General features: G+C 62.5%; 2 protein-coding genes across 24 annotated transcripts; one reads left to right on the forward strand and one right to left on the reverse strand.

Annotated features, from left to right (window-relative positions):
- The first annotated feature begins 1203 nt into the window (after nt 1–1203).
- BRSK2 (BR serine/threonine kinase 2) lies at nt 1204–67362 on the forward strand. Of its 19 annotated transcripts, none has more exons than XR_009009326.1 (23): nt 1205–1414; nt 42495–42589; nt 44219–44304; nt 46817–46957; nt 47459–47575; nt 48307–48340; nt 48556–48624; nt 48749–48895; nt 49800–49831; nt 50346–50510; nt 50629–50726; nt 50802–50952; nt 52813–52878; nt 54026–54049; nt 54849–54909; nt 55638–55845; nt 56563–56611; nt 59964–60087; nt 61475–61655; nt 61750–61839; nt 62009–62103; nt 64126–64173; nt 65869–67362. XR_009009326.1 is itself a non-coding variant. In XM_057553652.1 (22 exons), exons 1-22 carry the CDS (start codon nt 1321–1323, stop codon nt 65602–65604), a joined length of 2304 nt encoding a protein of 767 aa, XP_057409635.1. In that variant the 5' UTR covers nt 1204–1320; the 3' UTR covers nt 65605–67362. The 19 variants fall into 19 exon arrangements, 14 of the variants coding, with proteins under 14 accessions (XP_057409635.1, XP_057409637.1, XP_057409636.1 ...); XR_009009327.1 differs by lacking the exon at nt 65869–67362 and adding an exon at nt 65429–65505; XR_009009328.1 differs by lacking the exon at nt 65869–67362 and adding an exon at nt 65381–65416.
- Nucleotides 67363–72754: 5392 nt separating this feature from the next.
- Nucleotides 72755–126095, reverse strand: MOB2 (MOB kinase activator 2). Of its 5 annotated transcripts, none has more exons than XM_057553394.1 (6): nt 91944–92002; nt 88425–88554; nt 82304–82464; nt 81462–81555; nt 74080–74204; nt 72755–73600 (listed from the first exon to the last, which is right to left on the reverse strand). In XM_057553394.1, exons 2-6 carry the CDS (start codon nt 88457–88459, stop codon nt 73296–73298), a joined length of 720 nt encoding a protein of 239 aa, XP_057409377.1. In that variant the 5' UTR covers nt 88460–88554; nt 91944–92002; the 3' UTR covers nt 72755–73295. The 5 variants fall into 5 exon arrangements, with proteins under 5 accessions (XP_057409377.1, XP_057409376.1, XP_057409378.1 ...); XM_057553393.1 differs by lacking the exon at nt 91944–92002 and adding an exon at nt 89129–89205; XM_057553395.1 differs by lacking the exons at nt 88425–88554; nt 91944–92002 and adding an exon at nt 125972–126095.
- Between the last annotated feature and the right edge of the window lie 10972 nt (nt 126096–137067).

Raw genomic sequence — 137067 nt, forward strand, 5'->3', positions numbered from 1 at the left:
TTGGCGGCAGATCCGAGCCACGGCAGGGCACCCAGCGGCTCAAAGGGTGTGGGACCCTCACGTGCAGGGTTCGGGGCTCCCTGCTCCCGGCCGTCACCTCTCTTCTCCCACCACCTCTGCGGCACTGGCTTAGGCAGCACGTGTTTTCCGCAAGGAACAGGGGCCCTCCAGGTCTGGCTCCACTGCAGACGCCTCTCCCGAGCCCTCGAGCCGTCGGTGCCGTTGCACCCTCGGCCCAACCGAGGAAGAAGGTGGGCCGGCACAAAGGCCTGCTGTGTAGCCTGGGTTGAGTTCCTGACCCGCCTGTGCTGGTCACAGTTGTGTACCCGGGAAAACGGAGCGGAGGAGGGCAGCGACCCGGGCACGGCCTTGGGACGCACAAGGTCACGGCTGGGCCAAGAGCCACGCAGCGCCGCCGCCCCCGTGATGGGGGTGGGGAGGGGCTAGTAACTCCTTTCCACCCCGGTGGTCGCGGCCAAGAGGGAAGGCGCCGGGAGCCGGGGCAGCTGACTGCCCACCCCCACGGCCCGCCGCCTACACCGTCCCGGGAGGCGCTTTAAGGGAGGGCCGCCCGGCTTCCGCAGCTTGGCATCCGGGCGGGGTCGGGGGACTAGGGGCGGTCGGGGGCAGGCGAGGGGCTCGAGATGCCCAGGCCCCGCCCCCGCCCCGGCCTCGCCCGGACCCCGCCCGGACCCCGCCCCGGCCTCGCCTCCCGGAGACCAGCTCCCAGGAGCGCTCTCCGCGGCGGGGCGGAGCGAGGCGGGGGGGCGGGGCCGGCAGAAGGCGCTGCTGATTGGCCGGTGCAGCTGATTGGCTGGCGCGAGAGCCACTCGCTGCCGCCGCTGCATCCGGCTGCGCTCGTACGGGTTCGGCTCGGCAGCTCGGCTGGGCTCGGCGGCTCAGCTCGGCTCGGCTCGGCTCGGCTCGGCTCGGCAGCTCGGCTCGGCGGCTCGGCTCACCTCGGCTGCGCGACCGCGGACGGACTGACGGGCGTGCGCGGGGGGCGCGGGGCGCGGGGCGCGGGGCGCGGGCCTCGGCGGCGGCGGCGGCGGCGGCGGCGGCAGCGGCGGCGGCGGAAGCCTTGTGTCCCCGCCCGCCCGGTCGTCTCGGAGAGGCGGAGGCAGCGCGGGCCGGCCGCAGCAGAGCGGGCGCAGGCGCGGGGGGCGGCGGCGCGGGGGAGGCGCGGGGGGCGCTGAGCGAGCGCGGCCCGCCGGGCGCCGCCGACCCGGCCCAGCGGACTGACGGACGCGCACGGACGCGGCCCCTCCCTGCCGCCGCCCGCCCGGGGCGCCCACCTCGCCGGCGCCGGGCCCGGGAGCGATGACATCGACGGGGAAGGACGGCGGCGGGGCGCAGCACGCGCAGTATGTGGGGCCCTACCGGCTGGAGAAGACGCTGGGCAAGGGGCAGACAGGTGCGTGCGGGCCGGCGGGGGCTGGGGCTGGGGAGACCGTGCACACGGAGGGCCCAGAGGGCCGGGGACACCGATGGGGGCCGGGGGCGCCGGGGAACCGGGAGGGCCGGGGGCGCACAGGCCCGCCGCCGGGAAGGCCGTCGCCGGCGCGCCGAGCGGGGGCCCGGTAGGGAGGCCGCCCGGAACGGGGTGCTGCAGGCCCGGCCCACGTCTCCGGCCCGCGGCCGCGAACAATGGGAGGCCGGGCGCCCGGTCCCGCCGCGGAGCCCCGCAGGCCGCGCGGCTGCGGTCGGCCGGGCGCGGCCCAAGGACACTCGGCGCGGACGGCGGCGCACTGGCCTGGCCAGCGCCCCTCGGCCCGGCTGCAGGCTGCAGGCTGCAGGTGCGCGGCCCCCGCCGCATTGTGCGCCCGAGCGACCGGGCCCATTGTGCCGCGGGAGGAGGGGGCCGAGCAGGCGCCCATCTGCCGTCTGCCGCGGCCGCGCTAATAGGCGTGCTGCCCGAGCAGCTGCGCCCCGGGCCGCGCGACCCCGGCCGCGACCCCCAACTCCGGCGAGCAGCGAGGCCGCCATGCGCGTCCTGCAGGGACCGGGCCACTTTGGCCAGGCCGGGACCTCCCTCCACGGTGGGAGTGGGAGAGTGCCCGGGCCACTCAGAGGGCTGGACAGCGCCTCTCTTCTCCCAACCTGTCAGGATGTCTGCGACACTGCACTCCTCCAGGGGCGGGAGAGGGAGACCGGTACTGGGCCCGACCGCGGATCCTGGGCCACGGATCCCACACCGGCGGTGGAACAGATCCCAGCCTATGGGAGGAGGGGGCTTCCCGGCTGCTCCTGGGCAGCCGTCTTCTGGCCATCGGGTTAGATCGCAGCCCCAAGGCCAGTGCCCTCATCTGGCTGACCGGGCGTTCACAGAGTCGCTTTGTGGGATACTGGGCTCAGCCATTTTCTTTCTTCTCCTTGGATGGGCCTCTCTTGGCGGCCCAGAGGTCCGATTGGCACTGTCTCCTTCTCCCTGTCTCTCTGGGAAGTTCCTTAGACCTAGGGCAGGCAGGCAAGCGGAGCAAGGGAGGAGGAGGGTGCGGTAGGGCTGGGCCCACCAGCCCACCCCACTGGTGCAGGGTTGGGGCCCAGGAGGGAGCGCTCTAGCCAGGGATGCTGCAGGCCCTCCCCGAGCCCCCCAGGGTGGCCCAGAGGCAGAGCCTGGAGGTGGAAGGAAAGTGGGCCAAGCCCCAGGCTGGGGTGGGGGGCAGGGGCTGTGATGTAAGTAAGGCAGAGCGTGTGAAGGCGTCTGGGCTAGAGGCAGTGCGAGCCCCCCGCCCCCTCCTGGGTGGGCAGCCCTCGCACCGTGGGTCCCGGGGCAGTAGTGCAGTGCTGTTGGAAGTCGGGGTGGCGGGCCGGGTTTGAAGAGGAGGTGGCAGACAGCCTGTGATCAGCTGAGTTCAAAATGTGCATGTTTCCTGGGAGGAACAACTGTAGTTGGTGAAATCCTCAGTGGGGGAGGGGCTTGCGGCAGCAGAATGCAGGAGGCAGTGAAATAATCTAATTATCTTACCAATAAAATGTTATTATAAGAAAACATCGGCATGCAAGCGATGACAGCCGTGAATTATACGTAGGTCTCCAAGGGTAGGGGCTGGTCTCCATACTCTTCTTTGAGTTATTCTGTCGTACAGTTAATTACAGGACAGTTCCACTGTAATTAACAGTAACGAACACAAAAGGATGTACAGTGTGTGAACAACAGGCCGTGTGATGTTTAGAAGCAGCTCTGAGTGGCCCCTGCATCCAGCAGCCTCTCTCCTCAGGCCCTTCTCTTGTGAGTGGGATCAGGTCTCTAGCTGAGGCCCCCTCTCTGGGGGTCTGTCCGTCCTCTGTTCCCTCTGGCCTCCCTGAGTGCTTGGAGCTGCCACCTGAGGTCCTGACGGTTGGAGCACCTGCTTCCCAGGAAGGCTGGGGAGGAGGCTTGTCCTGTTGGCGCCCGTCTCTCCGTCCTTTCGTGGCAGGGTCATCTGGAGTGTGGTGGATGTAGGGGCCTCATGGTGTGTGTGTGTGCCGGGCTTGGCTGCTTGGCTTGCTGGCTGCTCTTGGCACCAAATGCCAAGAAAGCTGGTGATTTCCCAGGCCTGTCCTTTCGCTCCCGAGATAAACACCTGACCTTCTCTGAGGGCCAGGCTTCTTGCCAGGACACCTCGGTGGAAGTGTGCCACCTCCCTCGCCAGCCGTCGGTGCTGCTGGGAGCTGTTCCCCCGGAGCCGTGCAGCCCCCAGGCCCAGGGTGCGGTGGGGCCCGTGGTTTGTCCCTTGACTCCAGCCCAGCCCTCCTCGTCTTGCGGACACCTCCGTTCTCCGTGCTCTTTGCCCGCTCTCTGCCCAAGTCCTGTAAAAGGAGAGCTGAGGAGAGTAGACGTCGGCGGCTGTGGGCCGCGTGGGGCAGCTGGGCCTCTCAACCCAGCTGATCCGGGCACTCTGGCCGCGTGTCCCGAGTGGGGGCCTGTTGGGAGGCGGGCCCGCTGCTCTCCCCCAGAACGCCGCCTTTGGGGAGTCAGATGCGGGGTGGGGGACGCCACCAGGTGCAGAGTGCAGGTGTGGGCAGAGCCGCCTCTTCCGCCCGGCTGGGGCTGGCAGGGTCCAGCTCACGCTTCTGTTGCATCTTTTTCGCCCCTGGTGGTTCCGTTTTGCTTGTTTGGCATTGGGCTCAGGGAGCGGGTCCGTCACTCCTGCTGGAGTTGGGCCTCCCCGTCAGGGCTGGCGAGGCCGTGGTTGAAAAGTCATCTCCTCTGCCCAGCTGTCCTTGGCGGCCTGGCGTCACCTCTGCAAGCAGCCCGGGGAGGGGGCCTCCGCCTCGGCCGCGACGTGGTTTCTGGTCGAGGGACGGGGCCTTCCGGGCCTGCGGGGGCCGGTGTCGCTGTGCCGTGTGGTGTTCACTGCCGAGGCTCCGCCCGGCCCCTCCCTCATCCAGGAGAGGCTTCTTCAGCTGGGGGGTGGGGAGGACACCCCCAGAGGGTCCAGCGGGGACCGAGTAGGCCCAGGAGGTGAGTGGTGTGGGCTGTGCCGTTTTCACTCCTCCAACCCCATCAGGAAACGGAGCAGTGCCCGGCCCTGCCCAAGCCAGGGCGCAGCAAGTCCAAGTGGGGCTCGGCGCCCATAGGCCGCGAGGACCCTGGGGCTCGATGGGGAGGACGGTGGGCTCTGGGAGCCTTTCCTGGAGCCAAGGTCCACGGTAAGATGTGGAGCCCGCCTTTGGAAACCCTCCTTCAGTGGGCAGGAGGTGGGGGCGGGGGGCGGCACTGAGACAGGGCTTTCAGGCAAGGGATCGGTCCAGCTAAAGAGAAAAGGGGGCAGTGAGGGCCCTCCCTGCTGCTCATCTGGCTGGGCTCGCAGGTTGGTGGGTGGGCGGGGGGAGAAGCCCTCCAGGCTCTCAGGGGACCCTCAGGAGAATTAACGTGGGTGCTGGTGGCACGCAGGCTGGAGAGGACTCCTTGGGTGGGATGGAGCAGGTGAGCGAGGGAGACAGGTGAGCTGGGAGGAGAGACAGGTGATCTGGAGGGAGACAGGTGAGCTGGGAGGAGAGACAGGTGTGAGAGGGAGACAGGTGAGCTGGGAGGAGAGACAGGTGACCTGGAGGGAGACAGGTGAGCTGGGAGGAGAGACAGGTGTGAGAGGGAGACAGGTGAGCTGGCGGGAGAGTCTGGCAGACCCTGGGGTGACTCATGGCCCGGAGCTGGAGGGAACCCAGCTCAGAGCAGGACGGGGCGGCAGAGCCGGAGGCTGAGGTGGGCGGGGAGGCACCTGGGGCGTGGGGGACCACGTCAGTTTTAGAAGGTTGAGCAGAAGGAGGCAGCTTTTTTTTTTTAATTTTTAAAAATATTTATTTATTTTTGGCCGCATTGGGTCCTCGTTGCTGCGCGCGGGCTTTCTCTAGTTGTGGCGAGCGGGGGCTACTCTTTGTTGCGGTGTGTGGGCTTCTTATTGTGGCGGCTTCTCTTGTTGTGGAGCGTGGGTTCTAGGTACGTGGGTTTCAGTAGTTGTGGTGCGCAGGTTCAGTAGTTGTGGCTCGCGGGCTCTAGAGCGCAGGCTCAGTAGTTGTGGCGTGCGGGCTTAGTTGCTCCGCGGCATGTGGGATCTTCCCGGACCAGGGCTCGAACCCGTGTCCCCTGCACTGGCAGGTGGATTCTTAACCACTGCGCCACCAGGGAAGTCTGGAGGCAGCTTTGAGCCAACGAGAGGCCACAGTGCGTCGGCTCTGGGGATGGGGCGGTCAGGGGCTGGCCCAGGAACCGGCCTGGGGTGCCATGGAGGGCTGAGGCCCGGAGAAGGAGTGGGCCTCCCCATGAGGGTGGAGGCGCTGGACTTGGGGTGCACAGTGAAGGTGGACAGAGCAGGGTGAGTGAGGTGGGCCTCCACTGGTCGCGTGCGGACCGCCTGTCGTGCCTGATGGTCAGAACGGTCGCAGTCCACTTTGCCCTTTGCTGAGTCCAGAGCCTCCCCCCCCGCCCCCCCGTGCCTCAGGCTGACCTCAGTCCATCTAACCTGTTTTATAAGTGAGGGAACGGGCTCAGAACCTGAACTTGGTCCAGGGCAGTGGCTCCCGGGGACGGCAGGAAAGCCCACAGATACTCACTGCACGAGCCTGGTTAAAGGTTAGGACTATATTCTCGAATAGTTGTGGGCAGACCTTGGGGGGCAGTGGGGATCCCCCACCTGTCTCCCTGCCCCACTGGAGTGGTTAGAAAGGCTCAGCAAGCCATCAGTGACTTTGGGTGGGACAGAGGCTGCTCAGCCATCCTCCCGAGGCACAGACCCTCCCCCAGGAAAGCCCCCTTCCCCGAGCTGAGAGCTGGCCCTGGGTAGGCTGCCCTTGTTAATGGAGGGCAGCTCTGCAGGGGGTTTCCTGGGGTGATGGGGGTCTCGCCTCGAAGGATGGGCATTTTCCTGAAGGTAGGGATGGGAGGGTTCTGGGATGGACAGAGCCCTAGGACCCTGGTCCCAGAGTGTCCCCTACCCACCGTGGTCCCCTGTGGCTCTGAGCACCTCTGAGTTTTCACGTGTCCTGCCTGCCTCACCACTGGCTGTGGCTCTGCAGGGATGGGGGCAGGGGTGTTTGTACCAGGAAGGGCAGGTGGGGCAGAGGGCACGGCCTGGGCGAGGGGACAGAGGTGAGAGAGGCTCTTTGCAGAGCTGGGTGCTGCCCAGTGCAGCTCTGGCCGTGGGTTCCTCTGCACTGGGGGTTTTCCGCAGGGGGCATCAAGGCCTGCAGTCCCCCACCCGCAGGGCCCCCAGCACGATGCGGAAAGAGTACGTCACCTGTGGCCAACCTCTGCCCACCACGTGCTAGCCGTTGTCCCCAGAGCCGTCTGTCCGGAGTGGGTTTTGGGGGCAAGGCCAGGCCTGGCTCCTTCTGGAAGAAGCCAGGCCACAGCTGGCCACGGCCCCGAGGTCCAAGCAGAACCTGTCTCCAGCAGATGCTCATGCGGGACTCACGGGGGGACCCTGCTGGATATACAGCCGTCTGCGCTGTGCTCAGGGCAGAGGAGCAGAGGGGTCTCAGACTCCGGGGGCTCCAGGTTCCCCCAACCCTGGTTTGCTGGAGGGTGGTCAGGGGTCCCCGAGCCTCGCTGGTGACAGGCAGGCTTGGCCGTACGTGCTGGGGGCGCGTGTGGACGGGGGCCTCCGGGGCTTGCTTCCTGTGCTCCCCCTGCCTCCTGGCCCGTCCCAGCCAACCTCGAGGGCTGTGTGGGGCCGCCGAGGGCTCTGCCGCAGGACGCAGGGTCCCCTGCTGCCCGCAGCAGCGGCTGACTGGCACTGCCCTGGGCCTGCGCCTGGATGGGGGCCCGAGCGAGCGTGCGCTTCCCCTGCCCACACGCACCTTTCTCTGGCTACTTCTTCCCCTGGTGTTCATTGCTGGGGCTTATCTGTGGGGCAACCACTGGGCCTGAAAACGTCAGGGGAGGGAGAGGAGGCCGGCACCTGGGAGGCAGGTGGGCTGGGCAGCAGCACTGACTGCATCCTCTCTGCCTGCGCGTGAGCCCTGCTCGGTGCCTGGCACCTTCCGTGTGCCCGGAGCGGACAGGTCCTGCCAGGTCAGAGGCCTGCGCTGAGGATAGCTCATGTCGGCCGTGCTCCCGAGTCAGCGGTGCCGTGGGAGGGTCCGTGGCTGGTGTTCACGAGGAGCGTTAGGGCGACTTCCTGGTCACCTAGTGCTCTGGTTTGGAGAGCACCCATGCCTTTGAGGCCAGTGGACACAGAACCGGTGTCTGTGGGGGCCTGGCCGGGTGGCGGTGCCCACAGAGGAGGCTGTGTCCTCCGTCTGCCCGCGCCCATGGGCTATGCCTGGAGCTCTCCGGGCCCGGGGCCCTTCCTGCCTGTGTCCACCCGCGCAGTCTGGGCTCCTTGGAGTGGGGCACGCTGGCGCTCCCCAGGGCCTGCTGCCACGCAGAGAGGGAGCGCGGTGGCGGCCGCACACGTGGCAGGGCGTTTGAGGTGGGTGAGAGGCCTCGCCACCTGCCTGTGGCCCTGTGTGCTGCCCACGTGGCCTGGCTTCCCCAGCTGTACAGCCAGGGCCCCCAGGCCCCCGTGGCCACCTTGGACCCTAATGGGGTGGTTCTGTGCCCCTGGTCCTGGAGGTACAGCCAGAGACAGCCCCCTAGGCTCTGGGGCTCGGTAGCTGAGGGGCTTTGAGCCTCAGGCCCCCCGACGGCAGGGGTGCTTCTGTGAGGCCCTGATGGACGGGAACAACGTCGGGGGCACGTCTGCTGTGCTCGGTATCCAGCAGGAAGCCGGGAGGCCAGCATCTGTCAGGGCCCATCTAGGGTCTCGGGGGAGGGGAAGGACCTCCTTCCCTGTGGGTGGTACCTTGCGTTGCCCTGGATTCTGCAGCAAGTCCTCTCGGACGTGGGGCAAGCTGGTGCCTTCGGACAACTGCTCCAATGGAGCTCTCCTCGGTGCCAGGCCCGACCAGCCCCGCTGTCCCCTGTGGGCCGGCTGACGTGTCCAGGCCACACAGCACTGGGTGGTGGGCCCCGGGTGGGCCTCCACGAGCCTGCCCAGAGCCCTGGGTCCTGGCCAGGGATGGCCAAGCTGCCCGCCCGCCTGCCCGAGGTTTCACCCCAGACAGGGGTGCCGGCTGCCGAGCGGGGCTGCCCCGGGCTAGCTGCCTCAGACTCCGGACGGGATGGAGGTTGGGTTGGGGCAGAGGCCGCAGGGACAAAGCAGGGATTGTGCGGGCTGGGCCCTGAGAGGCGGCCCAGGCCTTGTTCTGCAGCCTCTGAGGGCCCAGTGTTCTGGAGCTGGGCAGCTGGAAGCCTCCCCCCCGCAACCCCAGGATGAGAAAACGGCCCTTCTCTTCTGGTGGTTTTCTTCCTGTTCGTTCTGCTTTCGTCCTTCAGGACCCAGGGAGGCTGCTGCTGGGCCTCGGTTTCTTCCCTGGGCCCTGGGGTGACAGCGCCTCCGGGTGGATTTCAGGGGTCACCGAGGTCGATGCCTGTTGAGTGCTGACATGGCATCCTGGGAACACACTCCCTGGCTGGGGGTGCTGACCTGTGAGGACAGAGGCGCTTCTCCAGGTGCTGTCACATTCTCGTCCACACAGGGCCCCAGAGCTGGCCGCCCCAACCTGGGCCTCCCGCAGACCGTGCCCGCAGGCCTGGCCGAGGGTGGATGGAAGATTCTGGGGCCTTGTGGTTCTGGCTCGGGGGGGGGGTGGGGGAGGACCGCACGGCACTTGCACCATTGCTGCCCACTCTGGGCTCAGCCTGGGTCCCAGGGCTGGCCTTCCTGGCCCCAGGGCGGAGGTGGGAGGGCAGCCTGAGCGGCCGCCTGCATGGCCTGAGTGACGTGGCTGGGGCTGGGGACGCGGCAGGCTGCTGCTCTGTCTCAGGGCCGTGGGTGGTTTTCGGGGGCGGCAGGAGGCTGCCCGGCCAGAAATGTGGCATCTGTGAGGGGCCTTGGCCGTGGTGCCCCGGGCGACTCTAGAGTTGCTGGCAGCCGCTGGCTTGGGTGGAGGAGCAGGATAAATAGGGGGCCTACGTGTTGGGGGGTGGCTGCCTGGGAACCTGACGGGTCCCTTCCCGTGGCCGACTTCGTCCTGGGTCACAGGCCACGAGGCCAGAGCAGCCCCAGGGAAGGGCAGGGCGGGGGCCCCGAGGCCGGGTGCTTCCTGCGCCTTGTTCTGAGTTGGGTCCAGCGACGTATCAGGCGCACGGGTCCAGCTTCCTCAGGCGTTGACGCTGGGCCCAAGCTGGAGTCCGGGGCACGGGCTGGCAGGGCGGTGGGGAGCCCGGGTCTGCAGAGGCTGGGAGGAGCCCCTGCCCGGGTCGGGAGCTGCAGCCTCTGCCGCCCCCACCCAGACTCCTGGCTCTGTCGTCTGGCAGGGGCCTGCAGTGGAGGCCAGGCAGCCTCGTGGGGCCAGTTTCTTCTCTGAAGGGTGAGGGGCTGGTGCTCGGCGGGCAGCTGCGGGGACGTGGGGGTCCCCAATGCCTGTGGAGAGGAGTGCGCCGGGAGCATGTGTGAGGACCTCAGAGTCCTCCGAGACCATTCAGAAAAAGTCCCTCGGCTGGCCCCGTGGAGCCAGGAGGGAGCTGGATGGGCCGCTCCGTCCCGGGCTCACTCTGGCCACCCCCAGGAGTCAGCCAGAAGGCACAGAGCATTTGGGGTCATCCAGGGTCTCTGGGGTCAGCCTGCGTGCAGAGCCCCCGGGGCAGGGCCCCCAGCCCAGACTGGGTGGGAAAGTCAGCGTCTGCAGGCCTCCGTGTCCCCGTTGTGGCTCAGGTGTGAGGGTGAGCGGCACCGCGAGGGAACGTATTTGCTTGGGGCCAGGCAGGGGGCTGGCAGCCTGTGTCACCCTTGGGCCGTGGGCCTGAAAGTGGGCTCAGCTTTCACGTCCGGCCCAGGCCCAGGGGGCCGAGGGGGAAACAGGATGAGAGTGGACAGATGGGCATCGTGTTTGCTTATCCCCGCGGATGTGGTATTTTCATGCACCGCTTGTTTATGGGGCAGCGAGTGGGGAGAGTGGATGCGGATTGTGGCAGAGCTGGGCCGCCAGCTGTGCGGGGCTGAGGGACCCGGGGGTAGGGGCACAGTCTGGGCTGGGGAGGGGCTTGCCTCGTTCCTTCCGTCTGCCACATGGCGCCCTGCGACGCGGCCTGCCCTGCCTGTGGCTCCGCCCTGCTGACCTCTTGCGCCCAACCTGCTGCAGTCTGGCCGGCAGATGCCTCTGTTCTGGGGGCCCGCCCGGCGTGGAGGCCCCGTGTTCCTGGGCCGCCGTGGGAACCGGCTTCTCGTTTCCCTCTGCAGACGGGCATTTCCAGATGCAGAGGTAGAGAAAAGAGCACCCTGGACCCCGCGAGCCCACCCCAGCCTCAGCGACACAGACACAGGGTTAGTTTGCTTCACCCCACCCCCAGACTTCCCTGAAATGTAAATATTTTCGGGCTGGGTCTAAAAGATAGAGACTCTTTAAGGAAGCACCATACCGTTAGTACCCTGAGAAGTTAACCCTGATTTCCCAAACTGGCAGAAATACAGTCAAATGCTGGATTTTTAGCGGGTAAGGGCTGCTTCCTGGAACCTGAGTCCCTGTGGGCCCCCGCGTGCGGCGTCTGGGGGCCGTGGGGCCTCGGCGCCGGGGCTGCTCCCAGGGGTCCTCAACCTCAGGGTCTGCGCGTTTCTGACTTCCCGGGGGTGCTGATGCTGGCGGGGCCCCACTTGGACAGGAAACCGTGTGTGGTTGTGGCCTGTCCCACCCTCACTCCTGCCTCGACCCTGACGTGATGGTCATTGGTGCCAGCGTGCGGTGCGCAGCGAAATACAGGCCTGGCCTTGCCTGGGAGCAGCGGCTCCACCCAGCCCCGAAGCTTCACTGCCTTCACGCACACAGGTGCAGGCCCAGTGGGGTCATTGCACGCGCGGAGCGCCCCCTTTGGGTTCTGTCCCGCGGGGGTGGACCTGAGGCAGGTGAGGACGGCTGGCCGGTCACTGTCTGGTCCCTCGGCCCCGAGCTGCTGCAGCCCTGGGCGGGGGTGTAGGTGAGGGAACAGGCTCGGTGGGGGCCTGAAGGAGGCCCTCCTGGGGAGCTTGCACCAGCTTCCACCGGGCGCCTGGTCTCCTTACGTCCCGCTGGGCCCGTCTCCGTGCTCGGCCTCGCCCTCTTGGCTGCAGGGGCCCTGTCACGGAGCGCCAGTTTGAGCACTCACTGCCAAGGGTGGACAGTCAGCCTGCCCACGCCCGGCCCACGCCTCCAGCTCTTCCTCCAGGCCCTCTGCCACCACGCCTGGCCGGTGGCTCCGACCCGTGACCTCACACGGGAGACGCTGGGCTCGACCCCCTGGTACGGTTTGGGGTTTCCCGCTTGGTGTCGGGGCTGCTCGAGGCGGGGGCACACGCTTCTCCTGCAGCAGGGCTCATGCTGGGGGCGCCGTGCTTTCTTTCCTCATACGCGCCTGCTTCTGTGCAAAGCCGTGGGCCCTGGTGACCTGGGAGAATTGCTCTTCAAGGCCCGCGTGTTCGTACACGGCGTGGGCTGCCAGGAGACCCTGCGTCCAGGGGCCAGCTCCCCGTGAGCAGCAGGCAGCCTAGGACCCCTGCACTGTGCAGGGGTGGCCCCTGCTCTCCCCCCCCTAAGTCTCCAAGGAGAGCAGCGGCAAGCCCTCAGGTGGTGCCCCATCTCTGCTGCGCTCCCCTAGGGCGGCTCGTGGGGAGGAGGCTGGGGCAGCTCGCTGGCCGCACCCTGTTCCTGAGGGGGCGCCGAGGGGCCTGAGTCGGCCCTGCAGCCTGGGGCCAGGCCCTCTCCCTGGGCCGCCTGTGGGAGCTGTCCAGCGCGGCAGTGCTGAAGTCTGCAGCTTCCGCGGCCCAGGAGGGAGGCTGCGGTTAGCAGTTTGTCCCTAGCCCTCCTCTGCAGCTGAGCAGACCTGTGGGAAGGTCTGTGGGTCTTTGGTGAGCTCCTGCACCTGTCTCCCCAGTGTGGGACTTCGGCTCTGGGCTGAGGAGGTCGGCAGGGGGAAGCCGCCTGGTGTGCTCCCAGGGGAGACCCCGGCCCCCACTCCCCTCCTCGGTCAGGAGGAGCTGGTGGCCAGTTCTCTTGGGGCTGCTGCTGACCTGCCGGGGCGGGGGCAGGGCCAGGGCCCCACAGAGCGTGAACATGAGTACTGCTCGCTCTCCAAGGCTGCCGGCACCTTCTCTGGCTCTGGGGTTGATTCAAGGTGACTCTCCAGGGCAGTCCCTGGTATCCCTGACGTTCGCTTGGTGTCTCCAAGGTGGCAGGAGCTGCCGCAGTGAACCCTCCCATCCAGAAGCTCTTGGAGACCCCCATCGCCCGGGTGTGGGTGCCGTTGGGGGCACAGAGCAGCCAGGGAGGCCCCGGCCACCTGGCCCCGTGCTCTGTAGGCTGTGGGTGCCCCGTGTCGCCTGGGCTCCCCAGGGAGGGGCAGGCACACCGCGAGAGGCTCCTCCGGTGCACACCAGCCAGTTGCATCCCCTGGCTCCCTCCTGGGTCCCCTTATTTCAAGGGTCTTGTGGCCCGAGGGTGGATGAAATGCAGGCGTTTCTGCAGCACGCTGGGACATCAGTGATGGCCTTGGGGCGGCTGAGAGGGGAGACCAGCTGGGGCCCGGGCTGTGCACCGACCCTCTGAGTCGGGTCTGCCCGCCTGAGCCCGTACCCAGGGGGACAGAGATGTGGTGGGTGTGAAGGCACGGGTGTTACCCTCCCGCTGGTTCTGCCTTGGGCTGATCTGTGGAGCTCCCCGTGCACACGAGGAGGGTCCTCTGACCTCAAAGTCCATGCGTGCAGCCCCCTCCCCAGGCCTGGGCACTGGGGGAAATTGAGCCTGGACTCAGGAAGGCAGACCCACAGCTCCAACCCCCACTAAACCCCCGCATCCAAACCAGCATCCTGGGCTAGCTCGGCGGGGAGACTGGAGACAGGAGACGTTTGGGAAGGACCGAGGCCTTGGAGGTGGAGGGACTGTTTCCTGTGTGTGAGGGGGTGGGGCTGGCCTGGGCAGATGGGAAGGGTTAGATGCTGGCTTAGCTCTAGGGGCAAGAGCTCATCTCTGATTGGAGGTTTGCTGACTCTAAACCCCAAATCCCAAGGGATTTATAACTAATCATAAAGTGGCACAGATAGGACACTCTCCAGCAGATGCCGCGGGGCGACTGAGGGCATCTGTGGGCGGTCGTGGGCTGCGTCGGCCTGGGCATCAGGGCAGCCGTGTCGGGGGCTTGGTGGGGGCTACAGGGGCACCTCTGTGTGATGCCCAGTGGCCCAGGGTCTCTGGGCCGGGTTCCCAGATTCACTTCCAGCTTTGCTGCCGGCCCTCGCAGGGCACACGGTGTCCTCGGCATCCTCAGAGAGCTGGCTGCTGCCCTCAGTGCCACCCACGTCCGTACCTCCCCCTCCTGGGTCCCTCTGCCTGAGGGGTGCTCAGACCCCTGTCCCACAGCCCGTCTTTGGAGTCAGCTGGCCGTAGGGCCTCTGACCTCGGGGCCCTGCTTCCCGCCACCCTGTGTGCAGTGCACACCGTTCTGTGGGCATCTGTGTGCTGCCCTGCTGTCTGCAGAAGGGGGTGTGGGGACTGGCTCTCTGTCGGGGTGATGCTGGTGATGCCCCCGTCGGGATCCAGGCTGGTGGGGCAGGAGAGTTGGCTCTGGGGGGACCAGCCTGGGCTGGTCAGTGCTGTGGGCCTCCAGAGGTGCTCAGGGCCTGGCAGGGGCTGGGGGGCCAGCCAGGGCCTCTGACCTCACAGGCTTAACTCTGCCCCTTCTGTCCAGGGGGCTGTGGCATCCCGAGTCACCCTGGGTGGGTGGCCTCTGGGTGCCAGTCCCACCGTGCCAGGTGGTGTGCACGGGGTCCTGTGCTGACCAAAGCCTGGTTGGCAGCCCTCTTGGTGCTGCTGGGGGAGGTGCTGGTCACTGGCCGGTGGACACCTGGGGGCACCTCTGGGAAGCTGGCCGGGCTCTGTGCTGGGGACAGTCCTGTCCTGGGCAGAGCGACCCACTGGGCAGCCAGGGTTCGGGGCAGGCTGGCTCCTGGGCCTGTTCATGCCAGTCCAGGCTGGGTCTGGGGCCCAGGCTGCCCCCCCACGCCTGCTGCAGCGGGCCTTGGGGAGGAGATATGGCCCCTGGGGAGCCTCTCTGGCCCTGCGCAGGACCTCGGGCGTGGTGGCCGTGGGCACGTGCCCCAGGCACCGTTTTGGGGGCTCTGCGGTCCCTCGCTGGGCCTCGGGAGCTCACCACTTAGGTGAGGCCTGCCGAGCCTGGGGGGCTGCAGGCCAGCACCCATCCCCATGGGGGTGCCTCTTTCCTTGGACACCCAAGTGGCCTGTATCCTGGGGGAGCAGCCCCCAGAAGCAGTGTGGGCGTGCAGGGGGCCGTCAGCTCCGGGCAGGCTCACAGGGGGTGTTGATGGAGTGGTTGGGGGGGGCGCCCGTGCTCCTCCTCTTCCCGTTGCTCGAGGGGCCAGGGCAGTTGGGGACAGGTCAGTCAGCGGGGTCAGCAGCGTGAGAGCCTGGGGACCCCGTGCTGGCAGGACCATGTGGGGTTCTCTGGTGTGTGCACCTCAGGACAGGCGGTCTCCTGGAGGTGTTGGGTCGGGGACTTCATGAACCAGGCCTGCGCTCCGTGGCCAGCGCCGAGGCCAACCTCAAGTTTGCAGGTGCAAAGATGTACACGTAATCGAGCGCCTTGCCTGCCCGTCCCTGGGGGGATGTGCTGGGGGGAGGCGCGTGGGACAGTCTGTGCTGCCTGGGTCGGGGGGTCAGGGCGGAGGCCCAGGGGACACTGAGCAGGGGCCCCGTGGATGGTGTATTAGGGCAGGGCGGCTCTGCATCCCCTCTGGGCTGGGCTCCTGTCCTGAGACCTCGTGCCCATTTGCGCCTTTGAGTGGCAGGTCCCACTGCCCGGCCCTTCCAGCTGCTCCACAAGTGCCAGCCCCCGGGGGGGAGGAGGTGGCAGAGGTGGACGTCCTGCCTGGGCTCTGTGACTGTGGACAGCTCCGGGCAGGCGGGCCTCCTGGAAACAGTCAGAGGCGCTCAGGGAGCGAGCTGATGTTTGGGAGGATGAGGTGGCAGCTGTGGGCGGGCGGGTCTCTGCCTCTCTCCTCTCTGTCCTTCGGAGAAGCTGCCCGCTGACCGCTAAGCAGCTTCTATTATTACCCCACGCTGGAGGTTACATCTGCCGGCGCCCTTCTGGGGATGGGCAGGCTCTCCTGGCACCTGATCCCCGCTGGGCAGGGGCGTAGCTCGGGCCACAGGCCTGTTTCCCACTTTCTAATGGTACCGCAGGCAGGGTGTGCATGTCTGTCCGTCCGTCTGTCTGAGGGACCTGGGCAGGGAACTTGTCTGGGTCAGGTGGGAGCAGCCTGCACACGGCCTGCTTGGCCTAGTGCCTCGGTGTCCGTCGCGTGCCCAGCACTGGCCGGGCCCCCTGGGCAGCCAGCAGCCGCCTCAGCCCCGGGCTCCCCCAGGTCAGGCCCCTGCCACGAGCGGTCTCGAAGCTCCATGGTCGGGGCCGGTGGCGCGGTGCTAGCACCTTCCCGTCCTGCCCGGGAGCCCTGACCCAGGGGCATCGGACGGCTGGCTCCTGAGACGAGTCTAGGGTGGGGCCTGCAGCTCCCTGACCCGCGAGCAGGGTGGGGACACAGGCTTCTTGGCCCGGGGGAGGGTGGGACACCAGACCTACCTCCTGGCTGGGGAAACCAATTTAGCAGATAGTTTTTAAAACGTGGATTGGGTTTTTTTTTTTAATGATAAATCCAGATTTGACACTGCAGAGTGGTCCTCTGGCCCCCATCCCCTCCCACGTGGGGACAAGGGATCTCAGCCACAGACCAGAGAGGGCTTGTCCGCCCCGCCGCCGGCCCCCCGCCCTGCCCTCCTGTTCCTTCTTCCCCTGCCCGCTGGACCGCGGGAGCCCATGTGGCTTCCGAGGCCAACCCTGGCAGCCCTCCCAGGTGTGCCGGGTGAGGGGGCTGCTGGGGGTGCCTGGTGGCCACAGGCGGGCGGGCTCTGCCTTCCTCCGCTTGATCACAGGCCGGCCCGCAGATGAGGGGCACCTTCCCTGCACAAGGCTTCGCTGTGTCCTGTGTCGGGGGCTGGAGGCGCGGCCAGGGGGCCGGTGGGAGCTGGGAAGCGGGCAGGGGCGGAGGGCGGCCAGCCTCTGTCGTCTGGTCACCTGCAGCTCCTGCCCCTCGGGGTGGGGGCTGAGGGGAGGCCCAGGGGCTTCTGGGAGATATTTCCACACCTGGCTTAGCTGTGAGCGGCTCTGGGCCTGGCTCCATCCCGGAGGGCCCCCCACGCCTGGCAGGTGTGAGTGGGGTTGTGTGGCGTTGCATCTGCTACCAGAGAGGCTGTTGGTGTGTGTGCCTGGGCCTCCCGGGGCAGGCATCCCGGCCTCGTCACCAAGGCAACCCCATCACCATCCCTGGGGCCTGGAGGGGGTGGAGCAGGAAGGAGGGAAGGCCTGGTGTGTGTGGGGGGGGGGTGGTCCGTGTCTGCTGCTGAAGCCCCGTGGGGCCTGGCCTGTAGGCAGCCTTCCTGTCCTGGCGATCCCTTCTCTTCCCCCCCCCAGGCACTGGGTCACTGACCTTGAAGCACTCCTGCCGGTCACCATGGCTCTGTCCCTCCACTGCCCCCACCCCCTGCTGCACACACACACGTCCCTGGAGAGCTGGACAGCTGCTGGTGGTGCATGCTCACGTCACAGCATGGCGTCCACGCTGCACGTGTGACCTTGGCCCCCTGGAGTCCAGCCTCCTCGTACAGCTGGCTCCTCGCGTGCGGGACCCGGCACCCTTGTCTTCACAGCAGCTGCGCCCCCTGCCACCTGCTCCCCACAAGCCTCCGACCCCTCCCCTTCCTGGGTCCCTTGGGCCAGTCACCCTCCTTCCTGCAGGCCCTTTGCAGGCGACCCCAGCATCAGCCCCCAGTTCTAAGGCTTCTGAAACTAGGGCGCCAGTTTAGAACAACAACAACAATTTACCAGATTGAATTACTGAATAGTTACTGAATTCAATCAAAATGTTTCATTGGGCTCATTTTACAGCGTTGAACTGATAAAGCAGTTAATAAAAAGCTCACGTGGTCACCTGCCACCATCGGAAGCGGAGACGCGGGGCCGCTCGCCGGCCTCTGGGAAGCCCTGCTCCTCCCAGAAGCTCTCAAGGAGAGAGCGGGCGGAAGTGCGGGCAGGCGGGGCAGGAAGGGGGCCCAGCCGGCTGTTTGCTGGCGCTTGCCCAGCGCACCCCAGAACTGATGGTTTCCCAGCACTCGTGCCCCCCAGACAAGGCCGCCGGGTCCCCCTGGACATCCCGCCCCGAGGCTGCAGCCAGAGGGCTGAGGGGCCCAGGTGCTGGCCTCTCACTGCACCTCTCCCCACAGAGGGCCCAGGGCGCACAGTCAGGCCTCCGAGCGTCTGGGGCTCTCAGGACGTGATGCTGAGCACACAGTAGGTGGACGCCCCTCGGGGACGCTGGCTGCGCGGGTCGGCTTTCCGTGGCGTGGCTGAGGGAGGTCCTGCTGCATCTGGGGGAGACCCGGCCTGGAGGTAGGGGCGATGATTTCCATGCTCGGGGTGTCGGCCAGGGGACCTCGACTGAGGGAGAAGCGTCCACCCTTGTGCCCCGGCTTCTGCGGGTGGGACTGGGGGGGGGGTCCTGGCGGGGGTGGGGAGTTGGCACTGGGGTGGGAGGAAGCAGAGGGGGAGGGGAGGGGAGCCCTGTTGTGGTCGCCATGGCAACCACCGGGCTGCTGAGGTTGGGGCAGTGACTCTGGGGAGAGGGTGCCCTGCTGGCTGGGCCCTCAGCCCAGGAAGGAAGCCATGGCCCCCCTGCCCTCTCCCACCAGCCCGGGGGTGTGGGGACCTGGGGTGGCCCTCAGCGCACGCCCAGGGCCTCCCCGGTTCTGTCCCTGCAGCCCTGTGTGCGGCCCACACTCCGCCCGCCTTGACCGCGATCCTTCCACAGCCCCGAGCGAGTCCCCGCTGTGGTGGGAAGGAGCCCCGTCCTGGACACACCACGGGGGGCGGGTGCCAGGGCAGCTGCCCTTGGAAGGAGCCGGGGTGTCCGTGGTGTCACGCGGCAGGGGGGCTTCACACTGCAGCCTCGGGCTGTCCCCGCCCCCGCCTCCCAGGCCCACGGGGGCCGCTGGGCAGAAAGAGCAGGACAGACTGGGGAGGGCCGGGCCCTCTTGCTCCTGTGGCCCCCATGACTCTGCCTCGAGCCCGGCCTGGCTCTCCCGTTGCCGGGGCCTGTGCCTGAGCCTGGGGGGCTGTGACTGCGCTGGGAGCGTCTCAGCCCGCCCCGGGCCTGCTCAAGGGTGCGTCCGGCTCAGGCCTGGCCAGCCTGGCTGAAGCCCCTGATTCGGCGTGTTGGGCGTTTGTGTTTCTCTTGGGAATCACCGGTCTCATCCTTGGCTCCTTTGAAGCAGCCGCGTTGGCGGGTTTCTAAAGGAGCTCGTCAGAGCTCTTCACGTCGAGGGCCGGGCTCAGTGGGCCTTTCCCTCTGTCTGGGGGTGGGATGCCCTGAGTCACTTCTGGCTGTGGTTCTACCAGTGGTTCCGTTGACACGAAATCCCAGGGACGGAGGGCTGTGGCCAGTGGCCAGGCTGCTGCGGAGGGCGGGGCGCCGGGACGCCCTTTCGCAGGACCCGGGGGGATCACTGCGGCCCTTTAAGTGTGCGCGTCGCTTACACCTCCACGGAGCTGCTGAGAAGGGGGGACTGCTGGGGAAGCAGGTTTTAGGGAGCAAACCAGGGCTCAACAAACACAAGGAAGAGGAAAGCCCTGAACTCCGCCTGGTCTCGGGCTGGGTGCTTCCGGGGAAGTCACTGAACCTCTCTGAGCCTGGGGCCCTTGTGAGGGGGGCAGTTATGGTGTCCGCCGGGCAGAGGTGTGGTGTGACACGGCTGCAGCCGTGTGCCTTCTTGTCACCGTGATGGCCGTGCTCCGGCTGCAGAGCGTGTGCGGTGCTTTCCTTCTCGGTGGTCTCCTTGGTCTACCTGGAGTTTATCCGGGCAACATGTGTAGGTGGGGCTACCTGCTGTATCTCCCCGGCCTGGTCATCTGCTGGGCACCGCCCGCTGGGCAGCCAGCACTCCCGGAGCCCGAGCCTGCCTCATGGTGGGGTTGGTGGGGCAGGGGGAAGGCTGGCCTCCGGGGATGCTCCTTGGGTCAGGCCTGCAGCAGGCCGGGGCCCCGCTGGTGGGGGTGCAGCATGGGAGACGGCTCAGGGACCGGACAGGGCACCAGCCATTCCCTAGTGCGAGGCAGGTCCTGCCCTGGGCAGGGCTGGCACCATGGCGGGGCAGGGGAGTGGGGGCCCTTCGCCTGGCCTTTTTGTGCAGGAGGCGGGTGTTAGCGCGGCGCCCGCTAGCTGGGGGCAGGGGTCTCTGAGGCCGCTGAGGGCTGCAGCCAGTGGCTTGCTCTGAGTCCAGGGCGCAGCTGAAGGGAGCAGGAAGGAAGGGGGTGGGGGAGAGCGCTCAGTGCCCCTGCCTGTCTGCTCCCGTTGTCATGGCAACAGATGGTGGTTTGGCAGGAGAGAGGAGGGGGAGGGCTTTGTGCGAGGAGGCTCAGGATTTGGAGACCAGCTGGGATCCTTCAGGGACAGGGCGGGGCTCTGGCGACGGGGCTGAGCAAGCTCCTCCCCTGGGCCCCCAGCGCAGCCCCCGTTCACAGGGCAGGTTTTAGACAGAAACCCAAGTCTGAGCTTCCTTTCTCTGGAGCGCCAGCCCCACCCTGGCTCACGGTGGCCGCCTGGCCCCCCTTGCTTGCCCCTCCCTCTCTCCCCTGGCTCCTGGACCAGGGCTGCATATCAGAGAGAGACCAGTGCCCCCACCTGGACGCCCCACGAGCCTGGGTCAGCGGGCAAAGTTGTTGGGGGGGGCGCTGCAGCTGGGCACTGGGCCCGGCTCTGCCCCCGGCCCTGGGGATGGGGAGAAGGCCCGGCTGGAGCACAGGGGCCTCAACCCTGTACTGCCACCGGCTGCAGGGGCGACCGCCGCGGGGCGCCATCCCAGGATGACCGAGTCCCAGCCAGCCCTGTGCTGCCACCCTCCACTTGGCCAGCCTCCCTGTGCATGTGGAGAGGGGGGAGGGAAGGGGCCCAGGCTTTCCAGGGTGATCACCTGAGCAGGCCCCTTACCGCCACCCCTGCACCCGCCTCCCTCCCTCCCGCTGCACCTGCCTGCTTCTCCCCAAGGCCAGGCGGCGCTTCCTGCAGACAGCCTCCCGACCTGCAGGCCCAGTCCGGACTCGGCCCTGGTTATTCCCCGGGAGTGTGAGCGTGGGGCCATGTGTGAGCATAAGGGGGGGTCCTTGCCTCACCACGGGGGAAGGGCCCTGTGCACGTCCATCAGGCCCAGCTGAGCCCCAGCTGTGGGTTCCCAGGGCAGAGTGCACACCTGACCTGAGTCTTTGGCCTGGTGCCGCCCACCCCGTGGGTGAGGAAGCTGCCGGTCACCTGCTGAGGTTTGGAGACCCCTGCCTGGGCCACTGCAGGGCGGGCTCCCCAACCCAGTCTGGCATCGGAGGCCCTGCATCGGCCCTGAGCCCCAACACAGCACAGCTCAGGTGCGATGGGGGGCGGGGACAGGGCCCCTCCTCCTACCCCGCCCACAGGGCTCCCGCTGCTTTTGCTGGCTTGTGGCCACGCCCAGGACGAGCTGCCCCACCCAGCCTCCTCGGGAGGATTGGCCGGAGGGCTCTGGGGCCCCTTTCTCTGAGGCCTCTCGTGGCTCCCAGGGCTCAGGCCTAGGCCAGGGTCTCCGCCGAGCAGGTCGGCACGCCAGGTGTGCCCCAGCGCCCTGCGAGCACCCCTGGGACCCCGACCCACCACCAGCATCTGGCCATGTCCCCCTGCAGTCTCAGTTCAGTGCCTCCGCGAAGCTTGCCCTGGCTCTCTGCCCTGACCCCACCACCCACTCTCAACAGTACGGGGGACCCCACCTCTGCAGCCCCAGGCCCCAGCGCTGATCCCCAGAGACCCTCCAGGGACCCTTTCTCAGGACTTGTCAAGGGCCTGGGTTGGCACTGGGGGGAGACTGACCACCCCCCCACCCCCGCCTTGGGAGGCCTGGGGCTCCTTCAGGGCCTGGACAGCAGGAGGCCTGGGGCCTGGGTCGAGGTCCCCTCACTGCAGAGGGTCCGGGGGGGCCCAGGCTGCAGGCTGGCTCCTGACCTTTCTGGGGGAATGAGGTGTGTGGTGATGGGTGGGATGTCAAAGCCATGCATGAGTGTGTGTGTGTGTGTGTGTGTGTCTTTCCGTGAAGGTGGGCTCTCGGGCAGCTCCTGACTCCTGCCTGGCACTAACCAGAAGGGGGAGGGGTGGAGGGTGGGTAGGGCAGGGGGGAGGGGCAGTGTAGCTCAGGCAGCTTCCAGGGCAGACACAGTGACCTGTCCCCAGGGTGGGGAGTGGCTCAGAGAGCTGGCTGGTGGGGACTCCTCTTCTCTCTGCCCTGTGCCCCCCGCCCCGGGGAGACTGTGCTGGAGTCCCAGGGCAGCGAGGCCTGGAATGAGGGTGGTTGTGCTGCCCCTCTGTGCGGGGTAAGCTTGGCCCCTGGCACTGCCTCCTGCAGGCCCCTGGCGGGGAGGAGGGGAAAGGACCCCTGGGTCAGCCCAGGCCCCGGTGTGGGCGCAGCTCACCAGCCCTTTCCTTGGGGCTGTTTCCAGACTCAGGGCAGCATCTGCAACGCCCCCGCCCTTGGGGAAGTGACTGGAGACCAAGGGCAGCTGCCTGCCAGCAGGGAAGCCAGAGAATTTTGTGGCTGGTTTGGTAAAATGCCTGCCTTTTCTGGGGGGACTTAACTGGACTGTTTGCAGTTTAAGAGAACTGTTCCTGGAAGGTGGGGGAGGGGCAGGCCAGAGCCAGCCCAAGTTTGGGGTGAGGCGGCTGAATAACGTGACGTGGGGCAGCCAGGCTGGGCGGGGTGCCCAGGCAAGCGTGGGTGCCAGGCAGACGCCAGGGGACTGCGGTGCAGCTGCAGGAGGCGTGAGACACGGGGCCCTGTGGCCGTCCTGCCCCGCCAGCTGCACCCTCAGCCCCGTCCCTCACCTCCAGGTGTGCTGATGTCTGCCCCCAGCCCAGTGTGCGGGTCCCAGCCCCCAGCTCCCCGACAGAGCCCCGCGTCAGGAAGGGAGTGGGCGCAGGGCGTCTGGGGCCTGCGGTGCGGAAGCTGAGGCCTGTATTGGGGGATCCCCACACTGTTCCCCTGCCCCCCACGAGTCCAGGTGGTGCCTTCCTGGGCGGAGCAGGTGGGAGCCAGGAGGAGGGGTCCTGACCTGAGCCCCGGGGTCAGCGGAACCTTGCCGTACCCCTCCCTCCACCTCACACTGTCTTTGGGGTGCTCGAGGGGCAGGGCAGCTGTGACTCCCGGGCAGGTGCCCTGGCCACTGGTCCCAGCCTTGGCTGCAGGCAGAGCGAAGGAGGTGACCACCTGGGGTGGGCTTAGGGACACCAAGGCCAAGGGCAGCCCTAGCCAGTGGCCAGCACTGCAGGGTGGAGGACTAGGGCCACCCTCGGGGACCAGAGCCTCATCTGCGGGGCCTGGGATGTGAGTGGGGCTGCCCGTGACCGTGGCACCTGGTGGCCTGTGGGGACACGTGGCAGCCTACCCCAGCCCTGCTGGACCCCCTTGGAGAATGGCCCCTCCCTGGAGGCTCAGTGCCCCCTCGCATCCTGACATCCAGAGCAGGCCGTAGCTGAACGGTTCTTACGACAAAAGTGTGTTTGGTAATAATCAGTGACAGTGATAACTTTTCTTGATTCGTTCTTTGGATTTAAAACTATTCTCATTAATTAATTAAATTCATTTAAAAAGAAGACTTTACTTTCAGACTCAAAGATACTAAAGTATTTCGTGTATGAACCAAGGTTTGCACTTTCCAAAGACATCACACCCCGAGGTTCACCCTGTGTCATTGCTTTGAGCCGTGAGCGCAGGGGAGGCTCTGGGGCGGGTGGGAGCCTTCGAGTGGCAGCCCGAACTTTCCTCCTGCAGGAGGTGGCGTGTGTCGGGACTTGAGGACTCGTCCTCCGTGTAGCTGCAGCATCTGTCACCGCCTCCACACACGGGACAGAGACCCACCTGTGAGCAGCAATTGTTTGGAACTGGGAGGATGACGGACTGCGTTTGGGGGAGGGGTGTTTATTTTATCGCTGACGTTTGGCATCGGTGCGTGGTGGCAAAAAGTAGGCCCGTTTCTTTTTTAAAAAGTTGAGATGAAATTCACGTAACATAAAGTGGACCATTTTAGAATGTACAGTTCTGCAGCGTTCAGCGTGTTCAGTGTCGTGCAGTCACCACCTCTGCTTCCAGGGCAATCTCATCCCGCAAAGGAACCCGGTGCCCGTAAGGAGTGACTCCTGACTGATATCCCTTCCCCAGCCCTGGCAACCACTAATCTGCTTTCTGTTTCTGTTGGTTTATGTATTATGGTAGGTATTTCATAGAAATGGAATCATGCACGTGTGGCCTCTTGTGTCTGCCTGCTTTCACGTAGCAGAAAATCCTCAAGGTTCATCCAGGTTGTAGCTGTGTCAACCTGTGTTCCTCTTTAAGGCTGAATAATATTCCTTTGTGTGGATGGACCACATTTTTTTTTTTTTTTTTTTGGCCACGCCTCGCAGCTTGCAGGATCTTAGTTCCCTCACCAGGGATTGAACTCAGGCCCCGGCAGTGGAAGCGCCGAGTCCTAACCACCGGACCACATTTTTTTATCCATTGATCTGTCGATGGGCACTTGGGTTGTTTCCACCTTTGGTTGCTGTGGGTGTGTTTGAGTCCCTGCTTTTGGTTTTTTCGGGGACACACCTAGGAATGGTAACCCTTATGTTTAATTTTTTGAAGAACGGCCAGACTGCTTTCTGATAGACCCAATTTTAGTCAGTTTATTTTTGCTGTTAATGTCTCCATAGACAGGGCCCCCCCATCGCCTCCCCCCACCCATTGGGTGGCCCCCACTGCCCACCCTACCACTGTCCTCTCTTCCTTTGCAGAATTTATTGGCTCAGAGGGAGGGTGTGACTCGCCTATGTCTGTGTGATGCTCACAGGTGGTCCTGGTCCTGGTGGGGGCTCCCTGGGCTGCTGCCTACCTGTTGTACTGGGCTCCCTGGTGGCCACGGCTCCCCTCGGCCACTGTCGCTTGGGAAGGCAGCTGTGGGAGCCCTGAGCGCCCAGCCTTGGGCTCTCAGTGGTTCTGTTCTGTGTCTCAGTTTTTACAGATTTGGACAAGTTGAGAGTTTGAAGTCCGTTGCCAGCTGGGACCCAGAACAACACAATGGACAGAGTTTACCACCGGTTCCCGTGGTAGCCCTGGGCTTCGTCCAGTGCATGGGGCACCTCCCAGTAGACAGGGCGGTGTGGCCTCCGAGGGGCTGGGGAGGGGGCGTGGCTGGGAAGCCAGGCTGCAGGGGAGGGAGAGAGGCCACACCGTCGAGGGTTGCGTTCTGGCTGGGGTGGGGCCCAGTGGTGCGTCGACGTGTCCGTGGGAGTGAAATGCAATAAAACAAAGTGAGGAAAACCCCCCAAACCTTGTGCAGCACAAGCCCGGTAATTTACCATTTACTAGATTCACCAGACGTAAGATTATTTGGTCCAGTTGCTGCAAAAGTGTCTGGATGTTGTGATGGGAACGAGACTGCACCCTGGTCCACTGGCTGCTCAGAGGGGCCCGGGCGCAGATGGCTTGCTGAGCGCTGCCCCCAAGGCCACCTCTGTGAACTGTTTCCAGTTGCACTGCTTTGGGGGTGAACTCACACCTCAGGGTCTTGATGGGTCAAGTTAGGCAATCCCCAGTGACCCCTACATCTCCCCCCAACCCCCCGAGGTGGATACCTGTGGCTCTTCCCAGGGCATCCTTGGGTTTCTCTGCACTTGCAAATACCGCAGTAAACGCCTATCTTGTCCATTAGCTGCAGCAGTATCTCTTCTCTTTTCTCTGCAAGATGAGCATACTGCTGTCCTCACCTCTCTTTCCCTCCCATCCTCCTTTCTAGCAGCTACTTTTACCTTTTTTTTTTTTTTTTAAGAACAGTATCTCTGTCCTTCAGCCCCACCCATGCCGTGGGATTGACTGTTGGTTGACTCTCAAAAGTGAAAAATCATAAAGAGGGTTTTCCTAGATGTCACTCGGGAGTTGTTGGTCAATGCTGGGCTAGGTAGTGTGCCGGGATCACCTGTCCTGGTCATGTGACCCGCTTGAAGGAAGCTGTGCCTGTGCACCAGCCTGGTCTTTAAGGAGTTGGGAAAATCAGGGGTTTGGAGTCCATCAGCGGAATCTCTTTTCTGAGACCCCATGAATGTTTATGTTCTTGACACATTCCATTTGCATCACCATGACTTTCTTGAAGAGTCCTTTGATTTTCCTGGAGTTCCCAGTTGCCTTTCTTTTTCATTGCACTATTATTATAAACTCATTACATGTATTAATGGGCAGGCCATCCGATCTGTCAAGTTCCCTTTTTCTCGTGGTAACCTCTTTCCTAGAGCCTTCTGTCCTGCTCTAGTCTGCCATGTTTCTCTAAGAGGCCTCCTTTGGGGGGTTCCCAGGACTCCTCTCTGGATGGGATCTTAGCTTCCTTCTGGCCTACCACCTCCTTTTGTCAGGTGACTTCCCAGGAAAAGTGACACGGGAGGCACCTTCTCTGCGGACTCATGCTCCTCCCATTAGCTCCCGACCTCAAGTGCTGATGGGAGATTACTTGCCTTTTTCTTTGCCCCCATTTACATCGGAGCTCCTCGAAAGTGCTATTCCTGTTGAACCCACATCGTTTCCCTCTACCTCTTGACCCGGCCACCCTGCTGCATGCATGACCCTTACGATGCCAGATCAGTGGTCACTTGGCAGTCCCTGCCCCGTCAACAGCATCAGACGCAGTTGGACATCCTCCTTCACTTAACTTATGAAACCCCATGTTTGCCCTTTTTTTCCCCCTCCTCCCCATTCCGCTTCTCTGGACCTTCCTCATCTTGCCAGCCTGAGAGTTGGGAGTGCCCCCGGTCAGCTTGGCCTTTCTCTGCTGATGGTCACCCCAGGTGACCTTGTCCATTCCTGCATGCTTAGGGTTTGCATGGCCCATTTTTATCATCCTCTTACTTTCAACCTGTGTGTGTCCTTACAGTTGAAGTGTCACTTGTAAACCACACGTACTTGGGTTTGGGTTTCCTTTTTCCCCTGTCTGAGTCTTTTAGTTGGAGTGTTTAGATCAATTACATTTTGTGTAATTACTGACATGCTTTGGTTTAAGTCTACTATCTTTCTATTTGTTTTCTATTTGTCCCATCTGTTCTTTATACATTTTCCTTCCTTTCCTGGCTTTTTTTGTGTCAACCAGGTATTTTTCTAGTCATTCCACTTTCTTTTCTCTTTTAGTGTTTTCGCTACACCTCTTTTATTATTTCTTTAGCGGTTACTCTAGAGTAGTTGTTCTCAAAGTCTTAGACCAGAGACCCCTTGGGGAGATCCTTGTGGGGGGTGGTCCATGAGGCCCAAACTGTTTTCATACATTATAGGATATCATTATACGATAGTATTTGCCTCAACACAGGGAAATTTCCAGAGGTTCCCCATATGTCTTCTTTGAAGGCAGATGTTAAAGAGATCTGCAAAGATGTAAAACAGTGCCATTCTTCTCGCTAGCTCTTTTTAGCTTTGAAAAAAATGGTTATTTTAAAAAAAATTATTTATATTTGTGTATACTGGATTTATTATATATACATTTTAAAAATATTTATTTATTTGTTTATTTATGTATTTGCACCGGGTCTTAGTTGCGACAGGTGGGCTCCTTAGTTGTGGCATGTGAACTCTCAGTTGCAGCATGCATGTGAGATCTAATTCCCTGAGCAGGGATCGAACCCAGGCCCCCTGCATTGGAAGCGTGGAGTCTTAACCACTGCGCCACCAGGGAAATCCTGGGTTTATTATATTTAACGAGTTAATAGATATTTGTAAAACTTGTCAGTTTTAATTTCTAATCCAATAAATATCAGTGGATATAACCACACACATGAAAGTTCTCTGGTGTCCCCAGTAACTTTTATGAGCATAAGGGGATCCTGAGGCCACAAAGACTGAGACTTCCTGACTTAGGGGTCGCAGCACGCCTGTCTGTCACGGTCCTCATGGAGTTGGCGCTGCCCCCCGTTGCAGAGGGGAGGGGCCTCCTGACGCAGCCCCTCATTCCTGGGCCCCTGTTGTGTCTGGCTTCTGCCTGGTGCTAACCCCACAGTACTTTGCTGCTGCATCTGCAGAGTCGATGCTTTAAAGAGATGCTCTTTCCAGGGAGGGTGTTCCCGTTTCCTCATGTGTCCCCTCCTTGGTGCACCCTTTCCTGCCTGTGGATTGGGGCTCCCTCAACCTGGAGAGTTTCCTTTAGTGCTTTTGTAGTGCTCGCAACACATCCTCTCAGCTTTTGCCTAACTACAAATGTCTTTATTTTGCCTTATTTTTGAAGGATATTTTTGCTGGTTATAGAACTTTAGGTTTTCTTTCAGCACCAAGGATGTGTTAAGCCACTGCCTCCTGGTCGCACTGGTTCTGGTGAGAAGTCAGGCACTACTGATGCCCCCCGTGATGTGATGTGCGTTTTTTGTCTGGCTGCTTTTAAGATTTTCTCTTCCTCTCAGTTTTATCAGTTTAGCAGTGATATGCCTTGGTGTGGTTTTCTGTGTTTCCATCATACTTTTGGTTCAGTGGGCCTCATGGACCTGTGGGCTGAAATATCTAATAATTTGGGGAAATGCGTGGCTGTTATCTCTTAAAATATGTCCTCCACCCTGTCCCCCGACCCCCCCTTCTCTTTTTCTGGGACTCCAGTTACAAGTATGTTGGACTGTTGGGTGCTGTCCCCCAGGTCTCTTGTGCTGTGTGGTTTGTCTTTTTGTTCTTTTGCTCCATACTTCAGCTTGGATGGTTTATATCGACCTGTCTTAGATTTCACTAGTCCTTTCTTCTGTTGTGTCCAGTCTGCTGTTAAGTCCATTCAATGAATTCTTTTTGTGCATCTTTTCGTCTAGTTAAAAAAAAAAAAAATATATATATATATATATATATTTAGATATATAAGTATTATTGTGAAATCCTTTTCAGAATATTCTACTGTTTGGGTCAGCTGCAGCCTGCTTCTGTTGGCTATTTTTTCTCTTGAGGGTAGGTCACTTTTCCTACTTCTTTGTGTATGTCATCATCTTTATTGTGTGCCAGGCATTATTTATTGAAAAGATCAGCGCAGTGGGTAAGGCTTCCCCAGAAAGGGCTTGCCATTCCCTCTGTCAGGCATGTAGGGTGGTAGGACTTTCTCTGGGTCAGGACTGAGTGGATACTTCAGCGAGTTTCTGTTCAGCTCTAGCCAAGTGTCTCAAGGGTGTAAGCTCCATGGTGTGGAACCTCTTTTTGTTGCTGTTGTTTTGAATGCCTGTCCCTGGAGAAGCCCAGTGAGTACTTGTCAAGTGAATGAGTGAAAGAATGAAGCAGGCTCCCGGGATCTCGCCTTCGAGAGGCCGTGCCTGGGTGTGGGTCAGCTTGCAGCCAGGGCATGGGCCGACCAAGGGCCTTTTGCTCTGGCATGTCCATCTGCTCCAGGGCATTATTTCTGTTCACTCTCAGCTACTCCCTTTGGACAAACATTGGGCATCCTGGATTGATCATCTCTTACTGTTTCACCTTTTCTTTTTGCTTTTTTGCTCCGCTTCATTGGGCATTTTCTCATGTTTTTAATCCTTATTTCAGCAGTTTCTTTCTCTAGCCGTTGCTATTATATCTTAGAGCTCTTTCTTGTTTTCTCATCCTTTCTGTAGATTTCTTGTTTTATAGGTGTAGCAACTGATTAAATCCTGGCAAGTCAATGCAATAAACAGTAAAATAATTTAAAAATGTCTGTTTCTACCAAGTCAGTGCTGTTTCTTTCTCAGACTTCCGCTAGTGATGTGGTTGGCTGTTTACCTTCTGTGTGAGAAGCAGGAATATTTTCTTGCCTGGGTCTCTCCTGGGGGGTCTCCTGCCTGGAGTTCAGAGTGTGGGGTGTCTGGTGGGGGCATGCTGATGGCAGGGGCTGAGCATTCAGCATGTCAGAACAAGGATGAGCAGGGCAGCCTCCTGGCCCCTGTGGTCCTGGACTTTGTCCCTGGTTGTGTCTCAGTCTTGGCCTGGAGGGAGGGGATGCGGACCCGGGCTGTCCCCACATCTGTGCCCTTGATACGTGCCCATCTGTTTTTGCAGCCCCATCCCAGGCCTGCCCTCTGCTCCTGGCTGATGCTGCCACCTGGAGTCTCTCTAGGGCACCCTGGAGGCCAGCAGGCCCGGCCCCTGCCCTGTCCCCCATCACCTGCCCGCTGTCTTCCTTCTTCAAGAGGTTTCTGAAATGTTTTGAGATCTCTCCTTTCCACCACCAGGCTCCCTCTTTTTTAACCCAGAGGGTGGGGTCAGTAGGAGGCAACTGCAAGGGACCTGGGTCTGTCTGGCCAGCAGGGCTCTGGCAGCCTCTCCAGGTACTGGCCCCCAGCCCAGACTCCTCCTAGGGTCTCCCGGCAAGCACCTGTCCCGGCCGCTCCTCCCCAGAACTCCACCCAGCTCTGCCGTCTCCTCCATCACCTGGGCCAGCAGAGTCCTCTGGGCTCAGCCCTCCTCCCTCCGGCTCCGTCTTCTGACTCCCCATCCGTCTCCAGTGGAGATACTTCGGAGCCACACCGCAGTGTGGCCTGCTTAGGAAGTGCCTCCGGGCACCTCCCGGCCACAGGGGGTGTTCCCGTTCCTAGCTGCTTCCGGAGCCGCCTTACTGAGCCTAGAGGCCTGGAAGTTTGGCATCCCCTTCACGTCCAACAGGTGCCCAGCATCTCGCCCCTTCTCAGCTTTGACCTTGGGAGCCTGGCCTCAGTGTCTCTTGGGGGAGGAGGGTCTGTGTCCCCAGGATCACTGCGGCACCCACCCCCAACCCTCCAACTGGGTCCTGGCAAATGAAGTTCTTCATCCCAGGGCTTCAATTGGTGGTTCCTATCAGCAGTTTCCCACTGGGCACAGAGCTGAGAGGGAGCTTGTTGTTGTTTTTTTTTTGCGGGGAGGGGGGTGTGGGCAGGCATGGATGATCATCTTTTTTCAGGGGTTCTGGGCCTGAAAGCATTCCAAGGCCCTGAGGGCTGCGTTGGGCTGTGGGGCGAGGGTGCCTGGCCCCACCCTGGAGACCCCCTGGCTGTGCTGAGGGTTAGAACCCTCAGCTGTACGTTTTCGTGGGTGCAATCCCAGATGCCTGTGGGGGGGGGAGGGAGGAAGTGTAGGCTGCTTAGGACTGAGATGTGTGTGTGTGTGAGAGTGTGAGAGAGGGATGGGGTGTTTTCTCATTTAATATTTACTGGCATCGGGAGAGGGTGTTAGTACACCCCTGTGGCTGGAGGGGCCACCCAAGTCCCCACCCCAGGCGGAGATGGGGAACCAGGCTTCAAAGCCTCGGCCCTGACCACAGCCATTGTGCCCACCGCTGGCCAAATATGGCTGGCTCAGCGGGGGAAGGGCCTTCAGGTACCAGAATAGCACCCCGAGCTTCCTCAGGGGCGCAGAATGGCCGTGGAGGTGGGAAGGGCTCTTGGGGATGGGTGGGGAGCGGCCCCCGTGTCCCTTTCCTCCCGTGGGTCAAGGGCTGCCCTGGGGCTTCCGGCCTGTCCCACGGAGGGGGCAGCAGTCCCCTTGTGTTTGGGTGCTGTGGGCGGGGCAGGCAGGGAGGCCAGCGGAGGCGGCTGAGTGGCTTCAGTGCGTGTGAAATATGTCAGGGCTTAATTAATTTAATTTGAGAGGTTCCTTTTCGGAGCGTGAACAGTTGTCTCCCAAGAGACGCCGCCACCGCCTCCCCCTCCCGCCTGCCTGGCGCTGGTGGGCGAAGGAAACAGCGGAATCTATTTTGAGAGTGCGCCCTCCCCGTCCCCCGGGGAGCGCGGTGAGGGGTGTCGGGGTGTCACCGGGAGCCCGGAAGCGTGGGCGCACCGGGGGCGGATGCAGCGCAGAGCTGGGGCGCGCGATCCGGGCATCCCCGCCAACCGGAAGGGGGGAGGAGAAGGGGGGAGGGAGGAGGAGATGGTTGGGGAGCTCCGACCCCAGGAGGAGAGGCCGAGAGAACCGGGGCGCCTTATCAGCCCACCGAGAGCTGGGGCTGAGTGCGCGCGTGCGCGGGCGGGCGGGGAAAGGAGGGAGGCGCGGGGAGAACCAGGCGGGACCACTAATGAGGGGAACGTGCGCGCTTTGATGTCGGGGCGGCAACTTCAAAGGGGCCGCCCCTTCCCGCGCGGGTCTGAGTCCGCGGAGGCCCGCGGCGCACAGGCGGCGGCGTGTTTGAAGTGGGCCCCCTGGGCATGGGCGCCCCCTGCGCGGGGACTCGGGGGGCCCGGGGCAGGTCGGGGAGCTCCCGGGTCCAGCGCTGGTCTCGCCCCGCGCTGCGCCTGGAGGAGCGCACTGTCAAGGCGGACGTGGGGGAGGAGGTCCTGGACCGGGAGCCGGGAAGAGGGGGCGGCTGCGGACAGCGCGCCCAGACGTCCTTCAAGGCCCGCTCTCCCGTCCAGTAGGAGGGATTACTGGGGCCGCCGCCGGGGACGCAGGTAGAGCCCCGCCGCGCTGCTGGCCTCAGGAGGACGGGAGTCGGTGGCCCTTCTCCGTTTATTCATCAGGCCCACTGAAGGCCGAGCCTGCAGTCCCCGAACTTCCCCAGCCCAACCATGGGGCTCCTGGTGGTCGGGTGGGAACAGAAGTCAGGCAGGATGGAGAGGGCGCTGGCAGCCGGGTGTCCGGGCCGCTGGGGGGGCGGGGAGGGCGCTGCAGGGGTGGTGGCTTGGCCTCAGCGCGATCCCCCCACCTCCCACCCCCGCCGGCCCAGAGCAATGTGAACCCGCTCCCAGCACGGTCTCCCCCTCGGGCCTTGGAGGTGGTGAAGTCAGTCCCCCCAGCCCCTGCTGTGGAGGGGCGCTTCGGACGTCCCTGAGCACCGGCTTCAGAGACTTGCAGGGGGCGAGGGTGCCTCCCCGGGTGGAGCCGCGTGGGCCCTGCCCCCCACTTTCCCAGGGCTCCACCTGGGCCCTGGGCCACCAAGCTCCATCCTCAGCCCGGCCCAACTCCGGGCCCTGCCTTGCTGCACTCCCTCCGAGGGGTGGAGCTCCTGTAGCACCTCCCCACCCCACGGTTGGAGGGGGGTATTCTCCTGGACTCCGAAGGCCCTTCTATGGGCCTGAGCCGTGGGAGACCCTGTGGGGGGCCTGGGTGGGGCTGCGTGTCCAGGCGCTGGAACCTGGGCGGGCGGGCGGCATCTCCTGAGGTTGGGGCTGATGCATAAGGGGCCATGCAGAAGGGTGTGTGTGCTCCTGGTGTCCTGAGCTTGCAGGCCACAGCAGTGCCACGTCCCCAGGGTGTGGTGCAGGCAGGCCTCCTGCTCGGCGCAGGAAGAGCCAGGGCTGTGGCCGGTGGAGGTGCCCCAGGATCGCCAACTGTCTTCCAAGGGCACTCTGGCTCTGGCGTCCACCAGCTCCAGTGTGGTCCGGAGTAAGCCGCCTGCTGTCCCCGGGCGGGGATGGGGCCGTCCCGCTGCTCAGCCGGCCTGGAGGGCAGCGCCGGCTCCTGTCCATGGTGCTGAAAGGGGCTTCACGTGCCACCGCTCGCCTCCTGCCCCTCCTGCAGCCCCGGGCAGCTGCAGGCATTCTTTCCAGCATCTGTTTTTCCCCCACCTCTTTGCCCAGCACACCTTCGACTCCCCAAGCCTGTAGTGAGGGGGTGATGGGGATGGAGCTTGTGTCTACACCAGCTGGGGAAGCCCCGCCTCCGGGGCTGGCCGTGGGGCAGTTTCACCCTGACTCCCTGGGCAGTGGCAGTGAATGGACCTTGGGGTCCTGCAGGCCTCACCCAGCCTTGTGTCCCCTTCGGAGGAAGGGAGGAGCCATTGCAAGGATCAGGGTTCACGTGGGACATAGTCGGGAGCCTTCGTCCTGACCCGACAGTGGTGTGGCTGGAGCAGGGCCCACATCCAGGCCTGAGCACTGCCCAGAGCGCCGCCCGAGGGTCTCAGCCATCGCGCCAGGCTGACCAGGTCCGCAGCCCCCAGGGCCCGTGCCCCAGATGTCGCCGGTGCAGGCAGGGCGAGGGGGCGTGCCGGCCAGGCTTGCCGTGAGAGCTGCTCAGCACTCAGAGGCAGCAGAACCCGACACCCCCCCCCCAGTCCTGTCCTTAACCTCTCCAGGGCCCCTGGGTGCTCGAGTACTGTTGGGGGGCCGCCCGTTGCGGCGGGCACAGAGGCCTTTGCCGCGTGTGGGGGGGCCTGGGGAGGGGCTCCCGTTACACTTAGTGACGTGAAGGTACGTGCTTACATAGAGGCCTCTGGAGTGAACGGAAACCCTTCTGAAATGTACCAGGAGGTTTGGGGTGAGAGGAGACTCAGGTAAATACCGTGTGAGCTGAAGGGACCCTGCACAGTTCCCTGGGGCCCCACACGACTGCCACAACCCTCGTCACTAGAACAACAGAATCTTATCCTCAACTCCAGGAGCCGGAAGTCTGCGGTGGTTCTCCTGAGGCTCTGAGGGAGGATGGTTCCAGGCCCCCCACCCCGGGCTTTCGGTGGTTTGCTGGCTCTTCTAGAAGCATCCCCGTGGCCTCTCCCTCCATCTTCACGTGGCCTCCTCCCTGCGCCTGTGTGTAATCTTCCTCTGTGTTTCTCTTATAAGAACTTTGATTTTGGATTTCGGGCACACCCACCCTCCATGCAGGGTGATCTCCTCTTGAGATCTATAACTTAAGTACCTCTGTAAAGGCCCTTCTCCCAAACATGTTCACACTCATGGGTTCTGGGCATTAGGATGTGGACACATCTTCTTGGGGCCACCATTCAACCCCTGCACACTGGGTTTGGGGCCCCGAGCGGATCCCAGTTTTGCACTGTCGCTCCCTGCCCGTGGGCTCAAGAGCTGCTCGGCTGCTGCCGGGAGCCCTTGGCCGTCGCCTGGCTGTCGCCTAGCCGTCCCTGGTCCTGCAGGATGAGGGAGGGGATGCCCTTCCTGGAAGCCTGGACCCGGGTACCACCAGGGCTCCTCCCCCACAGCTGGGTGCCCCGAGTGGGGGGGTGATGGGAGGAGAGCCAGGTGGGGTTAACCATCACCCTAGTGGGGTGGCCTCCTGCCCCCCCTCAGGATCCCCCACCCACACAGGCAGACAGCGGAGGGGGCTGTGCTGGGGAAGAGACAGGGTCAGTGTGGGAGACAGAGGACGGGCCGAGGAGTCCCCTTTTCTCAGCGGCCACCCGGTGGCGGGAGTTTCCCCAAGGTTTAGAAGACAAGGATACAGCCAGCCCCGCACCCCCCAGGAGTGGGGAGGGCCGTGCATCCTCCTCAACCCACCACCAGCATCCGTGCGACTCGCCGTCCCTCGGGCTCCCAACCCGGCCGGGCCTGGGAGGACTTCGTCCCGGGAGCCGGGCAGGCCCTTGCTCTCCCCCAGCGGTGGCGGGAGCCGGCCAGCTGGCTGGGGGTCGAGACAGACCAGGGTTGAGGCTCTGGCCCTGGGACTCCCTCTGGGTAGGCTGCCTAGGGGGAGAGGCTGCCCCTCTTCCGGTCCCAGGGTTTCACAGGCACCTCCTGCTGTCCGATGGGTCTGGGCTGGGCCGGCCGGGGGGCTGTTGAGGGATTATTTTTCCTGCTTCCTCAGGTGAGGAAACTCAGGCCTGGGGCGGTTCGGGTTCTTGTCTGAGAGCACTGGCCGGGACCACCAGGCTCGACTGCCGCTGAGGCCATGTGTCCTGTCTGTGAGGCTGTCCCCCACGTGTGTTCAGCTCACACTGGACACCGTCCTGGGCGTTCCTCTGAGGCCTGGCGGTTGTAGGGCTGAGTGTATTTTTTTGGTCTCTGTTGCTGTATAACAAGGTGCCCCCAAAACCTAGTGTCTTGAGACAGCAAACGTTCTCTCACCGCCCCTGAGGGGCAGGCGTCTAGGGCAACTGAGCTGGGTGCATGGGGCTCAGGGGTCTCACGAGGTTCCAGGTGTGGGCTGGACTGGAGGCTCCCCCCGCCCCTGCTGTCACCTGGAGGCCATGTGGCCGTCTCCGAGGGGCACTGCCTAGAGACAAGGCAGCCGTCTCCACCCGAGCAAGACCCCAGGGACCCCAAAGGAAGCTGTGCTCTTGTTAGCATCTGACCTTGGAGACAGGAAGCCATCCGTTCTGCCACGTTCCACTGGCCACACAGACCAGCCCTGGTGCAGCGTGGGGGTGACTACACCGCCCAGGGGCCGGTTTCCAGGAGGCACAAGTCACCGGGGGTCCTCGTGGGGCTGCAGTCCACTGAGGCGGGCGGAGCAGCCAGCGCCTAGGTGGCAGGAAGGACCTGCACCGGGAGGCCAGGCGCCACTGCACTGATGCCAGAAGACGCGTCCCCTCCCAGGCTGGGGACTCAGCCCCATTCCTGCTCTTGCCCCGTCTCAGTGAGGGCAGCCGAGCCCGTCTCACCCCGACCGCTCTCTAAGGCTCCCCTGGTGCCAGCCGCGGGGCAGCAGGGCGGGCAGCTGGGCCGGGCAGCAGGCCGGGCAGCAGGGTGGGCAGCTGGGCCGGGCAGCAGGGTGGGCAGCAGGGCCGTGCAGCAAGGCAGGCAGCAGGGCCGGGCAGCAGGGCGGGCAGCAGGGCCGGGCAGCAGGGCCGGGCAGCAGGGCGGGCAGCTGGGCCGGGCAGCAGGGCGGGCAGCAGGGCGGGCAGCAGGCCGGGCAGCAGGGTGGGCAGCTGGGCCGGGCAGCTGGGCCGGGCAGCAGGCCGGGCAGCAGGGCGGGCAGCAGGGCCGGGCAGCAGGGTGACCAGCTTTGACTTCCCAAGAGCCAGTGTGGAGCCGCCTCCCCCATCCTCGTCCAGCGAGAGCCTGGGCGGGAGGGGTCGCAGGGCTGCTCCCGTCTGTCCGCCCCAGGAAAACAGCACCCCCCGACGCCCCCGCAGTGGGCGGAAAGTGGGTCGCCGTTAGCTGAGCTTGTGGCCCTGGGGAGCTGGCCACGTGGTCCAGAGGCACAGTGGGGAGTGATGCGCGAGGAGGGCCGGTCGCCGCCCCGGGCGTTAGTGGTGCTCGGTGGTCCTGTGAGCGTTAGCGGCTGGATGCTGGTGTCCCCCGGGCGCTCAGAGGGGCTCTGGGGGGTCCAGGCAGGCTGCCCTGCCCTCCTCCGGGCTCAGCAGAAGCCTGACGGGGGTCTGGAGCTGCCAGGTGACCCGAGCTGGGCTCTGGCGCATTCTGCCCTCCACCCCGTCTGGTCACCCGTGCCCGCGTCCCCAGCGCGAGGAGGCCGGTGTGGGCACACGGACGGGGGCTTCGCAGGAGCGGGTGTGTCCCGTCCCTTCCCCTCAGGGTCTGTTTCCTGACCCCTGAAGGCCTGGGCTTGTCGGAGGTTGCGGCCCGGCTCTGTCAGCACCACGGACAGCAGCTGGCGCTGCACTGCGGCAGAGCGGGTTCTGGTTTCCAGGCCGCCTCCCGCTGGCTCACGCGGAGGTAACAGAGAAACGTGCTGATGCCGGGCTGGCGCCCCTCCCCCGCCGCCAGAGCCTCGGGGCCCGCGTCCGGGGAGACAGGCTGACCCCCACCCTTTATCTGAACCTTCGCCCTCTTCTGGGGGGCGCGAGGCAGAAGCCACAGGAGGGGGTCTCGGGGTTGGCCCCTGAGGCAGGGGACTCCCCCGTGGGGCGGGGTGGGCAGGAGGGACAGGGCAGGGTGCCAAGCAGGAGGGAGCCCTGAGCCCGTGAAGCTGTGGCTTGGTGCGTCTGGCAGTATGGAGACGGCGGGGCGGCGGGGAGAAGGGCCTTTTAGGCAAAAACTCCAGGGCCCTGGAGAGCTGACGCCACCGAGGGAGGGGCCCACGGCGTGTGGCTGGGGAGGGAGGGAGGAGGGGCTGGGGAGCCACAGAGGACCACGCAGGGGACAGCCCGGCCCCGGGGGTGGAGGGGCCTTCTCTCTTCCTTCAGCTGGCTCCACGCCCCAGGGATGGGTGCTCACGGTGGCAGCACGATCTGGATTTGGCGATTTAAACGAGAAATGGCAAAACCAGTCTTTCCCGTCTCTGCTTTCCCGTCTGCGTGGGAGCCACGTGCACCCTGTACGTGTCACTTCGCAGGACTCTGCCAGCAGGGCCCGGGGCAGACCCGGCCGCCGTGCAGAGCCCGTGGGATTTGTGTCACCGAGGTCACACGGCCAGTCGGCAGTGTGGAGGCGCGGGCGGGGGCAACCACACACGGGACCCACGTACGTGTGTGTGCGCTAGCGTGCACACACCCTTCTCGTGCCCTGGTTCCCGTGTGCAGAGGACTCCCAGGCCGGCACGTGGTGGATGTGCAGAGGACACGGCCGGCGAGCGCTGGCTGGCAGCGTGGAGCTCAAGCCAGGGGAGGCTCGAGGTCACACTCCTGTGTTGTCACGTGGTGGGTGGGACACAGGTCAGCCACGGGGGAGAAGGTCGCGAAGCTCTCCTGCCACAGGCACCGGCTGAGCGTGGCCCCCAGGCCCTGAGAATCTCCTTCCCGGCCTGTTAAAGAGGGTGCTGGGAAGGCCCTGGGTGACAGGAACCCACAGGCCATCTTCAGGGGCCGTAAGTGTAGGAAAGGCAGCCCAATCCTGGGAGGGAGGCTCCCGCCCATGAGACGCCGCCCCTCCGGAAGGGTGGTCACAGTGCCATATGGCGGGGGGCTGACAGGCTGAGCCACGGTGCCCCTATCGCCATCCGGGGGCTCAGATGAGGTGGACAGCGCGTGGGCTGGGTGGGTGGGGGGTTGGTAATCAGAGATGGAAACTGACAGAGGAATGTCACTGACAGGAGTGGGACCTCCCTCTGGTCCTGACCCCCCTGCAGCCGCCACTCGGGGGTGGCCAGGAAAGCCCTGGGTGCAGGACGCTCACTGGGCCCCCAAGGGGTGGGGTGGGGCCAGCTGGGGTCTCAGGACCTGACGGCCACAGGCAGAGGAGCGAGGGGCCCCGGTGGGGGGGGCAGGGCCCTCCGGGAGGTGCTCCAAGCATGCCCTGAGGGAGGCCGTGTAGTGGCCTGGCACCTGGAGAGAAGACGGACAGCCGAGGGCCTGGGGCAGCTCTGAGCTCAGGACGAAGGGCGGAGGGGCAGGCCCCTGGGAGCCACACTGTCTGCCCACAGGGACTGCAGGGCTAGGGCTGCAGGGCTGGGGCTGCAGGGCTGGGGCAGCAGGGCTGGGGGCTGCAGGGCTGGGGGCTGCAGGGCTGGGGCTGCGGGGCTGGGGCTGCAGGGCTGGGGGCTGCAGGGCTGGGGGCAGCAGGGCTGGGGCTGCAGGGCTGGGGCTGCAGGGATGGGGGGTGCAGGGCTGGGGCAGCAGGGGTGGGGGCTGCAGGGATGGGGCAGCAGGCCTTGGCCGGACCACCCTGAGAGGTCGAGAGGGGAGCCTGATGCCGCCCGCACCAGACCAGGGCCTCCCCCTCCCAGGTGGGCCTGGGGCACCCACAGAGGCTCATTACTTGGGGGTGGAAACAGTGCTGGAGGCTGGCATGCAGTTAGAGGGAGTGACCCCACTGTGTCTGTAGGGAGGGGAGTCCTCAGGCAGCCCCGCTGACACCCCCAGTGTTGACTGCCCTGCTGGGCTACAGGGCTGAGCCTGGGGTGCAGAGGGTCCCCTTCCCCGCCCCCCCCCCCCGATGCAGCACTGTCACCTGGCCCGGACCCCTGTCCAGCCCCAATGGCAGTCTCTGGACAGTGGAGTCTGGGCCCCCGTCTCGGGGCTCCCCACAGGGTGGTGGTCCCTCGTGCTCTGTTCACTCCTATGAGCTGGCAGCTCCCTGGGTGCAGGGCCCTCCAGCAGGGTTTTTCCCTGAAGGTACCTGACCAAGAAGAAAAGGGAGGCCAAGGATGCCCAGAGATCTGGAGGGTGAGGCAGCTGCTCAGGACCACCCCTGCCTGACCTCTGACCCCACAGGCCCATCCAGCCACCTCGCATGCTGGACCCCTGCAGGTCTGAGAGCCCCGAGGGCTGCACCTTCCCGCTCTCCACCGCTCCCAGGCCGCCCGGGGCCCTGGCCTCCTTCCTCCGACCAGACTGGTGCCCTGGGTTTGACGGCTAACCGGGGGCCAGCGGGGGCTGCAGAGGGCGCTGAGCCAGGCCTGGAGAGCTCCCTGCCCCCGGCACTGTGGCCGCCTCTTGGCCCTCGAGTCCCAGTAGATGAGTGGAGGGGCCGGGGTGCTCGAGAGGGCCGTCCTGCTGACCCGCGCCCTTGGCCCAGGTGCGGGGAGGTCCCGCACACTTGGGCGCCCTGGGGCGGGGTCTGCTCTCAGTTAGCGGTTCCTGGATCCCCTTGACTCTCCCAGCCGTGCTCAGGAGCCCCGGGAGGTGGGGGCCCATGTTCGTGCACACGCGTCCTCGTGCCTGAGCCTGGGGTGTGGTGGGGAGCTCGTGGGTGGGCCTGGGGTCCTCAGGACGCCCTTGAGGAGCCCCTTCCTGCAGCAGGGCCCAGGCGGCGCAGCACCCTCAAGCACTCGCCGGGCGGGATTGCCTCTGTTCCTCCCGCAATTATCTATGACGCTCTGTACTCTCCTTCTCTTGACGTGCGCCGTATTTGCTGCAAAGGCAATAATTAGAGGTGAAATCACAATTGGAAAATGAGCCTGAGCTGTTGGAGGGCAGGGTAATTAGGGCGGTCTTGGGCTTCCCTAGCAGGCCCTCCTGAGGGTGCACTCTGCTCCCTGCCTCCAGGGAAGTGGCAGGACTGCTTGCAACCCAAACCTCCCACCCCAGAGGACCCCAGGGCTGCAGGAGACCAGCACAGCCAGGGCGACCTGGACGCTTCACCCAGGAGGGGCACCTCCATGCAGGGCTTTGAGGGGTGTGTAGGAGTCTGTGGGCAGAGGACTTTCGGGGAAAGAGGCAGCAAGTGGAGGAAGGTGAAGGCAGGGAGATAGCCACCAGAGTTCTAGGACGCGGCCCAGGGCAGCCCCCTGCACCCCAGCCACGTGTCCTGGCCGGGGGCCCAGCCCGCAGGCCCGCTAGCAGCTCTGAGGGTGTGGCAGGCTCACGCCCTGATGGCATGGGGCTCATCCAGGGCACCTTGTCCACTGGGTCCTTTGTCCTCCTGGCCTTTCTGTGCACCAGCTGGTGATGGAGTTTGTCATCTGTGAAGTGAGGGTGGTAACGGTCCCCGATGTCACACGGCCCCAACGCTCTGTCAGCAGACTGGCTGCTGTGGTGGTCAGTGATGGGGGTGGTGGCAGTGGCCACTTGGTTTTCCACTTCCGGAGGGTCACCTGCGTCCCTGTCCAGCTCCCTTTTTGAGTTGAAGCTCACTTCCCTTTATTCCCACGTGCCCGTGACCCCTGCCTCCTGAGGACACGCGTGTAGGGGTGTGTGTGCACAGGTGTGAGGCTCATCTGTGGCGCGTTTCTGGGCCATCTGTCCTGGGCATTAGGGACTTGTGCCCCCGGGGGACGGCCAGGCCGCCGTCGCTGCGGCTCCTCGAGGCCTGTGGACCTTGTCTGGGGGACTCGCCGGGCAGAAGCCTGCTTCTCGCTCAGGCCTGCTCCTGCTGGGTTTCTGCGTCTGCGCCCAGACCTGCCTGGTGCTGGGGTGGAGGGCTCAGTGCCAGGCCCGGTTCCCGTGCTGGAGGCCGTCCTGGAGGCCCTGGGCCACGGCTCTGAGTTACAGATGCCGGCGACGCTCCTCCTGCTTCCCGGGGCCCGTTCTCTGTGCTCGGCTCCTGACCTGGAATCACAGGGCTCGGGCTCCGGATCAAAGGCAGCTGGTGAGAGCGCCCAGGAGCCCGCAGCCCTTCCCGGGTGGGAGCCGGGGCTCAGCGGGCCCCCCTGCGGGACCTCTGTCCTTCCCTGAGCCGAGGAGCTTCGGGCGCCCAGGCTCAGGGCTCAGGGGTTCCACCGGGCCCGGTCCCCCGGCCCTCGTCCAGCCCCGCCTGCCGCTGCTGCTGCGTCTGGGGGGCACAGGTCACCTCCCGGCCGCCGGCAAGCCCACTGCCCACGGGGAGCAGGAAGGAGGAGGACGCGACACTGCTGGGAAGGTGTGACTGCTCGTGACCCCGAAGGCCTGATGAAGAGAGGCGCCCTTCAGGGGAACGTGTTTTCCGTGCATATGGCGAAGAATTCATCTCCCGTAAAAAGCAAAGGGCTTTGCGAATTGGTAAGAGCCACCCCTCAGCAGCGTAAAAAGGGGCAAGTGCAAAGCCGAGTGGTCGGAACCGTGAGACTGTGTCAAGGTCGTAACTAAAGCAGCAGCAACAGAGTCGGCAAAGTGTGAATGAAACTGAGAGGCGTCCAGCGCTCCACATCCCTCAAAACCCAGCAGAGGTCGTGGGCAGGCTGCAGTGCCGTCCTGCGCTGCATCCAGGCGCCCGAATGCCGGAGGCCGCCCGGACCATGGTGGTCACCTCCGTGCCCATCGGGGAACACAGGCCACCGCGGGGAACGTCCAGGTCGGGCCCAGGCTTGGGAGGGGAGAGTGCAGGGCGTCTCGGTCTGAGGCCACAGAGGGTCCAGCGGAGGGCAGGAGGGCAGGAGGCCAGGGGGCAGTGACCAGGGCCGCGGCTCCCTGCAGCGTGGTGATGACAGCAGAGGTGAATCGGCGGAGTGTCCTGTCCCGCAGGAGATGCAGGGAGGCGGGCCGCGGGGCCGCAGCTGCCGGGGCAGGGGCCTTGGGCCTGTGCCGGTGTCCTGGGGAGAGCAGGGAGCTGGACACAGGTGTCGGGGGCACCTTGTCCAGGGGTCCGAAGGCCAAGAGGAGGGTGACGGGCGGGGGAGGGGCCTGTGGGACCTGAGGGCACCCTGGCTCCCCTGCCGAGGGGCCGAGCTCTGGCTGAGGTCTGGGGGAGGGACTCCAGGTGTCGCTGGCCGGGGAGTGAGGGCCCGAGGCCCAGGCTGGAGGGGCAGAGGGCCAGCATGTAGCGTGGGGCAGAGTGACCACACTGGGGACAGCCTCTGGCCAGCGACCAGGGAGCGTGGGAGGGCAAATGTTGGCCTGGGGTTGGCCCAAGACACGCTGGGGGGGCAGGGGCACAGGATCCCGGCGCTGAGTGAGGGGCCGGGGTTGGGTGCGGGAGGGGCCCTACTGGTCAGGCCTGGGCGGTGGCCGGACGGGGTCTGAGGGCTCCCCTTGCCCCCAGGCCTCGTGAAGCTGGGGATTCACTGTGTCACGTGCCAGAAGGTGGCTGTCAAGATCGTCAACCGCGAGAAGCTCAGCGAGTCTGTACTGATGAAGGTGAGCATGAGGGGCGGGCGGGGGCAGGTGGGGAGTGCCCAGTGGGCGGGGTGGAGCCAGCCTGGGAAGGGGGGTTCCTGCTGGGTCCTGCTGTCCCATCTGTTGAGAGGGCTGGCTGGCCTCAGTTTCCCCCATTAGAATCAGGAGGAGACCCTGTCTCTGAGGGAGAAGAGGAAGTGCGAGGTCCCGGGAGGCCTCGCAGCCCCTCCTCCTCCCCGCTCCCCCTATCTCAGCCCCCCCTACCCCAGCCCTGGTGGAGTCCGGTCCCCTTAGGGACTGAAGCAGACCCCACGTGACTGGAGGACTCTGGGTGGGACCAGACACTCAGCGGGGAGGGGGCCGCCCAGGCCCTGTTCCCCGTCTGTCTGGGCTCATCTGTCCAAACGGCTGTCAACTCAGCGGGCAGGGGTGAGGGGCGGAGGGGGAGCAGGCCTGGCCCTCCAGGCGCACGGGGGCAGGAAAGCAGGAGGGCCGTGGCGGGTGCCGGCCAGTGACACAGTGCGGACCCCTCTGGCCGGTGGGGGCGGGGGGGACCGGGGGGGGCCCAGCTGGGGAACCCTGGCGGATGCACCACGGGCTGTTTGTTTGTTTGTTTGTTTGTTTTAATTTTTTTATTTTTGGCTGTGTTGGCTCTTCGTTTCTGTGCGAGGGCTTTCTCCAGTTGCGGCAAGCGGGGGCCACTCTTCATCGCGGTGCGCGGGCCTCTCACTATCGCGGCCTCTCTTGTTGCGGTGCACAGGCTCCAGACGCACAGGCTCAGTAGTTGTGGCTCACGGGCCTAGTTGCTCCGCGGCATGTGGGAATCCTCCCAGACCAGGGCTCGAACCCGTGTCCCCTGCATTGGCAGGCAGATTCTCAACCACTGCGCCACCAGGGAAGCCCAAGAATCCCTCTTTTTAATTAATTAATTTATTTATTTTTGGCTGTGTTGGGTCTTCGTTTCTGTGCGAGGGCTTTCTCTAGTTGTGGCAAGTGGGGACCACTCTTCATCGCGGTGCGCGGGCCTCTCATTATCGCGGCCTCTCTTGTTGCGGAGCACAGGCTCCAGACGCGCAGGCTCAGTAGTTGTGGCTCGTGGGCCCAGTTGCTCCGCGGCATGTGGGATCTTCCCAGACCAGGGCTCGAACCCGTGTCCCCTGCATTGGCAGGCGGATTCTCAACCACTGTGCCACCAGGGAAGCCCCACGGGCTGGTTTTAAGGGGAGGCGGCGGTCGTTTGGATGGGGTGGGGGCAGTGCTGGTGGGGGGTTGGCAGATTCCCATCCTGCCTTGGCCAGCGCCCGGCTTGGGGGCGGGGTCTTACGTGTCAGTTTGGGGCGCTAAGGTCAAGAGGCCACGACACCGGAGTGGGAAGACAGGAGCTATCTCAGTGGAAGTGGACCTGGGGGTGTAACCGGGCCCCCCCCCAGAGGCCTGGCAGGGCCGGAGCGCAGCTGGGGGAGGGGCAGGGAGGCGGCGCACGGGGTGGAGATGCCGGTGCGAGGCTGGACCTGCCCCAGGGCCCAGTGCTGCCCCCAGGAGCCCAGCATCCTGGGGGCTCTGTGACCCCACAGCCTGGACGGGCGGGTGGGCGGCGCACGGGTGGGGGCATGAGCCCGGCCTGCCGTGACGGCGCCCCCTTGCCCGCAGGTGGAGCGGGAGATCGCCATCCTGAAGCTGATCGAGCACCCCCACGTCCTCAAGCTGCATGACGTCTATGAAAACAAAAAATATTTGTAGGTATTGCTGGGTCCAGAGAGCTGGGGGGCAGAGGGGGCCGTCCCAGGAGGGGGTCTGAAGGACAGGCCGTGGCGGTCACTGCTCCTTGACCAGGTCCAGGGCTGGTCAGCGGGGACTTGCAGAGCCACTGGCTTGAGGATGGGACCTTCTTGGGGAGCGGACTTGTGGGGGGTGTTGTCGAGGGGCAGGAGCAACTCAGGCCCTTTCTCCTGGCCCCAGTGAGCCTCAGGACCCCGCCGCTCTGCCGGGGGCTCCCACGGACCCCTTGCCAAGCCCCTTGGAGCCCCCGTGTTCTCCCTCGTGTGGGTGGGGACCCCAGGCCGGCCGACCGCCCTGTCGCCACGCCAGGCCCCTCGCCCAGCCCGCCGTCGGGATGCTGAGCGTGGCTGACTTCCTTTCACCACCGAGGCAACTGAGGCTGGCGGACGTCTCCCCGCGTGGGCAGCCCCCCACGTCCCCCGCTGTGTGGCCTCAGCGAGCTCCCCCGGGGGCGTGGGCGGCCACTCACAGGGTCCCCTCGGGGGAGTCAGCTCTGCCGCTGCCCCGTGTGTGGCCGTAGGAGAGGCCTGGCTGCTGGGCCGCGTCCCTCAGGGAGGGGTTCTGCCAGAGCGTTCCTCGGGACGAGTAGCTGAGCGAGGGGGTGTGTGCAGGGGGCTGGCCTGGCACGGTCCCCGCAGGCCCACTGCCCCAGGGGCCCTCAAGGCCTCGAGCTGAGCCTTGATGGGCCCCTGATGCAGGCTGGCCTTAGTTTCTGCAGCGCTGTCTCGGGCAGGGGAGATGGGGGCAGGAAGTGGCCCTGGGGGAGCAGGGGGCCCGGGTTCAGCCCCAGTCCCTCCAACAAGCAGCGCCCGCTCTCTGGCCTCCCTCTCCTCCTGTGCCAGCCGGGGACCCTGCGCTGCACGAATGCCCAACTCTGAGTGTTTAACTGCAGATGGGATGACAAGAACCACCCCCCATGGGGGCCCTGAGAAGAGCAGGGCACTGGTTACCATGGGATCGGGGGTGGGAGGCAGGTGGTGGTCCTGGGCCCCTGACACTGGTGAGCTGAAGCCGCCATCGGGACCGCCGTGAGGGGCACAGGCCCACGTGGGGACCCACCTGGCAGTGTCTTGATGACACCCGATGAGTTTGGGGTACGGGTGGGTGCTGGGCAGGTCTTGCCCTCCTCTGCACAAGGAGACTGGTTGCACTGCCTCCTCCTGTTCAGATACTTGTGGGGGTGCCAGGCAGGGGGAGAGGCCCCCAGGAGGCCCCCAGGAGGGGCAGGAAGCAGGGAGGGGCCCGGACAGCAGGCCAGGCAGGGGCGCAGCCGAGCAGAGGCGGGGTGACAGGAACAGGATGCTGGGAGCGTGGTGGACAGTGGCCGGCCTTGGTGCTGCTGGGCCCAGCGCCCTCCCGGGGGTCCCAAGGCAGCCCAGGGAGCCTGGAGGCAGGGGAGCAGGCAGGGGACCTCCGCCACCGAGGCTGGGGCACCGCTGGGCCTGTGCTATGGCCTCCCGCTAGGGAGCAGGGCAGGTCCCCTGGGACTGGCCCCGCCTCTGCTCGAACCCCACCCAGTTTCCCCACCCTGTGTCTCCAGCCGTTTCCTTCCCCCAATCCCTCCTCTCTGCAGACAGGCTGCCCCGCCTCCCCCCGCTCCAGCTCCTCCATTCCTGCAAGACCAGCTCCTGATACAGCCCCACGAGGCCCACACCCTCATCCTCGCCAGCCCTGGTCCCGCACGTCCCCTGTCACCCACCTCCCCTCCCCAGGCCACCGCAGCCCACCAGGACCACCCCTCCCTGGCTCCTACCCGGGGCTCCTCGGGGCCTGTGCTCAGCCCTCCAGGCCCAGCTCCCCTGAGGCCCGCAGGCATCCGTGTCCACGTGTCTTGGACCACCCCCCGCCCCACCCTGGAAACCAGCCCCTCAGGTTCCACCCCAGGGAGGCTCAGCTTGGACACAGCCCACTTCTCACTGCAGAGGGGCGTGGGGTCCCCATGGAACCCGGGGCGCCATGGGAAGCCCACCCCTCCAGTAGCTCACCCCCACCCTTCGGCATCACCCCAGCTGTGTTGACCCAAGCTGGGGGCATTCACCACCTGCCTTCTGGCCACACCCACCCAGACCCTCGTCCCACCCCCGCCCCCCTATCTTCCGAGACCAGCTGTGCCCTGTCCCCCACCCATGCCTTTTTGAGGTCTGCCCTGCTGGCCAGGGCTTCCTGAGGGCCTGAGTGTCCAATGTGTCCCCCCTCCTCTGGGAGCCCAGCCTGGGGTGGCCAGGGAGGGCCAAGCCTCAGGCTCGCAAGATGGTCAGCAACTGCAGTGCCCCTCTCGCCTTGGGGCCCAGTGTGGCCCTGCTCCTCTGGACCTGCTTCCCTGGAGGCGGGCGGAGACCCCACCCGCTGAGGGTGCCCAGTGCCGGGACGTGGTGGAGGATGGCGCCGGGATGGGGTGGTGGTCCACCGCCTCTGGCCAGCGGTGCCCTGGCTGGGTGCGCCCACCCGACGCCCGCCCGTCCCCCGCAGATACCTGGTGCTAGAACACGTGTCTGGTGGGGAGCTCTTCGACTACCTTGTCAAGAAGGGGAGGCTGACCCCCAAAGAGGCTAGAAAGTTCTTCCGGCAGATCATCTCTGCGCTAGACTTCTGCCACAGTCACTCCATATGGTGCGTCCCCCGCCCCTCCAGGTGCCCTGTCCCCCACCAGGTAGCCCCCGTCCCTGCAGGTGTGCCTCCCCCAACTCTTGCACTACCCCCGTTCCCCCTGGATCAGGCAGTATATCCTCTACTGGCCCCCCAGCCCAGGGGCATCAGAAAGCTTTCTGCCAGGTGCCCACCCAAGTCTCCTTGGTTTTTTCAGGGGTCCTGGGGTCAGGGCACCCTCGGTCTGGGGGCTCCAGGTTGGCCTCGGCCCAGAGCAGGTGTGGTGGGGGAAGCAGCGAAGGGGAACGGGACCCCAGGGAGCAAAGCAGAGCTTGCCCGTTGCTGGCGGAGTCCCTGTCCCTCCATCCTGCCACCCTGCAGCCGGCTGCCCCGTAGGAAACTTTCGATTGGCTGCTGGTGACATCACCAGGCAGCGCTGCCATTGGCCTCATGTTGTGAGGGCAGGGTTTCGGGAGGGGCGGCAGCTCCCACCCCTGTCAGCCTCAATCCCGCCTTCCTTCCTAGCCACCGGGATCTGAAACCAGAAAACCTTCTGCTGGACGAGAAGAATAACATCAGGGTCGCAGACTTCGGCATGGCGTCGCTGCAGGTTGGCGACAGCCTGCTGGAGACTAGCTGCGGGTGAGCTGTGCCCGGGACCGGCTGCCGGTTCTCCATAGGCCAGAAACAGTGGCCAGGGGCTGCTGCCCCGCCCACAGCCTGGCCCCGCGGCTGCCCAGCCAGGTGGCCCCGCAGCCCCGGGGCCCCCCAGCACCCCACAGCCTGGGCTGGAGGCAGGGCCCCGGCTCTGCTCCTGGCACTGTCTCCCCAGTGCAGTTCAGTGAGGGGCTGCAGGCGACCCGCCTGGCCCATTACATCCCTCGGCTCTGTGGCCAGGCTCAGAAAGGCCGGTCTTGCCCTGGGAGCTCCCTGCCCTGCTTGGGAGTGAGGCTGGCATGCCAGCTTCCTGCTCCGTGCACTCTCATGGGGGTGCCGGGGCTGGAACCCTGGACATGCCTCACAGTCCAGCCTCTGGTGACCATCTCCTTGGGCAGGGCAGGTGGGCAGACAGCGTGGAGCAGAGTGGGCCCCTGGGTCCCAGGCCTGGGCCTCCCCCAGGAGCATGCAGGGGGGATTAGGTTGTGAGGGAATCGGCACCAAAGCCCTGGGGCCTCCTGGTGGGCCTGAGAATCCCACAGTGGGGCATCCGCCCCAGGCAGAGTTTGCGGTGGGGGGGGGGGGAGCGGGGAGGACCCCTCCCTCCACCTCCACCTGCTGCGGTCCTGGGGGCAGTCCAGAAGTCCAGGGGGCGGGATGGCTGGGTGCACGGTGGGTCCTGAGTCTCCTGCCCTGACTGCTGCCTTTGCCCTCAGGTCCCCCCACTATGCCTGCCCAGAGGTCATCCGGGTAAGTAACCACCCCACCACGCGCCCCCACCCTGCTCCCTGTCCCGCCTAGGGGGCCTCCCTGCCCCGGAGATCGCGGACCCCCAGGCCGGGGCCTGGCCGCCTGTCCTTGGCGCCGCCCACGGGGCCAGCTCCTCCCAGACGCTTCCCCTGGGCCCCTCGGTCCCCGCAAAGACCCCGGCCCTGCGCCCGCACCAACCCCAGTGCTGTCCGCAGGGAGAGAAGTACGATGGCCGCAAGGCAGACGTGTGGAGCTGCGGCGTGATTCTGTTCGCCCTACTTGTGGTGAGGCTGCCCCCGCCCCCGCCCCCGCCCCCGCCCCCGCCCCCATCCCCATCCCCGCCCCCGCCCCATCCCCATCCCGCCCCCTCGTCGGTCCGCCCCCGCGGTGACCCGGTCCCGCCGGCAGGGGGCGCTGCCCTTCGACGACGACAACCTGCGGCAGCTGCTGGAGAAGGTGAAGCGGGGCGTGTTCCACATGCCGCACTTCATCCCGCCCGACTGCCAGAGCCTGCTGCGCGGTATGATCGAGGTGGACGCCACGCGGCGCCTCACGGTGCGTTCCTCCTCCCCCAGACCTCGCACCTGGGCGCACGGGCGCGGGGCGGAGGCCGCGGGCGCGCGAGGGCACAGGCATGGGCGCGTGCCCGGCGTGAACGCGCGCAGGTGGTGGGTGCGCGCGCCCAGGGCCGTCCGCGCGCGAGTGCGGTTCAGGAGCGCGGAGTCTCTCCGGCCGTCCGGGGCCTGCCCTGTACGCGAGAAGAGTTCCTCATGACCGACTCCATTGGCCAGGGGGTGGCCAGGGTCTGAGGGAAGCCCCCGCTTCTGAAAGAAGCCCCAGCCAGCCATCTCTGGCCTCCTCTGGGCTCGGTTCGTGCCAGGATGTCAGGTCCCCCGGGCAGGGGCAGCAGGACTGCCCAAGAGGCCGCCCTCCCCAAGCAAGCCCCCCAAGTCAGGGTGGAGAGCGGGGTAGCCCCGAGCCTCCCGCTCACACCTGCACCCAGCCCCTCCCGCACAGGTGGGCTGAGCCCTGTCTGCTTCCCCGCTGCTGTCCTCCCTCAGGCCTCCCGCCCTGAGCCCCGGGGGCTCCTGCTTCCCACCCCCCAAACCGCTCCCTCGGCCCCTGCCTGCAGCCCGCACTCTCCCCAGCTCTCTGCTGTCTCTAGGGTGGCGTTTTCTCTTCCACTTGAGATAGGCAGGGTCAGGGGTGCTAGCCTGGAGCCCCCCGTGCTCTCCCCACTCTCCATCCTCCCGCAACGCCTCCCCCTCCTCCAGGCTCTCCCTCCCCCTCTGGGTCCTCCTTGTGGCTCTGTACCTGTCCCCTCCCCCCTCCTCCCCCCTCCCCCATTCTCCTGCTCTCTCCACACTCAGGCCCCCACCTCCCTGCTCCCGCTCCCGCTGGCCTCCTAACGTGGCCTCTGCTCCTTCCTCGTACTAACTCCGTTTCTCTTTCCTTGTAGCTAGAGCACATTCAGAAACACATTTGGTATATGTAAGTAGCTTTTCCTCCCCTCATCGCCTGCTTTGCCTGCCGCTGTGGCCTGGAGGGCCTGCTAGGGAAGGCGGGGGGGGGGGCGGGGGGCCCAGCGCAGGCTTGCCTCCAGCCTCGGGCCACCTGGCCAGCTCTCGGGGCCCCTGGGCTGGCCTGCGCTGGGCACATGCAGGACGCAGGAGGCGCGCAGGGGCCGGGCGCGTGCAGGACGCGGGAGGCGCGCAGGGGCCGGGCGCGTGCAGGACGCGGGAGGCGCGCAGGGGCCGGGCGCGTGCAGGACGCGGGAGGCGCGCAGGGGCCGGGCGCGTGCAGGACGCGGGAGGCGCGCAGGGGCCGGGCGCGTGCAGGACGCGGGAGGCGCGCAGGGGCCGGGCGCAGGCAGGACGCGGGAGGCGTGCAGGGGTTGGGCGCAGGCAGAGCAGCAGGACTCGGGGCCCCAGGAAGGGGAGGGGGCGGAGGAGCCTGGGGCTGGGCCAGAGGTGAGTGAGTGGCGGCGGCGCCCTGTCACCCACAGAGGAGGCAAGAACGAGCCTGAGCCGGAGCAGCCCGTCCCCCGCAAGGTGCAGCTCCGCTCGCTGCCCAGCCTGGAGGACATCGACCCCGACGTGCTGGATAGCATGCACTCGCTGGGCTGCTTCCGGGACCGCAACAAGCTGCTGCAGGACCTGCTGTCCGAGGAGTGCGTCCAGGAGCCGCGCCGGGCCGGGGGCGGGGGGGCCGTGGTGGAGTCTGTGGGTGGGGACGCCGCCCTCCAGGAGCCCCCATCCACCCTTCCTGGCGCCTCTCGCCCGCTGCAGGGAAAACCAGGAGAAGATGATTTATTTCCTTCTCCTGGACCGGAAAGAAAGGTATCCGAGCCACGAGGACGAGGACCTGCCGCCTAGGAACGAGATAGGTACAAGGTCCCAGGGTGGCCCGGCCCATGCTGCCCCCTCCAGGCCGCCTGGCCCTGACCCCCATCTGCACGCAGACCCTCCCCGGAAGCGCGTGGATTCCCCAATGCTGAACCGGCACGGCAAGCGGCGGCCTGAGCGCAAGTCCATGGAGGTGCTGAGCGTGACGGACGGCGGCTCCCCGGTGCCTGCGCGGCGGGCCATCGAGATGGCCCAGCACGGCCAGAGGTGCGTGCCTGCTGGGAGGGCCCAGCGCTCCGCCGCCTGGTGCCCCGGCCCAGTCAGCGACGGGGCCCCTCACGGGCTGTGCTGGGCCTGGCTTGGCTCTTCTTTGCGCCCCCGGCCCTGGGGCTGGGCTAAGGCCACTGGGCAGGGCTGGACTGCATGGGCTGCGCTGGCTGCATCGAGCTGAGCTGGGCTAGGCTGCCCTGGGCAGGGCTGCGCTGGGCAGAGCTGGCTGAGCTGGGCTAAGGTAGGCTTCCCTGGGCAGGGCTGTGCTGGGCAGAGCTGGCTGAGCTGGGCTAGGCTGCCCTGGGCAGGGCTGCGCTGGGCAGAGCTGGCTGAGCTGGGCTAAGGTAGGCTGCACTGGGCAGGGCAGGTCTGCACTGGGCTGGACTGAGCTGAAGTAGGTTGATCTGGGCTGAACTCTGGGCTGGGCTGGACTGAGCTGGCCAGGGCTTTGCTTTGTTGGCCTGGGTTAAATTGGGCTGGGTCAGGCCATCGTGGACAGGACTGGGCTGAGCTGGGCTGGAGTGGGTTAGACTAAGTAGGTCTGAGCTGAGCTGAGCTGAGCTGGGCTTTAAGTGGGTAGAGCTGGGCTGCTGAGAGGTCAAGCTGTGTTCAGAGCTGCAGCCCAGTAGGCTTGTCCCTGACTGACGCTGAGCCCCTGTTTGGGTCACCTGTGGCAGTGCGGGGGTCAGGGACGTGGAATTTTGGGGCAGGGCGGTGGGTGAGGAGCAGGTCTGGGCTATCCAAACAGACCCCCCCCCCCCCCCCGCCCCGGAGGAAGGAAGGGCATCCAGGTCCTGCAGAGCCTCTGCTGATTCGGGGCTGGCTGGGCGAGACCAAGCTTTCCTGCCCGGGCAGGGGCTTCAGCCATCTGGGGACAGCCCCTTCGGCCAGGCCTCCGAGGAACCGCAGGGCTACTGGGCCACCATCAGGATTCAACTGGCTGCCCAACTCACAGGCCACAGCCCCATGGTGGTCCTAGGCCCTCCCCGGGGAAGCAGGCTGGCTCAGCCTCTGACCTGGGGTCCTGGCCTCTGGGGCTTCCTTCCAGGTCTCCAGGCCGCGTGGCCCACCCACTGCGGGCTCGTGCACTGGCGTGGGGGGAGGGGAGGAGCAGGAAGGTCCCTGCTGGCCGCGGTCTTGCCCTGATTGTGCCTTGTGTCCTGCTTGCTGGGGGTGCACCTCTCCGGGCGGGGCCCCAGGGAAACGGCCCCCTCCAGCGGCCCAGGCAAGAGGTCACCTCTCCCCAGCCCCCTTTTCCCGAGCCTTGTCCTGGCTTCCGGTTCAACACCTGCAGGGCAGCTTGAAGGCTCGCCAGCCTTCCCCGCACCAGCCACCCACACCCCGCACACCGCAGCTGCCTGGGGCAGGCGCAGGCGCAGGCGCAGGCGCAGGGGCTGGGCGTGGGAGGCCCCCCGTCGTGGTTTCTGCTCTACCTTCCAGGCCTGGACGCCTCGGGGGCCGGGGGTGCCTGGGGGAGGTGGGGTGGGGTCAGGTGTGAGCCGTCCTTCCCCTGGCACTTCCCCACTCGCTGCTGCTTCTCAGGCTCTGCCTCCTCTCTGGCCTGGACACTCGTTACCACAACAGGCCACACCCGCTGGGGCTGGAGGGGTCCCGGGGCTGGCGGCAGCGCTAGGCATCCTCCAAGGCCTGGCCAGGCCACCCTGCTGAGCAAGTCATGGGGCTGGGTGTGCTACGGCCCTGGTGCTCTCCTGCCTGACCTCCCCCTCACGTCCGTGCGCCCTGGCCTGGGGCCAGGGGGGTGGTGCCCAGCTCGGAGCTGTGTGGAGGTCTGGCCTCCTGGACCGCCTGGTGGGGCTGCGTCAGTAACTCTGTTTTCTCGCTTTGTTCCCGCTGTAGTAAAGCAATGTTCAGTAAAAGCCTGGATATCGCTGAAGCCCACCCCCAATTCAGCAAAGAAGACAGGTATACACCCTGCCCACCCATCCCCCGCCCCCCAGCCCCGAAGATAGTGGCGGGCCTGGTGGCAGGGCTGGCCTGAGGTGCATCTGGCCCTCTCCCCTTTGGCAAGGGAACCTTTCAGCGAGCCGGGGACGGGCCCGGGTCAGGCTAGGCTGACGCCCAGGAGGAGGAGCGGGGCTGCTGGGACGAGGCCCATGGCCGGCCCCGAGAGGGGCTGGGAGACCCAGAGACTCTCCCTGCCCTGGGCCTCTGGGCTGCAGGCCGTGAGGTCCCTTCCGGCCGGCCCTTGCCCTGTGGTCAGTGGGCCTCCGTGGCCCTCGTTAAGCTCCCCTCCCCCATCCCACGCTGGCCCATATCCTGGGACCACCGTGCTGCCCGCAAGGGCCAGAGTAGACGTGGCAGCCCCAGGCAGCTGCAGGCTCCCTAGGAAGGGGCAGGAGGTGTGCCGGTCCCCGGGGTCTCTGCACAGGGTCTGGCCTTCCGGAGCCCCTGGCCCGGCCCTGCAGGGCCTCCTGCCCGGCGGTGGCAGCGCGGGGCCTCACTCGCCCCCGGGCCCCCGCTGGCGCCCCCTGCACCTGCCTGCGCCTCACCCGCTCTGCTCCGCGCCCTGGCTGCTCTCGTGCTGGCGCCGTCCTTCCGCAGCTCGGTTTCCAGGGGCCGCCGGGTTAGACAGGAGGGCATGTACGCGGCTCCCCTCTCTCTCCCGCTGCTGCTTCTGCGCTTTCCTTGTGCCGAGCAGCAAGCTCACGGCTGGCTTTTGGCTGCTGGGGTGGGCACCAGCTGGCACCGACCAGCCCCCCAGCCCCGTCCTCAGCATCTGGAAGCTTCGGGCCCGGGCCCGGCTCTGAGTGCGGTCCTGGGCTCGGGCAGGCTGGGCCGGGGGTGCTGAGAGCAGCGTCTGCGCTGCCCCCGGCTCCGGGCTGTGTCAGCTCGCGGGGCGGGAGTCGGAGGGTCATCGCCACGGGGCCCCAGTCCACAGGTGCCGGGGGACCGGCCAGCGTGGGCTCAGCTCCGGCCCGAGGCCCAGGGGCCAGCTGCGGTGTGGGCAGCGTGGCCGGGCTGGCGGGTGGGCGGTGCGGACGCCCTTCACCCTCTTCTGTCCTCTTCTCTCCTGTGGCTGCCTCGACCCCTCCGGTTTCCTTGCTCTAAGGATGGCAGGTGCCGGCGCCCAGGGGTGAGCGGGCGTTTCCTTTCCCTCGAGGCCACGCGGGGTGGTGGAGCGAGGCCCCGCAGGCCTGGCCCTGCCCCGAGAGGTGTCCAGTTCCTGCCCTGAGGGGGCGGCGGCTGCCTGCGTGTCTCCGCTGGGCATGCTGGGCCCGTGGCCTCTCTCCGGCCAGGCCCAGGCCAGGTCTGCAGGCCAGATGGGGCCGGGGTGGACCGAGCCCGCGTCCCTGCTGACGCCCGTCCCAGGTGCTCGTGGTGTGAGCAAGGGGAGGGCCGTGGGCGTGGAGGGGCTGGGCTGGTGGCCCGCACGGCAGGGTGTGAGGCGCCGGGCGGAGCGCAGGACTCGGGGCCCGTGACAGCTCAGCGTCGGGGTTCAGCCGGGCTGCCTCAGGGCACCGGGGCTGGGGTCGGCTCACGGGAAGCCCTGTGTCCTCTCATCCCGGGCCCCGAGAGATCCTTGCCGAGGGCTCCTCCGTGCCATCCTGGACCTGCGGCCTCGGGCCTTGGACACAGGGCACCTTCTGCGTGGGGGGATGAGGAGTCCCACGGTCTCCAGCTGCACCACTGGGGCTCTGATGGGGCTCTGATGGGGCCCCCAAGGGGCGGTGGGCTCTCCTGGGCCTGGTGAGAAGCAGGGCGGGGACAGCAGGACAGCCCCAGGCACGGCCAGGTGTGCTGCAGACTGGGGCAGCCTCGGGGCTCTCAACCAGGGCTCCAGGCCTCCTGGAGGGTCCACCTGAGGGGAGAGGGGAGCCGAGAGCCTGAGGCCCCTTCCCGGTCTGAGCCGCCCTCTGCACCTGTGCCCCCAGGTCTAGGTCCATCAGCGGCGCTTCCTCAGGCCTCTCCACCAGCCCACTCAGCAGCCCCCGGGTAAGTGACCCCGCCCCAGCTCCGTCACCAGCGTGCGCCCGGGCGGGGGGCGGCTCGGTGGGCCCCCCTACCCCGCCTGCTGCTGGGGCCGCCCGCGTGGTGGCAGCTGCTGCTCTGTGGGCTCTGGCTGCCTTCGCTAACTGCACGTTTTTTGTTTTGTTTTGTTTCGTTTGTTTTCTCGTGTGTTCTTTTCTTTTGTGGTGAACGCTCCCACCCCGGTGCCTGCCTGCCCCCGCTGGTCCTGCCTTGGGGTCCCCGGGTGCTGTGTGTGCATGTGGGGCGGGCGGGGCATGCACTGGGGCCGCTTGGCTCTCGGGGGCCCGTGCGCTCTCCCTCCTGCCCTCTGCGCTGCCCCGTAGCCTGTTAGAAAGTTTGTCTTGCCTCCCCCGCCCCCCGAGCTCCCCTTTGTGGCCTGCCCCCCGGCCACCTCCGTGGAGCCCGAAGCTGGCCGGAGCGCCTCGCGGCCCGGACACGTCCTCCCTCCACAGGCCGCCCCGCGGCCCAACCCCAAGACCCAGACCTTGCCGAGCAAGGCCAAGCTGACCGACAAGCCGCTGCAGGGCACCAAGTCCAACCCACTCCCAGCTGGCACCCAGGCCCGGCCCCTTGTTGCGGGAGGCCTCAGCCCCCAGCTGGCCCTGACCCCAGGCCCACCCACCCTGCCGGCCCCTGCCCGGCTCCCACCCACCGGGACTGAAGCAAACACCAAATCTGTCCCCACCATACAGGTGACCCCTCACCCCTCTCCGAGGGGCAGTCCCCTCCCTACCCCCAAGGGGACGCCTGTGCACACGCCCAAGGAGAGCCCGGCTGGCACGCCCAACCCCACGCCACCGTCCAGCCCCAGCGTGGGAGGGGTGCCCTGGAGGACACGGCTCAACTCCATCAAGAACAGCTTCCTGGGGTCACCCCGCTTCCACCGCCGGAAACTGCAAGGTGAGTGTGTGGCGGGACACACGGGGTGGGCGGGGCTCGGGGGGCTGGTGGCAGGGAGCCGTCCTGGCGAGCGGGGCAGGCAGGGGCCGGCTTCAGAGGGTCTTCCCCTCCCCCTTGGTGGTTTATCCTCCCGAAAGCGCTGGCGGGAGGTACCCCCAGTGTCCACGTGTCCCCAAGCCTGCCCCCTGTGTGTCAAGGACCCCACAGTGCAGGGATGCCTGCCCGGCGGGTGCAGCCTTGGGACGCCTACTGGCTCCATTGTTCCCCTTTGGCGCAGTGGCCTGCTCAGGCCGGGCTGCCTGAGCCCCACAGAGCAGAGCGGGCCAGTGGGCGGGCGTGGTGAGGAAGCCCACAGGGCTGGGGCAGCGGTAGGCAGCCTGCCCCTGTGTGCTGGGTGCCGAGGGTCAACTGGTACCTTCAGGCCACCAGGCCCCACCAGCCACCCAGCGCGGTCGACGGGCAGTGCCATCGATCCCGGGACAGCAGGGCTGGTTGGAGGCCAGAAGACGGTGAGGCCTGGTTTCAGCACCAGAAGGCAGGACAGCTCCCTGTAGCCCGAGACTCCTGCGGCCGGGCGGGCAGGAGCCGGGAGCCGACCCGTGCCCGTGGGCGCTGGAGACGGTGCCGTGGCTCCCGAGACCCCACCCGCGGCGCAGGCGCCCTAGTGGGGGAAGGGTGGAGCGGTCACCACACTCTCCCCGTCCTTCCCGTGTGCAGTTCCGACGCCCGAGGAGATGTCCAACCTGACCCCGGAGTCGTCCCCAGAGTAAGTGGCCCTGCCCGAGGTCAAGTGTGACCTATCGCCGCCGCCTTAGCGCGTGGGGGTCTGTGACGGACCCTCCCATGTGTCAGGCCGGGGGATCCACTGAGGGCTTTGGGGTCCCTCAGCGCTGGGGTCTCTGTGTCTCCAGGTTGAATGCTAGGCCGGGGAGCAGGGCCTGGGCGGTGAGGGAGCTGCTCTTCCCAGATGTGCTCAGAAGCCCCAGCCTGGGGGTGCCTGGAACCGGGGGTGGCAGGGGAGAGCACAGCCACGCCTCAGGGTGACCGTCCCCACCTGCCGAGAGCCCTGGCCTCCACATGGGGGAGCGTGTGGGCCCCCAGCCCTTGGTGACCAGGGATGCGGTGCCTGCAGGGGGGACCTCCACCAGGGAGGGGCGCTGGGCAGTGCTGACTGGAGCTTCCCAGGGTGAGCCCAGTCCGGAGTGTGGACGGACACCTGGCGACTCCTAGGGATGGAGGGTCTCAGGGAGCAGGCGAGGAGGAGGAACGGCCGGCGGAAACCCATGTCCAGGGCAGGGTGGCCTTGGCCAAGGTCAGGACAGATCGAGCCCCCGGCTCACCATCCTGCAAGGGGAGGAAGCAGGGCCTTGAGGCGACAGGGGGCCAGTGCCGCAGCCCAGCCGGATGTCTGGACCCGAGTCCCGTGTGTCTGGGGTGTAGACCCCAGAGAGGCCCCAGCCTTCGCTCCCCACCGCCTCGTGTGAACGTGAAGTGCGGAGCGGACACAGGGCAGGGCCGCTGTGACCTCACCGGCAGCCTTCGGCCCGGCAGGAGAAGCTGCCGTTACCCTGTCATCATGACCCCGCGTGGGGCCTGTGGACACAGCGGGAGCAGGCGGGGGCGGAGCTGGAGGGCAGGCAGCCTGAAGTGTGGGGTTTCGGGATCTCCGTGGTTCCACCGTTTGTCTCCCTTTGGTTACGGTTTCCTGCTGTCATCAGAAGCTCTCACAACCATATTTGTAACAGAATTGTTAGGTTTATCAGAAAACTCAAAAAAAAAGCCACCCAGAGCAGCTGACACCACCGTGCAGGTGGCCTGCAGCCTCCTCTGCCCGTTCTCGAGTCCTGGAGGCCTCGTCCCCCTCCCGAGGGCCCCGGCCAGCGTCGCCACCCGGTGCGTGTGGCTGCTGGCAAAGAGCAGACGGGCGGCCCTGGGGGCCGCTGCACCCGCAGCACCCACTCCTCCCAAGGACGTGCTCGCCCGCCCTGAGGCGTCCCCTCCACCAGCGGCCAGCAGCCTCGTGTCAGTTGAGCGTGTGCGTCCGCGTGTTCCAGAACCGGCCCGTGCGATCGTGGGGCTGGCGAGTCCGGGGACTGTAGGCCTCGCAGGCGGGAATCAGGGCGGCTCCTCTGCCTCAGTGCTGAGAGTCCCTTCGCCTCCAGGAGCCTCAGCCTTTGCTCTCAGGACCTCCCACCGAGCGGACAAGGCCCGCCATGTCCAGAGTCTGCTCGTCATGACGTCTCAAGGTTGCTCTCAAGAAGTACACCCAACCTTTACCAAACGGGCCCAGTTGACGCCCAGACTTAATTAACTGTCACAGGCCTTCCTGGCTCAGAGCCAGGCTGCTTTCAAACCAGACACCAAAGCGCAACACGGAGCTTTCCTGTTGCTATGTCTCTTCATCGAGGGAGGAGGGGCAGAAGCCCCCACCGCGGGCTTCAGAACCGCCTCCTGGCCCACATCCTGGGCTCAGGCCCCAGTGTGGTGCTGGGGTGAGTGGCGCGGGCGGCCTGCACCCCAGAGCTCAGCACGCCAGCGGCCACAGAGACAGCAGGATGTGGGGAGGGAGGCGAAGGTGGCCAAGTACGGCGTGGCGTCGGGAAGGATGTGTGTCCCTGCGGCTCTGCCTCCGCCAGGTCTCTGGGGCCGGCTCCAGCCGCAGGAGCGGGCGGCCTCTGTCGGCAAGCTGCCTGCTGCTGCCACGTCGCCACGGGCTGCAGAGCCGGCTCTGGAAACGGGCAGGAAAAGGGAAGGCGCATGGCAGGAAACAGCAGCCAAGCCTCAGGCCCCACGGCTCACGCTGCCAGCAAGACACCGGGTCCGAGCGGGCCGGCCCTGGCCCTGGGCCAGCCTGAGTTGGGCGCGTCTGCCAGCGGGGCCCTGGCCGTGTCCGCACTACAGCTGCCTGGGTGAGCGCCTCAGTCAGCAGTCACTCCCAACAGCACGTGGCTCGGGGTCAGGCCCCGTGCACGGCCCGGCTGGGCCCTGCTTCAGGGTGTCGGCCAGCGGTGGTCATCTCAAGGCCCAGCTGGGGCAGGATCCTCTGCCGAGCTCGTGGGGTCGCGGGCAGGATTCAGGTTCCTGGCCACGCGGGCCTCGCCGTCACATCCGTCCGTCCCCGTCGCGTCCGTCGGCTTCGTCAAAAAGAGGTGGAGACCCGCTCGCCAGATGGAAGTCCAGCCTTTTAGAGACTGAGCTCGCACGCGACCGTCACTTTCCCCACGTTCTCCTGGTCAGGAGCAAGTCCCGGGCCTCGTCCACACGAGGGAGGGGCCCGCACAGGCTGAACCCCGGAGGCAGGATGGTGGGGCTGGCAAGGGGTCCCCCCCACACTGGTGCGCGCCGCAGAGAAGGGGGGCCCCATAAGCAGGGCAGAGTGACGAGACCGGAGGATGATGGCGTAGAGGGCAGGGAGGCGTACACGTGATGCCCGTGAGATGAGGGGTCTCGTGCGGGCGGGCACTGCCGGCCTCGGGTCCCCTGGGGTGGCCCCTGCCCTGCCCCGTACAGCGGCTGGGCCCCCAGGGGTCGAAGCGACCACTGTGTTCCACAGAGTGACCTGGGCTGGGGCAGCAGGGCTGCAGGTGGCCAGCTGGCTACCGGTCCCCAAGGACAGAGGATGGTCCACCAGGGGGAGGGGCAGGTAGCATCTCTGCACCACGTCAGCCCTGTGTCTCCTGTACATACCTGTGCAGGGGTCCCCGGCCTGCCCCCCGCCCCCAACTCCTGCTCCCCACGTAGCCCCAGGCGGGGCACTTTTCTCCAGGAAGCTGCAGAATTGCAGCTTAGCGAGTTACCCCGAAACATGGTGGCTTAAAACAGAGAGGAGCAAGGCAGGGGGTCAGGGTGGGCTCAAGGGCAGGGCACCCTACCCCCGCCCTCCTTTCTTTCCTGGTGGGGTTCCGGTGGGCGCAGCCCAGGCCCAAGCAGGCAGGGGGGGTTGGGGTGAGGTGTGAGGCCCAGGGCTCTGGGATTAGCATTAGGGCTGTCGGGTCAGGGCGGGGAGTCGGGGCCAGGGTAGGGTCTAGTTAGGACAGCAAGCTGGCCCGCAGCCCAGAGGGGAGGCTCGGGGCTCGGCTGGCGTATCCTGACCTGACCAGCCCTCCGCCCTGCCCCAGGCTCGCCAAAAAGTCCTGGTTTGGGAACTTCATCAACCTGGAGAAGGAGGAGCAGATCTTCCTGGTCATCAAGGACAAGCCGCTGAGCTCCATCAAAGCCGACATCGTCCACGCCTTCCTGTCGGTGAGCCTCACGCCGCGGGGACACTGACCCCGGGGACCCCAGCCTGGGCAGGGCCAGGGGAGCAGGCGCGTTGTGGGCGGGAGACGGGCTGTGCACAGGCCCAGGACGGGGGCACCTCACTGAGATGGGGGTGGAGCACGGGCGGCTATGAGGCAGCTCTCTGAGGAGGGAACTTGAGGCCTCGACATGGCGGGGAGGGGCCTCTGCTGGGCTGGTGGACGCGCCTGCGGCCTCGAGAACGGTCCCCGGGGGGCTGGCTCTGTGTCCTGTGTGCCCCTGCCCACTCCCACATGCTGCCGGCCTCCTGCAGTCCCGCGCCTCCCGCTGGTGGCTTTTGAGGTGGGCTCTGCTTGGGCCTGGGGTGGGTTCCATCTGTCTTTGCCGGGATCTTTGGGCGCGTGGGGCAGAAAGCCCTGAAGAGTGTCTTCCAGAGTCACTCCTGTCAGGAGGCCTCACCTGCCCTGCCCTGCGTGGGCCTGCCTTGTGCGGGGCCCCCCGGGGTCACAGGTTAGGGGTCCCTCGGCATCCCCACAGCCCAGGCCCGGGCCCCCGCCTTGGTATGGGCGGGGCCTGCCGGGGTGGTTTCTCCAACTCGGGCAGCCTCAGCCCCCACACGCTTGGCCACCCTGCCTTCCTGGGCGCAGCCAAGTTTCCCTTAGGGCTTGGGGGACAGCTTGGCACTCCTCCCAGAGGTCTCCAGGAACCGGGAGCGCTCAGCACGAGGCGGGGACTTCGGCCTCGTGCCGGGGGTGGGCACCCTGGCCCCGCTGAGTACCCGCCAACCCCGCCACTGCAGCCTCTTCTCCGGGCCCCGGGTCTGGGCCTTCCCTGGAGCCCCCCAGGGCTCTCCTGGGACGCCAAGATTACCCCCGTGATGTGGACTCAGCCCCTTCTAACCGGGGAGCCAGCACTGTGCTCTCCCAAGCAGCAGAGCCGTGTCCTGGGGGCGACCCCTCTGAGGCAAGACCGCCTCCTGGGTTTGCTTTGCCGGACGTTTCCCTGGCCGCTGTGCAGCCCAATCACGCAGAGGCCCCTCGCCTGCGCCCGGGACCACGGACCCCGGAGCCAGCAGAGCGGCGGGCGCTGCCGTCAGCGGTGCCGGGGGCCTTGACCCCGGGGGCTCCGTCTCAGTACGGGGCACGGGCTCTAGCCCCAGGCCTCGCTGCCGCTTTCGGGGCCTCTCCGCCCTCTCCCCGCCCGCAGCTTAGAGCCCTGCTTTCTGCTGCCACGTGGCGATCCGTCTGCGATCCACGCGGAGCTCCATCTGGCTGAGGCTCTTGGGGAGCCGGTGCTGCTGGGGCCTCGGGGGGCGGCCGGCTCCCTTGCCTCCGGGGCTTCCTCTGGCGACTCCAGACGCGGCCGCACTCACGCCGCCCGCTGCCCGCAGATCCCCAGCCTCAGCCACAGCGTCATCTCCCAGACGAGCTTCCGGGCTGAGTACAAGGCGACGGGGGGCCCGGCCGTGTTCCAGAAGCCGGTCAAGTTCCAGGTGGACATCACCTACACCGAGGGCGGGGCGGCGCAGAAGGAGAACGGCGTCTACTCCGTCACGTTCACGCTCCTGTCCGGTGAGCTGCCAGCAGAGGCCGAGGGCGGCGGCTCCCGAGGGCGGAGCTCTGGGCCAGCCCTGCCCCTGCCTCACCCGCCCCCCACCTCCCCCAGGCCCGAGCCGCCGCTTCAAGAGGGTCGTGGAGACCATTCAGACCCAGCTGCTGAGCACACACGACCAGCCTTCTGCCCAGCACTTGTCAGGTGAGGGAGGGGCTCAGCTCGGGCTGCTCTGAGGGCTGGCGATGGGGTGCGGCCCCTCCGCGTGCACCCCCGGGAGCAGGGCCCTCCCGGCGCGGCGGCTGGCCGTCTCTGCACACCAGGGGGGTAGGCCCAGCACGCCACACTGAAAGGCGCCTCTTGTCCACTGTAGACCCCCCCCCGCCAGCTCCGGGACTAAGCTGGGGTGCTGGGCTTAAGGGCCAGAAGGTGGCCACCAGCTACGAGAGTAGCCTCTGACGCTGGCAGGTAAGGTGTCCGGCCCCGCCGCTGGGGCAGGGAGGGGCTGCGGGCAGGTCCTCTGCGAGAGCCAGACTGGCCCCGAGGAGGCACCCTGTGCCCACCCACGTGTCCAGCGGCCACCTCCCGGCCCTGGACAGGCCCCGCAGGCCCAGCCCCAGCACCCAGCCGAACGGCTGGACACAGGGGCAGCCCGGCCCCAGGCCAGCGAGAGCAGTCTCCGGGAGAGCAGTGACCGAGGTGCTGCCAGGAGCCCTGCCGCCCTCAAGGGTCCCCCACGTAGCACTCTCCAGGGCTGTGGGCCTGGTGCCCACACTGGCTGGCACGTGAGGGGCTGTCCGCCACCCACCCTCCCCGTGGCGGGTAGGACAAAGGGGCCCTGAGGTCCAGTCAAAGCAGAGGCTCCCCAGCTGGGCCTAGAGGGGGGCACACAGGAGCGGGGCTGCCCAGGCCTGCAGGCGCCAGGGGCCCGGGAGCCTGAGGGCCTGTGCCACTCGGCACCTGGCGGGGAGCGGCGGCAGCCCTGTGGGTGCGGGTGAGCCCTGGGGGCACGTGCATGGGCCGTTAGGGAGGGCGAGCGGTGCGCGTGCGCTCAGCGGGAGCTGCCAGCTCACCACGAGGCTTGTGTCGGGGTGTGGGGTGTGGGGAGCCCAGGGTCCAGCCCAGCCCCACCTCTCAGAGCCCCCTGTGGCCAGCCGTCTGTGCTTCTGTGTAAGGTCCTAGAGGCCAGACCGGCCCCACCGTCCACGCCGCCCCTGCCATCCTCATTCCATCGTCTGTGTTTCACCTGCCCCTCTTTTCTCCCCCAACGTGTGCCTCACTGCCCTATTGGTGGGTTGGGGCTGGAGGGGCCCTGACACCCTGGCCCTGGGAGCCAGGCTGGCCCGGGGGCCGGTGCCTTTAAGGCCTCCACGTTGGAGCAGGGCAGTGTTCAGAGCGGGAAACCGAGGCTGGGGAAGGACAGAGCTTGTCCAGGGAGGCAAGCAAGGGGCCTGCTGTGCCACCCAGGGGACAGCCGTGGCTGCACCCACCGCCCAGCGCCACGGTCCCTCTTTGCTCCTAGCCAGGCAGAATCCCACCCTAAGGGGTACCATTCTGTCGGCGGGCGTGCCCTGCTCTAGGTCCCAGGCCCAGCAGTAAGCAGGGTGGACACGGCCCTTCTGCAGAGCCCCATCCCCGTTTTAGCCCTGGGCCCAAACCCATGTCCCTGGAGACCGTTGGGTGCCTGCCTTGGGCCAAGCCCGTCTCCCCTGCCTTCCTTCAGGGAGCCCTGGGCCTGGGGAGCCCAGTCTGGGACCCCAGCCCATCCCCTGGCCCCGTCCCCAGGCCTCCCCGAGGGGTCAGCCTTTCCCAACACCCTCCCCCCCATACTGGACACTCTTGTCCAGCAAGCTCAGTCCTAGAGCCACTGGAGGAGGGGGCAGAAGCCGGGGCCCCTGGGGCACCAGGCCAGGAGAGCTGGTGGCCACTCCAGTGGGGCCCCCACCCAGCCCAGGGAGGGGAGGCCCCAGTGCGGCAGCCGCCCTCCACCCCAGGCTCTGCTGCCTTCCCTACCCCCGGCCCTAACACTGCCAAGCCCAGCAGAGAGTGGGAGAGGGTCAGGGAAGGGGGTGCTGCCGTGAGTCGAGGGGCAAATGGGAGCCTTGCGGCCACGTGAGTCACAGAGTGGCAGGGTGCGGACACGGAGGTGGCCAGCGCAGACCATAGCCAGAGACCTGGACCTCTCAGCTCCAAAGCGTGTGTCCTGGGCCCAGAGGGCAGAGGAGGGAGGGCCAGGCAGGACCCTCCACTGCCCAGGACCCTCCACTCCAGGCTGGCCCTCTGCTGAGCCCCTCCTCTCTGAGCCCCCACCCCCCACTCCAGGCTCTACCCACCTGAGCCCCACCCCTTGGCCACAGCCCCTCAACCCCACTCCAGGCTCCGCCCCCTCCCCCAGGGCCTGGCCCGAGGCTGCAGGCAGCACCCAGCTTGAGGTCTGAGCTGGAAGCCTTTTTCACATGTCTCCCCCCCTCTCTCCGTTCTGTGCTCCAGACACCACTAACTGTATGGAAATGATGACGGGGAGGCTTTCCAAATGTGGTAAGAACCCCTCATGCTCACCTGGGTCCCCCCAGCCTGTCACCCCCACCGCTCACGCCTGCACCCCCTGCAGCCTGCTCCCGGCCGGGTGCCGCCCCGCCACCCCCGGGGCTGTCCTGGGATCCCTGTGTACACCAGGGGCCCGGACATGCACACGTGGCCTCGCTGGCCCCCAAGGCGCCCAGCTGTGCCCAGCCCCCCAGCCCCTGCCACGAGCAGCCTCGGTCACCCTCCAGGGTGGCCACAGGCCTGGCCCGAGGATCAGGGCAGGCCACGGAGGGACCCCAAGGCTCAGCGCAGGAAGGGGTGCCCAAGCCCCAAGGCCAGCAAGGGTCCCGTGTCTGGGCCCTGGCCGGGGGTCAGGGTGGCCCCTAGTCCTTGGGCCGGAGGCTGGCGTCAGGCCGTCTGCCCACGGAGGGGGGCGGGGAGCGGCTCCGGCCCATGATCGAGCTGCCTGGCCGCACGTGCGCCGCCCGCCCGGCCGCAGCTGGCGGGGAGAAGGCCCTGCCCGTTCTTGCTCAGGTGGGGGCCAGGTTTAGGAGGTAGAACTGAGATGACCCCAGTCGCGCACCTGGAACGCGAGCACAGGGCCCCCGGGTGGGGCGGGGCCCCGCTTCTGCCCCCTCCTTCTTGCCCTCTGGACACGCCCTCTGGGACCAGGGCCCCCACTGTGGCTGCCTGCCCCCCCCCCCACGCTCCATGCCTGTCCACCCATCCATCCATCCGTCCGTCTGTCCGCTGCTGACCTCTGTGTCCACGCTGTGCCACCCGGGCTGGCTGGGGGCCGGGCTCCAGGCCTCCTGGGAGGAGTGTGGCAGGCACGCTGGCTCCAGCCTCCCCGGCCGCCAGCCCCAGGGTCCTGCTCAGCCCCGGCCTTTACGCGTCTGTCTCCAGAGCTGGGCCGGCCCGCGGGCCAGGCTGCAGGGCTGACTGGGAGGCCGAGGCTGAGGTGGAGGGAGGGCCAGTCCTTCGGGAGGCCTGGCGAGGGAGGAGGGTGCCCACCGGTCCCAGGTTCCGCCCCGCAGCCCAGAGGCCTCGAGCCCCCACCGGCCGCCTGCCCTGCTTGCTGCCGCGGCCCCGCTCACCCGCTCACCCACTCGGACCCCCTCACAGGCCTTTCGTTCATTCGTCTGTTGTTCTCTCTTCCCTCCCTCCCTCCTTTTCTCTCTTTTCTTTTTTTCTTTTGTCTTCTGTTCTGTGCACCCAGGCAGCCCATTGAGTAACTTCTTTGACGTAATTAAACAACTTTTTTCAGACGAGAAGAACGGGCAGGCGGCCCAGGCCCCCAGCACGCCCGCCAAGCGGAGTGCCCACGGCCCACTCGGGGACTCCGCGGCCGCTGGCCCCGGCCCTGGAGGGGACGCCGAGTACCCAGCGGGCAAGGACACGGCCAGGACGGGGCCGCCCGCCGCCCGCCGAGAGCAGCCTTAGACACATAGCCCCCTCCCCCTGCACGGCCCCGACAGTGGCCCCCAGGCCACCTCGCCGCCCGCTCGCCCGCCCGCCGCCCGCCCGGTGTGGACCCGGGGCCGCGCCCGTCTGTCCGTCTAGACTGTTGTGAAGCCGGGGAGGAAAGGAAAGGGGGCACCGGGGGCCACAGCCGTGGCTGGGCCGCCCGCGCCCGCTCTCTCTTTCTCTCACTGTCTCTCTCTCTGCCTGTCTCTGACAACGCCACTGTTTCCGCTCTGATACCAGGAATTATCCCGAAAAGTTAACATGTCATCTCCACGAGGCCGTCCTCCGTGCTCTGCACCGGACACCGGCTGACCGAAGGCAGCTGCCGTGGACCTGCCCTCTCTCCTCTCCTGCTGCTGCCGCCCACTGGGCAGTGAGGCCCTGCCCACCCGCCGCCCGCCCGCCCGGCAGCTCTGCCCAGTTTCAGCTCCGCATGGCCACGGGGAGGAGGACCCAGCCCCGAGGGGAAGCCGCCTCGGGCCCACCCGACTGGACGCGCGGTGACCAGTGCCCTCGGCGGGTCCGGCCGGCCTCCGGGGCAGGCCCAAGGGGGCGAAGCAGCCGTCTGGCCCGGCCGCCACGGCCTCTCCTCGGCGCGTCCCCTCCCTCCTGCTCCCTCCTGGTCCACGTCCATGCACCTCAGCGCCGCCCACCTGCCTCGCCGCATCCCACCCCCCAGCTCCCCGGGGCTGCAGGTGGAAGGAAACCCCGGGGGCCCCGCAGCACCTGCCCGCCTGCCCGCCCCAGGGCAGGCCGAGATCAGTATTATTTACTTGCTGTTTTAACTTATTGAGTTTCTTTACTTCTCCGTTCAGGGAAGGGGCAGCAGCAGCGCCGTCCTGCCGTCTGTCTGTGTGTGTGTCTTGGGCAGGGTGGGGTCTGGGCCAAGGTGCCCCGTGGACAGAGCGGTCGGGGTGCTGGGGCCGCGGGGGCAGCCGGCCGATGCAGCGCCGGCAAGCTACTGTAAACTTTAAAGAATTCCTGCAAGATATTTTTATAAACTTTTTTTCTTGGTTGTTTTTGGAGAAGGGTGTTGGCGGGGGGGACCGCGGGGCAGGGCTAGGCTTTGAGTTTGGTTCTTTCTATACACACGCATATAAATATATTTAGAGAACGGCGCGGTTCGCTCCGTCCCCGGTTCTGTGCCGTTACCGTGGAGAAGCGACTCCAGTCCTGAGGGGGCCGTGCACGGCCAGGGCCCCTCCGCCAGGCCGGGGCTGGGGGCCACTTGGTTTTGTGTCCCAGTGGGGGGCGGGAGGAAGGCCCGAGCCGGCCGCCTATACACAACACGCAAGATGGCAGGGCCACTGCAGGGTTTTTTTTACTAAAATGACAAAAAGTTAAAAACAAAACAAAAAGCAAAAAAGGACAGAGAGAACGGTAGTGGCGTCCTCGGCAGTGTGTTCTCTGTTCCCGGAGAGGCCGCGAGGCACGTGGCTGCACGTCCTCGCTGTGACAAGTCCACGTCGCACCTGGCGTCTCTCCCGCCCGCCCTGCTGCCTCTCCCGTCGTGGATAGATTTTAATGCTTCTGTTCCGTTGAGCCCCTACCACAGGCTGGGATTTCAATACATAACAAAAAATGAAACACCTCTAACAGCAAAAACCGCGGTACAAGCGGGAGGGGCGTCTCCAGAGACAGAGGACCAGAAAGCAATACCTCTCGTTAGCCTTCCTCTTTTGTACTCGGGACACACACAGACGTCACGGAAACGGACAAGCCCCACCCCGTGTATCCCCTGTCAAATAACTGTGAGCAGCGTTAGTTCCGAACAATAAATTCCTTCAGCAAAGACACCCACGCCGGTCTCCATGCGGGTGGGCGGGCAGGCGGGCGGGGATGTGGGACCACCTGGGACCGACCCTGCCAGGTGTGCGTGGTGCTACTTGCGCCCCAGCCAGAGGACAGGCCCCGTGCCGCGGGTCTGCGCGGGCATCACACGGGCTGGGCCAGGTGGGAAGCAGAGAGCACAGGGAAGCACCGCCAGAGGCTGACACGGAGCTCTGCTGGGGATGGGGTGCCTGGCGAGTACGGCCCCCTGCCTGGCCACGGCAGCTCTGCTGCCACCCCGAGACCAGCACCTGGGCTTCTTCCTGGAGGATGAACCTTCTTTCCACTCCTTCCATGGGAAGAGGCAGATGGGGAGCATGGCCCAGCCCTGCAAGTGATGGGCCAAGGCTGGCGGGCAGCCCAGCCCCCGGAGACGGCGGCTGGCAGGGCAGTGTGGTCCCAGCTGTGCCCACCACGCCCGCCAGCCAGGGACGAGGCACCGTGACCATGCACCAGGGAGCCACCCCCTTTGCTGCTGCAGCGCCAAGGACAGGTCCAGCCTCCCGAGCGCCACGGACCACCCAGCCCCACGTCTCGAGGGCAGCACCTGGGAGTCACCATACGGCCTTGAGGAGGGACGAGGAGCAGCCCGACGAGGGGTCCCAGCAGAGACCCCAGTGCCCTCGGAGGCCTCCCCCGGCCTCTCACGCGTGCACCTTCTCCCCCACGCGTGGGGGGATCAGGTGTGGCCTGGCCACTGCACCCGGCCGTCTACACCACCGCAGCACTACCGACCTCGGGGTCGCGTGGTTCTCTGTGGTGGGGGCCGTCCTGCCTGTGGCAGAATGTCAGCATCATCCCTGGCCTCTACCCACCAGATGCCGGTAGCAGCCTCCCAGCCCCACGTGACAAGCTGTTCCCAACCCTGCCATCCGTCCCTGAGGGCGGACAGAATCAGCCCTAAAGAGTTCGTGCTCTTGCCTCCTGGAACACCCCCTTGCTGGAGAGCACCAGGAGCGAGCCATGCTTCACCGGCTTAGTTGTGAGCTCGGGGGCTCTGCCGGAAGGGCACAAGGCCCAGGACACGAATGAGGGTCTGCTGACGTGGAGCTGGGGCCCTCTTCTGCCCAGCCCCGGACACAGCCCCCCACCTTTGAGGGAGGCCTCAGAAGGTACTCTGGGACCAGGTTCCGTTGCGATCTCTGGACTGCATGGTGTCCCATTAACTTTAGCTTAAGAACTAAGTTGAAGGAGGGGATTTGGTCGCTGCGTCTCGGCAGAGAACGTGGTTGTGTGGCGCCTGGCCAGCCACCGGTTTCCTTGACCTGTGGCTCTGCACACGCTTCACTGAGCAGCTGCCACACGGCCTCCTCCTCGTCTCCCACTTGGCCCTCTGGACGTTTGCAGTCTGATGTGTCAACCCTAGTGGGCACATGATGGAGTCCCCAAAAGAAAATACCACAGTACGCCCAGCAGACCGCCAGCTTTCCGTATGCCCACCACCACACTCCTTTAGTGGGAAGGGGCCACTTTCCTGCAATCCCACTTCTGAAACCAAAGCAAGCTAAACCAAAAACTGTTAGTGTCAATATTTACTAATATAAAATAAAAACCAACACGTAAGGACTTACTATGTGCCAGATACCTTCTGAGCACTTTACGCTGAGCCTTAAGCCAAAGGGTCCCCACACCATTTCTATGAAGTAGAAATTTAAATGGGTACTTGTGAAAAACAAAAAGGATATGGTGGTGGGTCCAGCACCTGGTGAGAGGATGACTTCTCAGGCCCCACGCTCAGGCAGCCAGCCCGACTGGCCTGGGAGCTGGGTTCCTGGCGAACAAGCAACGTGGTGTGCTCACCAAAGCAGTCACGGATGGGGGTGGAGGGAGACAGTCTGACCCGCGTCCCCACAGGGGCTCCGAGCGCTACCGGGTGGCAGAGCCAGAGCGGGCGGGGGCGCACACGAGGGCAGGGGTGGGTAGACACCAGCCCAGCCCTCATTCTGCTCTGCCAGGGGCCTGCCCTAGACGCCGTCCATGCTCTCAGTCGGCAGCGGGGGCGCAGGGCCCCCCAGGCTCCTAAGCTGTGAGATGGAGCGACTCCCAGCGTCACGAGGCCGCTGCAGCAGCCAGGGAGCTCGCTGCTGGAGGCGGGCTGGTCCTCGTCCTGCCCTCCCCTCTCCCCGTGGTTCAGTGCCCACTCCTCCTGCCCTCACCCCAGGCCACCAGGTCCACTCCACTCCCCCGTCACACTTTCCCTTTCCTGGGCCCACGCCACTCCCCACCACCAGCCCAGGTCTCTTGGTGTGACTCAGCAAGGGGTGGAGGTTAGCAGGGAGCAGAGACAGTGGCCAGTGCCAGGAAGAGAGAAAACCTGTGTGAACTTCAAGGCAGGGATGTCTGCAGAGCAGGAGGGCAGCAGAGACGGACACGCACGAGGGAGGGGAGCCAAGCGCCGCCTTGGTGCCTCAGGTGGGACTGCGGGGTCTATGCTGTTAGTCACAAGCCCAAGCACTGCTGTCTGTCACACCCGTCCTGGGAGTCAGGCCCTGGGCGAAGTGCATCATCTCTGCGGGCCCTCAAAATGACCCTGTGAGAGTTCCATGGCCCATCTTGCAGATGTATGAGCTTCCTATCGCTGCTGTAACAAGTTACCAAACACCAAGTGGCTTAAAACCACACAAATGTGCATCTTAAGATCTGGAGGTCAAGAACTGGGTCTCCCTGAAATGGGTCTCACTGGCTATAATCAAGGTGCCGGCAGGGCTGCGTTCCTTCTGGAGGCCCTGGGGTAAATCCATTTCCTTGTCTCTTCCAGCTTCTTGAGGCCGCCTGCACCCTTGGCTCGCAGCCCCTTCCTTGGTCTTCAAAGTCAGCAACATCAGACTGAGCCCTTCTCACACTGCCATCGCTCTGCTTTTCCCTCTTCTGCCGCCCCCTTCCAGTTTTGAGGAATCTTGTGATTATACTGGGCCCAGATAATCTCTCCATCTCAAGTTCAGCTGATTAGCAACCTTAATTCCACCTGCAGCTTTACTTCTCCTTTGCTATGGAAGGTAACATGTTGACAGTTTCCAGGCATTAGGGTGTGGACTCTTTTTCTTTGGGGGGGGGGAGGTGCGCATTATTCTGCCTACCACAGACTGCCCTCTAGCAAGTCTCACATCTACCTCACGTGGAAAACACACCCCATTCCTGAGGTCTCCAAAAGTCTCAACCCATTACAGTTTCAAGTCAAACCCCAAATCTCATCTAAATCATCTGAATCAGGTAAAGTGAGACTCTGAGTACGATCCATCCTAGCACAAAATTCCTTTCCATATCGAACCTGTGAACCTAGGAAAGTTATCTACTTCCAAAATACAATGGTAGAACAGGCATAAGATGCCAGGTACAGATATTTCCATCCAAAAAGGGAGAAAATGGAAGGAGGCGGACAATTTCAGAATCCAGCTGGGCAAACCCCATTAGGTGCCCATCAAGGCCTGGGAATCGTCGTCCTCTGTGGCTCAAAGGCTCTGCCCTGAGGACTCACAGCTCCACCTTCATCCTTTCTTTTTAAGAAAGGTAGCAAGTGTCCTCAGCTGAGGTTTCATCAGTCTGTTTCCTGCCCGGAGAATTCTGAGTCCAACAGCCTTTCACCGGATCCTCTGTCCCTTTCAGTCCAAGCTGGCAGGGTTTCTGATGGAATTAAATTCTCAAGAACCATGTGGGTCCCTTGTGTATGTCATGGGGATTCACTCCATAAGACAAGAGGCTCCTCCAGATCCTTCCAAGATAATCTTTCCTCTGTTTCTGGCTTTTGCTGAGAGGACTGAGGTCTTTTCAAAGAACCCTCTGTGGGACTGAATACTCTGACCTTGTTCATCTTTCTGAGGTATTAACAAAAGGCTGTCCAGCTATCCTTGACTTTTTCTCTTTTTAGGGCACATTTTCCCGACAGTGAATCTCCTAATTTTAGCGTCTTTTGCAATCTGGCTTGGCTGAGAATTTCTCAAATCATCAAGTGTTTCCCTCCCTTTTGTTAACAGTTCTTCCCTCAATTTACCTTTCATCTCCTCTTTCACTACACACAGCAAGAAGAACACAGGCTGTACCTTCAACACTTTGGTTGGAGGTCTCCTCGGCTAAATATCCAAGTTGACTGCTTACAAGTCGGGCTGTACGTATAGCGGGAGGACCCAGCAGCCCGGCTCCACTCTGCCCTTCCTTTTGCTTCCCCGGAGGGTCCTCCCTGGGCCCCAGGCCCGGCCCGTGGTCAAGTTCCACGGGTGTCTTGAGGCCTCTACTTAAGAGGAGGAGGGGCCCATGTGGCCTGTGGGCCCAGGGTTCACAGCAAGGCCTGAAGGCAGAGGGGAGGAAGGCACGGCGGACGGGGTGGGTGGCCCGGGAGGGGCTGCGGGCTCCCCAGAGGCGCAGGGCTCCTGGCAGCAGGGTGCGGGGACACAGCACGGCGGTCAGCCAGGAGCCACCTCTCCGGGAGACAGAGGTAGCAGGTGGTCCCGCTAGGCCCCAGGGGCTGGTGACATGCCAGGAAAGCAGAGAAAGGGTCTGTTGGCCACAGCTGAGCTTGAGGACCAGGTGAGCGTCAAGAGGGCAGGACATCCAGGACCCGGCAGGGAAGGCGCAGGAGCCCCAGTGAGCTGGGAGACAGAGACCAGGGCCCAGGATCCCACCATTGCCATGTAAGGGCTGGCGGGGAGCGGGGGGGTGGGGGGGTGCTTAGCACAACAGAAATTACCAACCAGAGAAGGCTGTCCCTGCGTCACCAGGCGCAATGTCAGGGTCGGGGGACAGGGCCCTACAGAAGCCCCTCACCTCTGCCCACAGGGGGCTGGACAAGCTCCAGGGTTGTTCACGCCACGGCCACCCTGCCCAGCCTGCACCGCAGGCACACACCCCTCTCCCGAGCTCTCCCTATGCCCACCCCTCAGGAAGTGCTGCCCTGTCCAGAGGTGGTCCCTGCAGCAGAGCCCCTGGGACGGGCCGGCTGGCTGGAAAGCACCCCCAGCCGACTCCAGCCCACACTCCAGGGTCCCTGCCGCCTGCGTGGAGAGGGCACAGCGCAGGGGGTGAGTGGTCAAGGGCCCCTGGAGACTCGAGACACAAAGCACGGCCCCCGCCCCCCGCAGACACGTTCAGCAGGGGAGCCCGTGGTCGGCCCCTGCAGGAAGGGTGGCACCTGCCCTTGGCCAGCACAGCCTCGGTCAGTGAGAGGATCCACCGCCCGGGCGGCAGGGGGGGGCGCTGCCCCAGGGGCGCAGAGAGGCGGGGGAGGGCAGAGGAGAGGGGTGTGTGTGGCCAGACCGCCCTCCACGCAGGGCACCGAGACGCTGAGGACACACGCAGGCGCTGACCTGAGAGAAGTCTTTTTATTACACCCGCACAGGGAAGCCAGCCTCTCCCCCTGCTCCCGGCCGCGTCTCCGCACAGGCCGCCCGCCAGGGCACCGGGATCCGAGCCGGCCAGCCCGGGGGCCCTTCCTGGGCAGCGGGGGCAGCGGAGGGAGACAGGCCCCTCCCCACCCGCCCTGAGCCACCAACAGCCGAGGTCCAGACCAAGCGGGAGAGAGCAGGAGAAAGCCACCCCCAGCCCGAACCAAGACGAAACACGGTGGAAGCGAAGCCTGCGGTCCCCGCCTCGGGGGAAGGAGCCCCGCCTGTCGCGTGTCTCCCCGGAGGCCGAGCCGGCGGCGGGGCGGGCGCGGAAGACCGGGAGAGACGCACCCACAGAAGGGGACTTGGACGGGGGCGGTCCCTAAGTGTCTGCTGAGCAGACGAGCGGAGTCCCAAAGTTCTCGGTGCCGGCGGCGCAGAGTGCCCGCGCCCACACTCCGCGCGCCGCCGGGCGCCGCCTCCCCCGCGGCCGCGCCGCCTCTCCCACGCGGGCGGCCGGGCTCACCTCTCCTTCACGTGGTTCTGTGCGCCCACCACCCCGCCCGCGCCGTCCCCGCCCCCGCCGCCGCCGCCGCCGCCGCACAGCACCTCCGTCAGGTCGTCCATGACCGCCGTCTCTTTGGGGTCGAGCAGGTTGAACTCGCGGGCGAAGAGGATGAAGTGCACGTAGAGCGTGTTCAAGTGTCCGTGCAGCTCGAGCGCCAGGGTCTCCTTGAAGTGCGACGAGTAGATGTGCGCCAGCACGTGGAACAGGTACTTGCAGATCTTCTTCACCAGGGACTCGAAGGAGCTGGGGAACTCGCGGCCTGCGGGGAGGGGGCCGCGGTCAGCCCGCCCTGGCCCCCCCCCCCGCCTCCCGCCCCGACCCCGCAGCCCTCACGGAGCCGCCCACCGCGACACCTGAGTGAGCCGGCACCCGGGGCGGGGCCGCGAGGGCGGCTGCTGGCGAGCTGTACTGGGCGCCTCTGTGCGGGGCCCGCGACCCCGCCGCGCATGGCCTAAAGCCGGGACAGGCGCCCAGGGCGCTCTCTGTGGCCTGGGCCGCAGAGGAGGGGGGACCCGGGAGACGGGCACCTCCTGTCGGCCAGGTGCTGCCCTCGGCAGCTCAGGACGGGTCTGGGACCCCGCTGGGCCCGCTCAGGGCTGTACACAGCTGTGAGTGCTGCTCGACGGCTGCAAGCCCCCGCCTCCCCGGCAGGGGGACCTCGAGGGCCCGGCCATGGGGGGTGGGGGGGGGTAGTGGAGGCCACAGGTCCCAGAGCCTGCGGTGGGAGGGGCCACGCACCGTATTTTGTGGGGAACACGTCCTCGTCGGTCACCAGCTTCTGCACGGAGCTCATGACGAAGTCCACGTACTGGGGGGCCGTGCACTTCACCTTCTTGCCCCGCTCATCATACCAGTAGTACTGTCTGTGGGGACAGAGGGGGGCGGTGACGCCCGCGGCCAGGAGAGCTGGCTGCGCACAGCATCAGGAAACCAACGCGCACCTTCCGCTCTGCACGTGGCCTCAGGCTTCATTCTCTCAAAGGAACGCGTGTTGTTTTACACATGATTTTGGAGGTACCACGCTGTGCCCATCCCGTCCCGGAGGCCCTGCTGCGACTGGTCAGCCGGGCCTCGACCCTCAGTAGTATCCCTGCTGCCACCAGCAGAGGCCAAACCTCTGCCCGCGGCCGGGCGGGGTGAGGAGGCCTCAGGACACGGGAATCTGGCCCCTGGACGCCCCCCAAAGACCCCAAGCTGCCCCGTACACGGGGGTGGGTGTGGGGCAGACAGTCCTCAGGCTGGAGTGGACCAGGGTGTTCGGGGTGTGGACACCTGGGTTTTCTTCTCACTGCGTAAGCCCAGCCGTGAAACCAAGCGCATCTCCTAGCTCATGAAAACATGGCCTATCCTCCAGCAGAACAAACACAAACCCCTGGTGGGCTCGCCCTGCCACACCCCTGCCCCAGCCAGACGGGCTTCATGGAGACCTCCGCCCGGCATCCCCGCCCCCATTTAGCTGACTTGACTTGGCTTCAGAACTGGCTTAGACCAGTTCCCCCAACACCTCACCATCCCACCTTATCCCAGGCCAGCACCCCAGGCTGGCTCCGAGCACCCTGCCCTGATTTCCTGAGCTCACCAAGCACCCCTGGGTGACAGCCACGTGGGCTCACCCACCCCCACCACCTTGTCAGGCCTGTCGTCGGGACAACAGGGTCCCCATCTCTCGTGGCCAGCCTGACTCCAGCCGAAATAAAAAGGCACGCCCCGCCCACGTGACCTCAAGGCAGCCCTGCTGCGCGCCGCGCCCCCGCCCCCCACTCCCTCTAGCAGGAACCAAGGCTCCTCCCCGCCCCCAGGACCGGTTAGCGTATCTGCGCCCCTGGCAGGGCTGGGTGGGGGTCAGGCTGCAGGACAGGGAAAACAGCCCACACACAGATGGACAGGCCGCCAGGAAAAAGGCCAGCCTTCAGTGGCCTGGCCACGGGTGCCACAGTCAGAAAAAACCGCCGGAGCTAGAAAATGGGAAACGTTTTCATGATGTCAGGCCCGGAGAGACCAGCTCCTCAGGGGCACAGTGGTCGCCCCGCCTGCGTGACAGCTGGAACACTCTGCTTTCAACGTTCCTCTTTTTCGTTTTCATTTTATTTTTGAACTGTCACACAGTAAAGCCGACTGGTTTTGGCATGCAATCTTACGCATTTTAACCCAAATAGAAGACCCACAACGGGGCACAGCTCCCACCCTGGCCCCCGGCCTGCTGGTCAGTCCCCAGCACACTAGTGACATGTCCTCAGGAACGCCACGCGATGTCCTGAGCCGGGCTCTGCGATCCATGCCACTGAGATGGACACCTTGTGGACGCGCCAGTCTGTCCAGACATTCACCTGCCGAAGGACACCTGTGTGGCCTCCTGTTTGGGGCAATTATGGGTCAGGCTGTTAAAACCCTCTCGGGCAGGTGTTTGCATGAGCACTAGTTCTCGTTTCTCTAGGGTGGACGCCCAGGAGTGGGACAGCTGGGCCCACGGTAGGTGAATGCCTTGTGTCCTGAGAAACCATCAACACGTTCTCAGAGCGGCCATCCCGCCGGGACCCCCCCCCCCCCTCCTCGCCGGCACCCGGCGCGTTTTATCAGGCGCTCCTGCAGCGTGGTCTGAATTCCTATTTCTCCACTGGCTCATGAGGCAGAGCCTCGCAGGTGCTCATCTGCCCTGCTTGGGTCCTCTTCCACGATCTGTCCGAGTCCTTTCTCCACTCGTGACCAGATTTTCTTACTGATCATCTGTGAGGGCTCTTTATCCATTCCGCACACTAGTCCTTTCTCGGACATGGGATTATTCTCTAGTCTGTCTTCCCTTTCTCCTAACAGTGTCTTTCTCAGAGCAAAAGTTCTAAATTTTGATGGAGCCCAGTTTACAGATTCTTTCTCGCCTATGGACTGCGGCTCGTGTCATGACCAAGAACTCTTCGCCTAACACTATCATGAAGGTTTCCTCCTGTGTTTTCTTCTGTAAGTTTCATGTTTTATATTTAGATTTAGAATTCACTTCAAGTTAATTCTGGCAGAAGAGGACATGCAGATGACTGGTTTTTCCAACAGCTCTGGTTGAAAAGTCTGTCCTTTCTCCATTGAATTCCTTTTGCATCTCTGTCAAACATCAAGGGGCCATGTTTGTGGGGGTCCATTTCTGGACTCTATTCTGTTGCACTGATCTCTGTGTCTCTTCCTTCACCACCACCATGCTGTTCTGATTACCACAGTTTTACAGTAAATCTTAAAAATAGGCTGTGGGACTCTTCCAACTTGACTGTTCTTTTTTCAAAATCACTGTTGCTATTCCAGTGACTTTGCTATTCCATATAAATTTTAGAATCAGCTTGTTTATATCAATAAAAACTCTGCTAGGATCTTAACTGAAATTGCAATAAATGAATTTACACTTCTGGTGTGTTGAGTCTTCCCATCCATGAACACAGTAGTCTCTCCATTCACGACAGTCTTTGATTCCATTCATCAGCATTTTGTAGTTTCCAGCATAAAGATCCTGTGCGTGTTTCCTTAGATCTGTACCTAAGTATTTCATTGTGTTTGGAGCTACTGTAAGTGATATAATTTTATCAATTTCGTGTTTCAATTGTACACTGCCAGTATACAAACTATGATTGATCTTTGTGTGCTGACCTTGCTAAGTTTATTCATTCGACTTTTTGCTAGAATCCTTGGGTTGTTTTTTTTTTTCCTACATAGACAATCATGTTGTATGCAAATACAGTTTTATTTTCTTCTTCTCCAATTTGAAAGACTGTTATTTCTTTTTCTTGCCTTACTGCATTACCCACCTTGGGTAAATTGTGATATTTTGTGCTTTCCAAGGAATTGGTCCATTTAATCTAAACTGTCAAATTTAATGTATGCAGAGATATTTGTGATGTTTCTTTATTATCCTTTTATTATCTCCTGGGTTTATCATTATTTCCCCTTTCATTCCTTATATTGATAATCTGTACCTTCTCTCTCTTTATCTTTGTTAGTTTTACTAAAGGTTTCTCAATTTTACCAATCCTTTCAAGGAGTCAGCTTCTGGTTTCATTAATTTTTCCCAACTGTTTTCAGAAATCAATGTCGGTGATTTCTGTTCTTATTTTACCATTTCTTTCCTTCTGCTCAATTGAGGGGTGTTTTTTTTTTTTGCTCTTCTTTTTTCTAGGTTCTTAATATGGAAGCTTAGATTGTATTGAGATCTTTCTTCTTCTAAAACAAGTGGTTTAATCCTATAAACATTCCTCTAAGCCTTGCTTTAGCTGCACCCCACAAGTTCAGATATGTTGCATTCTCGTTTGTGTTCAGTTTAAAACATTTTCTAATTTCCTTGAGACTTCCTCTCTGACCCAAGGATTATTTAAAAGTATGTTAATTTCTGGGGGCTTCCCTGGTGGCGCAGTGGTTGAGAATCTGCCTGCCAATGCAGGGGACACGGGTTCGAGCCCTGGTCTGGGAAGATCCCACATGCAACTAGACCCATGAGCCACAACTACTGAGCCTGCACATCTGGAGCCTGTGTTCCGCAACAAGAGAGGCCGTGACAGTGAGAGGCCTGCGCACCGCGATGAAGAGTGGCCCCCACTCGCCACAACTAGAGAAAGCCCTCGCACAGAAACGAAGACACAACACAGCCAAAAATAATAAATAAAAAAAAAATTAAAAGTATGTTAATTTCTAAATGTTTGGAGATTTTCCTGTTATTGATTTCTAATGTAATTATGGTCAGAAAACTTGCTCTGTATGACTCTGATTCTTTAAAGTTCGCTAAGGTCTGTTTTGTGAGCCAGGATATGATCTACACTATTTTGATGAATAATCCCAGTGCACTTGAAAGGGATGTGCATTTTACTGCAGAGGGTGGAGTGTTGTGTAAGTATCAATTCAGTCCAGTTGGCTGATGGTGTTATTTAGTTCCAGATTCTTGCTGACTTTCTGCCTACTAGGTCCGTCTATTACCAAGAGAGGAATGTTGAAATCTCCAACCATAATGTGATTTTGTCTGTTTCTCCCTTTGGTTCTGTCCACTTGCTTTGTGTAAAAGCTCTGTTGTTTGGTACATACACATTCAAGGTCAGTACTTCTTGATGAATTGACTCTTTTGTAAATAACGCAATCTTCTTCTTTATCCCTAGTTATTTTTTGCTCTGAAGTTTACTTTGGTATTAACATAGCCACTTTAGTTTTCTTCTGATTTGGTATATCTTTGTTGGTATATCTTTTCCCATTCTTTCACTTTTAACCTACCAATGTCATTGCATTTAAAGTGAATTTCTTGGGACTTCCCTGGCGGTCCAGTGGTTAAGACTCCACGCTTCCACTGCAGAGGGCGCAGGTTTGAACCCCTGGTCGGGGAACTAAGATCCCACATGCCACCTGGCATGGCAAAAAAAAAAAGTGAATTTCTTGTATACACTGAAATCCATTCTTATGATCTGTCTTGTCACTGGCATGTTCACACCATTGACATTCACTGTAATTACTGATCTGTCTGAATTTAAGTTTACCATCATTTACTATTTGTTCCCTTTTTCACTCCTTGTATTTCCTGCCTTCTTTTGCATTATTTTTAGTATTTCCTTTTAGTTTATCTATTATGATTTTGACTATGTCACTTATGTAACTTTTTTAAGAGATTGCTCAAAGGATTATAAAATGCATATGACCTTTCCGTGCTGTACCTGGAGCCAAGCATCACCTCCACAAGCGGAATCACAGAGCCGACCAGCACACAGGGCTCTCTGCCTGCCCCAGGACACTACTACTGTCTCAGTGTTCCATCCACACACGCTGAAGACCCATCAGACAGGGTGATGGGTTTTGCTCACCCACCAGACACGCTTTAAAGAGCTGAAGAAGAGTGGAGCGGCCTATCACATCTCCCGTCGCTTGCTCTCCCCGAATCCTGCTGTCCCGCGGTCCCTTCTAGCACCACTTCCTTCCTGTGTGAAGAGCTCCCTGCGCAGCTCTGCTGGCTGCGAGTTCACCCTCTCAGTCTCCCTTCCTCTGAGAAATGTCTCTATTTTCCCCTCATTCTTGAGGAGCATTACGTGGCCCTCCCGGGGGGGCCGCTCTTTCCTTTCAGCACCTGAACGATGCTATGGAGTCTCCTCCTGGCCCCCCGGGGGGGGGGGACGGAGAGCCACAGCCACCGGCGCCACGTCCCCACAGGCGCAGTGCTGCTGGCTCTGATGCTCTTAAGGTGTGTGTTCTCTTCAGCTGTTTGGTTATGTGTTTCTGGTGGATTCATCGAGTTTAGCCTGCTCAGAGTTCATTAAGCTTCCTGAATTTGTAGGTTTGTGTCTTGACCAAATTTGGTAAGTTTTCAGCCATATTTCTTCAAATATGTTTTCGGCATGGCCCTTTCTCCTCTTCTTTTGGGACGCCAACATTACCCTTAGGTTTCTGTCCTTCAGGCACCAGCAGGGCGGAGAAGGGCCTCCAGCCTGGGCCTCGGCCCCACTCCCGGCCCTGGGAGGACTGGATGGTCCCGGGAGAGCAGTAGCTCTGTGGACCCTGACAGACTCCCTTTTTCTATTAAACTAGTTCATGTGTTTCCATTCCTTGATCTCAAATGATTCCTAGGAAGGCATTTATATGCATATCAATTCATATCAATTTACAAAAACCCTACAAAGTAGATTACAGATGAGAAGAATGAACAGTAGAATTCTCAAAATCCCCAGATCTCCAAGTTCTACATGGCAGAGCCAGCATCTAGACACACGTCTGCCTGACACCAAATCCTATGCTCTTTCAAGGAGCCTCTTCTCAAACACATTGATACTGGAAGGGCATGTGGCGCCAAGGAGGGGCCCCGGCTTTCCCACTCGCCAGCCCATCGGCCACCTGTGACGCCGCCTGGTCAGGCACACGGCTGGCAAACGTCCTCCAAGCATGCCACACACATGGCTCTGCAGTGCTGCCCTTGCCCACTTGCAGCTGCTGTGGCCATGTCTGCTCTACAGAGGCCACTCTGTCCCACGCTGATGTTCTCCTGCCCCAAGCTCACCTCAAGCCTGCTCCCAGCACTGCCCACCCAACACTGCCCCATCCTCCCTGGGTCATGCCTGGCTGTGGCTATCTGGGGACACACGTGACGCCTGAGCATACCATCAATGGCTCTCGCTGGGTGAGTAAGGAGTGAAGAGCAGCTGCCTTCTGCACTCGTGCCCTCTGGAGGGCGGGGGAACTCCACCCTCTGCCCGTGCTGAGGCTTTGGGTGGCTCTCAGCAAGAGGAGGGCCCACGTGTCTCGGCCTGAGCTGGGTCTGCCCACAGCCTACGGGCAGGGTGAACTCAGGACGGCAGCACTGACGTGTCCACTAGTGGAGGCCCGCTGCTCACATGTGCTCCTATCAGCCCCCGGCCTGCAGAGGAGACGTCAGAAAGGAGCTTCTGTGCCGCCGTGCCACACCCTGCCCGGGCTGAGCCCCTGCAGACCTGGCCTCCTGCCTGTGGCCTCTTCTGTGGCTTCTGCTACTTGGGCCGGTGGCAAGCCCAGGGCCACGTGGTGGCTCTCCCATCCACGCGGCCTCCAAGAGCTGCCACAGAGGCAGTGGGGTACCCTGGAGCCCCTCAGGGATGCCTGCTTACTGAGGAAACGAACGGCACGTGCTTCCAGAAGAGAGCAGCCTGCACCAGGCCTGCAGGACGTCACCTCACGGGAAGGCGCCAAGGCGTCCCAGCCCCACGGACCGGCAGCGGGCGGGGTGCAGCAGGGCCTCCACGCAGAGCAGGAGCTCTGAGTTAGAGCCATCAGCCGGTGGGACAGAGAAACACACACCCTGCTGTCTCAGGAAGCCCAGCGGGCACGTCCTGGGGAAACGTCCTTGACCCCAGGAACGCGTCCTGTCAGCCCCTGGCCGGCTCCCAGCACCTGTGCCCCGGAGGGACCCACGCCGCCGGGGTCCCAACCTCCGCAGGGCTCTGCTTCCTGTCGCCCTGCCAGGCCCTGGGCCCGTGAGCACAGGAGGTGCAGCCTGGCGAGGACCCCGCTGAGGGAGGCCCTGAGCCACTGGGAGACCTCGAGCGGAGGCCGCGAGCGTGGGGTCTGAGAAGACAGGAGTGCAGCAGCCAGGGCCACGGCCACAGCCTGCCCGAGCCCCCGGGGCAGGGCCGCACCAGGCAGCGACTCACGTGTTGCACACGGCCATCGTCTGGCACGCCTCCCCCGTGCAGAACTCTGAGATGGTGCTGTACTGGAGGTTGACGTGGTGGAAGAATGTCGTGGCTGGAAGGGAAGAGAAAGGCCGGGCGTGAAGACCACACCGTGGAGCCGCTCTGCGTCTCCAGCGTCCTGCAGGCCCAGGGGGACCAGAGCCTCTCTCCTCGGGACCCTCCTGGGGGGGCTGGTGCTTATCTCAGACCAAAGACCGCGGCCCCAGCGCAGCACCGTCCTCGGGAGCGGGCGGCACGGACCAGACGATGCTGAGCTGGGCAGGGTGCCCGAGGCCTGAGACAGAGTCCCCTCCATGAGGGGTGGGGCAGCAAACCTCCCACCCCAGCCCCTTGATCACACCCTGCTCTACGGTCACCAGCTGATCAGGGACACCGCTAAGGCATGCGGCAGCACCAGCTCACAGCCACAAAGCCTACCGCTCTCGGGAGGAGAGCTGGCGCCTTGCCCTGCGTGGGGCACCCCACGAACCCTGAGCCAGTCCGGCAGGTGGGGGTGAGTCCGCCACCCCTCCCACAGGCCATGGCCTTCCCGCCACCACAGCACCGCCGGCCTTGCAGCCACGCTCCCGTCCCACGGTGCCCCCTGGCCCTGGTGTCCTGTCCCCCGGTGCGACCAGGACCCGCACTGAGTCCCCGCATCTGAGGGGATCCTGAGTGCCCGGCAGGGCTGGCCACCCCAGGCCTCGGCTTCTAGCCGACGCGGGTGGGTGGCGGGGGGGGCGTTGAGCACCAGCTCTGGGGGGTCCTGGGGGAAATGAGGGGGGCTGCCCTCCCGGCCCTGCCAGCCCGCCCCCACGCACTGTTGCTGGCCAGCCACTCATTGAGGTCGATCTCCCGGGGCAGCACCACCAGCTCCTTGAACCCGAAGTCGGTGATCCTGGACTTGGTGTACTCCGGCTCTAGGTACACCTTCTTCTCCTCGGCGACGGGCTTCTTCCCGTTGGGCTTGGCTTTGGACTTCCTGCGGAGAGAAGGGAGCGCGGGGTCACGGCAGGTGCAGGCGTGGAGGCCGCGGGCCGGCCCGGGAGACGAGCAGTGCCGGGGGACGCCTCGGGGGCTTCAGCTCCCGTGGGCCCAGGCGTGGGAGGAAGCTGCCCTGCGCCCGTGCCCTCCCCTGCCGCCGTCAGGGGCCCAAACCTGGAACCCAGGGCGGGCAGGGAGCTCCGGGACCACCGAAGGGTGGGGTGGCGGCCACACCAGCCGGCTCAGCCGCCACATGTGACACCGCGGCCCTGCAGCCCTCCTGGCCCCCACCTGGGCCTGGGGTCCCGCTGCAGGGACACAGGGGTGCCCACCACTCGGCCGGGCCCTGAGCCTCCGCGCAGAGTCCCACTGTGCGCCCTGCTGCGCAGATGACCCAGCAGCCCGCCCTTACTGAGCGCCCACTGCATGCCGACGCCCCAGGCCACCCCACTGAGGCCTCCTGTCATCACGAGTTCATGGCTCACCCGCCTGACACCTGCCCGCTGGCCCGCGCTCTCTCCCAAGTGCACGGTGCAGGTTCCAGGCAGAGACAGCAGTAGGCGTGAGCAGATGTTAGAGATTTCACAAAATGGCCACTTTTCACTAAAATTTTTCTTGGTCAGGAAAATAGTTCTTTTCCATTAAAAATATGCTGTTGTATAACACAGAATGGGCCTGTTATGGCTATTTTTACATGCACGAATACGTATTTCTGCAACGTCTTTGTTCTCCTACAGCGAGTGTCAGTACCTAACCCGTGAACCAAAGCCCTCTGGGGCTGAGGGAGCCCCGGGCCCAGAACCAGCCCCCCTCCAGCTGCCCCCGCGGCCGGAGCCGGGCCCACGGTGTGTGCGGCCCAGGCGGGCCAAGGGGAGGGCACATTGCCTACGGAGGAAAACTGCCCGACAGAGTGGCCCAGAGCCTGCGGCCGGGACGTCAGCCCGAGTCACCGCGTCTGCCACAGGCCGGAGCCCGAGCTGGGCGAAGTGAGTGGCGTGCCGAGGGGCTGCCTTCCGGGCGCCGCCGCCCCACGTCGGCCAGTGCGGAGCAAGCTGCCCTCTCCTGCACCTGTAGGCCCACGACGTTTCAAGGTTAAGACTGGGTTCTTGGGCTGGCGTGGGTTGAAAAACTGAAGGAAAAAACCCCTAAGAACACGGATCAGTCTCTTGCTTCTTTTACTTGAATGACTGAAATCTTTAGTGGCAGACATCACGACTTCCAGAAAACAAACTGCAAATCAGTCAAACCGTCCTGAGTCTCACTGACCAGAAGAGGCCACTTTCGGCTGTAGACTCTCAAGGAGGGATCCCCGGGGACAGAGGATGATCGAGGGAGACCGAGGGCAGGCACACAGCCCGGTGCGGCCTCCCACCCCCAGGGGCAGCCACAGGCCGGAGGGACGGTGCCTTGCAGGGGAGGGTGGGCGGGCCGAGGACCGGGGCCCGGGGGCTGCGGCTCGCGGCTGGGTCCTACCAGCTCACACCCCCGTGGTCTCCAGCGCCCGCAGAAGGAGAGGCGCTCCCGTCGCTGCCTCCGGGGCCTGGGTGAAAACACACCGCGGGCCCCGCACGGGGCGCGAACTAGACACTGCCGTCCTCCGTCCCAAGGGCTCTGTGTCCCTCCCGCCCCCCGCCAGCCCCGCTGAGGCCCACATTTGGCGGCGCGGGGGGTGTCACACGGGATGAAAGGTCTGCAGCTCCTGACCTTGCCGTTTTTTTCCCTTCTGTTTTGAAAAGTTGCTAGTGGTTTATTTAAGAGAAACAGGAAGGAAAAATGCTCCCTGAATGCCAGGGAAATGTTTTCCCTTCAGCTTCTCACAGCAGATCTTTGCCTTAAAAGGCAATGTGTGCTTGGCCTCCGGGTGCAGCGCCGGCAGTGGCTAGTGCTGGGCAAGGGCCACAGTGTCCTGGGGACGGGCCCGGGTGGGCTGGAGCTGGAGTGCGGGTGTGAACACTGCAAAAACACAACCACAAGCAGGGGGCACTCCGAGGGTCCCCACGGGGGGCAGGTGGGGCTGTTCACTGGGGACAAGTGTGGGCACGGGCCTTTGGGGGCCCTGCAGCCTCCCCCAGTGTACACAGAGGGGGACAGGGCCCCAGAGGGGCGGAGGGCGCCCTGGGCTCCCCGGAGAGGGGTGGGTGGGGTGCTTTCCTGACCCTGGGTCTGTGCTGCTGAGCCAGGCGCCACCCGTCAGAAAGCCCGCACTCGCTTGGAAGGTCCCCATGTCCACAGCCCCAAGCACACAGGACGCACCTCCAACCCCAAGCCAACTTCTGCTCCGGTCACCCCTGAGTGCCCATCTGCTGGGCAGATTCCCAGCTATGAGCCCGGCCAGGCTTAACCGACCCCCTCGCCTGTGCTGCAAGCGTGTACCTGCCCGTCCCCCGCCGCAGTGCACACCTGGCCCAGGCCAGCCCCAACTCGGAGCCTCAGTGTCTGGGTGTGGAGGCTGCCGCCACCACACGTGAGGATGGGATGAGCGGGGGCCTGGGCTGTGAAGCCACTGCCCGACCCGCCTCCTCGCTCCGTGCTCAGGGCACACACGGCAGCAACAGTGGCCGGGCGGCCTTTACACGAGCGACCACGGGCAGAGCAGCAGCAGGAAGCGGCCGTCACGGAGGGGCGTCACGGGGCCTCGGGCACAGGGCTGCGCGGGGGTGCCGCTGTGCTGAGGGTGTGGTGTCCTCGTGCCCACACGGCACTTCCAGGGAGACCGAGAGCCCCTCCGGTTGAGGGCACCCTCCGTGTTTGGTTCTCAGAGTGGCGGGGGAGGCAGCCCCAGGAGGACCCGGGCTTCTGCTCCGTGAGACAGGCGTCGGGGGCTCTGGGCCGTGATGTGTGTGGTCAGAGGCCTCCACCTCCTCGCCCCCCCTCACTTCTCCGTCCGCACCTGCCCTCCTACAACCAACAGGCAGGAGCACCCCGGGGCCCCCAGGCCCTGCCTCGTCACCCAGCGCTGGCCTGGGGTCCCCAGACCCAGCACGGCTGGGAACGGCTCTCCTGCCAGGTCGGCCGGCCCGGACCTCTCTGCGCCGTCCTCGAGTCTCCCTTCACACCCTCCACCAGGAGACGACGGCCACTGACCAGGTGGTGGCAGGACTGAAGGACAAGCCGGCCTGGGGCGAGTCTGGGGACGTGGAAGGGCCTGCCACACCTGAGTGCCACCACCCCAAGTCCTGTCCTTTTTAGAGAGGTGAAGGCTCCTAGCCAAGACGCTCGGCCCCTTAGAGCACAGGGTTTCTGACGACACATGGTGACCTTGGAAGTGGGACAGGCTGCTGCGTGACATAGCGGCGGCACCCATCCTCGGTCCCTGAGGCCGCGTCGGCAGAGAGGACGGGACTCTCCGTCCAGAGGCACCAGGCTCCTAAACGGGCCCTGTCCAGCCTAGGCCCAGGCACCCCCTTTCCAGTTGGGGCTCCCACAAACCCGCTGAAGGGAAGGCTGGGCATGGCCCTGGTGCGGAGGGACAACTGTGGAACCCCTGGGCCGCGGGCAGGAGAGTGGACGCCAGGCCTCAGCCCACCCAGGGTCTGCCGCGCCCTCCTGGGAGAAAGAACGCGGCTATGGGCACACGCGGAGAACCCCCCGTCTTACTGTGGGCTCCGAGGCCGAGTCCCACCCAGCCGACGCCAAACACCTGGGAGGGGCCGCGGCTCTGCAGGAAACACCTTCGGACGGTCTCCCCAGTGGATGCCCACCCAGCCTCACCCCTCAGCCTCCCCTGCTCCTGAGGCCTTTACTGCAGGGGGGCAGGGTCCCCACACCCGAGGCATGTTGGGTCCCACCAGCTGGGTCCCTCTGCCAATGTGCCTGGCCTGGCACATTCCTGTCTACAAGACCCCACCCAAGGTCACTCAGTCCCCTGGGATGGCCCCGCGGTGGCTGCTCGGTGTGACTCGGGCAGAGACACAGACGGCCGTGCAGCCCAGCCCGCCGGGTGAGACGGCTGGAGCGTGTGGGAGGGGTCCAGCCCGAGGAACGTGGATGTGCTGCGGGCCCCGCCTGCACACAGCCCCGCGTGCTGGGGTGGGCGGCGGCCGAGGGAACCCACCGAACGCCGAAGGCCCCCGCCACGAGCTCAGTTCACTGTCTCCATCCAAAGGCAACTCGGCTGGCCCAGACCCCAGACCCCAGGCACGGCCACCCCTGGGGGCCACCACAAGGACGCCTTGGCTGGCACAGTCCTGCCCTCCAGGGAGCAGCAAGCAGCTTCCAGGTTTTACAGACAAATGAATCCTCCAGGCATCATTAGTGCTGGGCAAGGGGCTGGTGGTCTCCAGGCACAGAGCCGGCTTGGCTGCAGCCAGTGAGGTGGCGCTGGATCGGGGGACGAGACGGGCAGGTGGGGGCGGCTTCCCTCTCTCCTCAGAGCCCCGCCCACCCTGCCGTCCTCCCCCCAGCGCCCCCAGCCAGTGCCTGGCCCACAGTGCTCCCCAGATGCTGGCACAGATGCCAGAGCGGCCAAGGTTCTCACCAGGAGGGGGATGCAGGGCAGATTCGGCAGGGGGCACCTGCAGGAAGTCAAGGGAGCCTGGAGGCCTGAAGGAGGGTGGGCAAGCCTGGAGGTGGGGCGGCCTGGAGTCAGCCTTGCGGGACAGAGGGGGTCGAAGGTCTGGGGTGGGGAGCGGGGTTATGAGGCTCCTGCAGACGTATGAACGTGGACTCAGCGTAAAACACAGATGCTGGGCAGGTCCCACAGGAAGGCCCCATGGAACACTGGGCGGTGCCGTAGGTGGTCTTAGAAAGGAGGAGCCCACAGACAGGGATGCCCACCTTCCCAAGACCCCAAGTTCTATGCAGTGGGACTGGGAAAACTGCACTCTGACACTTAGAGACCACCCCCCCGACCTGGACCATGTTCTCACCGGTCCTCACTGGCCCTGGTGACCGGCCCCTTCCCAGAGCACAAACCCGGAGGCCGAGGGCTGGGAAGACCCCCACGGAACCCCTGTCAAATCCCCACGGGCTGCACGAGGCAGACGCTGTGGAGAGAGACGCGCAGGTCATTTCTCGGTTTAACAGCCTGGCAGTCAGCACCCAAACAAAGCACACTTTCACAAGCCGTGCGTCCCCTACAAAATAAGAGACCCATTGAGAGGGAAGCCACCGGGGCAGACAGAGCGAGGGCTGCAGACACCTGAGACCCACCGTCCACGCACATAAGGTGCTCGGGGCACTGCTGCATCCAGAACTGCAGCCACGAGGCGGCCACTCTGCTCAGAGCCCGCATCCTCCTCTACCCACGCGCTCATAAGCTGCTCCTCTTCTAACACCTGGCTGGACCGCCACCTTCACTGGAAAGTCTTCTCGGATCCCCCAGGGGGGCGGCCTTGGCCTCCTTCTCGCAGACAGCTCAGAGGGCTGGCCCTGCCTTCCTGTCCTCGGTGGAGCCCGTCTCGGCGTCCGGGCCCCTCCCACCACGCCATGTGCACACAGGCACGCACCGGCTCCCACTCGCTGTGGGGACGTCACCGTTCCTGATCTGAACCAATGACCTGGAGGGGGCACTGCCACCTTGCCCCACACCTTTACATCGCAGGGCAGACTCCCCGTTAGTCCTCCCTGGGTGGCAGGGGGCGGCCCCTGTGGGAGAGGAGGGTGCAGACCATAGGAAGCCGGAGACACAGGTCATAGAGCTCACTGCTGGTCCCACCACCAGCCACACTTGGCCCTCACCCCAGACCCTGACCAAGCGGCCTGCTTAGCTTGGTTGCAATTAAAGACAGGATTAGAAAAGCAAAAGATACTTTCACTTAAAAGTTCCGACCCACCCAAATTACAGGCAAATACAAGATTATTACATTGAAGGAAACGTGATTTCAGTCTAAACTGTGACACATCCTGGGTGAGGAGGGGCAGTGCTCCTGACCCCGCCAGGAGCCTATCCTGGGCCCCCTCCCCTCCCCTCCCCGCTGGGCTGAGCCGGGCCCCCCAGGCCCGCAGCACAGAACAGACCTGACCATTGTGAAGGCCTGCTCCCCGGCCCCCATGCTCTCCCGAATGCCTGAAACAGACGCTTCCACCCTGAGACAGAAGAGGCGCTGGAGTTTCTCCAAACCCCTCGTGCGGGACACCGGAGGCTCTGCTGCAGCAGGTCAGAAAAAGAGGTGAGAAAAGAGGTCAGAACCTGCTTTTCTGGTAACGCCCCTACAGCAGACAAGGCCCAGGGAAGTTCTCTAGATAAGGCCACTGGTGGACAGACTGGTCATCCTGCCCGGGGACCAGAGGCCAGACACCGGGGGCGGCGAAGGCTCTGTCCAGCAGGCTCGGGAGGGCAGGAGGCAGGCCTGCTGCGGTCTGAGACGCGGTTCATCAGAAAGACGGACACCAGTCATGGGCGCCCCCTGTTCTTGCCCAGACCCTCTGGGCCAAACACTCCCCTTTCAGGGCACCCCCCCCCCCTTCAAACAGCAGGAAGCGCAGGACTCTAGGGAGAACCTCACTCCAAACAAAGTTCTGACCGTGTCCAGCTGCTTCCCAGGCATCCACAGGTGGGGCCGTGTCTGCCCCGGGCCCATCAGCCCCCCAGTCCCACCGGAGGGGTCTGCACACCACGGCAACTTGACCCAGAGGACAACTACGGCCACTCCTCCCCAGACTGAGCCCTGGGGCAGGGACTAGGGACAGTCACACAGCCCCGCCGCCCCTGCCACGTTCACCTGAGCACTTTGCCGACTGCTTGAAGCACCATCTTGCAGCTGAGCCCGCTCTTCGGGGGCGGGCTGAGCAGAGCCCGGTCTGTGGGGACACTGCTGTGGTCTCCCAGCATGGCGGGCAGCGCGGAAGCAGGCTGGGAAAGCGGGAGCCCCGGCACCGGCGCCGCTCCCCGCCGCCCTGCCCTCCGAGCAGCCCTGACTCGCCCTGACTCGGAGCCAGCCACGCCAGCCAATGAGGACAGCGGGGGAGGAAGACGGGCTCTGGCCGGGCAGGGACAAACAGCTGCTCCTGTTACAGGCGGAGGCCGGCCGAGTCCGGTTACGCGAGGGAGTGTCTCAGTCGCCTTTTCAAAGTGGCTCCGTGCGGGCGCAGCGTGGGGCGAGGCCGCTGCCGAGGGGACAGGCATAGCCCACAGAGAAGACCCGTCAGTGAGGCCCCGCCGTGGCACGAGCGCCCTTCCGATGTGGCCGGGAAAGCTCTCTGAGCAGGCGGGGCTGGGCGGGCGCCCCGGCCGCGCTGCAGGGAGAGGCTGGCCGTGCACCTGCAGAGCGCAGACGCGGGCGCGTGGTGTCCGCACCCGCAGCCTTGGGAAGACAAGGCTGGGGTGCCCGGAGCAGGAGCCGAGCTGGCATAAGGCAGTGGGCGGTAGACCCCAGCGGACACGCCAGAGGCCTCCCGAGGGGGCACAGGAAGCTGCGTGGCCAAGGCCTTCTTTACAGCCGGGCCACACACAGGACACCACCAGGGACTGAAGAAGCAAACGCGTGAAAGAGGACGACGCTCTGCGCAGCCCTCATCTCCGGCTGACCACAGGGACAGCTTGCTGCCGATGGCGGCAGCACGGCCACGCTCGTCCAGAGGCCCCGTCCAGCGGCAGCACAGCACCCCAGCCTCAGCCCGGCCCTCTGTCCCCGAGGCCGTGTCCCATAGAGGGCCCGGCCAACTATCCGTCCAGGCTCAGGCCAGTTCTGTGCGGTGGCAACTCCAAAGCCACCAAGAGGACTACCTGACGTGCAGTGGGGCAGGCTGACCGCCCGGGCAAAGCTGGGGACGCCGACTGAGCCCCGGCTGCACGTGAGGACCAGGGCAGGAACCCAGGCACCGCGCTCACCCAGTGAGTGAGTGAGACTGGGAGGCCCTGGGTTGGGAGGACACAGCCTCCGGCAGTTGGAGTAACTGAGCACAAGGTGCCTCTAGGCTCATCGTGTTATATCCCCTGCCCCGGGCCCACACCCGCCACTTCTTCAAGGAGCCCTGGGCCCCTCTATTGGAGAAAATTAAAGACTGAGACCTGGGACTTCCCTGGTGGTGCAGTGGTTAAGAATCCATCTGCCAATGCAGGGGACCATGGGTTCGAGCCCTGGTCCAGGAAGATCCTACGTGCCGCAGAGCAACTAAGCCCGTGTGCCACAACTACTGAGCCTGCATGCTAGAGCCCGCAAGCCACAACTACTGAGCCCGCTCGTCACAACTACTGAAGCCCACGCGCCTAGAGCCCATGCTCTGCAACAAAGAGAAGCCACTGCAATGAGAAGCCCATGCACCACAACGAAGAGTAGCCCCCGCTCGCTGCAATTACAGAAAGCCCATGCACAGCAATGAAGACCCAACACAGCCAAAAATAAATGAATTAAAAAAAATAAAAATAAAAAATAAAATGAATAAATAAAAATAAAGACCGAGAACTGACCTGGTCGTCCCACTGCTGCTGGGATGTCACTTTCCTAGGCCCTCTCAGCTGACAGAGCAAGGAGACGGGTGTACGTGCCAGTCTGTATGTTTACACCCCCACTCAGGTGTACACTGCAACCGCATTAAGCCAGACACGAGTTCATCCTGACGCCTCCACCTCTGATCCGACCTCCCCCACTGATGGTGATACACCTGCAGGTTCTGAGTGGCTTTGTGAAACCACAGAAGAAGAGGCTCCTGTGCTGTGAAGGCAGCAAAGCCATCGGGCCCAGAACCCTGGTTGAAGGTGCAGGAAAATTTGGTGCACTTCAGAGCAAGTGGGAAAAGCTATAAGGTTGAGTCCAATGAAAATAGAGAAGAATAAGGAAGAGTAATAACTAAAACACTCCAAAAAGACACACACAAAACAGATGAAAACTGTACCTCAATAAATTAGAATTTGAAAACCTCAGAAATAAAGTGATTTAAAGAAAGATTTGAAAAGAGAGACAAAAGAACTCAAAGTAAGAACCACAAATGAAAGTTCCTGAAATGAAGTCTAGACTAGAAGAAACAGCAAGGCAGTGCCATGGGAAACAGAAGATGGGAAGGGGGATTTTTTTAATGAAAAAGAAATGAAAAGCTTTCCATTTCCCCGATGGAATAACCGATGCTAGACTTGACTTCCACCATCAACAACCTCAAACTGGGTACAACATACAAGCAACTGGCTTCAGACGCTGGACAATGCGCAGGATGGTGCCCGCTGGAAACCGTGGTGCAGGAGGGCAAAGCCTGCGCAAACCCCAAAGTCTCAGCCGCTGCGGATGCAAGAACAGAAGCTGGGGCTGCTGACGTGCGCAGGGCAGGGAAGCAGAGGGACGGGGCTTCCCAGAGGAGGGGCTCTAGAAATGTGGACAGAGGGCCATGAAGCCTTTGGCCAACCACTGAGCTGAGGGCCACAGGCTGGAGAACAGCTACAGGAGCTGTGAGCCCAAGCAGCTTGTATCCCGTATCCTGAGATGTTGCTAAATTTACCTTTTTTCTTTAGCTCTAGCAGACTTTTCGCAGTTTCCTGTAATTTTATAAGTACATATGACCCTGTTATTTCCCAAAAGACTACCTCTTCCTTTCCAATATCTATACCTTTTCTTTCTTTTTCTTCTTCTCTCTCTCTCTCTTTTCTCTGCCTCGTGGCGTAGCTGAGACCAGCAGCGCGGCGCTGAACAGAAGCAGTGAGACAGCATCCTTGCCTGGCTCCTGGTCGCAGGGCAGGACGTTCATCTAGTCTTTCAACTGAACATTTGATATGAGCTCTAGATTTTTTCCGGGTGCCCTTTACCACTTGAGAACATTCCCTTCTATTCCTGGTTTGCTGATTGTTTATGTGAATATTTTGCCATGCACTGTTTCTATATCTAATTGAGATTTTTTTTCTCCTTTATTCTGTTCATGTGGTGAATTATACTGACTGATTTTCAAAGGTCAGCTAAGCTTAGATTGCTGGGAAAAGACCCCCTCTGGGTTATGAGCTGTTATTCTTTTTATATATTGCCGGGTTCGTTTTGCTGATACTTTCTTAGGGAGTTCGACATCTGTGTTCGCGGAGGACAGTGCTCAGCAACTGTCCTTTTCTTGTTAGGTTCTTGTCTCATTTCAGCCTCACTGAATTAGTTAGGTAGTATTTCCTCCTCTGTGTTCTGAAAAAGCATGTGTAAGAATGTCTGAAGTCTTCCCAGTGAGGGGTGCTCCTGGTATCTTGTGGGCGGAGGCCCCACACAAAGAACCGTCCCGCCCCAGCATCCCCAGTGCCGTGCAGGCGGCGGACACTCGGCGAGGAGCATGCAGCTCCCGCGCCCACGAGGCCTCCACACAGCTACACGGCTGCTTCTCAACCTGCTCCTGGTCCAGCAGCACCAGCAGCATCTGGGAGCCTGTCGGAAATGCCAGTTCTCAGGCTCACCAGCCCGGCTGACCGGAAACTCTGCAGAAAAGCCGGGATGCGGGTGAAGAAGCTCTCCAGGCGGACCCGACACGCGCGACGCTCTAAGGACACGTGCTGAGGGCGGTGTGAGCACCAAGCACATCCTACCTGGAGAGCCAACACTGCATGACGGGCGCACCAGACACGACGTAACTCAGAAGATGCAAGAGGAAGGGGAGCGGCAGGGGTTTCCAGCTAATTTCAACACTGCTCCTGTGAGGGAACCAAGAGACAACAGCCAAAAGACGGCGGGACTGAGGGCTTCACAAAGGCAGCTGCTTGAAAAAACAAACGTTTCTAAATACTCTTTTTATTGTAGCAAAACACACGACATAAAATTTACTATCGCAACCACTTTTAGGGGCACGGTTCAGTGGCATAAAGTATATTCACTGCTGTGCAACCATCACCCCCATCCACCTCCAGAACTTCTTCATCTTCCCAAATGGACACTCTGTCCCCATTAAATACTCACTCCCCTCCCCTCCCCCAGCCCTGGGCACCCACCGTCTACTTCCTGTCTCTATGGATGTGACCTCTCTAGGGATGTCACGTGAGTGGAATCAGACAGGATTTGTCCTTTTGTTTCTGGCTTATCTCACTGAGCATAATGTCCCCAAGGTTCATCCACGTTGTAGCCTGTGCGGTGACTGTCAGCAAGTTCACCTTTTAAACCAGAAAGCCCTTCAAACTGCCAGTTGGGACATCTACTCCCGGTCGAGAGGGAGTAATGAGGACCGGTTTTTACCTCCTGCTTCAAACAACAGGACACTGGACAAATGTATGACAGTTTTCAAGACACTGGACGTCAGGCAACAGAGCGTGGTGACCCCTGCAAGACGGGAACCGGCGAGGGGACGCTGCAGTGGCCGGCTGGATGGATCGGCACGGTGGAGAGGGGACCCAGGAGGGCCCCGAGGGATCCCAGTTGAGGCATCTCAGCGGGGAGTCTGAGAGGCCAAACAGCCAGAGGTCAGGGGGCAGCACGCCAGGGGGACAGGACACTAAGCGGAAAGAGCTGCATAGAGAACTCGGCAGACGTGCTGAGGGGCCCCGTGGGGTCCCCGTCTGAGCTCGGGACAGGGCACATGTACAAGGAACTGCTGCGGGAGGGACAAGCCACCCGGAAGGATCTGCAGGGCCCTCCTCAAGGTTCGCACGGGCCCAAGAAGCGTTCCTTCCCCACCAGCCAGAGTGGCACAAGGTGGAGACCTCCGGAGGTTCTGTGTCAGTGGTGAGAAAAACCGGCCTGAAATGAAACATCGCCATAATCCCACCAACACAGAACAAACACAAGAACTGAAAAGACTCAATCGTTTCCAACTGAGTCCAAGGAACACAGACACACAAAAATATCCAGCACCAAACAAGGCAAAGCTCACAAGGCCTTGCATCCAAACAGAAGTCACCAACCTCAGGAAAGGAGGAAAACAGTCCATTACTAGGAATCAAATCAATGGATCAAAAACGACTCCAAAATGGCTCAGTGACACAGTTAGAAGACAACGGCGTTAAAAAGTCACTATGACTGTATCCCATCTGTTTCAGAGACTAGAGAAACACTGGACATGTTATAAGGAGATTTTTTTTTTAAAGTTGTTTTTTTTTTTTGAATATCTAAATTGAACTTGTAGATATGGAAACTAAAATATCTGAGACAAAAGGTACCCTGGGGATGTCCCTGGTGGAGCAGTGGTTAAGAATCCGCCTGCCAATGCAGGGGACACAGGTTCGAGCCCCGGTCCGGGAAATCCCACATGCCGCGGAGCAACTAAGCCTGTGTGCCGCAACTACTGAGCCTGTGCTCTACAGCCCGCGAGCCACAACTACTGAGCCCGTGTGCCACAACTACTGAAGCCCACGCACCTAGAGCCCGTGCTCCGCAACAAGAGAAGCCCCGGCAATGAGAAGCCCGCACACCGCAACGAAGAGTAGCCCCCGCTCGCCGCAACTAGAGAAAGCCCGCGCACAGCAACGAAGACCCAATGCAGCCAAAAATAAAATAAATAAATAGATTTATTTAAAAAAAAAAAATTGGGGGAAGAACTAGGATTTTTAAAAACAAAAAAAAGTGGTGTGTGTGTATGTATGTGAGTATTTGTATGTGTGTGAGTCGTGTATATATGTGTGTATATGCGAATGTTCACGAATGTGTATGAATGTGTGAGCTGTCTGTCTATGCGAGTGTGTGCTCTGAGTGTGTGCGTGTACTTACAAGCGTATGTGTGACATATGTGCATCTATGTGGGTAAGTCTGTGTTGTGAGTGTATGTGCGTGTTCATGAGCACACGTGTGAGTTGTGTGTGAGTACAGCTGCCGGGCAATGGTGCCCTTTCTTCCCACCCTTCCTCCCCTGGCCCCCCCAGTGCCCCTCCCCGCCACCCCAGGCTTGCCCCGCCGGCCCCTGACGGCACTGTGAACAAGCTCATGCCGCCGGGGGCCACGGCCCTCCCACTCCTTCACAGGTACGTGGCTGGTGTCAGAATGCGTCTCTCCTCACCCTCCCAGCTGCACCTCTTTTACACGCATGAGCTCCTGTAAAGGACGCAGACACAGACTCAGGTGCTCACGTCCACCCAGGCACCCTGCCTGCCTGCCCTTGACCCTTCCAGGAGGCCAGCCCCAGACATGCAGAAAGGGCCACGTGCCAAACTGGGAATTCTGTTCGGAAGCGTCCTTGCACGTAACAGAGCAAGTCGCCAAGGGCACAGTCCACGGAAGGTGATGGGGACAGTAACAATCGTCAACAGTAACAATGTTTGTGCCCCAAGAGACACTAGTAAGGAAATGAAAAGACAAGCCAGACTGGGAGAGGAGGTCTGCAAATCACGCACTGATACAGGACTTCTGTCCCCAACAGACAAAGCACTCTCAAAACGCAACAACTGAAAAATGGGCAAGAGACTGTAATAGACATTTCCCCAGAGAAGCTACACCCCACACCCACCAGGACAGCCGAAGTCAGACCATGGAGGCTAACAAGGGCTGAGCTGGACGTGGAGAAACCGGAGCCGCTGGAGGGGATGGAGAGGACAGGGCGAACGTCTTCCAGAGCCACAGACGCCCTTCCCCAGCGACCCAGCAACTCTCCTTTCTGCAGGAAGGACGAAGGCGTCGGGCACGCGAAGACACCGTCAGTGTCCACAGCAGTGCAATTCATGATCTGCAAACACGTGGGAAACAGCGGAAATGGCCTCCGCTGGTGCCGGCTGAGCCAACCGTCTTATCTGCGAAAGAGACCAATTCTCAGCCACAAAAGGAAGAAGGTGCAGCTACACACAGGAACCTGGGAGAGCCTCAGGGCAGCAGGCTCAGAAGGGGGGACCCCACACGCCAGACACTCGGGGATCCCTCTAGATGGATTTTAGCCGGAACAGAAGGCAGGCGGCAGGTCAGTGGTTGCCAAGGCCCAAGGGTGTGTTGAGGGGACGTCCAGTGTTCTATACTGTCCCTGCGGGTGGTCATAGGCTACGCACCTCTGTTGAAATTCAACAAAGCTTACGCTTTAGATGCAGTGGAATGTAAATTACACCTCCGTAAAAGCTGACCAGAGGCAAACACACCAACAAGAGAGCAGGAACTCCTGCTGACGCACCAGCGGTGAGTCCCGCAGGCCTGCGGAGAGAGAGAAGCCACCGCCCACAGGGTCCCTGGCGCGGGATTCCACTCACAGAACACCCACGGGCAACCAGGTGCCAGACGTCAGGAGGGGACAGGAGGGTCGCAGGGCCTCTGCGTGCCGCCTCCTTTCCGGTTCTGTGACGTGGGCAGGGCCTGGTGCGCTAACCTGAAACCCGCGCACACACGTGCACTTGGAGTCGTGCTTTCTCTGCATGTGTTATGTTGCAATGAACGATTCACTTTAAAAATATGGGAAAGAAAAAGACGACAACTGTGATGGGATGTCTTATTTCTACACTGGATGGCACTTACAGGTTGACTACCACTTTCTCAACTCCTTTTCGTAGGACTGATCCATTTCACAGTAACAAATAGCTTCGTCTATGTTTTCAAAAATGAAAAAGTAGGCAAAGGTTTTAGGGGACTGAAATGGCCACACAGAGGCTACCTTCTCACGGGCCTACCCCGTCTCTCTCCTCAGCACCAGGAGCGCACCGGCCCACCGACAGCGTCCGCCCCTCCCCCTGCAGGCTCCTGAGCCCATCCCCCACTGCCACCCACCCACACTCGGGCCACATCCAGATGCCCCAAACAGCCTGGCCAGCTCGTGCCCTGGAGTATGGGAAAACTGCTGGGGTAAAGTCACTATTCTCATGAATGGAAAGGTCCCGGGAGTGACTGAAAAAGGTGTTTCTGTGACTTCAGTCAGAAGTGCTAGGACGCCTTGCCAATGTCGCAGCCAATGCTACCCCATGGCGTCGCCACTCCGCGGGGTCACCACTCCATGGGGTAACCACGCTGGATCTCAGAGAGAAAAACTAGAGTTCCACTCAAAGAAACCAGCTTGGGACCAAGGGAAGAGCACTCAGGATACACGCGGCAGTGGTGGGAGAGGCAGGAGTGGAAGGTGGGCCTGGGGTGGGGGGGGTTCTGCAGCGACAGCCTCTGGTGCAGGGACAGAAACTGCCTCCTGAGGCCAGAGGTCCCCACCCCACACCACCCAGGGGACAGAGGAGGAAGGAGAAGCCCCTCCCACAGCGGGCTGAGGCCCTCTCCCCGCCTCCCCCCGCTCGCGAGAGGACCTGCTCCATCCCGAGCCGGGTGCCAAGGGCTTCGCTCTGCTTCCCGAGACCGCGCTGGCCCGGGGGCCCCGTGCACGTGCGCCGGCGACGACAGACAGGAACTGACCGCTTGGAATCCCAACTCCTGGGCCTCGGTGCCCCAACTCCATTCCTGTGGCCTCCCCGAGTGCTCCGATGACCTCCCAGTGTTCACTCGCTTGAACCCTGACGTCCCCACCTTGCAGAGGAGGAAACGGAGGCACGGCCGAGACAAAGTCCAGATCTGACACAGGCCACCTGCTCCAGACCCTCTGCTCTTAACACCACCCCCCTGCCCCGAGGGGACAGGCACCTCTGCAAGGGAAGGAAGCTTATTTCTATGCTTGGCTAAGCTCAGCTGCCCCGGCAGAACGCAGGGCCCTTGGCGGCTCGTCACAAGCAGCCCAGGCAGCTGCTCAGGAGGCAGGTGGGTGAGTCTGACTTGCAAGGGCCGGACCCCCGCCTCTCTCCCAGCCCTCTCAGCAGAGGAGGCAGCTGGAGGAGGAAGCCCCGAATCCACCACCGCTCCCAGGAAGCTGCCAACACACCTCACACCAGAGAGGAGGAAGGGGTGCTTTGGTGTGAGAAAGCCCCTGCCGGGCTCGCTGCTTCCAAGCCTGAGCGTGGCCAGGGCTGCTGGGGCCGGGGGAGAACGGGGCGGGGCTCCGGCCCATCGCCCTCCAGGGCTCACCCTACATCCCTCACACCCCTGTTCCAACACCCCGGCACAGCACCCTGTGGGGTCAGGGTGGCGGTCAAGCGCCGCCTGGAGCCCGGCTGCCAGGGTGAGCGTGGAAACGCCCAGATGCTGGAGCAGGGCGGAGGCCAGGCAGGAAGAGTGCCTGGGAAGGGAGTCGGGGAGGCAGGCTGCACCCCTGCCGGGCTCGGGGCCAGGGGAGCAGCACAAAGTTACAAGGCGGAGAAATGCCCCACACGTCATGGTGGCATCTCAGGTTCAAGTCCAGCCAAATGCCACCCAGCGGGAGTGGCTGGTGGAGCCTAGTGGGTCTGCTGGGCCCCTGGCCACCACCGACCACAGGGGCGCCCAGACCACGCAGTAGCCACGTCTGACCCCTGCAGCGCTGGCTGCCGGACGAGCAGATGCGGAGCCAGGTGGTGACCAGCGAGGGCCTGGGGGCACCAGCAGCAACGCTCCCCAGTGCGCTCCACGCCCACAGAGAGGCCAGCTCGGGGCCAGGGACTCGGACACTGCTGCCCCCTCGCCCAGTCTCCACAAGCCAAGCGGGCACAGAGCCCAGGCCGCCTAAGAAAAGGGTGATAAAGGGGGAGGTGGGTCCTGCCAAGTCGCCCCGCCCTCCCCGCTGGTATAAAAGGCTCGGAGGCAAGATTTAGCCCAGGCTCAGTCCGCAGGAAGGAGGCTCGGAGCGCACACAGACGGGAGCCGCCTGCGCCTGTCCCAGCACAGGCCTGTCCCCGCGGGCACTCCAGCACCGACACTGGGAACCTCCCCCCACCCAAAACACTAAAATCCAATCAAGAAACAGCCTTTCCTGAGAGAAACGTCAGAGAGAAATGGAAGAGGTCCACTGCACAGGGAAGGGCGGTAGGGAAGTTTCCAGAGAGGGAAAGACCCCAAGAGAGGTCAGGCTAAGGAGCCCAGTGGGGGCGGAGAATGAGTTCCTGCCCACGGCCCCCCACCCGCGGGCCCCAGGCTGTCCCCTCACCACCGCCAGGAACGCCACCCGCCAGGGGTCCGGGGAGAACTCGCGGCAACTGTCAGAGCTGTGGACCTGAAGGTGTCCACACGCCCCACGTGCGCGTAAGATGCGCTGAGCCAGCTGAGCAGCTTCGCGGCACCTACAAACCTGGCCGCGCCCGGGCCACGGCACTCAAGGCCGTGAGGGTCAACGATCACCGAAGAGCTCCGGCCACCCTGCCGGGCTGGTGTCCTGCGTTGTCCACTTCCCACTGTGGCCATCAGGCCTGGGGAGGGCCTGTCCCTGGGGGCTTTATATGGGAGACACAAGGGGACACAGCCGGTCACGCAGGAGAAGGCGGAGACTCTTCCTCTGGACACCCGGCTCACCAAGGTCAAAGGGCGGCCGGCAGTCAAGCAGCCCCCATGGCATATTCGCCTCCGACTGGAGATGTTTTCTTTAAATTAGAGGGAAGGCATCCGACGTGGGAGTGTCAGAAAGTCAGAGGAAAGCCAGAGCAAGATATGCCGCAGCCCAGACTTCAGATTCCTCCAGGGGAGGCCCGGCTGGCAGGAGGGCAGCACTCAGGCCAGAGGAGCCGCAGGGAAGAGGCGCTCGCGGGACAGGGGTCCAGACGGCAGCGCCCACCACTGCAAGCTGGCCCTGCCACACAACAGACTCTGCTCTGCGATCAAGAGAAGGAACTGCTGCACGGCTGCTGGTGACCACAGACCAGAGGCAGAACTAGTCCAGAAAGCAGGGGAGCGGCAGGAGGGCATGGGGAGGCGGTGCCTCGAAGGGAACGCCATTGCTCACGAGAATCCATCCTCATCGAGGGGCGCACTTCAACTCGGAGGACGCTGTGGAACGTAAATTACACCTCAACACCACTCATATCACTCACACACACACACACACACACACACACACACACACACACACACACACACACACACACACACACGCTTTTCCAACGCAATCCCGTAACTTTGGAGACAAGGGCGGGGCTGATCGCTACCAAGACAGGCCTAGAGGATGTCCAGCCTGTGACCTGCGCCCGCCAGGTGAACACAAAGGTGGTTGCCTGCGCCCAGGGTCCAGGTGACTGACGTTATCAGAACTCACTTCACGATGAAATACAGGATTATGGGTGAACTTCCCTCCACTGGTCATGCCTTTTCCCAAAAAACGTCTTTAAAAAGTAAGCACTGCACGTAGAATGAGGAAGGATGGAAAGATGCTGGGGGAGCAACGTGGACACGCGTGTCTGCGAGCTGACAGCCGCCCCAGGCACGATACGCCAACCACACGCGTTAGGTTTAATGTGGCGTGTCTCAAAACTGAAGCCAGGAATTATTAATTAGGAAAATTAAGAATACAGGCATCCCTGACTTATGGTTCGAGTTGTGATTTTTTTGACTTTATGACAGTGCAAAGGCAAAGCATGTTCAGTAGAAACCGTACTTGGAATTTGGCATTTTGACCTTTTCCCGGCAGTGACGCGGGGCAGTAGTGCAGCCCCCAGTCAGCCCGCAATCACAAGGGTGAACCTGACCCGCAACCATTCTGGACCCACACAACCATCTGTTTTTCACTTTCAGTACAATATTCAATCAATTACATGAGACATTCAACACTTTATTATACGACAGGCTTTGTGTGAGATGATTTGGCCCAACTATAAGCTAATTTGTGTGTCCTGAGCACATTTAAGGTAGGCGAGGAGGTTAGGCGTAGTGAATGCATTTTCAACTTTCAATATTTTCAACTTAGGATGGGTTTGTCAGGATGTAATTCCCATGGTAAGTTGAGGGAGATCTGTATAAGGACAGGCCCCAAACAAGACATACGATTGGATGCAATGCCTCAGAAGTAACGTGAACCACCCTCAGTACTTTCTGAGTGGTTTCCCGACGGGGAGCCCAGAATGAAAGTCTCAGCCGGGGGTCTTCAGCTGCAGCCCCTCCCTGCACCCCCGGAGGTGCCCAGCTCTAAGCAGGCGGCCCCCCAGCCCTCTGCAGGGCTGCTGCCCCTCCCACGGCCGAAGACCCCCTTCCTCTCCCTTCGGCACTGGGTCTCCTCAGAAGTTTCCTGAAAGGGGGCTGATGAGATGCAATATTTTTTTCAGAATTTACATGCAAGTTTTATACTATCCTCACACAGGATTAACGGTTTGGCTGATGTGAAATGAAGTCCATGTTGCAAGTCCTTTTCTGACAGTCTCTTGAAGATTATTTTTTAGTTTCCGGGTTGGAATTTTGTTCAGATTCCTGGTTTGTTTTGTTTTGTTCCTCTCTCTGGAAGCTTCTGAAATCCTTTCTTTATCCCTTGTGCTCTGAAATGTCACAACCGTGTTCCCTGCTGTGGGAACAGGGAGCATTCACTGTGTGGGGCACGGGGTGAACTCACTTCCTGTGATTCTGGAAAATTTTTGAGTTGCTTAAAATTCCCTCTTTCTGCTTCCTGCTCTTTCTGGAATTCCCTTGTGGCCGCAGAGCCCGCTGCACTGATGCTCTGATGTCTTTACTCTTGCACTCCCGGTGTCCATACCTGACTTTTTGTTCTACTTGCTGGGAAATACACCCAAATTTTATCTCCTATCCCTTTATCAGGTTTTCAATTTGCTATCGCACCTCTGACCTGCAAGCGTTCTTTTTAATTCTCTGGATGTTCCTTCTTTGTACCAGTCAGTTCTTACCTGCCAGGGTTCTCCATGGTCTGTAAGTCTCTGAGGAAACTAATGACAGCCCCATTTTACTTGGTTGTTCAGAGTCTGCTCCCTCTTTTTCTTTTGGTTTTGGTCTCTGCCGTTCCTGTTCACACGTTCCACAAAACACCTGATGGCCCTGGCCACCCACTCATACGTGAAGGTGGCACAGAAGAGCTCCCTGACATTTCTGAGTGCGCGGGCGGCACTCAGGGCATGTCACTGGGGACCATGTGCCTCCCTACAGCAGGTAGCACGGGGGATGTCCGTCGGCCCCTCCACTGTCAGTGTCTGGAGGTCTTTTCTCTTGGGAGGGTCAGACTCCAGGCATTCTTCTGCCTGGAGAGTGGACTGCAGTTGCCAGGTCCTGGGGTCCAAGATTGGGTTGGGGAACCTCACCATCGCGGCTGCGGGATGTCCTCGAGGCTCAATCTGCATGATGGCGGCCCTGGTGCAGTCCTGGGACTCATGTTCTCCAGACAGTAATCCTCAGATTCAAGGTAGCTGGGAGGGAGCAGGGTGTCTAGCTGCTTCTCCTGCAGAGCTCCAGACCTCCAACCGGCTCCTTCGGAGGCGCCGAGGTCCCACAAATCCGGAAGCCATCCTGAGGTTCCTCAGGAGAAACTTCCCAGCTCGCTCAGGTTTCAGCTTCCTCAAGCCTGCGTTCCACTTGCTCACCAGCTTTCCAACTTCCTCCTCTGTCTGCCGTCTGCCTCCCACCTTTGCTCCCGTGGGTCTCTGCCTTTCCAGAACCCTCAGCTCTCATTCCAGTGGGCCTGGGCGGGGGGTAGGTTCCACAAAGTCCAGTCCAGTCTACTTAGGCATCAGGGCCAAGTGCGACACAGGATACTGGTGGGGGGCCCCCGGCTCCCCTTCCGTCAAGGGCCCCCAGGGCTCTCCCCTTCCTGACGGCCCCCACACTCGGCTACCAATTGATGCCCACACCTCCTGTGCCCGTGTGTGGGCAGGGCTTCCCACCCAGCTCAGGCAGATTCACAGAGGCAGGCCCTGCCCTGCCTGCGGGGCTGGCTGGCCTCGTCTAGACAGTCTCCCGGTACAGCTCAGCCCCTGCCCAACCCCCCGCCCCAGGCAGCACCTCAGGATACCCCCTCCCTTCATCCCCCACCTTCCAATGCCAGGGAGTCAGAAAACCCCTCGACCCAACCCTGAGGGTGAGTGGCACCCTGCCCAAGGCCATGGGATATAACCCCAGTCCCAGCCCAAGGCTTCCAAACAGACACCACTGTCTCTGTGGAAATGTGCCCAGAGATCAAGGACAAAGGTCACATCTGTCACCCACTGGACTCTCCACCCGGAGCCCGGCCAAGGCTGCTAACCCAGGCTCCTGCCTGCACAGAGAGGGCGCGGCACGTGGGAGGCCTGCTCAGACAGGGGGGCCCCTGGCGAGCCCCGGTGCACACGGCACCCCGCGTTTGTGGGACCGCACTGCCACCAGCCACACCCTATCCTCTCTCGAGATTCTGACACCCCTTGGAGAAGGCCTGTGTGTCTCAGAGAGGTCCCCACCCCCGCTGCTGGGGCCACAGACAGAGTCCCTGATCCTGGCAGGGCCCCTGTCTCAGGCCTCAGGCCGTCACGGCAGAACGGCCAAGTGGACAGTAGGCTCTGCGTGGGGTTGCTGTTTCCATGAGGACCCTGAGAAGTAAACACTTCACTCAAGGTCAGCGAGCCGCAAAATGCAGACCCTCCTCTTGGCGGCCCCTTAGAAAGGTGCTCAAACACTGGCACCTATTACGGCCAGACGGTGGTGGTGGGCCCAGAGCTGGGCCTCCCCAGAGCTCAGAGCTAATCAGGGAACCAAACACGGGCACAAAATGGACACATTCCCCTGAGGTCCGTCACCCTGACGGGTGCCACCAGACGGAGTGGTCACAGGCTGCCTAGAATCCCTCAAACAAAATCCCAGCATGGGGCGGGGGAGCGGGAAGCAGGGTAAAATGAACAGGCCAGCAGTGGACCGCCTGAGACAACAAAACACCTGTTTCACCTTCCAGACACTCAGATTGAAACACTGAGGCCGCCCAGCATCAGAGGGGATGAGGCCGGGCGCCCCCTGCCCCCGCGCAGGTGGGAGTGGGAATCACGTGCAGGCCCGGCGTCCGCCCGCGGCTCCCGCCTTCCCAGACGATCGGACCGTTCCAGCCAAGCCCACTGGCCGCTGCCGGTCCGCCGTATGACACGGGCCACCCGGCGGACCGGCAGCAGCCAGCAGCCCGCGCGGACGTGAGGGGCGGCCCGCAGCAGGAAGGGACCGCTCAGCGCCCGCGCCTCTCCTCCCTCCCGGTGGCCCGTGCCGCAAGCCCCGCCCCGGGCCCCAGGCCCCGCTGGTGGCCTCCGGCGCGCCCAGCGCGCCCCCTGGTGGACGCAGGAGCCACACGCGGGGAGAAAAAGCGGCGCTTTCAACCTGCGGAGCCTCCCTCTCTCCTGCTGCAAGTCCCGCAAAGCGCTCCACGCGCCCCCCCGCCCCCCACCGCCACCCGCGGCCCAGAGCCTGTGTTGGAGAGAGAGCCCAGGGCCGCAAGGTGGGTCGGTTCGCCTCCTGGGGGCCCCTAGACACAGCCCAGAGGCCTCGAGGGCAGGCTCGGTGGGCTCCGAGCAGAGAGGGGGCCGTCACTTCCCGGCCTCGGGACGGGGCAGCTGCCCGACTCTGTGCCTCCTTCCGTCTGTGAAATGGCAGCTGCCCACCAGTCCAGCGCGTCCCCACTCGCAGAGCGCGGGGCTCAGGCCGGAGGCCGACCGGCTCCTGGACACCCCAGGCCTGGCCAGGAGGGCACGGGAGCCTCGGGCACAAGATGGGAGGGAGCATTTTCCAAATGAACGGAACTGACGGGGTGAGAGAAAGAAGAGCCCCGGCAAGCATGTCTGCGGGTAGAAAAGTGAAATCTCCCTGCTGTGCAAAGAGAAGGCGCCAAGCCCAGCTGCTTCCGAGGTCTTACTCCATCTGAGCGTGGCCCCAGCTCCTGGCACCGGAGGGAAGTCCCTCTGCGCGGGAAGCACGGGCAAGAAGAAATCCCTTTCCCAGCAGCGAGCACAGCACGCGAACCTGAACAGCATCCCGAGACTGTGCCGAGCAGTTCACAGAGAAAAGCTCATACAAGGCAATAAAAGACATCAGAATAGGCTCCGCCCCACTAAGAAGAAACACGGCGAGAGTGGACTGACACTTCACCCATCGAATGGAGGACCATAAACGACAGACCGCGCCAGCCAGGGCAGGGCCTGGGCCACCCAGCAGGCAGCCGGTAACAAAGTGTGCGACAAGATGTAGCATCAAGGGAGGGCCCCCAACGGGCTTCCTACAAAACAAGTGGCAAAGAGAGATGGGCCCACGACACTGTTTATAACCGGCACACAGGAAACAACCACCTCAGGTAAACTATGTTACACTCACACGTGTGACACGGCCTTGGGCAGGGGGTGGTGGTGCACGGGATCCACAGCAGGTTTAAGAGCCAGAATATAGATTCACCCCTCCTGCTGCTCAATCCACCCTCTCGCCCACCCCTCTCCACACCACTGCATCCTCGGCAGGGCTGGGGGGAAGAAGGGCTGCCCTGGCACCGCAGCCACTGGGGCCGCCAGGACCTGCGGGCCAGACATCCACGCAGACGGCAGCACCGGGGCAGTGAGGACCTGCACAGATGCCCCCGAGACCCCTCAGCTCCCCAACAGAAGCCACAAACGCTCGGGAAGGCTCGGACCTGAGGAGGGATGTGAGATGGGACTCTTCCTATTTGGAAAAAGCCTTTCCTCATTCATTGAGACTTGATGTTCCTGACAGAGAATCACACCTGCACAAACGACCTGGGAACCTCGTTCTCTCAAGGGGTCTTGATTCTGATGCATCACCAAATCCTCATCACTCTGGGTCTCCCAGAGCAGAGGGAGGGACAGGCAAGAGCACCGGGCCCGCCTGAGCTCCACGGTAAGCTCTGAAGGGGGTCTGGGAAGCCGGAGCCAGGCCCGGGAGGGGCACAGAGAGAGAGCAGGGGGACGTGGGGTCCACACCGAGCTGAGGCCGGTGGGAGGGGCTACCCTGGAGCAGCAGGTGCCCCGGCCCCAGCCCCTTCACTCCCCACAGCAGCAACCAGGGACTGCGGAGGAAGGCCCAGGTCCCAGCGCCTCGAGGGGCCCAGGCCCCCAGGGACCCCAAGCCCGGGTAGGGCTGCGCTTGGCTCACGCCCCTCCCAACCACACTGGCTCCAAGGCCAGGTCGGGCTGCGTCTCAGCTCCGCCCGGAGCAGTCGCGTGGCACAGAGCGCTAACCAGGCACCCCTCCCAAGAGGAGGTGCCCAGCGTACACGGCAGGGGCACCGCCCACACACCCCGTGCACACCCCGTGCACACGCACACAGTGCATTCTAGGTCACGTTACAAAATGAATTTCTTACTCTGGGTCATGATCACAACTGGACAAAAGACTGTTCTGGAACAGACAGTGGCTGTCTCTGGCCCTCCGGTCCATATGGGGCACAGGGCCTGGGCAAGCCCGCCTGCTGAGGTGTCTGCCGGAGGGTCCTTCCTACACACCCACAGGAGCACACGTTACACAGTTTGGAAACAACTGAAACATCTCTGCTTGAGAGTCTGGTCCAGGTCCAGGAAAGTGCTGCAGGTACCAGGGTGTGCAGCAGTGCTAAGGAGACAGACTGCTGTAAGAAAAGCAGAACTGGGCCTGAAAACAGAGCCGACGGAAAATGCCCTCCAACGCGAAGCACTTAAGTATGTTCAATGAATCAGTGATTTTACAGGCTGGCCGTGAACTTTAAATGAAGGCTGCTATTTTTAGAGCTGCTTTTCAGGTTCTGCTGCAGACAGTTATTCGAAGCTTCACTTGACGAGTAAAAGCCCTCCCCAAACACCTGTTACAGAACTGACACTCCAACACCCCCGACTCCTAGCCGCCTTGCCGTCGGGGCACCTGAGGGCTCCCTTCCTGTGTCTGTTGCAAGCCTCCAGCAAGACGCTGTGATAGCGTGACCCACGCTTGCAATTCTCCGGATCCAGTGGGCTTTGGCAATTAAGAGTCAAGACGATCAAGACAGGTTGATGAGAGAAACCGTGGGGCTCCAGCGCCATGAGCTCAGGGAGTGGGCCCGTCCGAGGCCCAGGACCCTGCTGCCTCGTCCCGGTTCCTTCCCGTCCTTTCCTTCAGGAGCCTCGGCTCAGCTTCGAGCCTGGGGTTGGCAGCTCTGCGCTCTGCACCTGGACGTGGGCGCCTCGGGCAGCTGCTCTTTCTGCTCCAAGCCAGGTTCCCCGCTCCTGGTTTCCCTGGATCTGAATCCCTCCTGATAACCAAACCCGGCAGGCCGGTCCCACACAGATGATCAAAATCCTGATGCCCCAGACCCAGGGCCCCCCATCAGGTCAGGAAGCTTTGCTACCACGGCTGCCCCGAGCAGAGCAAGCAGGTGGGAAACGAGACTGCTGTTCATGAGGAGCAAGGAGGAAGCTGAGGAATGAGGGGGCAGCAGGGGACACCGGTGTGGCTCCGACTCCGAGAGGCCGGTCCCCCCGCTGTGCCTTCCTTCATGGGCAGAGAAGGCACCGCCTTCTGCTGACGTCCTCGAAGAGCTGACGCTGAAACACGAGTACAGAGGAAATCGCGGGGCAAACACACCATGTTTGGTTCCTCACATCTCAGTGTACAGAGTAACAGATGACTGGCCGAGGGTGTTATGACCAGTGGTGACCCCGCAAAGGACAGTCACTCCGAGTCCGCCCCTCACTCCCTAGAGGCAAGCCCAGCCAAACTTTGTCACTTCTGAAGACAACAGAAGTGGGACCTCTAGAGCACAAAACTAAAAAAGCTAGTGTAGGTCCCCCACCAACACACACACACACACACACACACACACACACACACACACACACACACACACATGAAAACTCATTCAACTTAAAAAGAGATCAACAGAGAAGGGTGATGGGTGAATCTGATTCAAAGTTATTAAAAGAGGACACAGGGAATGAATACATAAGAATTAAAAGAACAGCCTCTATACCAGGAAAGCATGCCAGAAAGATCTACTCCTGAAGATAGAAACTGTCACCTACAATTCCAAAATTGTTTAAAAAATTAGGAAAACTTAAAAAGCCAGGAGAGAACCACCATGATCATAAATCAGAATTACAAAGTCTCAGAGTGACAGCAGAGGAACCTAACTGTGTAATGGTATAATCGGTTAGTAGTACCTCCTGGAGAGAAACCCACCCTAGCGACCGTGGACACCCAGACACAAGCACGGGGCACAACCGAGGGGCACGCAAACCTGCCTCCCCACACCTGCTTTCAGCACCACACTGTTGGGGGCGGTGCTGGTGTCGGTAGGAGAGTCCCCCGCACGGATGTGGATGAATCAAGTGGGAAGTTGCGTTGGTGACTGAGCACCTGGACCCTCGGCATGGGGAGAGATGGCTACAGAACGGGCCAGATTTCCTGAAAGCCCCGGGCCCTGCAGTGGAATGGGGAGGGCTGGCGTGACTCCAAAGTGCCTTCAGTCTTTCTGCATGTGGTCTGTTCACCAAAAGGTCCTAGAAACAATGGCCATCCCAAAGCAGTGGGCACCCCCGACACCTGGAATGTGGTCTCTAAAAACCATTTCCCACTACAAGAAACCAGGGCTCCTTGGAGAAAAAGGTGGATTCCAGGTCTGGGCCTTGCTGTCACAGCAGAGAGCAGCGACACTGCCCGAGGCCATTAGGGTCACTGTCACAAGACTTGGAACCAGCTTGAATAAGCTCCCAGGGGCCACAGACAGGGCAAAGTAACCATCAGCGAGGATCAGAGCTGCAATGGACTCAAAGACCAAGACTGTTTTAATCCATGAATTCTTTTTAAAAGATATACTTTAAACCCTCTTGGTCACTTTGAAGACACTAAGGAATCAACTCTTTAATTTTGAAAGCTGGTAAGTAGAGGGGAAGAATCAAGCATTTATCCTGATTTTCACATATTAACGTGGGGTAACCAAACAGCTGACAGGAGAAAGTGTCTCTTTGTAGAAGTCTGTGGCTAGGGACTTCCCTGGTGGCGCAGTGGTTAAGAATCCTCCTGCCAGTGCAGGGGACATAGGTTCGATCCCTGGTCCAGGAAGATCCCACATGCCACAGAGCAACTAAGCCCGTGCACCACAACTACTGAGCCCTTGCGCCGTAGCTGCTGAGCCCACGTGCTGCAACTACTGAAGCCCGCGCGCCTAGAGCCTGTGCTCTGCAACAAGAGAAGCCACCGCAATGAGAAGCCCGTGCACCGCAATGAAGAGTAGCCCCCGCTCGCCGCAACTAGAGAAAGCCTGCACACAGCAACGAAGACCCAACGCAGCCAAAATTAATAAATAATTAAAAAAAAAAAAAAGTCTGTGGCCAGAGCCCTGTACTCCAGGCCGCCCAACGCTGGCACGCAGCCTTCATCAGTGCGTCTACACCTCAGAAAGGTGAAGGCTCACACCTGTTCTCTCCCTCTCACCCAATGAGGAGAAAATGAGACACCAAGTAAACAAAAGTGAGTGCCCAGCTCTGACCTTGGAGGCGAGTGGGGACCACACAAAGACTGTGAGCTCTGAGAAGGGAGGTTTCCTGGCCAGCACAGAGAGGTCTGTGTCAGATGTCTTCTAGACCAAGCTCCCGGCCTGCCTGTGGCCACTGTGAGAGCCTGGCATCGCCTCTCTCCCATCACCTCTGTGGGCAGACAATGGGCCACGTGCGAGGATGGGCCCTCTGCGGGCCCAGAGGATGCTTGGAGTGCAAGAGGAAGTGGTCAGCTGTCCCACGGGGCCTTGCTCATCTGTCCGTCAGCTCTGATGGGGCTAAGGGTTTGTTTCCCTCTCCCCATAATCCCCAGTTACCCAGGGTGGACGAGCGAGTGAGAGGGGGCAAGGTCGCAGTGTCCTGAGCTGCCATGGTGCCCACTACATGCCACGGTCCCCTTTACAAAGTGGCTGCTTTCATGCCCTCAGACCCCAGTGGCTCACAAGAAGCTCTGCAGTGCTGGGTCCTCACAGCCACACGGGAGACACAAAGAAGGCAGCCTCGGGATCCCCTCTAACACCTGACCCAGGAACCTCGCGCTGGGTGTCCAGCTACTCGCCTCACAAGGCGCCTCGCGGGGGCTCCTCCAAGGCAGATGGCCAGGCAGACCTGTCTTGCCGGGCACTCTAGCCATGGGCAGGCTGGCATGCAGGAAGGACCCCGCCGCCTCTCTGGGATGCTAGCAAGAGGCTAGGAGACGCCAGCAGAGGGGGCCAAGATGCAAGCGGCACCGGGCACGCCCCCCCCCCCCCCAGGCCGGCCACAGGAGACCCTGGCTCACAGACCCAAGACCTCACTGCCCTGCCTCCAAAGGGATGGCCAGCAAGGGGAGCCGACAGAAGGAACAGAGGCTGGAGGGAGGCCAGAACACTGCGGTAGCACAGGAGACCGGGGACGGGGGGCCTTTCTGGGCGGCCTCCAGCCACCCCGGTGGAGGAGTGGAGAAGACACTGGACACGGAACCAAGAAGACACTGGACACGGAACAGAGGGAGAAGCTACAAGTGGGGCCCAGCACATTCTGGAAATCTGTGAGGGGGATGCCACGGGCACTAGTGTGGGCCCCACCATGACACAGAGCAGATTTCTATCGGGAGGGCCACCAGAGCCCAGGTGTTCACGTGAGGTCTGATGGAAAAGGACACTCACTGGAGCAAAGCCTGTCCAGAAATCCCAGTGGATGCTGGCATCCCCGACCTCACAATCAGGCAAAGGGGCTCTGACATGACCGACCAGCGACACGGAGCAAGGCCAGAGCCTGCAGACAGGAGCAGGGAGAGTGGGCATTCTTTTTTAAACAACTTCAACCTAAATACTCCAGAATCAGCAGAGGTGAAAAGGAAGGATCTTACTGATTTTCATTAACAAAGGCTGCTTTCAAAATCCTTCAGTAAGAGACGTGGGCCATGCCAGTCACTCAGCCGACGTTTATCTGGGGCCCCTCTTGTTTTGCAGCTTCTCTGCCTCTGGCCCCAGAGGCAGCGGCCGGGCTTCTCCCGGCACCGTGTTCTCCCCCTTCTGTCCACACCGCCCGATGCCTCAGGAGCTGAAGGTGCACGTGTGCCTCAACGTGAGTGGGGCTTCGGCCCACAGCTCGGGAAGGGTGGAACCTAAACGTGTGCGCACTAGGTGTAAAAGGGTTAAAAGGAAAGACTGTTTACGTAGGTCTGGTTGTCCACTTACGTGAAGTCAGCAGACAGGCAGCCCTGAGCCCTGGGCAGGCCCTCGCCCATGGCGCTGAGCAGCGTGGCCGGGCTCCTCCCTCTGATCAGGGCAAGGGCGTGTCCTCTCCTGTGAGGTGTCCGTTCGCGGAGCCTCTTGCCCGTCTCTCTGTGATCTGACAGGGTCTGGATGTGCCTTCTGTCAGTGGCTGGTACGCTATGCGTCCCCGGGCGGCCGGCCTTTTCCCTCTTGAGGGATCTATATATACATACACACGTACCATGTTTTCTTTACCCATTCATCCATCGATGGACACTTAGGTTATTTCCATACCTTGGCAATTGTGGATAGTGCTGCAGGGCATGTGAAAGTACAGAAATCTCTTCAAGGTAATGATTTCCTTCAGATATATTCCCAGAAATGAGACTGATGCATCACACAGTAATTCCATTTTTAGTTTCTTGAGGAGCCTCCATGCTGTTTTCCACAGTGGCTGCACCAATTTACACTCCCACCAGCAGTGCACGAGGCTTCCCCTCTCTCTACATCCGCGCCAACTCTTGATGCCTCTTCTCTTTCTGATGATGGCCATTCTGACAGCTGTGAGGTGGTATCGCTTTGTGGTTTTGATTTGCGTTTTCCTGATGACTGGCGATGTTGAGCATCTTTTCATATACCTCTTGGCCATCGGTGTATCTTCTTTGGAGGAATGTCTATTTAGGTCTTTTTTACATTTTAGCTCCTTGCATATTTTGGATATTAACTTCTTATCACGTGTGTGATTTGCCGATATTTTCTCCTATTCCCTAGGTTGTCTTTTCATTTGTTGATGGTCTCCTTTGCCGTGCAGATGGTTTTAGTTTAATGTAGTCCCACTTGTTTATTTTTGCTTTCGTTGCCTTTACTTTTGGTGTCAGATGCAAAAAAATCATCACCAAGACCAATGTCAACATACTGCCTATGTTTTGTTCTATAAGTTGTATGGTTTCAGGTCTTATGTTCAAATCTTTAATCCATTTTGAGTTCATTTTTGTGTGTGGCATAAGAAAGTGGCCCAGTTTAATTCTTTTCAATGTGGATGTCGTTTTCCCAGTACCGTTCATTAAAGACACTGTCCTCTCCCCACTGTATATTCTTGGCTCCTTTGTTGTAAATTAGTTGACCATATACACATGGGTTCATTTCTGGGCTCTGCCTTCTGTTCCATTGATCTTTATGTCTGTTTTTATGCCAATACCATACTGTTTTGATTACTGTAGCTTTATAATATAGTTTGAAATAACTGACAGTGATCCCTCCAATTTTGTTCTTCTCCCTCAAGATTGCTTTGGGGTCCTTTGCAGTTCCATACAAATTTTAGAATTATTTTTTATATTTCTGTGAAAAATGCCATTGGAATTTTGATAGTGATTACACCGAACCTGTAGATTGCTTTGAGTAGTATGGACATTTCAACAATATTAATTCTTCCAATCCATGAACATAGAGTATCTTTTATGTCTTCTTCAATTTCTTTCATCAATGTCTTATAGTTTTCAGCATACAGATCTTTCACCTGCTTAGTTTATTCATAAATATTTTATTCTTTTTGATGTTATTGCAAATGGGATCATTTTCTTAATTTCTCTTTCTAACAGAGAGGGCAAGCATCTTTAAGAAGATAGCTGGGAAGCTCCATCCTTGCCCCCATTTGTGACCGGGCCCTGAAGCTGGAGGTCAAATGTTCTAGGAGCCCATGGCCAGAAAGCCACACAGGAGTCAGGCAGGCAGACGGGAGGCTCTCCAGGCCAAGGAGACAGTGTGAGCACAGGCCAGGGGTCCTGGCTGAAGAGGATACATCGAGGCCTGACCAGGCTGCAGTGCAACGGGCACCCTTGGGTTGGGGGTCAGGGATGGAAGGAAATGGGGACTTCAGCCCTTAGGCAAGGAGGTCCAGAGGGTCTTTCAAGCAGGAGTACAACATGGTCAGTACTCTGGTGGTTTGCGGAAGATCTGAGCCAAAGACAAAGACACGCTCCCCAACTCCTCCCACGGGTGCCCGGGTCTAGAAGAGCCTGTGGCCCTGGAGCTGGGTCAGCTCAGGGAACCATGGGCCTGCCTGGAGGGAGCCCAGTGAAGTCGTGACCCTGATGTGGTCACGCCGCCCACAACTGGCTTCTGAATCAGGCCCTGCGACTAGGACCGCGGGGTGTGTGAGCAGTCAAGCTCTAGGCCCAGGCACACAGGCCAAAGAGTGCAGTCTCCACCCCAGACCCTCCAGACGTCATTTTAGGGGACATTTTATTGTTTTTGTTAGAAACCAAGTGACCCGGACTTCTGGGAAAGAGGTAAGAGGTGGAAAAGCGCAGTGCGGTGCTGCCTGTGAACTGCTCCTGGCAGGTACACCCCGCTCCCGGAGGCCAGCAGGGGCCCGCGATTACCAGTGCTCTCCCATCTGCTGTGTGACCAGGAGGATCCTGTGACCCCAATTACAGCGAATCAGCAGAAAGCTGGGGACATCTGCAGGTGCGGTGCCCTGATCCTACACCTGAACTATCAGAGCCGACTCAAAGACCAGACCTGTGGTCCCCCAGTTCCCCAGCTCTGGGAAGAGTCACAGGGCGGGGCAGCTCCCTCACTACACCCCCACCCCACCGTCCAGTCCCGTGGCCTCCCTCCCTCCCCTGGGGACAGCCAGCCCAAGTCCAGCACCGTCATCGCCCCCCTGTAGCACCACAGGCGCTGATTCCTGAAGGTCCACGGATGCCGTGCAAGCACAGCTGTGTGCCCAGCCCTGACATCCCCCCACCGCGGACAGACGCAGGGCGAGGGCACCGTGGAGACGCGGCCACCACGTCCCTCACAGCGGAGCCTGTTCCCACCACCCAGTCACCGCGGCAGGCACGACAGGAACAGACACCAGGACACCGCCGCCCGCCAGCGAGGTGCCAAGGCCCCCACACACGGGGAGCACCCGAGGCTTGGAGACCTGACACAGCAGCCGAGGTCACACAGCTGGTGGTGGACGGGGGACCGGAGGCCAGTCTGTGAGATGGCAGAGGCAGTGTCTCTGACCACCACGTGCACCGCCACCAACACCGGCCCTCGGCCAGCCCTGTCCCCACGGGTCCTGCCTGTGCTGATGCGAGCAGGGAGGACCCGCATGCAGGAGGAGGTGGACCCGAGGCAGGGAGGATGCCGAGAGCAGACCCCTCAGGCCCCTGCCACTCCAACCCCACGCCCCGGCACACAGCGGAGCTGCTCCATCCAGAAAAAGACCACGCAGGTCCCACGGAGCACACGTGCCGCCCGGGGAGGGCTCCAGCTGGGAGGTAAACTGGAATCGCCCCAGCCCCCGAGCAGAGCAGGGAAGGGAGGGCTTCCGGGGGGCACAGACCTGCCTCCAGGTCGGCGCTGTGCACGTCCCCCCAACCCCGTGCTGTGTGGACGGTCACGCAGGGCCCCAGTGGGGCGAGGCAGGGAGGGACTCCAGCTTGGTGTCTGGGCAGGCCCTGGATCTTGCGTGAGTGGGACATGAGCTCCACTGACGCCCCCAGGAGCACAGGCTCCACCATCAGGGCGGCGGCGCTGCGCCCTGGCACGGAGCCATCTCAGGAGAGAGGGGACATCTGCCATGAACAACAGGCCCCACTGCCGTCCTGGTGACAGTTCAGACTTAGGGGCCGGCAAACCACCAACGCTCCCACCTACAACCACAAGTCCCATGAGGAGGTGACACACAAGAAAAAACGATACGGAGCACAAAGCACCCCAAGAGGAAGCACAGCTCCCCCCAACCCCACCACGGCTTCACACGAGCAAGGATGTACGATCGTTCCTGCCTCGTGGGGCTGACAATCACGCATCCTTAAAACCCGGCTGCACTAGACTGGCCTGGGAGGAACTGCACGAAAGCCAGCAAGGTCATGACAAGAGGACACATTTATTTTTACATGAATTATAAATGCCGGCAGCTCTTGACAGAACTCAGCTGAGCCCAGCACTTCTTCAGCCAAAAAGGTAGGAAGCCTTCCAGCAGGAACACGAGAATGTACTAGAAAACAAGGGTTTTTATCACAAGACATTTCTCAGTCCCTGCTGCAGTGCCCACGTCCAGAGAAGCGCCTGGGTCTCACTCGGACAGCGCAGAGCGGATGTGGGGCGGTGCAGCACTCTGCAAACAGCACCCCGAGACCCAGGGTCCGCTGCAGGTGGCAACCCGGACCCAATCCGACGCCCTGCTTCAGAGGCACGCCGGGCAGGGAGGCAGCAGGGACAGCCTGCGTGATGACGGGCGCGACCCGCGAGACCACCAGCGCGTGCCCTCGGTGCTTTTTTTTTTTTTTTTTTTAAATTTATTTTATTTATTTATTTGGCTGTGTTGGCTCTTCGTTTCTGTGCGAGGGCTTTCTCTAGTTGCGGCAAGCGGGGGCCACTCTTCATCGTGGTGCGCGGGCCTCTCACTATCGCGGCCTCTCTTCTTGCGGAGCACAGGCTCCAGACGCGCAGGCTCAGTAGTTGTGGCTCACGGGCCTAGTCGCTCCGCGGCATGTGGGATCTTCCCAGACCAGGGCTCGAACCCGTGTCCCCTGCATTGGCAGGCAGATTCTCAACCACTGCGCCACCAGGGAAGCCCCACCCTTGGTGCTTTTAACGCTCTGTGGGGCGTGAGCACGTCTGCGTCCCTGAAGCTAGTAAACCTGACCGTGGTCACAAGGACACCTGCCACACAGCAGGCGCCTCCCAGAAAACTCGCCCCAGCCAAAACCAGTCTGCAGGGCAGGGGTGGGAGCCCCCTCCCCTGATCCGGGTGCCCGGGCTCGGAAAGCAATCGTGACCCCAAGATCACCTGACCTGCAGACGGCACGCGGAGTGGGCATTCAGCCCTCCTCGCCGGCGCCCCCTCCTGGGACCGGACCCTGCAGGGCTGATGCCCCACGGCCAGCTGCCCACAGGCTGGCTCGGGGTGCCTGGTGCCTGCCAGCTCCCGTGCCGAGGGAGCGAGGCTACCTGTGGGTCTGGGAGAGAAGATGAACACCCCAAAAGGGGAGCACCTGCCACACGTTTCGTCGGGCGAGCAGGGCACAGGACCCTCGGCCAACAGAAAGCACTCCTCTCGTGGCAGGGAGCGAGCCCTGTCCTGCGAAAAAGCCGGGGCCCCAGCGGTCCCTGGGGCACACCCCGTGTCGGTGATTCTCAGGAGGATGGGTAGGCTCAGCCCTGCCCACCCGCTGAAGCCCCTCCGGCCCCGGATGCGATGCAGCTCACCCAGGACACGGAAGGAAAGTGACCAAGCATGACCCGCCCCACACGCTCAGCAAGAAGCTCCTCTGAGAGGACACCAGCCCTCCGGGGAGCAGTGAAAGGCAGGGCAGCCCAGGGGGTGATCCAAGGCCTGGATTTTCTTCTTTTGACTCCTTTTCTGTTCATTCATCACCTTCAACAGCTAAGGGAGAACAAGGGCAGTGGGACGGGAAGAGAGCGGTGAGGGTGAGTGTTCTGCAGGGTCGGCGGAGGCCAGGCTGCGGCTGCTCACTCACTCGGGACGGCTCAGCCCCGACCTCCTGCCGTGCGGAGCTCCCAAGAGGGGCCTGGGGGCGCCCCAAGCTCGCCTGGGCTCCCTGGAGGACGACACTGGTCCAGGCTCTCCGCGTCACCCCTGCGCCCCCGCCTGCCATCTCCTCCACGGCCTCGGAACCACGCGCGGCCCCGACCAGCAAGGGCCTCCTGAACACTTCGTGATGGCAGCACGGATGGAATTTCTTTCCCGACAGAATCAACTAAATGGTGCGCACAGTCCCCATGCTTGTGTGTGTGTGTGCACGTGTGTGGGCTCACACGCAGCCAGGAAGGAAAAGGGCAGGGCGCACAAGCTCTGGTCTGTCCCTACGGCCCTGCCCAGGCCGCAGCCCAGAGGCGCACACACAGGTCCCGGGGCTCTCTTGGCCCAGACACACGCACATGCAACTCGCTGTCCCACCGCTCCCTCGGGCCTCCTGGTGCACAGACAGCCCTGACCCGTCTGGGTTCCCTGGTCGGGTTCCCAGCACAGCCGCACCCACCGTCCCCTCATCTGCCAGCAGAACGCACGCCCAAGGGAAGCACAGCTAGCCGGGAGGGGCGGTGAGACAGCCCCCCGACTGGGTTCTAGCACCTCCCAGTTCCTCTCTCTGCTCTTAGCTGTCTCCTTAAGAACAAGTTCTATCGTCTTAATACCTGGGATTTAACACCGTTAAAGTAGAAAGAACTCACCCCAGTCACGAGAAGCTAGACCACTGGGCCAAGAGCGGGCCGGGGATGCACTACGGAAGCACGCCCGGCCCGCGCACACGAGCGGCTCCCGCTCCGGCCCTCCCGCGAGGAGACGCAGACCAACCAGCACCCTTCCGCACCCGCACTGCAGGACGCCGAGGGCATCCCTGGCCCCCACCCACTAGGGGCCAGCAGCAACGCCCCACCGCACCTCCAGGCCCTGCCCAGCGTCCCTGGAAGGTGAGACCACTCCAGGCGGAGACCCACTGGCAGGCAGCCCGCTCGCGGGGAGGGCAACGGGAGGGTCCCTCGCCTGACGCAGGGACCAGGTCCCGAGCTGCCAACACACCAGGCCCTGGAGCCAAAAGTGGGCACAAGTCAGCACTGGCCCTTCACAGGCGCAGCCCGGTAGGCGAGGAAAGCAAACTCGGTGCCGCCAGGCTCAGTGTCTCTGGGTCCCTTTGCGGCATCAACGCGGGGCCACAGGAAACAGTCTGAGAAGAGAACTCAACGCCTCAGGTCCCCCTCTCTGAGCAGCCAGAGACTCGGTTTCCAGAGGGCTGACGACACCCCGAGAGCGCCGTCTTCTCCCCGCCCGCCGAGGCCAGCAGAGGGCAGGGGCTGAGTGCCCGCCTACGCCCACCTCTCCTCCTGGTCCCAACCAGCACTAATGCACACGGGGACATACAAAGACGCCAACCTCGCCTGTCCTCACTGGCGGCCCCCCAGCCTGTGTCAGGGGCCTCTGCATCGTGTGCAACAATGCCCTCCACCCGCCACAGCAAGGGAACTGGCTCCCTCCCACTCCTATGGGGCGCGGGTGGCGGGGTGAGGGACCTCATGAAGGCCACGAGCTGGGTCCTCCTGCCCACCCCACTCCCCACACCTCCACTCCCAGCCCCCAGCAGCTGTTAGGAAGGCCCCGCCGAGATAAAGCTGCAGCGGTGGGGGCGCCCAGCTGTCTCCCGTCTGCCTGCTGGGCTGGGGGGACCCCACTCAGTAAACATCACCTCCCGGCACCTCCGCCCCCCTCCCTGCCCGGGGGCCACTGGGCCGGCGTCTCCAACGTTGAATCAGAAGAGTCCTTGTAAACAAGTCACGGGTCTGTTTTGATGAGCAGCCAGGGAAGCCAAGCCGGGTTAAGCAGCCCACAGGGGTGCAGAGAAAGGGCCCGACGGGAGAGCTGCCCGGAGCAGAGGCCTGACCCAAACCACCGAAAAGCACGAAGGTCTCTGAGCGGGCGGTGAGCGCTCTGGAGGCGCGGCGAGCCCCATCCTGTGGGAGCAGCCGGCCACTCCGAAGCCCCTGTCGTAAGGTTTCCACATTTTCCTTCCACTCAGAAGCCTTGGCTGAGGCGGTGAGGGCCAGAGTGGGCGCAGCCCCACACCTCCAGACACTCTTCCTCCCCGAGGGCGTCCCCCGGGCCACGCTGAGGACCTGCTCGGGCCGTGACACCTGCTGAGCCAGCCTGGAAGTAGGGAAGCAGGAGCCCACACTCAGCTGGAGAACCCAGCGGGGAGGCCTCCTCTGCAGCCCCAGGTGCGCCCCGAGAACGCCCTCCCCGTGGGAGATAGGGCCCAGCATCACTTCTGAGAAGCCTGCAGGAAGAGGCTCTGCCCCGGGGTCTGAGGCTCCCATCAGCCTGCAGTCTGGCAGGAAGAGGGAGGCAGCCCCACCCCGTGGAATAAAAACTGCCACCGCCCAGAGGCCTGTTTGTTTTGGAAGCGTCTCACTAATGAGCAGCTGGGACAGGTGATAACCGCTTCCTCTATGCCCCCTGTGCAACCCTCAGTCCTGAGGAACCCGGAGAACAGGCCAAAGGGGCCTGTCACGACCAGAGCTGGACCGCACCAACGCAGGGATCCGAGTGCGGGATCTGAGGAGGACAGAGCTGCTGGAGGGCCAGCCTGGCAGGCCAGGCCCGCGCCCTCTGCACATGGCCCTCTGGCAGCCCAGGACAGACTCTCGGTGCGGAAGGCGTGGACCGACAGCAGGCCGCCACAGCGCCTTCCATACCGAGCTCTGCCACCCCGGCAGGAGGGGAGGCGCGAGGGGTGGCCGGGGGGCGGGAGAGCGGACCGGGTGAGCCAGCTCAGGCCGCGCCCTTCCCGCCACCCCGGGATCAGTGCCAGAGCGGCACTCAGCCCTGGCATCTGGCAGGGGAAGGTGGGTGTGGCACGACCAGGGGACCGGGAGCGGGCAGGTCACAGATGGAAGGCGCCATCGGCAGGGAATGGGATCAAGCGGCCTCCAGGGCGCCAAGCCCCTGACCCCTCGCCTTCCGCCCGAGTCACCCCGAGAGCCAGACCTACTGCAGAAGCCTGGGCTGCGGGGCTGAGGGCAGCCGTGCATCGGGACACAGGGCTGGGTCCTCACCAAAGCAGCACTCCAAGGGCAGGGCAGAGGTGATGGTGACAAGGTGGCCTGGGGGCCGCAAGGTGCGGAGCCCTTGCGCTCACTTTTCATGCAGGCGCCACCTTGCCAGGTAAGCCCCACCTCACTCTGAGGGGACAGAGGGCCTTCTCCACGGTGGACACCTCACAAAATCCCACCACCACCAGCTGGGAAGGTTACTACTACGCCCATTTCACAGACAATGAAACTGAGGCTTGGGGAGGTAAAACAGGATGACTCGTGAAGCTGTAGTCGGGATTCAAACCCCAAACCATCCAGCCCCCGAGCCCGTTCCCATCTCTCACCTCCCCAGGTCTTAGCTCAAATAGCACCTTTTCAAAGACGCTCCAGAAGCCCTGCTAAAACGGCTCTCGAGCACCCACCCACCGGATTCCACCCTGCTTCCCAGCGTGGCCTGGATCCCTCCGTGGGAGCTCCGCGCCTCCGTGCGGCATCATCCCCGGCACACACGTGCAAACCGCTGCAGGGAGGACACACGCATATTCCACCGCAAGTGACCGTGCACAGCAGCTTTCCCACCGGCAAAGGAAACTTCTTCAAAGAGGAGAAAACCAGGCGACGAGGAGAACGTGGCCACGGCCCAAAGCCACACAGCTCCGCTCAAACAGGACCACGGGTCACACGTGGCCCAGTCACCCACCAACGACCTCCTCGTCTTCTCCGTAAGCATCCGCATTCTATCCTCCGGTTCCAACTGTTCCTAGTCCCCTGTCCCCAGGCTCCGTCCCACAGAACAGCCCTGCACACCGCCGGGGGTACCCGGGCCGGCAGAAATCCTGTGCAGAAAGAAAAACAAACACGAGGAAGACAAAGAGCGGCAGGCCCTCCAGCCAAGTCAGCTGGGAACAGCCTGCGCCACCGCCTCTTCCGGACACGGCCACTGCTGGTGAGGGACACGCGCAGAAGTCACCGTTGGGCACTGAGACCAGCTCCCAGACCAGCCTGCGGGGCCGACGCGCCCAACACAGGCACAGAGGGTGCCCCGCCGAGCACACCTATGCCCGGGCTCGGCCTCCCTCCCAGGCCATGCAGGCCCGCCCCCGACAAAATCAAGGACGTGCACTTGGGTGCGTCTAAGTTTCCAGGACCACAGCAAGGACAATGTGGGAGAGGCTGGGACAGCGAGAACATCGACACAGGCACCCCCACAGAGGCAGCCTGCAGCACCCACTCGGGCGAACCCCTCCCAGGCCACCATGAGCTCTGGACAACAAGTCCAGCAGCCAGCGCCCCAGTGCCGCCCGGCTTTCCCAGCATCCTGAGGAGAGGCCTCGGTGAGCCCAGCAGACAGTGACGCCTGGGGCTGAGAAGCCAGGACAGAGGCTGGAACAGGGCACTGCGGCTGCCCCAGGCCCTGCCCACCCCGCAGAGCCTCCCTGCGGTGCTCCGGTGGGTCCCCGGGGACACCTGCACAAGGGTTCCCTGCAGACACCCCAAGCAGGAGGACAAATGAGAAATGACACGTTGCCAAGAGCGTCCAGGCACGTGGGGCTCGTTCTGCAAGGGCTCCGTGTGACCGTGGCCCTCTTTAAAGGGATCTGAACGCACCCTAGCCCCAGGCAAGCACTGCCACACACCCAGGCCACAGTGACCGCCTGCCTGGAAAGCAGCTGCTCCTGCACGTGCCCCTGCAACCACAGGTTCCAGGGCCCACTGGCCGCAGTTTTTCTGCTCGTGCCTCTATGCCTTTGCACATGCCGTTCCTCCTTCCTGGGCTGCGACCTTTCCTCCTTTCTACTTGGAAAACTCCTATGCACCCTCCCAAGCCGCCCTCCTGGCCTGTCCTCTGCCGCCCCGCATCATTTGCTCCTCCTGCACCAGCCTGACAGAGCACAGAGTGTCTTCTCCGTCGGGGACACTCTGATCCTGAGCTCGGGGTCTGGCCCAGGACAGACGGTGGACGCAGTCGGCACTGGAGGCCCCCCGGCAGGAAGTGGTCCGGCTCACGGCTAGAAGAGGCTGGGTCACAGCAGCATCTTTCAGGATCAGCAAAACGCAGGAACAATCCAGGTGTCAGTGGAGAGGCAACACGTGCGTATCTCCACACCGTGGAATATCATTTGGCAACAGAAAGGACAGCTGACACCAGCAACACCACCAATGAACTTTCACGACATCAAGCTAAGTGAACCGGTCACAGAAGACCACGTGTTGTGATTCCATTCCATTTCCATACGAAATGCCCAGAATAGGCAAATCTGTAGAGATGGAAAGTAAATCAGTGACTGCCTAGGGTCAGGGAGGGAACGGGGAGCCACTGAACACGAGGTTTCTTTCGGGGGTGAGCGCAACATTCTCAAACTAAACTGTGGTGATGGTCACACAACTCTGTAATTTTACTAAAAATTACTTAATTGTACACTTAAAGCAAGTAAACTTTATGGTAGGTAAATTATACCTCAACGAGGCTGTTAAAAAAAACCCCAAACCCTAGAGAATCGAGCAAGCTCAGCCTGGGTGCCCTGATATGGGATTTGACTGCCAGCCACCGCGACGCCCTCCCCAGAGGCCAAGTGCCAAGGGAAAGTCATCAACACCCGGTTCAAATGCCCGCAGAGGTGGCATCCACGGGGCTGGATCCCCTTCACCTGAGCGCAAGATTCCTGCCGGCAGACCCATCAGGCCCGAAAGCCCCCGACCGCATAGCACACCCTGGGCACTGCCCAAGAGCGCCAACTTCACTGCCCTGCGGAGTGAATCGCCAGGCCAGGAGGCCTGTCTCCTCTGGCCAGAGCCAGGAAGCCCTACCCTGCGCCTCACCCCACCTCAATCTGCCCCCGGGGAGGAAAGGAGGTGCTGACGTCAAGGCCCGAGCGGCCCCAGCAAAGGGCTCGCAGGGTGCGGGCTGGGCTAGAGGGTGCGGGCGGGCAGGTCCCTGCAAACTTCACCCCGTAGGCCCCCACCAGTCAGAAGCAGAGGAAGTGCGTTTCCTCTTCTATATTCCCAGATGCTCGCTGGGAAGCTTCTGGACCCAGCTTTGTCGGGTAAAATGTAAACCGCACGCCTATCGTCCGCTCACAGATGCCTGCCACTGCCAGCTGAGGACAGGACAAAAGTTCTCCCCAAACTACCACGCTCTGCGGGGGGCTCCCTCGCTGCCCCGGCTCCTGCGGCTTCTGCTCTGGGCAAGGGGGCCACCCTGTCAGCTGCTGTCCAGAGTGGGTAGAGCCAAGGACCCCAGAGGTGACCTACACAAGAAGCGCAACCCTTTTCAAGTTAGAAGTTACGTTTGTAAAAAGAGAGGAAAAAAATTACCATGCACCTTGGTGCTCAATGCCAAGCAGAGGAAACGTACAGTAAGACGGATACGAGCTGCCCGTCGCAAAACTCTCCTGCAAATGAGCCCCAGCAAAGTCCAGCAGCAAGCTGTAACATGCTGGCTTTCTTTCTAGCTTCCCCGAGCAGGTTTCCTGCAGGCCTCCCTTTCCTCACACACGGCAGGGAGAGCTGAAGATAAGGCTGCCAGCATTACTCAGCAAGGCCCTTTCAGTGACAGGGAAGGTGTGGTTTCACTCGAACATCTGTAAACCGCTCTTCTGGTCATGACAGTGGTGAGAAGAGGAGGAGGAGGGCGCACCGTTTGCCACTACAGCTGAGTCCATACTTTGTCCCCCGTGATGAACAAATGCAAAGAAACTTCTTTTAAAAAGAACAAAAAACATTAAAAACATGAGAACTCTATTCCAAACAAACCGGTTGACACTGAATGATGTGAATTAATAAAAATATCAAGAAACAGTAAAAAACCACACATTTCCTCAATTCTTCCAGGCTGAAACCTGGCTAAAGGATTAACTGAAGTCCCAGCACTAAGCATGTAAAGGGCGTCTGGCAGGAGCCAGGCCCTTCACGCGCCGCCGGCGGGCTCTCCTCACACGAGGGGCCCGGCGGAGGGGCAGGTGGACCAGAGGGGGAGAGCTGGGGTCTCTGCTGCTCACTCCCTCTGCAGCTGTGAAGTCCAGGCCTCTGCATCCTCATACTTCACAGCACATGCTCAGTAAACTTGTGGGAGGGACAGAGGGACACCCGGGCCCTCCCAGCTCTAGCATCCTCAGACACCACCCTGGAAACACGCTCTCGAGAAGATCAGAACTTGACTACTGAGATTGTTCCACTTTCTTTTTTTAACGGGGGGTTGTTCATAGTTAAGGAAATGTTAAAGAATTCATGCTTCACCAAGTCTGATATGCAATCCACCAAGTTTAAAAACACATGCACGAAGATAAGCAAACTCCATCCTAACCCTTCTTTGGCGATCTCTAGTTCCCTTTCAGAACAGCCTACTTTACAGCCAGTTGGCAGCGAATGCTCCTTCCCTCCCCAGAGACCACAGAAGCAGCAGCTCCAAGCCCGTCCCTTTCAAAGCTGTCTTCCTCCAACACTGCGCCCAGCCTCCCCGCCACGGGGAGGTAAGTGCTCTGCTGATCTTACCCAGACAGTCCTGACAAGCGCCTCGAGAATCAGACCCTTCTAAGCCTAGCTGTGGTAAATTTCTGGTTGTTCACAATGATGACAATAAAGTCCATAAAGCACAGACCTCAGGCAGTTAAAAAAACTGACTGCTGGTCAGTTTCCAGGCACAGAGTACCTGCTTTTTATGGACATGAGCACATAATAACCACACACAGACAAAATACAATCAGCTGCCCCCTCGGCAACCCAGCTGATCGGGCTGGTCCCTCCGACCCTAAGCCCTGTTAATTCAACTCAGCCAATCAATAGCCTACTCCCCTGAAACCGACTCATGGGAGGCCAGGTAGCCGCCAAAGCAATCCCTCCTGATAAACACAGAAAGCAAGCATCTATGGTTCAAAATAAAGCAAACACAGCTGTCTGCCCTCAACTCTTGGTGCCCGTGGGTTACGAAGGCCTCTTACAAACATCTCTCCTTACTAACAGTAACCAACATCCCCCAATGCCAGGCACTGTGGTAAACACTTTAGTAGACCCCTCCACAACACCACGCTCCAAGGACCATGATTTCCACTTTACAGATGACTTTTTAAAAGCAGGTCTGGAGAAGAAGTAACCACCTAGAGTCACACAGCTAACAAGCAGTGGGGCTGGGACGGCAAGAAGCCAGGTGAGCAGCCCTGCCCCGCGGCTGGCCGCCTGCATCACCCACATGCCGCCCTGAGCCCTGCGCTCTGGCTCCAGGTCTACCCCGTCACACTCAGCAACTCTTTGGCCTCTTTATTCATCCTTCACGCTGTCTGGTCTCCCCCTGGTCTCCCCCTTCACTAAACTCCACCCAACCTGCCGGGAAGGATGGGTCTCATTTATGTCCCTGACTATGCCGACAGCACCCTCCACTCTGCCTACACCGCAAAAGGGCCTGACAGACACTGACACGAAACGTACATCGGACCTTTCACCTCCCTTCCCGGACTTCAGTGTGTAGACAAGCCCTTCCACCGGTCGAGGCCAAGGACACAGCAACCACTCCCTCACTCCCACCCCAAGCTCCCGGAGTAACTAACCTAACTCCAGAAGGGTGCTATACAAACCAGACCTGGGCACAGATCGGATGGAGGACCACGCTACTGGGTGAAAAGTGCCAGCCCTTCTCGATCCTCAAAAAGTAAAAAAAAAAAAAAAAAGAGAAAAAGAAAAAAGTGATGGCTTTAGGTAGAATAACTTGTTGAAGACGACGTGACGTTTTATACGTTTATCTAACTTCCAGCAAGCCCAACACACACGCCGACGAGAGGGACAGCCCAGCCCAGGCTCCGGTGCTGATGCTTCCTTCCTACCCCGCCCTGCGGCGGCCGCCCGCGGAGACGCCGATCGCACCCCGGCCCCGCCGACCTCGCCCCGGCGGACGTTGGCAGAGTTGGGTTGTTTTGCTTCCTTTCCCTCGTTTTTTAAGGGGCTGTTCTCTGCCGGCGTCAAAGTTATCTCTTCCCGAAGCAAGTTCGCCGCGGCGACCGGCGAGAGCAGCCTCCGTCCGACCTCCCTCGCCGCCCGACACCCAGCGGCGAGGTGTGGCCGCCTGCCCGGGGCCGGCTCCCGGGACGCGACGCTCCGCGCGGGCGCCGACTGCAGGCCGGACGCGGCCCCACTCCCGGCCCGGCCCCGACCCCGCTCCGGGGAGCCCCGGCCCCGCGCCCAACCCGGGGACGCCCCTCGCCGGCCCGGCCCGCGCCGCCCGGCCCGACGCCCTTGACCGGTGCCGCCCGCGGCGCGCCCCGCAGCCCCTCCCGCGGCCCGGCCCGCCAGCCCCGCCACCCCGCCGCCCGACTCACCCCATGAGCCAGTCCATGGCTACGCGGGGACCGCCGCGCCCCCCGCCCGACTCTCTCGGCCCTTAGCTTGCGGCGGCGGCGGCCGGAAGTAAACACTCACTCGCTCACTCCCACACGCGCGCCGCGGGCGCCGCCGGAAGTGATGCGCAGCGCGCCGCCTGCTGGGAAATGTAGTCCGGGCCGCCCCTGCCGCCCCTACAGCCCTGCCCGTCCCCCACCCCCACCACCGCCTGGAGCCTGCGCGGGGATGTCCCCTGACACCCCGGGATGTCCCCCCACACGCCGCTGTCCCCTCACACCCCGGGATGTCCCCTCACACCCCGCTGTCCCCTCACACCCCGGGATGTCCCCTCACACCCGGGATGTCTCCCCACGTCCGGGATGTCCCCTCCCATCTCGCTGTCCCCCTGCTCCCCATACTGCCTCCTACGCCCTGGCCGCCCCATGTCGCCAGAACGCCGCAGCCCCCCACCCCTCCTCGGGTCCCCTCGGCCACTGGCTTCTCTCCAGGCTCAGGAAGCTTCGCATGTCAGGCTGAGCCGTCAGCTGGCAGCAGGGGAAGTTTTCGGGGACAGGACTGGCACGGTGTTGGGCGCTCCCGGCTCGGCCAGGGGAGCGAGACCCTCTGAGCCCCGCGCCCTCTCATCCCAGCCGCCTCTCCCGTGACCTGAGCCCCACTCTCTGCCCGTCCCGGCGGCGGAGACCAGCAGGTGACACCCCTCCATCCAGCCTCCTGGCAGCCATGGGGCCCTGGAAGCGAGGACAGTCAACGAGACAAACAGAGGTCTGTGGGGCGGCTCCTTCCCCAAGGAAGGAGAGAGCCTGGGGCAGGCGCTGGGCTTTGGCTGCCCTACAGGGCAGATGCCCGGAGGGACGGGCGCCTGTCCAGGGACCACATCGGTGGTGGAAGCCGCTGGCTGAGATCAAGAATGGAGGAGACAGTGCTTGGGACACATGGGACGCTTGGGACGGATGACACGCTGCGTCCCCCCCCTCTCGCCCAGTGCCGCTGCCCTTGGCCCTGGTCCCGCCCCACCCTACGGCCCCACCTGAGTCTCATCAGCTGCTGCCCGCTGTGCGGAGGTTGCCTCTCTCCCTCTGGTGCCTTGCTGATCATGAAGCTTGTGGGGGAAAATTGCACACTTGACCACCAGCCACCTGAGATGGAATAATGAGGAAAGACAGAGGGACGAGGGGAAGTCCTGTCGCATGTCCCATCTCAGGGAGGAAAAGCCCGCAGATACGGGCCAGGGCCTTCGTCTCCACAGCTGCACAAGTGGCCAGGGTAGATAGTTAGGACTTTGCCTGTGGCCGGCCACTCTGCAGGTTGCATCTCTACCTAGGACAGTGACCCAGACCATCCTTCCCGAGGAATATGAGCCCCTGGGGACCCTGCCTGCATCCGGCTGCTGTAATCTTCCCTAAACTGTTACCCGAGCTTCGGGCCACCCCCCAGGTTGCATCCATCTTCCTGCCCTGCGACCCGCCGCCCCAGCCCCCCATCCCACGTCCCCGCGGTAGTCTGGGCTTCGGGTCCCTGCTCTTCCACTTACTGGCTGGGTGACTTGGAGAAGTTGTTTAATGTCCCTGTGACTCAGGTTCTTTATTAGTGGAATGGGAATAATAGTGCCCTAAGAAACTTCATAAGGTCACAGGTGTAGGCTGAAGATGGGGAAGCAGGGAGCTATGACTCAGCGTATTGGGAGTGTGACCCCCCCTGCTCAGGCTACTTACCTGTGCTGAAGGTCCATCCCCCTTCCCCCGATGGTGGTTTACTGCTGGGTACACCCCCACTTTATGGCTTTGTGTCACCCAGTCCATAATGGGCCATTCAGATCACATAGTCATGAGATGTCCCGTGGTCTTATGTACAGTCTGAAGTGGAGCCCAGTGGCAAGTCAAAACTCGCATCTCAAAGAATCATGATTTATTTCGTAAGAGGATGTGGCTTTGCTCCAAGACCCTGGGGCCCTCCTATCTCGTTCACCCACTAGAGCTCCACAATCTCCACCAAGCACCACTGGATCCATTGAGTCATAAGTGCCAACTGGTAGAACTGCTTGTACTGCAGCCTCAGCTAAATCTTCTCCTCAGTTTGGAGCACATTCAAAACTGGCAAACCCTCGGGTCTCTTGCCAACTAGATAAGAATAGCACACTCAATGGGCACTGGTCAGAGATGATAAGTTATCTGCCCAATGTTCATATCCTTTTCTTCTCCCTTCCTTCTCTTCCTCCTCCTCCTTCTTTTTCCCAGCTTCCCATGTAGACAGGGTGGCCAATGAGATGGAAGTGGAAGTTGTTGGGTGGCTTCCAGGAAATCCTTTTTGTCTTTCCTCCCCACCCCAACCTGGCCCAGTCTCCTAGTTCCTGCCAATAATAGGAAAATGACGGCTAGAGCTTCTGCAGCCACCTGGGGCCATGAGGCACGCTAATGATGGCAGAGCAGAAATATGGAAAGAATGTGAGTTCCTGCTGAAACTCTGGAACCTCCACAGAAGTCCTGAACTTCCCACCTCTGGATTCTTTAATTGAAAAAATCTCAAGTCGCTGTTCTTTCCAGTTTCTGTTACTTGAAGTTAAAGACAATTGTCTGATTGATATATCCATCAAAATGTGTGTGTTCTTCCTAGTGTTGAGGTGCTCAAGGTGTCCTTCACTTTGGAGGGGATGTCTTGACATTCCCAGATTACTGAACCTCCAAAATTTCACCTAGGTGTGGCAAGTTCCTAAATTTTCATGGGATCTATCCCTTTGGCAACCATGTGTGTTATTTTAGTGTCTCGAATGTCACTAAGTCCTGGGCTCTGCAGCCTATCAACGGGACATCGTCCATATGATGGAACGGTGTGGCATCCTGACATAATCAGACTCTGCGTGGACAAAACCATGGTGGAGGGCGTAAGCGCTGATGTGACCCTGCACTGCAATGGTGGAGGTGCACCCCTAACCCTGGCAGAGGACAGGCCACTGCCCCTGGTACTCTTGGTGTGTGGGGGTAGGGTGGGGACTGTTGTACTGACTGGCTCCAGGAAGGATACCACATCTGGAAGGACAGCTGTAGCTGGAATCATCATGGCCTTAAACTTGCAATAACCCACTGTCAGTCACCGACAGGCCTCCATCTCCTGCACAGACAACACGTGTGAGTGAAACTGGAACGTGACAGGACCTCTGCACCTTGCAGTTCTCTGGTGGTGGCCCCAACCTCTGTGACTTCTCTGGAGATTCAGTTCTGCTTGTGGTCTACTACTTTGGCAGGGAGGTGGAACTGCAGGGTTTTCCACTTAGCCCTTCTTTCCATTCATCCATCCACTTGGCAAATAAGTATTGTGTGCCAACCATGTGTCAGGCCCTCCGTAGGTGCTCGGAATGCAACGGCAGACAAGACGGACAAGAAGTAACCCCCGTAGAGCTTACAGACCAGTGGGAGGACACAGTCAATGAAAAAAATCAAGACGTATAATACTTTAGGCAGTGGTAAGCACTCTGGAGAATGATGACGCCAATGATGGGGACAAGGAGTTCTGGGTGTTACAGGTTGAATTGTGCCCCCCTAACCCCTCAAAAGAGGTATGTTGAAGTCATAACCCTCCAGTACCTCAGAATGGGACCTTATTTGGAAATGGAGAAATTGCAGATTGAATTAGTTAAGATAAGGTCGTAATGGAATAGCGTGGGCACCTAGTCCAACAGTGTCCTTATAAAAAGGGGTGATTTGATCACAGAGGGAAGATGGTGTGAAGAGACACAGGCCAAGGAGAGGCGTGGGCCAGAGCCTTCCCTCAAAGCCCTCAGAAGGAACCAGCCCCGCTGACACCAAAGATTTTGGTTTCCGGCCTCCAGAACGGTGAGGCAACAAATTTCTGTTGTCGTAGGCCACTCAGTTTGTGGTCCTTTGTTAGAGCAGCCACAGGACACTGATGCAGACGCCAACCCTCAACCTTGTCCTTTCCACCAGCCGCCTGCCTTCTGCCCAGATTCTGCCCAGAGGGGCGCCTGGAGCTGTGTGCCAGCAGGGAGTTCCTGGGCAGGGAAACGAGGGGCTTGGTTTTCCCAATTATGCTTTGCTGTAGACTGGGGACCCCCTGAAGGCAGGACCTGCAGGAATCCTCCAGAGGCAGTTGTCCTCCATTGTGGGGCAGAGGATGAGGCTTCCAGGATAACAGTGACCACATGACAAGTCTTCGCGGAGAAAGCTGACTCTCAACAGTGACCCCGGGCACAAGCCGAGCCCTGCTGGGTCCTCCTTCTCTTTCACTGTCTCTGGCCTGACCCTGTCTGTCCATCCCATGGCCCACTCACCGCCCATACTGTGGGCAGAGGGCCCGCCTCTGGCTGCCTTCCCTTGTGTCCGACAGCCAGTGGGGGACGTGGCCAGTCGGAGGTCCAGAGCATCCTTCCCAGTGCCGGGCTGCCTGGCCAGAAGGATACACTTCCTCCTACGCCTCGGGGGCTGGAGAAGATTGGCTCCCTCTCGCCTCCTGAGCTGGTTCTCGTGTGTGGGCCAGTCCCCAGGGAGGCTGCGGGTGAGCGACAGCAGCACCAGGGCAGCAGAGAGGGCCAGCCTCATGGTGCAGACGCTCAGCATTGCTTGTCTCAGAGAAGCCTGGGGGTCTGCTTTGGGGAAGGCACCTCAGAAAGCCAATCCCCTGGGAGCTGCAAGGTCGGTGGCTCCCAGTCTCCTCGCTCCCCTCCCAAGGCATCGGCCCTTCCAAGCCTTCAGCCAATGCTGCAGAGAATGCCCTCCTGCAGACCCGCGCTGCCGGGCTGGCTGCCCTACTCACGCTTCTTCACTTCAGCCTCACGCCCTCCTGGGCAGTGATTGCAGGAAGGAGACCAGGGCTCCTAGAGGGACAGGAACTTGTCCAAGGTCCCCAGTGAGCAAGTGGAGAGCTGGGATTCCAGAACCATCTGTTCCTAAGCCCACCGTCTTCCCACTACATTCTGCCTCACAGAGGGGCTCTCCTCCCTGGGACTTGAGAACGGTGGAGGAGGTCACCCGTGGGAGCAGCCCGCTCAGCGGCCCTTCTGTCTGGCAGAGGCAGGAGGGCTGAGCTGCCTTGGGAGAGCTTCAGGCTCCAGTGCCCCTCCGCCTGCCCCCTCTGTGGGGCATTTGGCTTAGGCCCTGAGGGGGTGGGCACTGGTGCTCAGGGCCAGGTATCCACAGAGACACCAGGAATCACTGTCACCTGGGATTACTTCCCGGGAACTTACCACTGGCCAGGGGCCGTGCTAATGCTTAATGCCGGCGACCCCTGGCCTCTCCCCTCCCCCCCAGCCTCTGCCCTGTTCCATCCAGCCTTCCCCAGCTCGAGTCCCTGGGTTGGCTGGGGCAGGACAGGCTAAGGACCCCTAAGCCATGGCCCTTGGCTGGTAGCAGTGAAAGGACCAGGCCCAGGAAAGAGCCAGGAGACTGGGCCCTCCTCCCGGCCCTGCCGCGAGCCAGCTTTGGCTCACCCTTCTCCATCCAATGGGAGGGGGCTACGAGATCGGGGGTCTCCAAATGCTAGATCTCCTAGTCTGCAGGCGCCGCAGGCTCCCTGGAGAAACTTCGGAAATACAGATGCCTGGGCCCTGTCCCCTCCTTAGGGTCTGACTCTGTAGGTCTGGGTGGGGCCCAGGGATCTGTATTTGAAGGGGATCCTGAATGGCAAGCCGGATGAGGAGCCCTGGACCAGACGGCCCCTCGTGGCTTTTCCTGATCAACCTGGTGCCCGCCCTGGTCTGTGAAGACCCCAGTTAGTCAGCAGGGGAGGCCGGCTCTGCGGCCATAAAGCCTTGTTCCCAGAGCAGTTGCTGAGCAGTGCCGTGAGCAAGGTCTGAGGGGCTTCGTGATCGTCCTGAAGTGTGCGCGTCTACCTGCTGACGCCCGCGCCATGGGCTGCACTGTGTCCCGCCCAAAATGATACGTCAAAGTCCTGACTCCCAGTGCCCCGGAGTGTGACCTTACTTGGAAATAGGGTCTTCCCAAATGAGATTAGTTAAGATAAGGTCATGAGGGTGGGCCCTAGTCCAATATGACTGGTGTCCTTCTAAGCGGGATATTTGGACACAGACACACACACGGGAGAATGTCACGTGAACGTGAAGGCAGAGACCAGGGACTCTCAGTGCCAGGCCCTGCTGGGCAGTGGGGGCAGAGGCAGACCCCCAACGGAGGGGGACAAGTGTGTATATCTGCTCAGCAATGGGGGGGATTTGAGTGAGGCCCTGCACCTAAGACTGGGGGAGCCATGGACGAGCATGGAGCTCACTTGCAGACCAGGGCAGGGGCACCTTCCAGGGAGAGAGAAGGACGGGCAGAAGGAGGGTGCTTTGTAGGCCGCTCAGTGGAGGCGAGTGCGGGTGGGGCCGATGGAGCAGACCGGAGACTGGAGGCCTGGACGCGGGCGTCACCATCCAGCTGGGGGCTGCAGCGAGTGGGGCTGCAGTGAGAGAGTCGAGAGCCACAGCCAGTGCTGCTTACTGGAGGGCCGTGGGGTGAGGGCGGGGAAGGGAGGTGAGGGGGTGTGGGCAAGGGGCGGGGGAGGGAGCCGAGATGCCAGCTAGACTGTAGGTGGCACCCAGCATCTGGGCCTTTCCGGGTCTGAAGGCCAAGGATGAAATCTGGCTGGAGACACAGCTGTGGCTGTTGACTACAGATGTGTCGCTGAGGGTGTGGCGGTGGGGCTGGGAGGCCCGGAGCAGGTGGAGGCTGTGGGCAGTTGAGGCTGCAGATGGGCCAAGGGCAAGGCCTCAGAAGGAGGGTGGGGCAGGGTGCCGTGGCGCTGGAGACCGCTGAAGACCCGAACTCCCAAGCCACGCTTTCCTCCCAGCCTGCAGGGCCCCCGGGATGTGCGGAGGCTGGGAGTCCCGGCCCGCGAACCGGCCGCCCCTCCCCGGGCGCGGGCAGCAGGTGGCGCTGCCGGGCTGCTCTCCCGGCTCCGGCAGCGCGGGGTGGGAGCCCGAGGCCGGAGAGGAGCTCACAGCGCGCCCCCTGAGCGGGCAGGCCTACTCTCGTGTGGCTCGGCCCGGGACGCCGGGAAGGGCGCTCGCCTCGTCCCCGCCCGGCAGGTGTTTGCCCACCTGGGGCCGGACCGGGGGCGGGGGCGCGATGCCCTCGGGCTTGGCGCGAAGCAGGTGCTCACCGCGCCCCCCTCCACTCGCGGCCCGGGGCGCGCGGAGGGGCGGGAGCCCAGGGGCCCCGGCGCTTTGAGGATGAAGGACGCCGTGGCGGGCCCGGCTGGCGGCGTCCGGGAGTGGGCGCGGCCTTCCCGGCGTGAGCTCAGCGCGAGCGCGCGGCGCACCCACCACACCCAGCCTCCCGGTCCTGGGAGCCCGGGGCTGGCCCGGCTGTGCGCGCCGGTAGGGTGGGGTCTGGGCTCCCAGGAGGGGGACCCCAGGGGCCGGAGTGTGATGGGGGCGCTTCCGGAGGGCCCAGAGGCCGGCTGCTCCCGCCCCAGCCAAGAGGCTCTGGGCGCCCCTACACCTGGGCTGACGTCACCGCCCAGCGGGACAGCGCCGCCCTTGCCGGTGCGGCCGCGCCCACGGTCCCCCCACTGGCGGTGCAGCCGCGTCCTTCCCCTCGGGGAGGAGCAGGGCAGCCAGCCACCGGCTGGGTGAGGTGAGGCCCCCGACCGTACCCTCCCCCACCCCGTCCTTCGACCCCAAATCCTGCCCTTCCTGGAGTTTCCTGTTAGGGTTGACTCACGGGGAAGGGCCTTATCATCTGCTCCCGCGCCATCCCCTTGTTCTTGATCTGCCCTAACGCCTGCCGCCCAGCTCCCCACGGCAGACCACCAGCAGAGGCCAGGAGCAGGGGGATTGGCGCCTGGGTGGGGGAACCGCAGAGAGAGTGAGGTCTGAAACTACGTCTCAAATCACTTGCAGGGGCGGGGGGTGGAGGGTAGATACTCAGGGAGGGAGCCCTGGGGTTCTCTCTTCCACCTCTGGGCCCACGTGGGGTCTTAGTCCTGCAGGCCTGTGGTTGCCCGGTATTGGCCTAGATGTCCAGAGCCCGAGATACGTGGGACCCCCGTAAGCTGCAGCGTGTCCTGGGGCAGGTGAGCCAGGGAGTTTCTGGTAGACGGTGCAGGTAAAGGTGCAGGGGGCGGAGCCTCCTTCCTGCCAGGCCTAGTTTCCCTTGATGCCAGGTCCCTGTGGAGTGTGTGGGGGGGTGTTGGAGGGGTCTCCAGCGCCAGGGGCTTGACTGGGGAAGGGGCAGAGGAAAGAAATCTCATTTCTGCCGGTCCTGGGAGACATCGGGAGGAGGGGCGGCTCTGCCCTCAGGTCACCTGGGAGCCGAAGGCCGAGAGCCAGGCTGTGAGCTGTGGCCGGCACTGGTCACCATCCTGTCCCAGACCCCCCACCCCCACCCCGCCCTCCCCCGCCAACGTGGGCATTGGGCTGACTGGACTTCACCCTGCTTCCCCAAATGTTTCCGGGTGTGAACACCCACTGGACGGGCGCGCTCTAAAATGGGGCTTTGTTTCCTCCCTTGGTGTCTGGCGCTCAGGCCCTTTCTCCTCCCGCCGCTCTCCAGGACTCCGGCCCCTCACCACCCACCCTCTCCCTTCCCCCCACTTCTATTTCAAGCTCTCCTTGGCTATTTATAGCTACGTCCGCCAATTGCGTCAGGCTGAGTCTGGCTTCCGCCCGCCCGGATGCCCATGGTGCCAACACCGCCATCCCGGACAGTCACCTGCCCTGCTGGGCCCCCGCGGAGGCCCCAGGTGTGCAAGCGGGGAGAGCGCCCTGGCTGGGGCTGGGGCGCCGGCGAGGAGTTCCGGGAGCGCACGTGCTGCGGCGGGTGGGCGGGGTACCCCGCTTAATTCAAGGCAGGGGACGGGGAAAGGGGCAGCTTTCCCTCTGTTCTCAGAGTTGCCCTGCTGGGCTGCCCTGAGGAATGACCTTCGCAGCTCTGGTCTCACATGTGGTGTTTGCACAGAGACTGAGAAACCGAGGTCCACCTGCCGCAGCCTCCCGGAGGCCTCCCCCTCCCCAGCCCTTCCCCCCCCCCCCACAGTTCCCCAGGCTGGGAAGTTTGAAAGCTGGCTCGGATTTGAAAGGCTGGAGGGAGCTCCCCCAGGGACCTGCCTAGAATTGGCCAAGCCTGGCCCTGGCGTTACCCTGACCCGCAGCTTTTCTGTCTTTGGGGTGGGTGGGGGGGAGTTCATTTGTCCTCCCCGCCCCCCTCCCCAGCTCTTGCTCTGGGAACTGGCCGCCTCTGGCAGCCTCTTTCCCTCCCTTCTGCCCAAGACCAGCTTTGGTCCCGTCCTCAGCGGGAGCCACTTCCTTCTTGCCCCCGACCCCTTCTCCCTTTCTAAAGCCATCATCACATAATCAGGGCCCCACCACTCCTTCAAAAAGACCCCATGTCTGGAGACCCCCAACCCCTGGGCCAGAAGCAGGTCCTGGGACTGCCTTTTAGTAGTCTCGACAGCCCTGCGCCTGCCAAAAAGGATGAGGTTTCTCCGGGGGCTCAGCCTGATGAGTCCCCACTGACTGGGTGGGCTAGGCACCCACGAGAAGCCCTGCTGGGAGTCAGCCCCACCCCCAATTGTCTGCCCAGCACCCAGCCCCCTCCCTTTCTGGGAGAACGGGACACCAACTCCCCATTTCCATTCTTCAGACCTCGAAGGCTCCATGGCTTCTCCTGGATGGCAGAGGGCCTCTCCCCTGCTCAGGACGGACCACTTTTCTGCAGAAGAGATGAACCCCACCCCCAGCCTACCCGCCGTCCAGAGCCACGCAGAGCCGTGCCTCCCTTCCCATCCCTTGGCCAGAGGTGGTCAGCTTCCCAGCAGGGCACAATCCCACCTCTGCCCTCTCCCTACACATGCCCCAGCCTCTCCACATACAGCTTGGCCTCCGGAGGCCAAACCACCACCCACAGCCTTCCTGAGAACCGGCCCTCTTTGCTCTTGCCCTGCTCTGAGCCCCATCAGTTCTGAGCCTCAGGAGTGCCTCGACAGATCCATCCACAGAAGCAGGGTCTGAGCTAGAAGGGGCCTGAGGGGCCACTGAGGCTGACCCTGACCCTCTGGGGGACATTGGAGAAGTTGGTTCCCCTCCTTGGGCCTTGAAGAGGGTTGACTGGGTCTCTACAGTGGTGTGCAGCTCCGAGACTGGTAGTTTATGGTTTATTCATTGAACGTTCACTGGGCACCTTCTTTAGCAAAGACAGGATGCCTATGGTCCAGTGGGAGGATGGAGATAAGCACACAGCTTTAATATACGGCCGACTAATAGAGGTGCACTAGGTGTGTGATAGAAGGTTACTACTCACCCACCTTCTTTCCCTCCCTCCCTGCCTTCCTCCCATTTACCCATCCCTCTACCCCCTACCCACCCATCCATATACCCCTATTCACCCATCCACTCCTTAATCACCCATCCATCCATCCATCCATCCATCCATCCATCCATCCATCTACTCTCCCTCCCATCCACTCACCTACCCACTCATTTATCTACCCACTCACCCATCCACCCACGCCTGTAGTGTAAATGCCTGATAATTAGCTTTTTTGATTGTAAAGTTAGTGCCTGACACTAAGCGTTTGATTGTTGAGGCATTCATTTCAAAGACACCCATGTGGAATAAACACAATGCCAACTACACAGCTAAAGAGCCAGGCCGCCTCACCCATGAGGGTCCCCATGCAGAAAGCCCTGGGTGACCTAGATAACTGACCCCTTGTGTGACCCCGTGTTTCCCTTCCCTTAATTCCCACTCATGTCTTAATTCAGCAGTAAAGAGTGAACCCACGAAACCCTAGGCACCCCCCACTCGACCCCAATACAAGCAGAACCCCAGGCCCACACTCTGTCTCTCTCTACCGGTGACCTCTCTGTGTGACCCCGGGCGTACTGTGTACCTTCAGGCCCGGTAGTTAACCTTTTTTATTCAGAGTTCCCTGAGGGTCGTTGCTGTGATGTGTGCCGTCAAATGTGTGTCCTACTTGTGGGGGCGTCTACAGGTAGGACAGGCCCAAGCAGGGGCCGCGGGCATCCCTAGCCCATGGCATCGCTGTCAATAGGCTGAGACCAACCACAGACAATCCCATGCCACCCATCTACCCGCCCCATCCCAAACCCATCAAGTGCCTAAAG

This window comes from Balaenoptera acutorostrata, chromosome 9, assembly GCF_949987535.1.
Source record: "Balaenoptera acutorostrata chromosome 9, mBalAcu1.1, whole genome shotgun sequence".
Classification (NCBI taxonomy): domain Eukaryota; kingdom Metazoa; phylum Chordata; class Mammalia; order Artiodactyla; family Balaenopteridae; genus Balaenoptera; species Balaenoptera acutorostrata.

Coding starts and splice junctions, on each gene's coding strand:
- BRSK2 (XM_057553652.1), top strand. CDS start 1,321: ATGACATCGACGGGGAAGGACGGCGGCGGGGCGCAGCACGCGCAGTAT. Junction 42,590..44,218: donor GCGAGTCTGTACTGATGAAG/GTGAGCATGAGG, acceptor CCTTGCCCGCAG/GTGGAGCGGGAGATCGCCAT. Junction 50,511..50,628: donor CAGGACCTGCTGTCCGAGGA/GTGCGTCCAGGA, acceptor CGCCCGCTGCAG/GGAAAACCAGGAGAAGATGA.
- MOB2 (XM_057553391.1), bottom strand. CDS start 89,238: ATGCTGGGAGACCACAGCAGTGTCCCCACAGACCGGGCTCTGCTCAGC. Junction 82,465..89,128: donor GCAGTCGGCAAAGTGCTCAG/GTGAACGTGGCA, acceptor TTCTCTCCGCAG/GAAGTCCAAAGCCAAGCCCA. Junction 74,205..81,461: donor ACGATGGCCGTGTGCAACAC/GTGAGTCGCTGC, acceptor CTGTCCCCACAG/ACAGTACTACTGGTATGATG.